The sequence below is a fragment of the Paramormyrops kingsleyae genome, chromosome 9 (assembly GCF_048594095.1).
Source record: "Paramormyrops kingsleyae isolate MSU_618 chromosome 9, PKINGS_0.4, whole genome shotgun sequence".
NCBI classification, from domain to species: domain Eukaryota; kingdom Metazoa; phylum Chordata; class Actinopteri; order Osteoglossiformes; family Mormyridae; genus Paramormyrops; species Paramormyrops kingsleyae.
In genome coordinates, this window is record NC_132805.1 from 5,387,457 (window position 1) to 5,509,352 (window position 121,896).

General features: G+C 42.6%; 7 protein-coding genes and 3 long non-coding RNA genes across 17 annotated transcripts in view; 5 read left to right on the forward strand and 5 right to left on the reverse strand.

The window, feature by feature from the left end:
• The window catches only part of LOC111838420 (phosphatidylinositol 4-kinase beta-like), a 22,109-nt gene extending 21,287 nt beyond the window's left edge, over window positions 1–822 (reverse strand). For 2 of the 3 annotated variants that reach the window (XM_072716130.1, XM_023801380.2), the window contains exon 1: window positions 577–821. The gene's annotated coding sequence lies outside the window, so the exon portion shown is untranslated. Of the gene's footprint in view, window positions 1–576 lie in introns of all 3 variants that reach the window. The other variant, XM_072716131.1, reaches the window with a different exon arrangement.
• Window positions 823–2,731: 1,909 nt separating this feature from the next.
• selenbp1 (selenium binding protein 1) lies at window positions 2,732–17,132 on the reverse strand. The gene is made up of 13 exons (XM_023801487.2): window positions 16,832–17,132; window positions 16,527–16,629; window positions 10,518–10,571; window positions 10,206–10,318; window positions 9,866–10,051; window positions 9,535–9,655; window positions 5,775–5,957; window positions 5,431–5,612; window positions 5,164–5,242; window positions 4,885–5,006; window positions 4,390–4,482; window positions 4,001–4,119; window positions 2,732–3,173 (listed from the first exon to the last, which is right to left on the reverse strand). The coding sequence occupies exons 2-13, from the start codon at window positions 16,528–16,530 to the stop codon at window positions 3,011–3,013; spliced, it is 1,419 nt and encodes a 472-aa protein (XP_023657255.1). The 5' UTR covers window positions 16,531–16,629; window positions 16,832–17,132; the 3' UTR covers window positions 2,732–3,010.
• A 2,124-nt stretch (window positions 17,133–19,256) lies between these two features.
• On the reverse strand, window positions 19,257–45,980 carry pogzb (pogo transposable element derived with ZNF domain b). Of its 2 annotated transcripts, none has more exons than XM_023801411.2 (20): window positions 45,854–45,980; window positions 42,784–42,905; window positions 39,752–39,901; window positions 39,268–39,482; window positions 38,708–38,816; window positions 38,352–38,609; window positions 36,650–36,844; window positions 29,722–29,813; window positions 29,095–29,426; window positions 28,846–29,000; window positions 28,538–28,638; window positions 27,998–28,144; window positions 27,627–27,761; window positions 27,322–27,521; window positions 27,048–27,188; window positions 26,286–26,345; window positions 26,087–26,199; window positions 23,674–25,317; window positions 23,333–23,369; window positions 19,257–21,721 (listed from the first exon to the last, which is right to left on the reverse strand). In XM_023801411.2, the coding sequence occupies exons 2-20, from the start codon at window positions 42,899–42,901 to the stop codon at window positions 19,864–19,866; spliced, it is 6,060 nt and encodes a 2,019-aa protein (XP_023657179.2). In that variant the 5' UTR covers window positions 42,902–42,905; window positions 45,854–45,980; the 3' UTR covers window positions 19,257–19,863. The 2 variants fall into 2 exon arrangements, with proteins under 2 accessions (XP_023657179.2, XP_023657177.2); XM_023801409.2 differs by having other exon boundaries at window positions 39,268–39,497.
• On the forward strand, window positions 29,291–33,272 carry LOC140592560 (uncharacterized). Its single transcript, XR_011992890.1, has 3 exons — window positions 29,291–29,406; window positions 29,661–29,966; window positions 32,304–33,272. It is a non-coding gene; the product is annotated as an uncharacterized lncRNA (long non-coding RNA).
• A 1,938-nt stretch (window positions 45,981–47,918) lies between the features above and the next one.
• On the forward strand, window positions 47,919–54,881 carry LOC111838435 (retinol dehydrogenase 12-like). Its single transcript, XM_023801418.2, has 7 exons — window positions 47,919–48,167; window positions 48,954–49,088; window positions 49,173–49,364; window positions 49,793–49,954; window positions 50,246–50,365; window positions 52,123–52,327; window positions 53,860–54,881. The coding sequence occupies exons 1-7, from the start codon at window positions 48,113–48,115 to the stop codon at window positions 53,963–53,965; spliced, it is 975 nt and encodes a 324-aa protein (XP_023657186.1). The 5' UTR covers window positions 47,919–48,112; the 3' UTR covers window positions 53,966–54,881.
• Window positions 54,882–57,021: 2,140 nt separating this feature from the next.
• On the forward strand, window positions 57,022–75,957 carry vps45 (vacuolar protein sorting 45 homolog). Its single transcript, XM_023801419.2, has 15 exons — window positions 57,022–57,291; window positions 57,773–57,907; window positions 57,995–58,055; window positions 58,471–58,550; window positions 59,722–59,790; window positions 59,985–60,122; window positions 60,560–60,670; window positions 61,216–61,350; window positions 61,815–61,928; window positions 62,346–62,513; window positions 64,195–64,353; window positions 66,565–66,672; window positions 66,992–67,113; window positions 68,186–68,317; window positions 74,592–75,957. Exons 1-15 carry the CDS (start codon window positions 57,199–57,201, stop codon window positions 74,677–74,679), a joined length of 1,713 nt encoding a protein of 570 aa, XP_023657187.1. The 5' UTR covers window positions 57,022–57,198; the 3' UTR covers window positions 74,680–75,957.
• A 4,928-nt stretch (window positions 75,958–80,885) lies between these two features.
• Window positions 80,886–102,201, forward strand: LOC111838455 (pleckstrin homology domain-containing family O member 1-like). The gene is made up of 6 exons (XM_023801467.2): window positions 80,886–81,336; window positions 82,030–82,176; window positions 94,597–94,737; window positions 95,481–95,585; window positions 97,499–97,600; window positions 97,773–102,201. Exons 1-6 carry the CDS (start codon window positions 81,310–81,312, stop codon window positions 98,481–98,483), a joined length of 1,233 nt encoding a protein of 410 aa, XP_023657235.1. The 5' UTR covers window positions 80,886–81,309; the 3' UTR covers window positions 98,484–102,201.
• Window positions 102,202–103,105: 904 nt separating this feature from the next.
• Window positions 103,106–110,030, reverse strand: LOC111838372 (uncharacterized). Its single transcript, XR_002836867.2, has 3 exons — window positions 109,891–110,030; window positions 109,520–109,634; window positions 103,106–107,054 (listed from the first exon to the last, which is right to left on the reverse strand). It is a non-coding gene; the product is annotated as an uncharacterized lncRNA (long non-coding RNA).
• A 1,051-nt stretch (window positions 110,031–111,081) lies between these two features.
• On the reverse strand, window positions 111,082–118,229 carry LOC111838422 (acidic leucine-rich nuclear phosphoprotein 32 family member D-like). 5 transcript variants are annotated; one of them, XM_072716133.1, is made up of 8 exons: window positions 117,506–117,780; window positions 115,663–115,687; window positions 115,279–115,428; window positions 114,503–114,625; window positions 113,748–113,922; window positions 113,188–113,315; window positions 112,602–112,656; window positions 111,082–112,349 (listed from the first exon to the last, which is right to left on the reverse strand). In XM_072716133.1, the coding sequence occupies exons 1-8, from the start codon at window positions 117,526–117,528 to the stop codon at window positions 112,276–112,278; spliced, it is 753 nt and encodes a 250-aa protein (XP_072572234.1). In that variant the 5' UTR covers window positions 117,529–117,780; the 3' UTR covers window positions 111,082–112,275. The 5 variants fall into 5 exon arrangements, with proteins under 5 accessions (XP_072572234.1, XP_023657153.1, XP_023657155.1 ...); XM_023801385.2 differs by having other exon boundaries at window positions 117,065–117,780; XM_023801387.2 differs by lacking the exon at window positions 117,506–117,780 and adding an exon at window positions 116,397–117,011.
• Window positions 118,230–118,329: 100 nt separating this feature from the next.
• Window positions 118,330–121,586, forward strand: LOC140592562 (uncharacterized). The gene is made up of 2 exons (XR_011992891.1): window positions 118,330–119,095; window positions 121,367–121,586. It is a non-coding gene; the product is annotated as an uncharacterized lncRNA (long non-coding RNA).
• The last annotated feature ends 310 nt before the right edge of the window (window positions 121,587–121,896 follow it).

Below are 121,896 nucleotides of genomic sequence, written 5' to 3' on the forward strand. Positions count from 1 at the left end.
GGTACCATCAACTAGCTATCCGATCACTGAAACAGAGCCGGCTCTTGATTATCAGAGCAGATTTGCAGCACACTATCTTTGTAGCTAGCTAGTTATTTTTACAGCAACAAATCTAACGAGCTAGCTATAAGCTTACGAGAAACAGTGACACGGGTTGCTTACACAATAACTTGCTCTGGGAGGCTGATGTTTCCCCCGCGATCAATAAAATGTACAGCGAAGACATTCGTCCACTAAATCGACATGGTGAACAACGAAACGTTTAAAAAGACAATGAGCTGATGCTACGCCTATAGTGCCGTGCTGGGGATTTAAACTCCAGCCCAGTTGTCTGCAGCGGCGGCTAACTAGCTAGCCAGATAATGGAGTACCGTTAGCTTGCTAGTCGGATCAATCAGTAAAAAATATCGCTCCATGTGATAGCTAGACTAAATCGTATGGACTGTATATTTTAATCGTTCACGTTTAGTTACTCCGAGTGTTGTGCCTTTGCCTGGTCCTCTTTAATAGCGGTATAATTATTAAGCTGTAAATCATCTTCAGTTTACTTATTAAAATAAGACGCGTGCCGTTTACCTGCTCGGTAGATGGTGGGATTATGGTTTTTTTGCTTGTCTATCTGCAGTTTCGCAGCTCCATTAGGATGGCGATCCGACTTCCCCCGCTACTCGGCTCCGGAGTTGCACCGTTTGCTCCGCGAGTTGGGGGAACTGACAGGCCTGCCCGTGTCGGTGCCTGCGTCTGTGTCTGCCCGGGCACGGCGCCTGCTCGCACTGATCACGGGCAAAGAAACTGCCCTCCTTCGCCGGCCATCTTGGCTCTATTTCCGTTTGAATAGTAACGTCAGCACGTGAGCCCGTCCGGCGTCGGGGTCCTCTTCGATCCGAAATGGGGTTGTGCTTCCAGCACGAATGTCGCGTTTGCAGCCCGCTAAGCAGAAATGTGCATATTAATGAATGTAGTTTGCTCAAAAGTACGCACAGAGTAATACGATTTCACGTTGCGTGGTTATTTTTTGTTGTTGTTTATTAGAGTGTTATTGCGCAGTGGAACTTGTTTAAATAGCTGTCCTTAATGTGCCTGAAAAAAATCATTAATTTAAAAAATGTTTAGTGAATATTTTTCAAGCTCGCCCATTTGTACTTCACAAGAATTCAATATTGGCTTTATTTTTTTATGACGTACCTGTCTGCTAAATAAATTTCATTATTACGTAATTGTGTCAACCATACTCTTGAATATAAAACATGAATTTAAGATATGAAAAATCTTAATTTACTAGCTATAACTTATCTCCTTCAGTTTCACTATAAGGCTCACTCTTCCGAAAGCAGTTTAATCTATCTACAAAATAAAATGTTCTTTTCCATAATAAAGTGGAAATAAGGCCAGTGCACCATCGCAGCCTTGCCCCAGTACCACGAAGCATGGAAAATTTGCTACGCAAAGGCTATAACCAGAGACAGAAAAATACAGCGGTTATTAGAAGCAACCCAACCACATGATGGCGCCAAACTCCACCTTATGCTACGTGACCTCCATATCTATATTGGTAAAAAGATATCAATACGTGATGCTGCCTCCATTGAAACTGAGTTTAGCCGCTGATATAATGATGAAAGCATTTTATATTATTAAACGTTATAACGTACTAAATGACTTACCCAGCTGTTTAGTAAATCACTTACTCCTTTGTGAGAAACAATATTAGAACTTTTTGAAGCAGTCATTTATGGGTAAAATTCAATAAATTAATCGGATTAATGGTTTTACAATTTAAATTTAATATACTTTACACTACTGACACTGCAAAAAAATGTGAGCCTAATTACTGAATACATTTCATTCTGAATGCCGTATTTTTCCTTTTCAGACCAGATTCATGTGGATTGTAAAGCTTTCTTCAGAATGCTTGATGCCTCAGGAAGTCAGTTAATGGTTTGTAGCTAAGAATATAATTCCCCTTTGATAGTCTGAAGTTGTCTGGTTTTATGGTACACAATTCACTGCTGTTCAAAAGCTATACTGGACAGCTGGCAACTAGTTGAATCATGAATTAAACTAACTCCATATAAGTAGCTGAGAAATGAGTAAAAATCATAAAACCCTGGGAAACTTTGGCTAAAACCATCTATTAAAATTGTGGTACACAGTCAGACAACATTTAAATAACCATAGTTTCCTCAACACTTTTGATTGCATCAGACTAATGGACCAGAGCATTTATTTTTCCTCAGAAAAAGGATTATTTACAAGAATATAAGCACTGATATAGAGATGCGAAAATAAGCTTAGACATGCCCACTTCCACAACTGGCTCTTCATCAGATGTCCCCCTCCAGTTACCGTAATATGCACACCCCTATGAAATGTTCCCCTTAGAACAACTGCAAAAAATATTATATTTAATATTATATTCTTAAAACCACTAAATAGTATTATGATAAACTCCCCCAGGCCAGTCTCCATGTGAACCACGATTTAATTAAAGCATCTTCATACCAAAATTCAGTGGACTACAATTTATTTTCCGCTTGTATCCAAAGCAAAGTACAGTTGAGAAAGTGGGGTTAGTCTGTCCCAGGAGCAGTTGGGGGTCAAGGGCCTCACTCAGGGGCCAACAGTGGTTAAGGGCCTCACTCAGGGGCCAACAGTGACATCACTCTGCCGTCCCTGGAATATGAACCGGCGGCCTTCCGATCACTCAGCATTTATCAGTCATACTCATTAATTTGCAAAAAGGTTAACATTTTATTTTTTTATATGAAAAAGTACAAGTGCTTCAGAAATTCATCACAATACAGCTTCAGTGTCCGTCATAAAAAGTCTGTATAGGTAAAGCATTGAAATTTCATGTATATTATCTAGCAACAGAAATAGACTGAAGATCATGAGAGTCACAACCTATATTTATTATTTATAATCATTTATTATTAGTTTGACAGCAATAATAATAATGTCAGCGTGTCCTTAGAATGGTTCAAAACATGTGAAGCTCCACCCCTTTACGTTATAACCAGATGTCGGAGGTGCAGTCCCCACCAGGGTATCGCACTTCGTGGGCCAGCGCCGGCCCATCTGGTTCTTTTCCAAAATCAACCAGGAAGGACCGATTGACGGTGAGTCCACCGCTCACAGTGTCCACGTCGACCTGCATCATCACCGAACCCTCCCTGGTGAGCGGCAGAAAAGCGACAGAGACGTCCATCAAAGCTGTCCACTACAACCATCAGGTAGACGGCTTGATTAAAAATTGATAGATAACATTATCTTGGTTTACTTGGTTTACTTAACATGGTCACAGGGAGAGGCATTGGTGAAGGTGAAAGTTGTTGACCCGGTTAAAATTTCTGAGGCCCCTCTTCAGCAAAGATCCCTGGGCTTCAGCCTGGGTGACCATGAGCATTAAAGTGTCTCTAATACTAACCTCTGATAACAATTGTATACTTTGTGAAGTGAGGCAGACAATGTGTTGGAGGAGGGAAGGAAAAAAAGTTTGACTAAACAAACGAAAATCATAACATCCCGCAGCTGTTCAGCAAGTCAGATGTTTGCCAGACAGGTGCTGGATTCCAGAATCACTTTCTGCAGCCTAAAAAGAATTTAATGACAACGTGATCTGGATGAGTCTGGGAAGCTAATGATGGACTAGCGATACTGAGGTTAAGTAAACCAAGATAAAGAATTAATAAATCAAAAAAGTCAAAAAAAGGTACAGCCACAGAAAAGATATCGACAGTGTACTGCAAAACAACAGCATTAGCAATACTGATACACCATTTGTGTCATCTTCTGCAGATGTATCAGCAGGCATTTGTTTTCTCCAGAGGGCTCTTATTAATGTGCAGTTTTTCACCCAAATTCTACAACCGCTGTTGAACCCATCTGGAATTTTCCGGAAAGCTTTTCTCTTACACACTGTTAACATTTACCACGCAAGACACATGAGAGCCAGCTGATTAGTAGAGCCTTAAATATGATTGTTAAACTTGATTCTCACTTGATGAGGTCAGGGTAAAACTGCTTGTCCCAGCTGCTGAAGAGTGAGGTAGTGACATACAGTCTCTTCCCATCCAGGCTCAGCTGCAGCATCTGCGGGCTTCCAGGAACTCTCTTCCCCTGAGCAGGAATGCACAAGCACAAGCAGATAGGATCCCTGCTCCACACAAGGACACCAGCTGCTACTGGTTTCGAAGAACATCCATTGCCGTGACCAGACTTGGGTAATTCAGGTCCGTAGAGTAGAAGTCCAGACCGGGATTTTGTTTCAACCAACCAGTTGAGTATTCAGTGACTGACTTTTTATGCTCAACTGGTTGGTTGAAACAAAATCCCGGTCTGGACTTTTACTCTACGGACCTGAATTACCCAACCCTTAGTGTGACTAACCTTTATGACGCAAGGGGCTGGCTGGCTCTCTAGCTCCTGGTCCTCCACCACCTTGATGGAGCCATCATTTAAGATGCTGCCTCCCAGAAAGACCTTGGACAAATAAACACCTCGTCCAGTTAAAATTCCCAGGTTCCACAACACACAAAATCATTTTAATGGCTATAAATGTTCTTCGTATTGGGTCTATGCCGTGTAAGCGGATATCCATTCATATTTTATTTAGCAGACCCATTTATCCAAGGCGACACGCATTTTATGAAAGCAGGGTCCCTGGATCAATGGGGAATAAGGGCCTTGCTCAAGGGCTCAACGGTGACATCACTCCGTCGACCTTGGGATTTAAACTGGCGACCTTCCAGTCAAGGGCTAAGCATCCTAACCTGCGGAGTCACACATCCATCCTATCTTGCTTCTAATAACAGGTGTGAAAAGCTTCACTTTATATACAGGACGTCGTTTTTGGCTTGATCCAGGTCTGATTTCAAAACTCACTTGGCCAGCCAAGCGTGGATGCCTGGTGTCGGTGATGTCATATTGGCGGATGTCTCCATGCAGCCAGTTGCTCAGGTAGAGGAAACGGTCATCCAGCGAGATCAGAATATCCGTGATGAGACCTACGGGGACGGAGAGACGGCAGATGTCGGACCCACGCCTCACACAAACACACATTTCCCAGTAAATTATTGCCATTTAACTTCTGTGGTTCCCCCTTTAAATGAGTGTCCCTCTGGGGCTCATCCACACACTGCGGACCAGTTAACCGCCACTCACTGGGCATCTGTGGAAGAACCCATCCCTCCACCTTCTTACTGGGAATGCTGATGACTTTCTCTGCAGCCCAGTCACTGTTCTGAGTATAAGCACACAAACGCACAGTATTTCATTTAGGCTACAATTAAGAGGCTGGTCTTCACTTGTAGGAAATTAGTAACTATGCAGAAGGATTTGCTGGATAAAATGAAGCAGAGCTTCGTCTCATGACCCCCCCCCCCGCCCCCTTAGGTCCAGTGTGGCATTAATGGACACCCTGCATGGTACCCCGGTTTTGTAGAAGCGGAAGATGGCGCCGCTGAGCGCGCAGCCCACGAAACCCTCCGGGGCAGCCGGATCGTGCAGGAAGCGGATCTCCAGGGGGATGGACCCCTCCTCCCCCAGGTCCAGAGACTGCAGGTGCTTGTGTGTGGTCCAGTCCCACACATGGATGTGCCTTCCATAGTGACCTAGGGGCACAGTTTGTCACGATAAACACGTGCTCGTAATCCATTAACACGAGGCTAAAAGTGATTGCTGGAATCATTAAATAAGTAAGTTCAATTATTTTAAGAAATCTTTAATAAAAACCTTTTTATAAAGGGTTAGAAAAACACTTTGCCCAAGCCCACCTGCTCCCACATCTGCAGGGTTAAAGCCGTTGGCCAGAACCTTGGGAGCCCCCCACTCCGTGCTCATCATGACGTTGTGTCGAGGCTGGTACCAGAAATCATAGCCAAACGGGGCAGCCTCTCCTGGCAGCTCCCAGTTTCCCGTCACCTCAAATGTCTCGCCGTCCAACAGGACAAAGCCGCCTGACACAAGACCAAAGTACAGACAGAAAAGCAAACAGGAGATTACTGAATACAGAACGGACATCATCCCTACATCAACCATTTTAATCTGCTTAGAAGGGCAGGACCACAGGGGCATTGGGCCTGGCTGAAAGCTGATTGGCCCTCAGAGTGCCCCCTCCCCTGTCACTCACTTATTCAAAACATACAATTGGCTAATGATAAAACTGCCCACTCTGTATGAATTATGGCTCCTCTTATGCCCCCCACCTTAAAAAAATCCTAGAATCATCCCTGACACTTATTCAGTCGAGGATCACGGTGAGCAGCACATGGCATGAGGCAGGGGATCTCACGAGACACATGATGCTGAAGCATGTTCATTGTGCTATTTGTGTATGTTATCAGTCTTTTACAATGTCAGTGTACAGGGCCAATTTAGACTCACCAATCCTGCATGTTTTTGGACCGTGGGAGGAAACCAGAGCCCCCGGCTAAAATGGGGAGAACATGTGAACTGAAACTGAAAGGACCTGGGATCAAACCCTAGACCTTCTTGCTGTGAGTCAGCAGAGCTAACCACTGCACCACCGCGCCGCCCAGCGGTGCGTCGTCAATTTCAAATTCGCTCGCCATCTCGCGTTCGGTCAAAACCAAAAACTAACGTACGACGTCGACGTCAATACGCAATGACATCGGACGCCGAACTGACGTCGTGAAATCAAATGGAATATTACACCAGTTTTTCTGTTAAAGTACTGTGAAGTACTCCTAAAGTAGAGATTCATTTTCCGCATCATCCAATTTAAATCGTCATACATTTACATTGATTTTTAACCGCTTCGCGATTCATCATTACATGCCTACACACCCCACATCAAATTTACACACCAATTTGGACTGAGGAAAAAAGACCAAGGAGAGAGTGTGCAAACTCCAGACACAAGAGGCAGATATCAAGCCCCCCGGTCACATGAGGACGGGCCCCAGTCTTTCAGCTTTCACAGTTCACATACTGACTTTATCCTAGTAAACTGGTAAAGCACCTGAGACTAACCCTAATGACTAAGTGCTTAAAACAGCAACCCCTTCAAAACAGAGCTGGGGATATACAGGTAGGTTGGAAAAAAGCCTACAAGAACTACACAATGGATTATCAAGCAAGAACAAACAGAGCTACCGTCAGGACCAACTGGGCCAGCTAGGAGGCGCCAATAGCGGAACATAAGAACCCGGCCTGTAGGCAGAACTAAATCTCGGGGGTTTCCCGCTGCAGATCTCACCGAACAGGGAGAGGGGGGTCCCTGCCAGTAGATTTCACCCAGGTGCGGAGCGGAAGTATATTTTGGGGGGGGGGGGTTGGTTTGTTATGCTGCGTTCCATTTACCCTGGAGGTCGGTAGTTGCAGCTGGGAATGGTGTCACACCCGAGTTAATCGCATTCCAGTACAAGAAGTCGGACAGCTATTTAGCAATATCAGTGATCTGTTTCATAAAGCAGGATTTCTTGCTTAGCTAGAGAACTTGTCAGATTTAAGGTATCCCAGTTTAAATGGGCTTCTTTCACTTATATCTAGCCCAGACTACCTTAAATCCGACAAATTATCTGGTGAAGCAAGAAATCCTGCTTTCTGAAACGGGTCCCAGTTCTAGGCAGGTTCATTGTTAGCCATAGTTAGCAATACCAGTTGATAACATATTTCCTGGTATTTTGCACATAAAAGCACTGTAGCAACACTTCTAAAGATAGTTGTTGGACAGTTGTGTGTGTATAACTGATTTTATGAGCCAAAAATAAGACATAAGTGCTAATAAACAGCATAAAACTGCAGCTTTAACTTCAGTTGATAAAAGGCGCAGCCATCTTGAATTCTGAGGTCGGGGTTGTGTAGATTCATGTCGGAATTCCGACTTCAGGGAGAGTTTCAGTTGAAATTTCTGACTAGGAACCTGGAATTTCCAAGCTCCGAGTTCAATTTCCGAGTTCAAATGGAACGCAGCTTTAGTAACTGTCTAAGTGTCCGATCAGTAGCACACAAAATTTGCCTCATGGGAGTTTTACTTACACAAAAATGTTCTGAGGACAGAAGGAAAAAAATTACTGGTTCAGAGAAATAACCAATCACACTGTAAAGGATGTCGTGGTCCCGCCTCCACTAGTTGCTTGAACCCACCTCCTCTACAATGTGACTAATTATCTCTCTGAACCAATCATTTTTTTCTGCTCTCAGAACATTTTTGCTCAAGTAAAATTCCCACAAGCCAAAATTTCAGGGTAGAGTTCAAACCCATAAATTTTACTATGCTGCTACTTGCCTGATAAGAACAGTCAACCTACTAGGCACTGCCAAACGTCTCCATTTATAGATTAAATAGATTAGATCAATATATTTTATTGATCTGCGGTGGGGGCCGGCATGGGGAGGAGGCATTATAGTGCCTGATATCAGCAGGCAGTAAAAAAATCCCAGGAGCGCATTTTATCACACTGTGGTGGAATGAGCTCCAGAATGAGTATGATGTTGCTTTGATGTTCTGAGCCAATATCACAGATCGCAATCAGGGCTGATCCTGGCATTTTTTAACTGATCGGTATTCGCTACCACAGCCCAAACCAAAGCCTGGTCTACTTAAGTTTTCCACATTCAATTTACATTAGCTGGGCAGATTGTAAGGTTCCATCACACACTGCAGTAAGCCTGAGTCACATGGCTAGTAACTACAAAAATAGCGAAATGTCAGCCGTGTGGAAATTCTTTAAATTGGAAACTCAAAGTGGCCCAAAAGCCTATGTCTGCAATGCCCTCCTTTCCAGAGAAGGCAGCAGACAAAGCGTTGTATAATACAATGAACCTAATTATGCACTCACAGAAACATCATAACGGAGAATACTGCAAAATCGTGAGGCTTACTCAGACAAAGAATGCACCAACGCATACCATATCTGTATGTAAATTTATTAAAAGATCAGATCAGGACTCGAAAATGGCAGATGTAGAAAGGATCTGATCGGGACAGGGTACCAAAAAAGTGGATTGGGACATCCGTAGTTAATTGTTCAGTTAATCTTATTATTATTTCAGTAAATTACGACATGGCTCAATTTCTGTCTCATGAGAACAAGTTAAAAATTCATATGGCTTAGGTGTCGTCATTGACTTGTGTGCACACACTTCCTCTTCGAGCTGGAAAGCTTAACATTCATGTTTACACATTTTTCCGTAGCTACAAGAAACTGTGTCAGAAGGTTTGAGCCAGGGGCGTTGAAAAAAACATCAGGGGCTAACTCAAGTTTACCCTGGGCTTGACTTTTTTTTTCTTCTTCAAAAGACAATTGGCATCGGGGCAACAGCCCCAAGTGATCGGACCTAAGGACGCCCATGGTTTGAGCCAATAAAAAAATGGAGGTAATAAACAAAGGCAAGTCAGGCATCACGGGATATCTGCTAATTGGAAAGAAAACCTTTAATTCAATTCTCATGTTCATTTTCTTTAAATTTCAGTTCCTAAGTTGTTGTGTCACATTTCTTGCACAAATCTATTCTGCTTTTCCTTGAATTCCATGCAGTTTGCCCCCCCCCCCCCGCCGAGAGTCTCACCTTTCCCATTACCAGAAGGATCCCCCATGGCACTAATCATGACCTGCCCGCTACCAAGACAGTGACTGGTGTGTGGATTCGCCAGCCCGCATTTCCAGAAGAGCTCTGTGGGTTCCACAATCTGCAGACAGCAAGTGGAAAAACAACCCAGTCAACATGTACCTGGAAAAGCTTTGAGTTACATTTTTTTTAAACAAGGATGTATATAGAATTACATTCACTTCAAGTGCTTAGTCTTCTCCTGTTCCAGCTATAGAAAGGCTGTGGAAAAAATTCATACTGGTTAAACAGGAATTCTTTGTGGTTTTGCTTGTGGGCTGTGAGCATTTACCTTATGGAGACGTGGAGCACGGGGGTCGTTGCCCACATCCACCACATAGACCCGAGAGGAGATCAGAGCAGGCAGGATGAGTCGGCTGCGTGTCTTTGAGGGGTCATCGAAGCAGCTGCTGCATGCGTTCCACCCCGAGTGATGCAGTTCATCCTTCAGGTTCGGCATGGGCAGCCGGTGAATGACCTGACCGAGACACCGACACGACACCGACATCACCACCCTTACCCACAAGACCGGCCACTGGTCTTCCTTACAAACCCATTTATCTTTCAGAGCCTGACCTGCAGGTTAAAGAGGAAAATGGTCTTAATGAATCCACTAGGTGCGGAGAAGTTACCTTGCAGTAGTTTGCAGACTTCGGATCAACATCCACCGTTGCCAGATAATCTGGCTTCTCGATGCCAGTGCTGCGGTATATGCAGGGCACATAGACAATCTCCTCACGTGGCCCTTAAAAACAAGCACACACACACAGACACACAGACACACACACACAGACACACACACACACACACACACACACACTAAATCAATGCACAAACCTCCACTCTAGCCACCGCCCCCTATCTCACCAGCCCCAGTTCTGGGTGCATTATTCTTCCATGTTTGCTCTGTCGTCACAGAGGGCTATACGCAGATATGATGTTACCTTTCATGGCCTCCAGAGGGCTTCTGTAGCCAGGTCCACATCCTTCACACTTGGCTATTGTGAAAAGAGAAACACAGAAGAGTAAGACAAAGACTGTCAAAAGTGATACAACTATTTCCACACGACTGACGCTAACCTCTAATCCAGAACAGGTTTTGGTGTATGTAGTGAACAGGAAATATAAAGGTTAATATAAAGGTATTACAATTTTTATCATATGATCAAGTTATGGTCTCTGAAACACATAATATCAGCAAAGTCAATCTAAACATATATAGACGCTCCTCTGCTTACGAATGAGATACGTTCCAATCGTAACTTGCGGCCAGAAGTTGTACTAGGCAGAGTTGGCATGCAGCAAAAAAAATTGATGTTGCGGACAGGAAACGGGAGCCCAATGAACACGATTTGGACTTACAGTCCTCTTTGTTCGTATGTCTGAAAGTTCGTAAGTTGAACTAACTATAGCAGCTTTTTGTAACAAGCTTGGAGAATACTTTCTGAGAAATGGACCACTCCTCCAAACAGTATAACTCCAATTCCTTATTAGTGAAGGGTTTACGCCGGCGGACAGTCCACTTCAGCTCGCACCACAGGCAGGGCCGTAGCCAGGATTTTTTAAATACCGAGGTCAAAAGCGTTAGCCCTTCCTAGGTGTGCCCTGTAATGGACGGTGGTTATTTGAGTTGCAGATACTGACCTCGGTGTCCTCAATGGTAGGAACGGGCATGACCACGGGTTCTCAAGTGGATTCCGATCTGGAGACTGAGATGGCCTTTGCAAAACCTTCATTTTATGTTCTTGTAACGGTTTCATTGTTGATTTGATGTGTGCTTGGGATACGTTTCTGACAGACGTTCTGACAGAGGCAGCTAGAGTTTTGGTTAAAAAGTCATAGTATTTAGTGGAATTCATGATGTTTCAGCATCAACATTGCGATGTGCGTGTAATGCGATAATCAGACCGCAAGACGTGTGATTTCAAATTAAATTGAAAATGTCGTGGTACAACATTTTTGATGTTTGATACAAAAGAAAAACTCGCACAGTTCTAATTTTCCATGGCTGCCTACTATCTACAAGAAAAGTCTCTCTGCTATAACATGCAACAAACTCCGTGCATCCAGGTTTTTGGATTCATGGAGTTTGTTGCTAGTGAGTGACATGCAAGCTTTGCATGCACAGCAAACCACCTATCACAATCATTCTTGATAGAGCTGCACAATGTGCAATTTTAATACTGACATCGCATGTTATTTACATGCAGGGTTGGATGTAACAGAATACATGTAATGGCAGTATGTATTCATACTAAATATAATATATATAAAAATAATAATAAAATAATTTAAAAATAAGTCGTCTTATCTGTATTTAGTCCATGTTGCATTCTGAAAAAAGTATTTAGAATGCGGTTACTTCTTAAAAAATAAGAGAATAACTACTTTAGAGTATATCCACGGTAAAACAGAAAATAAAATCTTTTTAAAGGAAAAATCTCTTTTTAAAGATATGTCTTTTCCTTCATAAATCATCATATGCACACTTTTCACTGTGCCTGCCAATGGTTAAAAACTGTCTACGAAGGATTCCACTTTTAATTTAAAGAAACAACAAGGTAAATGACGCTTTCAAGTTGAAACTCAATCTAGCCAGTGATACACATCCATTCACAAGCGACCCAAACTCAAACTATGCTTTATTTCAACCCGACCACCACTCCCAATGTGAATATAATGAAGACAAAACTATGCCCGACCTGCTATTTTCCAAAAATTATTCCTTCGTGCATCCTTTGGGTAAGTAAAACATACATTTAAAAGAGAATCCCATCATTTATCACACAAGACAAAAAAAACCCCACCGAGAAGTATTTCAAAAAGAAAAAAAAATATTGTACAGCTGTTACACAAAGGTAATTTTTATTATATTAGCCTATTCTAAATGTGATCTTAAAGTCTTCTGAATATGTTACTTTTTATGTAAGTCCACCGTAATGGAATACATTTCCACAATAATTTTAAGGCTACATATTCAGTATTAAGCTATCAATACTTTTTCCAAAGTATTTAGCCCAACGATGTACAAATAATATTTTCACATGGCAAAAACCACAATAGTCAGCCTGGTTAAGATAAGTTACGCTAAAACATTTTCACTCTGTCACAGGGAACAAACTTGGTAAGTCTTGCAATTTTAATGATCGTTTGAAGAAATGGGGTACATAATTAATAAAATTAAAAAAACCTACTTTACTTTGCTCCTTTTGTATGAGTTCTGCATGTGCTCTTCGAGCCAATCATATAATCATTTTTCTCCATGCTGTCAGACTTACTCACAGACAGTGTGGCGCGTTTGTGAGATATTTATTAAAAATGAATGGGGAGGAGGAAAACTAACAACTGCTGTATGAAAATATTTATATATTGACCATACTGAGCAAAAGCACTGCTTTGTGTCTGTTGACGACTTGCAGGAACACCACCAACTTATTGACACACTGTATCGGAAGAAAAGTTCTATTTGGCTATAGTTTATTCCAAGTAAATTTCACCTCCTTTTGTTTTATAAATATTGGAATATTAATACCAAAAATGTAAAATATTGCAATGTTTTTCTCCAATATCGTGCAGTCTTACCATTGATCCTCACAAGGGCCCATGGGCCACGTACAGCAAATTATTATTATTAATATTATTATACCACATTGAGGGAAATTTGATTCTTACATTGCTCATTTTATAATATTGTTTTTACCCCTCTTTCTTCGAGGTTGCCAATAATTCTGGAGTACACAGTATTTTCTAATTTTTCAAATCTGAAAAAATCTATTTCAAATTATGTCATTCATATCATATTCATATTAAAATGGATAATACTGATAGTTGTGAATAATAGCATAGATAAATATTCATTTTAGTCTTACTCAGGAACTTGAGATTTAAAAAAAAAACGACAAATTGGGACTGATGAACATGAGTTGAAGTGCAAGATTCGTCCTTTTCTGGTATTCAGGAAATTGTGCATAAACCGTGCAGTGCAGCAGGATGTGAAAATGTCAAAGGCAACAGTTTGAGCCGCATTTTGTAAGCACTAAGGTTCAAAGCTCTGTGTTGATGACCGCTTGTCCGTTTCCATAGTAACTGAGTATCAGGATCTCTTTGAAAAAGAATCAAATAGTAGAATTTTTGTCCTCTCATTGCTCTAACACAGTGTTTTTTTCCACAGGAGCAAAAATGTGGTCTGTGCATCCCTGAGGACCGGATTGGGAAACACTGCTCTAACACACAGAACTAGAAAATATAAATCATACATATATTTCAAATCATACATATATTGTGAAAATATACTTTTGAAATATAGCAAAAGGGTAATTTCATTTTCATTGCAGTTCACGAATTATTATTATCTGTTTAGTAACCCTTTTGTTTCTGTTTACGATAATAACACTGGTCCCCACAAGCCCAACGCGCATGAACACACACCGGCACCGCTAATCAACGAAGAATAAGCCTAGATTCTAGCCTAAACATTTTCTCAAACACTTATTCAATGGAAATTTTAAGGTAGCAGGCAAATTACTTTATGGCTTTAATGATCAGTGTGTTTAGCAGCTACCAGGACAAGAGGACTTGAAAAGCTCTCTGTACTGTACTGCTGAGGTACTGGCGGGCAGTGCGGCAGGTTGGACTGTAAATAGTTCTCGCATGTATTGTAATGTAACAGTGCTGTGTTATGTTAAGTGTTAAATGTTAATCGTTGTACATAACATGTCTGTGTGTGTGTGCCCACCTTGCATGTTACAATACTAATGGCAACTCAATAAACATGAATGAACAAAATGAAAACTATATTTACAAGAGCAAATGTCAGACTTTATACTGCAAAAAGTATTGCCACAATACTATTTACCTTGTTTATCCACAATATCACTTCTATTAAAAGATATCATGACTGCTGATCTGTCCCTTTCTTCACCACCACTTCAGTGCTTATCGCTTTCATGGTGTAACAAAACAGTCCCATGTGGGGCACTCAGCTCAGTATAAGGATACGCTGAATTTATACATATAACTAACTTTTGGGCATCATAATACACCTCTTGTTAATATTTTAAGCTTACTACTATTGTGCTTATCGAATTGTGGGAGTAAATAACGTCAGTATAGTGCCAAAAAGCCAGAATCTATTACCTAAAGCCCTACAATACAGTTTGTTGTGGTCAATAGAAAATGAACGTTAATGGAGGAAAATTAATCATGCAGATTAATCGACCAATCTGTAAAATATTCGATAGATTAATATATAGAAAAATAGTTGTTAGTGGCAGCCCTAGTTTAATATTAAATATCAGTAAAAATATTGCAAATTTATTGGCATGATAAAAATCACATTACAGACTTTACAAAATTAAATCACATTAGAAACAATCGAGTGTTAAGTAAAACATTCAAGTAATAATAAATTGAAACCCAAATTATAATTCTAAAAAAGCTGTTCCAATTAAAAAGTTCATTGACAAGCAGTCTCATTAGGTGTAATGCCTTTGCTACAACATACAATACAAAATATGTGTTTAGTATCACTTTAAGAGCCAGTGAAATAGCAAAATGGCAAGAACAAAACTGAATGAGTCAATCAAAAAAATTATGATAGAAAGAAAATGTTTGTGCGGAAGATATATGCAGATATGTTAAGTATTGCTTGTCAATGAACTTTGGTTATGAAACTAATTTGCAACATTTTTACAGAATTAAGCACGCGCCAAAGTTTCAAATGCCATACATGCCATAACAAAGGAGGTATGAATGTCGGACAGTTCTCAAACTGGGTGCTTTTATATGGAATCACAAGACTCAAAATTACGTTTATTCCATTATTACGTTTATAATTTATGTCAGTAGTGATTTGGAAGACAATATTTAATGACTTTAATCTTGAGTATATTCCTGTATTTATTCACATTTTCTTCACTTCAATTAGTTATTCACGTCCTAAAAGGTAATGAGTGATACTTTAGCCTTTGCTCTCATGCTTGTTTGAATGTGACTGATATATACAGTTGTACGGAGAATGGGTAAGCATCTGATTTGATTTTAGTTTAAAGGCTTGTTGAGGTGGGTCACATTTCTAAGGTCAAGACGTTTTGAGCGATTAATTTAGTTGCTGTTTGGGCTATTCTACCAGCCGATGACAATTACATGCATGTACGATGAGTATTTAACCACACGTACTACTAAATCTATTCGCTGGGTATATTATGTTAACATTCAAACTGAACACGCCAGCGATTAACATCTAATTTCACTTACAAACACAAAATGTGAACTGGCTTCGATCCAGGCTACAGACCACTTTAAAAAGCAAAACACGCACGACCTGTATAACAGAGGAGACGCAAAAAAGGAGTTCCAGTGTGCTCCTCGTTTAAAAGTACAGTGTGGATGAAAAATAATATAATATGTTTAGAGATAAAGACATTTACGCTGCATTTCAGTAAAGCGTCATCGTGCTTTTACAAATTTAATCTCAAGAATTGTAATCATTCTCTTAACCACAGTGGGAATATTTCGCTATGAAGCCATAGAGAAGAAAACCTCACTCGGCGGTAGTAATATGCACGCTAATGGATGTTACTATTTGCTCATTGTCCTACACAGTTACCCAGTATTGACACGCATTTCTTCTAATTAAAATTAGAGATAGAGTACGTTACTGGAAATTGCATATGCCTAAATACGAATTTGCAAAAAAATAAAAAATCAAAAACAAAAAACACGAAAAAATGTGTTTTAAACAAAAGCATTATATGTGTGCATGTAACATTTTTCTAGCAGAAAAGTATACAATATATTCCTTAAAGTAGTCTGACGTTAAACTACTACAGTTATAGACATAGGTTATGCACTGAAGCTTACCCAACTTTCGAGCATTGAAGACATACACGAATGGTATTCTCTGTTCATGGAATAAATGCTTTGACACTAGAACAAAGTGAAGAATACCATACCCATTGCTCTGGATGAACAATTTTCGGTAATTCCTAAGGCGACCGTCCTTCCCCTCCTGCTTCTCGCTTGTGTTGTGAGCGGCGGACGGCCGTCTAAGGTCACCTGCGTGACGGGGAAGGGGGGGGGAGGTCGCAGTCAAAACGTGCATAACGTACTTATCCACCGGTCAGTCCTTACTGCAACCTATTTGGGGATATAGATGTCTGGAGATTTGCCCCGTTACTACGTCAGCCTACTTTATGTCAACATATTTCTGATATTTAGCTCAAATATTTCGGTTTTTAACTTCGAAAGACTGCCTTACCCGTCATTCTATTCTACAAGTGACGTTAACAAACGAGGTAAATATCTAGTGTAGGCCTAAAAAAAAACTCCAGGATACTTTTCTCGTTTATTGTTGGAAATTAAACTTGTAATAAGGAATAATTTTGCTCTTCAGAACAGGAAGGAAACGAAGGTAAAGTTTTGACCGCTTCTGATAGCGGAGACGAAAGCTAGCCAAGTCATTTTCTCTTTCGTCGTAACTGATATAAAGTTGCTTTAAAACTCTTTCACTGTGACATCTGCCTGAAGAGGTTGTACTTAAATCTGCAAAACAAGTATCAAACATGGTGCTCGATATCAGGAAGTTACATGCTTTGCATTTATAAATGGCGTATTAAACAACGGAGGGAGGGGCTAAGCACAAAGTTCTGGTCCAAAGTACAGCAGCTGCTGGTGGTGAGGAAAAGTATTTTGATATGGTCCTGAAAACGGATACTGAGCTGTGGTGGTACTCGTGAAACAAAATCCATCCATCTGATAATCACCTAGCCTAGTCAGGATCAGTTGGAGCATCTCATGCAGTATAGGGCTACACCCCAGAGAGAATGTGCACCCATGACAGAACACTTCTTGAAATGGAAATGGAGTTTAAGAGAAAACCTGTACAAGTCAAGGACATGAACTAGCAATGCTGATGTTTTAAGGCAACAGTGCTGTACACTGAGCTGCCCTGATATTAATGTTAACCTTCCAACCATGTTTCTTCCAAAGGTCTCTTCTATATGTTCCATCTTCTATTCCAATCTTCAGAAACGTTCATTGGTGTTATTATTAAACAAATGCTATGCTTTACCATATACACTATAGCTTATGGTTCTGCTGGACACAGAACAAGCTTTATTCAGTCTTTACCCACTAGAAACTATACAGACATTGCTCTTTTATCTGATAGCTTAGTGCTTTTATATATAGCCAGTTAAATTATTTCAATGCTTTTCTCCATACACAAGTTTGGTTAACAATTCGCCATACAATTCTTCACTGAAAGGACCAAGTGGAATCACCATCTTACCTGTTTAATTTCTGGATTCCCGCTAAATTTAGCTACTGTCTGGGACAGCAGAATATTGGTATTTTAAGATACTTGAACGTTTCATATTTCATCCTTTGTGTACATAGATACTAAACCTCAAATAAAAAGCAAATGATGCTCTGTGGTCAGTGGTTTTCAGATTTGCTAATAAAGGTTCCGTATGTGATATTGTAATATACTCAAATGATATATACATGGTTTTCACAAAGCTCAGTAAATGTATGATAGTCTGGTGGCTTGAGAAAGTACTTGTAGCTTTTTCTGTTAAAAACTTAGAATATCTGTTTTGATAATAAACCCATATTATCAAAATATGCAAAGTTTTTAATGGAAAAAGGTAAGTAATCGAATTAAGAACAATTATCAGGCAGACATTTTCTTGCTTCCTTTATTTCAGAAATCAAGACATTTTTAGTAAAAAAAAAACTGGCTGAGAATGAAAGACGGAATACAAAACCCTGCCAATTTAGAAAATAACCCAACTGCTGTACTTTGTCTTTAAACCTCATTAAAAAGTTACACAGATCCATTGAGGAATGAGTCTGAAGTGTAAAGACGTTACAAATATCCATTTTATGCTCCATATCTTTGACAAGCATCTCAGTTTAATATGAATCAGTTCTTTACATGACAAAGAACAGCACTTCACCAAGCCTGCTTCTCACCTGTGGAAGATCTGGATGCGTCTCATGATGAAGGTCCTTGACCACATCATCATGGAACCTCAGTTCCATCTGGTTTTGGGAGCAGAAGAGCCATTTCGTACCATGGATACACTCCTGAGGTAGCTAGCACTTTTCACATCATTTTTGAGAGATAAATTCCCTCTATATTCATCAATTTCCAGACTGGTGCAAATAGACTCTGTCACACACTGACATCTCTCAGACCAACTTAAGCAATGATATGTGCAAGAAACATTCTTTCTCACAAAGAATCTTCCGATTACACTAAAAATGCAGAAATAAGTTATCCTATAAGCTGCCAAAAAACTGGCAGAGTCAATGCATTTTTAAAAATGTTTCTATCTTACGCTATACTTGGCTTTGCAAAACACCACACTCGATATAGGTCTGCTCGTCACAAATGATCGAGCTGTTCGTTTAAATTAGTGCAAGGCCACAGCCACTGAATGACTATTCATGCAGTCACTCTGCAGTATTATACTAATCACACGTTACCAAAAAGAAACAAGCTGCCAGTCAATTCGTCAATGTTTGTGCCTGGCTTTAAACTGCTTGTTTCAGTTACAAAACGCAAGCTCTCCTTCACACTCCAATTTTTTTTTTTCCCATCAATGGTGCTGAAATGAGTCAAACGACATACTGATCAAATGCAACATAAATAAACTCTAAACCACAATCACAGTATATGCGACCAGAGCTTTTTTCTTCATATTCAATGAAAAACAGCTGGATCTGTACAGAATGGAAGCACCCAACCACCCCAAGACAAGCCACCTGCAGCAAACTAAATTGCTAGAATAAATAAAATATTTTCAAACTATATAGAAACATTGGTCTTCAAACTTAGAATGGACAGTTTAGCCTTTCTAAGGACCTGAAAGACCGTCACTAAAAACCAGCATCATACTATGACACAACTGCAGTTCACATCTGAAAAACTCGATTTTAGTAATAACGTCACATAAGAAAGATTATTACACATCATACTTTTAATGTGTACAGCAGAACTCTGCAAAAAGCATTGCATTTCTTTTAAAAGCTTCTTGCCCTTAAGTGCCAAAGACCAAAACACCGACAAACAAACGTGGTTCATGTTCCCCTCAGCCCTAGTTTTTTGCTTCACTAGAGACTCAGCAAAGCCAGAGCTTTTCATTCTTAAGGCTTGTCATTCAGGGACTGGTGCAATAACCAGCTGTGAGAGAGGAAAACAGAAAAGGGTTAGTCTGCTCCATCTGTCCCTGCTTTAAGTTTCCTGTAAGCTGTATAGTTGAGGCAAAAGTAGCGGCCATGTTGCTAAACAGGTGAGGAGGCATCTTCAGGTTCCTGCTCAGGGCCAAATTCAGCGTCGTCAAACCCATGGAAGGACTCAGCATCACTGTCCTTGTCAAAGATCTGGTGCAACACCTGGGGATTGGCTGGGACAAGGGAGCCGGGAGGCAAAACCGCACCAAATTCTTCATATTTCTTCAAATGCTCCTCATTCATTTGAACCTCTGTCACTTCCATTCCAACCTCTCCTGCTGCCTCCTGCTTTTTGTCCACTTCCCTTCCATCCTCTTCATCCTCACCATGCAATTTGCTCTCATTCTCTGGACCTGAATTTGTCTCTGACTCCCTGGGTGCCGCCGATGTTGTCCTGAGTGCTTCGGGACCCAGGAGGGCCTCCGTCAGCTTGCACACCATCTCCCTCTGTTCCTCCACTGGAGCAGCATCACCGGTCATCCCTGGGAGGACCCGGGCCACATGAAACGAGCGCCGAAGAAGATCAGGCAAGCTTTTCAGGCACGTTAGTGCCTCCACCAGCCAGGCCATCAACAACTGGACCAGGTCTTTGTCACTGGCACCTGCAGCCCCACCCTGGGCAACTAGCCGAGTCCAGCGGGCCTGCAGGAACGCCTGCAAGACGGGCCACACACACATTTCCAGAGGCTGGAGGCGGCAGGTACAGCCCTCTGGAATGACAGTTGGCAAAGTGTTGGCGGCACTGAAGGAGGCCAAGGGGACGTCTGATAAGTGGCTACGGAATGGGTCCATGATGAGCATGGCCTTGCTCTCTCCCTGCGAGTTCATGTACTTCTGCCACACCCGAGAGATCCAAAGCTCTAGCTCTTCATCCTCTGTGAAGCCCTCCGCTTTGGCCTCGAACAGGATGGATTCAGGCAGGTTGGTACGCAGCCGCCCCGGTAGCTGGCCCTTGAAGAAGACCATGGTTGGCAGCAGTCTTCCATCAGCTAGCATGGCCAAGAAGATGTCGCACAGAGACTCGCCGGTCCCTACTAGCTGGAACGCGGCCTCTTTGCCCACGGTGACAGGGTTTCCCAGGAGATCCAGGTCCACGAAGACCGAGAGCTCATCCATGGCACAGATGACGGAGGGGGAAAAATTCTGAACCTGGATCTGCTTGTGGACGAACTTGGTAAAGCCCTGGGCATTATCCTCCATGCTCCAAGGCAGGCGACGGCCCACCATGTCTGTGGGTCTCAGGCCGAGGTCATTCTGGAGCATGAAGCCCACAGCCCACTCGTAGGAGATACGGAAAGAGCTGCTGGGGTTGGCATGCCTATGGATCTCCGAGGCCTTCTGGAAGAGACTTTTCTCAGTGACGGGGAGCTGTTGCTCCCTTTGAGCCAACACCCACTCCACCAGGCGATCCACAGCCTCGCCACCCCCCCCGGAACTGGGTCGGCCCTCTCGCCGAAGCTGGCGTTCCTTCTCTAACAGCCAGGTCTCAATGAGCTGCGGCTGAGTGCTGAAATGTTCGGCAGCTTGGGGGATGCCGCAGCAGAGAGCAAAGAGTACGATTCTCAGCTGACGCACTGAGAGGTTCTCCTCCCGCTCCTTCCTCCCTGCTACATCTACTGCAGGCTTGACAGGGGCTACAGTAGATGCAGAAGACACCGGCTTAAGTTCCTTGCCATGGGAAGCATCAGTTGCGTTCTTTGAGCTTGCTTCTTGCTCATTTGTCGGCAATGCCTCCTTCCTTGCCACATATTTCAGGCTTACATCCAAGTGCTTCCCTGGAGTTGTTTCCTGGTCTAGATCTTTGCCCACATTTGTGGGGGGATGCAGGGAAGGACTTGCGGGAGGAATCGTGTGTAATGTTGGCCTTACACTTGGCTGGCTGCTGCTGTTGTTCTGTGGCAATGGGTGCCTAGGAAAGACACAAAAACAAATGCAAAATTACAAGAACAGACGAGTCGCATTTCAACGATTCTGATTCATTCAAGGGCAGGGTTGAGTGTGTGATTACACTTCACTTATATTTGCTTGAAAAAATCTATTATTTCAAAATCATATCAACCATGTTTCTACTTGACATTACTTTTCCCGCCATATTCAGGTTTTGTTTTGGTTTAAAATCAAATGCATGTCTTCCAAAACCTCAGGCACTTAAAAGTAATTCATAGAAAAGTATTTTATGAATATTAAATGAGTCAAGGCAGCCAATAAGAGTAGCAATGAGCATCAGTATTTGGGGCCACAGGGATTCTGCATGGGATATTATGGCTGGGTCATGTATGGAAAATGTCCATTATAAAGAATAGTATAATATTGTAGTATAACAACTCATGCACCTAGAGCAATGCTCATTTAACTATTACAGTCAACTGTCAATTTTACATCCATCCACAACACTCATCTTAATTTAAAAAACCTTGATATTTTATAAAATCGTAAAATGTATAAAACGTAAATACTCAGAGGTACCCAAACAAGGGCAAATCACTAAAGAATTGTACTTTGGTTATGAGATTAATGCGAATTGCAATGGTATCATGTAAAACGACATAAAAGCATACCTGTATGAAACAGTTACGGTTTTAGGTCAGATACTGGAGCAGAGGATCGTTAAGTAAGAGGAGTGCAGACACTTGGATTAAACTAGGAAAGGAACATGAGAGCTTGGCAGGAACTAAACTAATAATCATGATATCTGTTTTATATGTACATATATGAGCCTGAAGCAAGGCCATTAAGTATGTATGAACACAGCTGTACCAGCTCTGAAGTATTCAATTTTTTTATTTAAGCATTTATCTGTATTCATACAAAATATACTACACCACAGTCATTATTTTAGCACTGAAAATGATCTTTGAATGACTGTTCTTGAATGAGCAAAAAAATATAATTAATACTTTGCTACAGAGTTTAAAATTTTGTTTGCAACATTCACTAAATACAGATTTATATGCAGGGTGATTGCTATGCTGCATTAATGATTACTACTATCTAAAAACTGGTAGCCAGGTAGCCAAACACCAGTCTGTTGGGGTACGGGCAGGTAGATGTCTATACTGACATAGTCTTCACTGTCAAACAATTATTAAATTATCCACACAGAAGGTTCCATAACTTAGAACAGCAATTTTAATGCAAATATATGAACAAATTTTTCTCACTCTTCACCATAACATATATCTCATACACTTCCAAAACGAGGCAGGTTTATAAAATTACCATGTTTTACAGTAAGAAAATTATACTGCTCTGGTAATAAGCAAAGTGGAACAGTGCAGAACATTCTATACAATGTATTTAACATGGTATTACTGTAAAAGACAAGGGGGGGGCAAACCATTTGAACCATTTTCCTGAATTAAATGATATGAGCCTGTAGAACTTAATGCTTTGTCAGTAGTATGTGTGCTGATGCCTGACGTATTGCTGGAAAGACCATCTAAACACACCAGGACCCCCCCCCACCACCACCACCATGAACACTAAAGCCTTTAGCAAAAGGTTTTATATAGAAAAGTACCTCTGCCTTTCCATAACATATCCAAGCTTTGGGGATCCTGAAAAAGAAAATGAAAAAAGACAAAATGAAAAAAAAAAAGAAAGAAAAAAGAATATAAGGGGTATTGTTTTAACACGAACACATTCTCCCCCATAGCACATAAACTAACGAGTACTTTAGTCCTTTAAGTGCAGTCACTTGATGCAGAACAAAATCAAACACACTTGCATCTCACTCAGGAATTGCACATCTGCATAGATAATTTTAGCCCTTTCATTTTCCATTGCAACATAGGCACTATTTACACCCATGCTGGGGTGCGGGGGGGGGCTTGCGTGGGTGGTACTCTCACTGGCACTCACGTATGTGACGGAGCGTCTGTGTGGAAGGACCTTTTCTGCGGGCCGGGAGGCTGTGATACTCCCGGAAGCAGCGGTCGCCCTTGCACAGGTTCACGCCGCACTCCGAGCAGCCGAACACGCTCTCGTGACGCAAGTTCTTGAGGCTGCAGTTTTTGCACCGCTTGGTCTTCAGCGAGACCTTGACCAGCCTGTGGCCCGGGGGGGGCGACGGCGCCTGCCTGGCAGCGCTGAAGTGGAGCCGGGCCGCGCGCTGGGCACACTTCGCCAGCTGGAAGCCCAGGCGCTTGCGGTAACGGGCCTGCGAGAAGTGACCGTCCTCCAGCCACCAGGGGGGGCTCTCCTTCATGGTCTCCCGGAGGATGATGAAGGAGTTGATCACGGCCAGGTTCAGGAGGAACCAGAGGAGGCAGCGCCACCGGGTGTCCCAGGTCAGGCCCCCCACCGGATTACAGGCCTGCAGCTGGTTACAGATGTCCACACCTCGCATGTTCTCCTGCAGAAGCTGGAAGGCCTGGGGCCGCTCGATGGGTTCCAACTCGCCCGCCTTGGCACGGGACTTCCTCCACACGGTGTCGGGCAGCCCCGGCGCGGCATTGGTGGAAAGGCAGCACATCTCCTTGCTGTCCTTCCAGCGCGTGGCCAGCAGGGGGCCGCACTGAAGCTGGAGGAAATCCCCTGGATTATCCAGCTTGGCCTGTGCCCACAGGCCGTTGGGGAATATGGAACTTTCAGGGGGGAAGGAGCTGCTGCAGTAGGTACCGCACTCGAGCAACCGCAGCTCGAGAGGAACAGTGGTCAGGGAGCTGGCCAGGAACACCTGATGGTGTTTGCCCTGGAGGCCTTCCAGCAGGGGCAGCACCACCCTGAAGCCCAACTCCTTACTCTTCTTTTGCCCACGACATTCATTCCGGACAATCAAGCGATGGCAGTACCCAGACTTCGAGTCACACAGCAGCCACACCTGTGGCTGACCCATGCTCCGCCTCTCTTTGGCGCCGTCAGTCTCCAGACATGGCAGGAGGGCCCTGTCAATGGTGAGACACTTTTTAGGCTTGTAGGCCTCCCACATAGTGGAGTCCAAAACCTCCAGAATGGGCCTGATCAAGCGCAGCTTGTCCAGATAGTCCTGCTCGTCCTCGCTGTAGCCAGCCACGCGGAAGTGCGTGCCAATCTGCCGGAATCGCTCAGGTGCCATCGTCTTGAGGAACGTCTGCCAGTTATCATGGTGCTGTCCGGACCAGTACATTTCTATTTCCGGGAGGCTCTGCAGGCCCATCAGGATACTGAGGCCCAAAAACCCTTGGATGTCGCTCACGGTGACCGGGACCCAGTCGGGATCACCCTGACCCATCACCTGGCTGTACGTGGCGAAGGCGTTTGTCTCCTTGGCGATAACGTCCAGGAAGGACGTGGGAAAGAGCAGATGGAAGAAGTCGATGGCGTCAGCGTTCTTAGCCAGCGAGTGGGCGGGGCCATGTTCGCCCGCGAACTCCTGCACTGCAGTGCCCTCTTCTGGCTTGCCCCAGCTGTCCGCGGCTGACCAGTCTGGCTTGTCCCCACCTCCACTCCCTGCTTCCCCTCCCGGTTCCTCCTCATCATCATCCTCCTCAACCTCAGGACATTCAATATCCGACTCCAGACGTTCTGTGGGGAGGGGGGGAGGGGGGGTCAGAGGAACAACACAGTTAGGCCTCTCCTCCGCTGGGGCTCTTTTCTTTTTCCATTTTCTCTTTAGATTGATATTCCTCCTTTGTTCATAAGCGTTGTTTTTTTTTTTTTTTTTCTTTCTCTACTTTTTCCTGCCTCCATCTGCTTAGGATTTGAATGCTTTGATTCACTTTGCGTCCAGAGAGCTCTCACAAATACTCGTCCATCATTCCTGTGAAGTGTAATCATGGGGAAAGGCGAGGCGTAATGCAAACAGCCACACTTCCTGCAGTCAGCTCAGGTCCCGCCCCCGCAGCCACTCGATTGGCTCTTACCATTCTGCCACATGTACCCAGAAGTCCCAGTTACATATGGATACCCATTTAGGCAGCCAAAAAATACCAGTGCATCGTATTTTTAGGTAATCCGTTCTCACTATGGCATAACGGTCCCACAGACACCAAGGTTAATGATATGATATGATCCAGATATATGCAATTTCAGGGCAGGGGAGGGTGATGATAAAAGTTCACCAGTGCATTCTGGGTACAGGATATAGAAACCGCGACTCAGACGAACAGCAAAACTGCAAGGGGCCAACAGGAAGGATCCACCATAATTATAAATGAAATGCAAGTAGAAGCAGGTCAAACGTTGCACACGATCACTCATTTTTTTTAAATAGCTGACTGGAGTTTTTATTTATGGTCAGAACAGACCCAGTATACATGCACATCTCCCCCAGTGGCTGCATACCGACACCCACCTTTCAAGGAGCAGAGGCTGTAGCTGTGGCTGGGGAACTGGACCAGATGCTTGGCCATCAGGTCACCCAGCAGAGTGGAGTAACTGCAGGAGCTGCAGGTCAGCTTCGCCCAGCTGGTGGAGAGCGGACAACCGTGTAATGAAACAGGGGCGAGGGGGGAGAAAGACGGCGGGAGACGTCCGTGACGGAAGCCTGTTACCTTGGGACTGGTTTCCGGTATAAGGCCAGGTACTTGGTGCTCTTGCGAGGTACGTGATTGCTGTTAAAATAAAAAATGAATCACGGGATGCCTCTGGGACTCTGAGCAGGATAAGCAGCCATATTTTATATTATAGCAATGAAATACAGTCCTGTTCTACATTTCGTTTTCTGTTGTAAAGCACTTTGAGCTATATTCCATGTATGAAATTGTGCTATATAAATAATAATAATAATAATAACTACTAACAGCAATAATTCCTGCTCCAAAAATGAAGAGTATTCCCAAATATTTAATATGATAACATATAATTAACATTAGTACCATCAAAATGCTTGAAGCAAAAATAGCAGTGTGTATATAGAATATTATAGCCCATTTCTGGGAGGGGAAGTAAACTATCACTCACTGATACTTAGGACCAGCTGAAACGGACTTGGTATGGAAGAAAGCTTTTATAGCATTGGCATAAAGCAATTAGAATGCATATTTATGGCCATTTATACACTCAAGCAATTTCAAATAATATGCTGTCTTCTCTAAGCTGTATGTTGACTGAAAACCACAAATAAACTTCCATTTCAGTCACGTGATGAAGTGGTTTACACAATCTCCAGCCAATCAGAATCGATCAACCGGCACAGAATCCTCCGCTGTGGAATTCCTTCAGGACTGAAATACCACGGCTCCCGCATGAGTGTGGAGCTCGTTCTCCTGTCGTGGGGCGACATCAGCACCCGCGGGCAACGCGCCGTGACTCACTTGATCATGTGGTTGGCGTAGGCGCGGGAGCAGCAGGTGCTGTAGCGGCAGATCGAGCAATGAACGTAGGTGGGGAAGTGATTGGCAAAGTCTGGGACGTCGTAGTTACATTCCAGGCATGTCTGTGGGCCCAGCACCTCCCTGGAGGTCACATGACAAACAGCTCTAACATATCACACACGTCTCTAAGAAGTACTGTGGTGGGAGGGAAAAAAAATCATTATAAAACGGAGAAAAACATTCAGGGAGCATGAAGAGTGTCGATATCACTCACCGCTGCTCCTGGAACTTGGTGAGAAGCTCCAGCATCTTACTGACAGACTTCCTCTTGATGGGAGGCTGAGGAAGCGGCTGCTTCTGGTGGCCCTCAGAGTGCACAGGAGACGGGGCATCTCTAACCGGGGGGGCCGGCAGGGGTGCTGGGGGGAGGCCGGGGGTGGGCTTATTTTGTGCGGCGTATGCCCTGATGGTCACCTGGTGTGAACAGTCAAAAAACGAACATTACGAGGGACAAGAACCATCAAAGATGCTCATAGAGAGATAAGTGTTTCTGGGACGTGAAACGCCGCCTCTGGTCACCTTGGTCCCTGGCAGGAGCCCCTCCAGCTGCTTGGGCTTGCGGAAGGTCTTGTGGTGGTTGACCTTGTGATCCATCTTGTCTTTGGTGAAGAGGAACTGCAGCCGGCACTTGTTGCAGTAACACACGGTTTTCTTCTGCGGGGCGACAAAGCAGCACTAGATGAATAAACTAGGTAAACGATCAGGCCTCTACAAAATCAGGCAGACAGCGCAACGAAATCCACAGGGGAAAATCTGGACAATCCTGGAAAATCCTCTCCACGCCGTACAGTGCTTAGTTTGTACTGTATGTTGAACATGTAGAGTTCATGGAGAATCAGGCGACATGGGTGGCCACCCGGCCGAGGTCCTCAGACCCAGAGAGGTGCTACCTGGTGGCGGATGTAGTGCTGCTGGTAGGAGTTGCTGTTCTTGAACACCTTGAGGCAGTACAGACACAGCAGGTTCTTGGTGTCCTCATGGCAGGTACGGAAGTGGTTGTACACATCTGAGTAATAGGAGGAGCGGTACTCGCACACCTGTGGAGGGCGAGCTGTTGTATAATGCATGCCGGCGTAAATCTACTCAACACCTAGTCCGTCTACTCATTGCTTCGCCTGAAAACGGATATCGTTACCCAAAGTGACACTTCACTCAGTATGTTTAGGACCTGTGACATTGTCCAAAAGACTGTAAGTGCAAGACCCTTAACCCAACTGCTCCAGGGGTACCAGAAAAATGGCTAACCTTGAGGTCTGGCCCCAAAAATTCTCTCATGGAAAGAAGTATAGGATACATGAATTCCTATGGGTCTTGGACGAGGAATAAATTAATCTTGTCAAAGCTTCCAATACACGTAGGACGTATCGCCCGTGATTTTTAAACATGCCACTAGGGCGGGGCTGCTCTGCCTGAAGACTGCAGAAGATCACCTGGCAGATGTAGGGCATCTCTCCAGGTTTGTGTGTGTTCTTCATGTGCTGCAGGAACGCCGGCTCACTCTCGAAGGCCCACTCGCAGATTTTACACGTGGCTGTGCAGAGACAAAGGGAAGAGCACCGGTCACCTCAGCTGGGTAGGCTCACTGGTACAGAGAGAGCAAAACCTGTGGCAATCCTCTGTGCTTTTTCAGCAAAGGGGAAGTAAGTGCTGGCCAATGTGCATTATGGGAAATGTAGTCTAGGGTTACCGGCTACCTAAAGGACGGCTTTCAGGGCGGAGCTAGGAAACAGCCACTTACTGGAGGACTCGTAGTTGCTGTGGACGCTCTCTAGGTGGCACTGTAGCTGGAAAGGCGTGGGGAACTGGCGATAGCAGTGCTGACAGTACGTGTGGGTGTCCACCTCTCCGTTCTGCTGCTCGAGCTCCATGTGGTGCTTCATGTGGTTCATCAGCCTATGGGAGGAGAGAGGGGCCCGTGTGAGAAGCTGTGATTGGACTGGACGGGCGTGAGCTGTCCCCCCCCTAGGGGGCGGTGCCGGCCTCCAACCTAATGTTGTTCTTGAGCTTCTTGGAGCAGCTGAGGCACTTGAACTGCACGGACTCCCGGGTGACGTCCTGGGGGGCGTGGCCTCGTTTGCCTTCATAAGAGCCGTAGTAGAATTCATCTACCAGCATGATCAGCCTGCCTTGGGGATCCGTGTCACCGGCCGGGCTGCCCTCGCCGAGCTGGCTGGCCGGGGCGGAGGGGTTCTGAGGTGGGATGGGTTTAGTTTGGGGGGGCGGCGGCACGGTGGGACGCACGACAGCAGCGGCACCAACCCCCGAGGACATGGGGCTCTCCGTGGAGCTCAGGTTCTGGGTGAGCTCGGGACAGCAGAACTGTCGAGGGAACAAAGCACATTTTACATCAATAGCACTGCTCATACTGATGTCTGTTCTGCTTGTAATCAAACACTGATCAGATCAGATCAGATTTATTGGTCAGAACTAACTGTTGTTCAACGCGCATTATTTTGCCTTTGGGGTGTGATTGTGTGGTGTGAGTGTGTGTGTCCTGTGAAAACAGATGTTTAAAAAAGATATTTAAAAAGACTCTGTTTTCAAACACTGCAGGCCTTATTGACCAAAAGGGCCTGTTCACATCCTGACCAGAGCAGACAAAGAGGACACTCACACACATATGTCCCCGGAGGGCCTCGACCATCCTGAAGTGGGCTCCACAGCGAGGACACAGCCGGGAGCCGGGGACAGAGGCGGGGGGGGGCACTGCAGAGCAGGGACACATACAGGGGATCAGAATGCTTCCCCCAGAAAGGAGGTACGGACACAGCCGCTCACTGAAAACCGCAGAAAAGAGAGGAGGGGATGCAGACTGACTGACTGACAGAACCGACTGCGGCCGTCAGGACCAGTATTCAGGTGACTATATATATAAAAGAGTATTTCATTAACTGCCAAATTAAATCAGTAGATTACTTGATAAGTAGTATCACTGATAGTGACAGCTCTACCCATGTGTCAAACTTTATCACTGGTGAGAAGAACTAAAATGCTAAACCATTAGAAAAACTAAAAAACAAACTGTCAGATATATATATATATAAAAAAAAAACAACACTTCCCTAACTGCACGCAAGTCAGAGAGAAACAGGAAAGGCACCATTAACATTGGCATAATTTGAAAAAGCATTTAACTGCATGTCAAGAAACAGATATTTTTGGCCGACTCGTTCGGTACCATTTATCAAAATGAAACGAAACATTCCCACCACATACGAATATAGCTATAAAAGACCCAACCGTACACCCCAGTCACCGAGCAACATCACTAAGCAAAACAGGCTGAATCTGCCATTCCTCATCCACCCTGTTCAAGTGGGCTGTTTAAAACGAGAACCACTGCCAATTCCTAATACAACTTGAAACTGACAGTAAGCTGGAAAATGCAGTTTGCAACATTAGACAAATTTGGTTTAGGACAATCATTCACCCAAATGTTCAATCAAAATGTTCTACAGCTCACCCAGAACATCAGTCATCATCATGGGAAACATGCCAAAGAGTCTTTTTACTACAGCGAGGGACTAGACATTAATGTCCATAACTATTAGGGTTATTTATAGAACCTCTAGCCACAGCTGTACAAGGGGATCAAGATATCATAGATATCGGAACCATGAATTCCACTCAGTTTATATAAGTGATTCTATAATTGAAAAGAAAAAAGAAAAAAAAACTCTTCTTTCAAGTATGTCACTGAAAACATATTTGATTTTAACAAATCAATGATTGCCAAACACAACCTACCTCTTTTTATTCAGAAAAACAGATTTGTTTACAGTATAAGTTAACTCTGTTATGGCCAAATTAGGCAATATGCGGATATAACAATAAATCCCAATAAGATAATTCATTCCTGTTCCATCAAACCTAACACACTTCAAATCAAGATAATATTTCACCCAAGCATACCATAAAAATGAAAAAATGCCTTAATCTTCACAGAACCATCCACATAGGAGCAAACATTTATATATAATATCCAGTAAAAAATAAAACTCTTCTTAAAATATAAGGGAGAAAAAGTACATCAATAATGTGTATGAAATTTAAAACAATTTCTTTAGTTTACTTGTGAAAATAATTCATAAACAGAGTTGAGCCCTAAAGTAACACAACTGGCATCTAATAGAAGTCATCAGTGCCAGCTTATAGGCGTGGAATAATCAATTATTTTTGAAGTTCCTATAAGAGAACAGTATTTAAAAGGCAATATTCTTACAACAGAATATAGACTCTGTGGTGATGTCATAACAGCAAGCGTTCCTTGAGAGTTCAGATTGTGTTATTATGAACAGTTAGAAAGCTGCGGTGGTATGTCATGATTTAGGAGTCTCATGGCCCGAGGACAGAAGCTCCTCCTGAGCCTCTGTTGTTGCCCATAACACTCCTGAAGCATTTGCCTGATTTAAGTAGGTTGAACCGACAGTTACTGGGGTGAGATGAGTCTTTGATGATCCAGGTTGCTCTGGTCCTGCATCTCCTGGTGTAAGAGACTGTGGATCCGATCTGGTGCAGCGTTCCGCCACCCGGATCACTCCCTGTAGACCTTTAATGTCCTGGGCACAGCTGTTACCAAACCAGGAGATGATGTTCTGGATCGAGACACTTTCCACAGCACCAGAATCTTTAGGGTCGCCGGAGAGACCCGAAGCTTCCTCAGCTGTCTCAGGTGGTAGAGACGTAGCCTTGGACAGGCCTTGTGCATGTACAGTCCAAGTCAGATCCTCGGAGATGCAAACGCACAGATATTTGAAGCTGCCCACCCTCTCCACTGCAGCCCCATTGATGTTGAGGGGGGTGTAGGACCGCTGCTGTCTCCTTCTGAAGTCCACCACCAGCTTCTTGGTTTTGCTGACATTCAGCTGGAGGCAGTTCTTTTGACACCACAATGTCAGGTTCTCCACCTCCTCCAAGTCGATGGAGTTGGAGCTGGGTGTGGCCACGCAGTCACGGGGGTGGAGAGCGTAGAACAGACGGCTAAGTACACAGCCTTGAAGTGCTCCTGTATTGAGTGCAATGATGTTGGAGACACGACCACCAACCCTCACCACCTGTGATCTGCCTGTGAGGAAGCTGCAAGCCCAGGCAGTTCCAGGCCCCTCACCATGGAGAACAGTCTATGAGGGACTATAGTATTGAAAGCTGCCTACAGTCAATGAACAGCATTCTTACATAGTTCCCTGTTTCTACTAGCTGAGAGTGGAGTGCAGCACACGACAGATGGCGTCATCCGTCGATTTGTTGGGGCGGTAAGCGAACTGTAGTGAGTCTGTGGAGTTGGAGAAGAAGGATGTGATGAAGTCCCTAATAAGTATCTCAAACACCTCCATGACTACCGACGTTCGTGCAACTGGCTGGTAATCATTCAGGCACGAAGGCTTATTGTTTTTTGGTGCCGGGACAATTGTGGATCTTTTAAAGCATGTGGGGACCACAGACTGAGCCAGAGACTTGTTGAAGATGGAGGTAAAGACTATGGACAGCTGGTCAGTGCCTGGAGATGCCGTCCGGCCCCGGCACTTTCCTGATGTTGACCTGCTGCAGCGCCTTGCACAAGTCACACTCCGTGATGGTGATGACATCACCGTGCTCACAATTAGCTGCAGTGGATTCACCTTTAGAGTCCGTGGTTGTGTGCAATCCGTGCCACATTCAGTCCATGTCGCTCAGGTGGAAGTGAGACTCCATGCGCACTCTGGTACCGGCATTCTGCGTTTTGTAAAGTACTCCATGAGAAGCAGCCTTGTAAGCGCTCATTCGGCCGGTGATGAGTCCTGTGTTATACACGGCGGTACGGGCGTTCACTGCCTCAAGGATGCTTCTCTCCAACTCCTTGTTGCGTCTCCATCTTTCCCTGTCTTTTGCTAAGTTCTCCTCTCTTCTGTCTGGGTTGGCATCACGCCTTGCCCGATACCTCCTCTGCTTCTCAGCAGCTGAGAGTGGCATATCTAAAGCAGAAATGCAGGCTACACTGAACATTGTATTGTGATTTAGTTAATAATGTTACTTGCTGTCAAAATTGTTACTCTACCTTGGTAACAGTGTTTGACGGTAACAGAATTGACAATTTTAAACTGTTAAACAAAAACTCCACTTGCTAGCATAAATGCTAACAGCACATGGCACTAATCTAATCAAATAATAAATAAAGAAGACTTTTAAATAAACATCTGGATGCGTTTTCCAAAATCTTCTTAATGCTACATTTTTCGTAAGTTCTACCTTAAGTTGTCTCTTAATGCTCCAACATGTTTCCCGAAACGTTCTTAGTTAAGTATATCTTCCGTAAGATATTCTATCGTAAGGTTGGTCTGAGCCACTCTAAGCCGTCTCTTGTCACTGTTGTCGGCTCATACTGTTTATTTAAAATAAGACTAACATCATTAAGGGTACAGTTTCATAATCAAACATCACTTAACAAAAAAATAACTGAATGCACAGCGAATTGGCCTCAGTAATGATTCATAATAAAAGATAAGGAACGTGGTGTTGATCATGTATTTATTTATTAATTGGGAAGGGGGGGGGGGGGAGTTCTGCCAATATTGGGTTGGATGCGTTCCCCCAATTTCCGACGCCCCTGGAATGCACACAACTCTGAACATGGGCCAAAGTCACAGTATATCAAAACTTTGGCTCATGAGGTTGATAAGAGTCAACACTGCAGGTTCATTTACATGGAAGCCTAATATATTTTCCCCCAAAAAGCACCCTGAAATAGTCCTTAGTAGTCAATACTGAAGCACATAACGCATTTTCTTGTTGCGACAGTAACACAACTTCTCTTTCAGCTATTGTGCCATTGCTTCTCCCTATACTAATGACATGCACACATGCAGGGGTTTTGTAGTACAAATAAAAATAAAATAGTGATACTTAGGCCTGTCACGATAACAAATTTTGCTGGACGATAAATTGTCCCAGGAATTATTGCGATAAACAATAATATCGCAGTGACGTCATATCACTGCGAAATACGGCTCACTTGCTTCCGGTTTGAGTAACTATGAGCGCAAGAAAGGATAAACTTGTGTTTCAGAAGCTAAAAAAACAATAATAATAATTTCCTAAGTTCACCACGTCCTCAAAATACAATCAAGTTTTAAGTTTCCAAGCACACCTCTGGGATATTCGGCAAATCCAACATATTTATACTCATTTATACTTTATTGCCACATTTTACTTTACCGCTTATAGTGAACACGTCTGCCTGGGCGAAATTGATAATTATAATCGGATGATCATCATAACCGATTTTTTCTTCATGTCTCAGTCTAACTGACACGTGTATATTTCTTACATGAATAATAGGTGATAAAATGGACAGCGTCACTAATTTTGATTGCAAAATATAGTACAACCGTTTCAAACGCTTTTCAAATTACAGTACTGTACAAATTAAATGACTGAACTGTGTATAATTAAAATACGCTATATAATACAGTATAATACTGTACCTAAATATTCAATTTTATTTATACAGCGTATTTTCACAACATTGTCTGAAAGCATTCGCTGCAGCATCTCCGTGGCTCGTTTTATGGCGGTTTATCATAAGCTTTGAGTCTATATAACACAAATCTGAATATTGAACAGCTTTAATTAGAACTCTGACAAATTACCAGTGCTGCCATACTTTTACACTATGATGTTTGTTGTGCTTCTTCATGGGTTCTGAAGCAGCAACCTCTCCTGTTCCCGTGTTTCTGTTTGACACTAAGAATAGCAAACACAGATTAACGCAATGTGTACTTAAGCACATATAGAACATACTAAGCTAAACATTCTCCGCTAGAATGACTGGGGATGTTCATAGTTACTTCATTGCCACATGCATACACTATCACTGTCCGGGAGTAACGTCTATTAGCGTAAGCTATAGCTAACACCAGCCACGAAGTTGAACGAATAAGACTCCCCTTCGTATCCGTGGATGTAAGACAAGGCAAACATCTTAAAGCTCTTCTCTAATTTACTCTAATTTACACTATTTTGTGTTTATTTCAGCCATATTTATATACAGGGATGTGCATAACTCATGCGCAAGTACGCATTTGCGGTAGGCCTATATGCAAATGCGTATTTATTTTATGTGCAAGAAATCACTGCATGTGCACTGTGCATTGACCTTTATACTGCGAAAGAAGTACAAATTAGCCACATAAAGGTTAAAATGCACGGAAATGTGCACGTAATTTGCGCTGCTACAAGAAGAAATTTCCGCGTGTATCGCTTTACCGCGAATGCATACTTGCGTACCAGTTATGTGCACCTGTTCATATTACACCAAAACAATGGGATCAGAAATAAATGGAGAAGTAACATACATTTCTGTAGTTCTTTGTCCTATTGACATAATACACTGACTCAGCTGCAGCATAATAGTGGCATGTAGAGTCATCCCACCATAAAGAGACGCATAAACACGCACTGAGACACAAGTGCAGGTGCTATGCAGAACGTTCATTTAAACAGGCAGAGAACACAAAGAATGCAAAATCGGAATTTCTTGCTGATATTTTGGGCTGGTGGAGATCCCTCAGCTGCAGCCTGAAGTAGCGAAAATAAATACCAACGGTATCAAGCTGGATCATGGAAATACTGTGAAACGAAGTGGTGCAAATCGGGCACTGTCGCATCCAGTTATTTTTATACTGATGAATGGACACAATTCTAACGATTATGCAAAAATAATCGAGGTCAGTTCGAATAATTGCAATCAGGCGATTATGCAATAATTGTGACAGGCCTCTTGCCGATTCATTTATCTCAGCAATAATTCTTATTTTCATTATAACCTTCGGTAAATACAGGGACATGGCATAACCCAAACATCTTAACAGACAAGGTACCACTTGTAGACACTATGCTATACATCTGCACAAACCAGCAATCTTTAGCTTTCACAACCAGAGCCAGAAACGTGTCACTTACTTATGACAGTGTGACAATTAACAATGAATCTAAAACCACACTTACTTATTGAAGGAAACAAAGAAATGGGCAGCTGAAAGAAAATTCTTTACAAATTATACACTCTTTTAACAAATCAGGGACATGGCCATGTAATAAAACAATGGCTTGACCCCCCCCCCCCCACTTGACCCAGCACAGATTCATCTGTCTACTGATTCATAAATGGCAAATGGAAGATTAGTACCATGCTGAAATAGTAATCTACAAGTAATCCAGTCATTACAAGTAATCCAGTAAGATCAATCGCAAAACATATCACATACCGCTGGCTACTGCTACAGCGTCTGGATGCGTGCTCCTGTCTACAAACCGGACTGATGGCACACTTAAAAGAACTATTTCCAAAGGGACTGAAGATCTCTCTCACCCGGCATGTTTTAACGACAGTAAAAGCTTATAAATTTCAGGAAATGAACCACAGGCTAACATTACAGTTAGCTGGATCCCTGCATGAGATCATCCACGGTTATTATTATTCTCAGCATCTCTATGTGAGACTGCAGTAACGATGAACATATAGCTGGCAGCCGTACAGCTGTGGAGCTGGGGGACTTTCAACACACCTCTCATGTTGTTGTAGCGTGACGGCGAGGACCCGGCGGAGGCGGTGTGGCCGTCACTCGCCATTTTGGCCAGGATGCCCGGAGGGGCCTGTAGCGGCGTGCCAGCCAGGGCGCTGATGGCAGGTGCCGCGTTGGGTGGCCTCTGCACCTCGGTGCCGTCCCCGTGCCTCACTGCCACCACACCGCACGGGGTCACTGCAGGACAGGAGACGGGGACTGGCGTGGGACGTTGTGGCATCGGGGACACACAGCCAGCAGCGGGTGGGCATTCCCAAACAACCAGCCAAGAATTTCATTAATGAGTATTGTCCGGGGGGGGGGGCTTTTTGCAGCTTTAGCGTGTGTGGGGGGTGTTCTTTCTATCACAATCTGCTCTGCACCTAAGGAATAGTATCTTCTAGTGGTGTGCAAACTTTAGACTCCTGGCATGCGACTGGAGAGTGTGGGGGGGGGGGGGCCATGCAACCCCTTTTACCTCCGTCATCATGCGCTTCCTGTACCTCTAGCACTCTGCCCCCTTGTATCAGGAAGCGTCGTCTCCTCCCCAGCGGCAGGGCCTGAAAACCTGCCGCATTCCACACGTCAGAGGCGTGGAAATGCGACAGCCTCCCGTCGGGGGGGACGCCGAACATGCGACCGCGAGGCAGAGAGGATGGAGCTCGTTGTAAAGGAATGCGAAACATAGGCCGGGTAAAAACGGGCCACAGCTCAACGTGAGCAAAAAGCCATTTCTACACATTGACTTTTCTCATCGTTCTACCTTTATATTTATTCAGCTGAAGTATAACTCAGAACGCAGGGTCACATAATAGCTGTAGCAACTGGGGTTAAGGGCCTTGCTCAAGTTGTGGACCCTGGAATATGACCCGGCAACCTTCAGAGCCTAAGCCACTGAGCCGCACACCAACGTCTACCACTGCAGTCAGCCCTTCTGCATCGCCGCTTCCCCCACTGCGATTGTGATATATGGCGGGGTATGCATAAGAAATTAGATGGAATTTTCCCGGGAGTTTTTGCGAGTTTTGTGAAAGCCGCAGATGCCACATGAAAAGCTTCCTAACTCACAAATACATAAGACATATGTACAGCCACCAAGCGTGCTAACGGCAGCCTCTCACGTGACATCTCGCAGTGATCTCGCAGTGAACTCGCAGTGAACTCGCAGTGAACTCGCAGTGAACTCGCAGTGAACTGTGCATCTTTCGTTTCTCATATCTTTTCACTTCGCTTGCCAAAGAGACCGAAAAAATTCGACGCAATAATTCCGGATCACGTGGAGCCCTGGGCCCCTAACCTGAGCTCCTAACCCCCACAATGTGGGTCAACTGTGGTTTGACCACCACAAGAAAAAAGAAAAAGGAGGGAAGTGGGAGAAAATCTATAGGTGGGACAGTCAAAGGAGGAGAAAGACACTGGCAATTCTTTTTAACAGCTTTTGATATGTGATTTTTTTTCTTCAGGACAACTGCAACTCAAACATCCCTCTTTTTAAGAAAATGACCAACAAAGCTTATAGACTATAGCTGGTAAATACAGGTGTGGCCAAAATATTGGCCACACCTGACACCAATTCTTTCAAAACGATGTTAGCATTTCAAATGATTTGGTGTCTTGGTATCAAGATTTTCCTTCACTTGCAGTAATGCCACTTTTTTTGGTCACAACTGTATTACAACAATAATATTTGTGGCGGAGACCTTACCAGTTTTGGACTGGGAGTTCTGGGGCAGCGCAGAAGAGTGGACAGGCTGGGTGGCAGCAGAGGTCACCACGGTGGCGAGACCCGTCGCCCCCGGGTGGCTGAGGGGGGTATTACTGCGGATGGTGAGGGTGGCTGGGATCTGAACTGTGGTGTAAGTGGTGGAAGCCGGCCGACCAGCTATGGGAGCCCCAGGCCGTATTGGGCCGGGCTGGGACACAACCTGAGGCACCCCCACCGCCGGCTTGAAGAACTGTGTGCCTGAGGTTGGGAGCAATTTAGCAAAAAAAACATGAGGCATGATTTGTATTCTCCTCAAACTAACAGGCTCAGCATGAGGGGCTGCGACGTCACGCTACCTGACACTAATGTGATTGGTCGGACCGTCTGACCCGGCTGGACGTTCAACACGATCCCCAGGGGATTAACGGGGTTCTGCACAGGCCTCACATTCTGGACAGGGAACCCCTGTGCGATCGACATAGACCCAGCGATAATGGTTGATGCTACATGGCCCGCGACTACCTGTGTCTTAAGACACACAAGCATGTCATTTACATACTGCAGTCAGCTTCAACAATGACTTTGACCAATGTTATGCACTTGCTCCAAATTCAACACCAGAAACACATACATAGTACCTTTGGTGAACTCAAGGTCTTTAATATCACAAAAGTCAACCCCTCAGAGCCAACTGGCAAAGACTCCAGACACTACTTTCAATGGGAAATTTGAAATTCGGGATTAAGTACGAATATTTCTTGAGGGAATCTTTAGAGAGCTTTCAGAGAGCATTGACTGTCATTCAGGTCACAGTCAAGTAGAAGCACCAACGATCTATATCCATCCTTCATGGTTTCCTATAATGAAAGGCCACATTAGATGCCGCCCAGTCTTCATGAGTGCGTGAGCCTCGTACCTGTGTGGTGAAGTAGATGGGCTGGTTGGTGGCAGCGCTGGTTCCAGGTGCAGGACCCTGCATGACCTGCATAGGCTGCAGAACGTGAGACATAGCCACAGCGCCCAGCCCACCGGGACTCTGCGTCAGGATCAGCTGCTGGCCAGGGGCAGGCTTGGGTAACCCTTGGGTCACTAACGACGGCACTGTGGGCTGGCCGACAGCAGGGGGCAGCACTGAAGACAAGGAGCCTGGGCAGTTTTAGGACAGGATTATAAACAGGAAAATGCTCACAAGGACAACAATACCTTGCAAAATCTTGACTCATGCCACATAATTTAAAGAAAAATATACTTGAGTGTACCTTGTAATTTTAAAAAATGTGTATTTTGCGCTAATTTTGAGCCAACGCCGGTGTAACAGTCTATCGTTAAACAACGTTTTACATAAATTACCTGAAAATATCAATCATAAGAAAGATGGACTGAACAACAGCCTCACTCACATGTTGAGTTTGAGTGGATCTGGACAGTGGGACTGGGGGTGGCATTGGATGCCATCATCTGGGTGGCCATGGAAACAGAGAGTGTTCTAGGGGACGCTGAAGAAGGTACTGAGGCCAGGGAGGTGGGTCCGGCAGTCACGCTGTCCGGCACTTTAATAAAGAGAACAATAAGGGACTCATTTACTTGGCAACACAATAGCCAAATTATTCAAGCACTCAGAACAAAATGTACAAATGTAAATGTAATCATGAAGTCCAGCACTCCATAGTTCTGAAATAATGTTCAACTGCACATTTGTCCTGAAATTCATTTAGCAGAGACTATAACGATGGTTGTGTTTGGGCAAATCCCCAAGCAACTGTGACACTTAAAACATTATAAATTCAATTTTTTACTCAACACAGACCAGTATGGCTGATACCTCCCCAAAAGACTGACTGGTTAGATAAATTACACCGATGATGGCGCAGAGCATTTTTACAAAGCTATTTACAGACCGATAAATCCTCAGCAACACATGGTTCACACGGTTAAGGTCGCAGCAGTATTACTACACAAAAAAATCTTCTAGGGCTATCACTATCGATTATATCAATAATCGAGTAATCTCCCAAGTAAAATGACGATTCATCAAGTAATGTAATATAATATGATATAAAATAATATAAAATATTCACTGCAATTGGCGCAAGGCAGGAAACAACCACACTCAGTCACACATACAGTCAATTTAGGCACTAAATTAAGGTCAAGGGAAGTCTGGCTACAGCTGGAGCTGTAAATCCTGGGCACATCAGGATTGCACCCCTGGAGGTGATGTGTACACATGCCACAACTGCGACTCTGACTGAATGGCTGGTTATTGTTGAAATATTACTCAATTACAGTTTGTTAAAGTTTTTAAGATGCATTTTCCATACTGGGGTTAGTTTTCTAGGCAAATAGGCAAAATAAAAGTTAATTACCTCACAAATTGTTTTGTTAATATTATTATGTCACCATATCAATATAATATCAAATTTGAATCTTTGACATCAGGGCCTACTCATCTAGACAAATCTATAACTGTCATTTGATCAAAGCTGATAAAGAACACTGTACTATTATTATAACTTACATTTTTTTATTATAAGCATTTTATTGTCACTAAAGTATACCTATTTGAAACATGTTGCAACTATCCCCGGGCCTGGGGTCAGTTACAACATCTGACTCATCACATTCAAATGCAAATTGTGAAGAATGTACTTTAGGGAATCATCTTTAAATGCCGTTAACTATTAACAGACACGGGTAAGTTTATTGTATAAAATTTTTGTTTCTCAAATCCAAACAGTTTCTGAGTTACAGAGTACAATGCAAAAAGTGTTGCAACTGTCCCCGGTCTCCCCTACGTTCAAAAAAATAATTAACAAGACTTGGTTGTGTATACTGTATTATGTCAAATGAACCTTTGTTTGAGTAGCGACTGTTTTTATGGAAATCGTAGAAAGTAAATGAAGCAAAACAATTTAAGTGAAAGTGATGACGAAAACAGGCTAGGCTACTCTGACAGGTTAAATAGCATCTATGGCTAACCACACTTTACTGGGTGAGTCTGCCAAACCCAGAAGTCTTCTTTGAGGTGCATTTGCATTGCTGTGGTGACACTGAGGTTCCGCTTTGCAATACTGAGGACTGCATTCTCATTCACTTTTCATGTGAAGTGCTCCCACGTAAATTATGCGTTCCCTGTTTATTTGGATCCTCATTCTCTAAGCATCGTCTTCCGTCCCCCATATTTCTGAGTAATCGAAAAGGATCATTTTAATTGACGCCTTTTAATACGAGTTAAATCAAGTAATCGTGACAGCTCTAAACATTTCCCAGTTCTGAAAACTCACCAAGTTATCAATTCAGCACATAATTACAATTATTAATATTAAATCAACGCCGAATTTATGTTTGTTTAATTTTATTATTGTATCAATGTTTTATTCCTTTGTTCATGCTGGATGCAACGTTGTTCATATGAAAGCTATAACAAGAAAACTACTATTTTAAAATTACATTATAATTACTTATAGCTAACCCAAAGCCAAAAAAAATGGCTAAACTGCTGTTATGCTTTAAAACCTTTGCGTATTATATTTAGATTAAAAAATAAGTAAGTCAGTATATAGTTCTCTGATACAAACAGTATATCAAGCAACTTCTTAACCAAAGGCACCAAGATGACTAGTCAGTCTGACCACTCAAACCTGCCTTCCTGACATCCAAGCACAAGGGCAGAACAGTGGTAGACGTTTGGTAAGAAATAATATACTGTAAAAAAGACGTAAAGGAACAACTTCACAATGCATTACATACTGCCTCAATGCAAATCAGAGGCTGAAATGTTAACAAGGATCTGTTGAAGATACAGCAATAAGCTATTCCAGCTTTCAGTCCCGTTTACAAACATATACATGCAACTGGATGATTTATCGAATAGATATGCTGTAGCCATGGTCCTCTGAGTCTTGTACGGACTGAATGCAGCAATCCAGAGTAAGGTTCAGGAAATCAAATTATATCATGATACTACATCATACGCATACATGATCCTGTTACAACAAAAACGTCAAGGTACATTTTTTACTGTAAAAAGATCAAGTTTCCTATCAACGGTGATAAAAAAGACAAGTGTAAAGAGTCCCGTAATTAATTACAACTACATTAGGAATCCAGCAAATAAATTAACTCTTGGAAAATTTAATCTAAATTCTATTAATCTGGCATAAATTCAGTGTAATCCCCCTAAATCTACAGACACTATTCTATTACATAAAATTTCACATGAAATATAATTTATACACATGCCTGTCTTTACATCAGTTCAGCTTCCTTCCAACAGCTTGGTCACAATCAAAAAATTGCACACTAAAACCGCCAATAAATACATAGCTAAAATTGCCAGTTGGGGGTGGTGCTGTAAGACACCACAGATGCCCCCTTGTAGAGCAGCCCAGTTCGCCCCAACACAGGCACCCTGGCCGGGGCAGCTACTTACCTGAGGTGGCCTTGCTCTCTACCGTGCTGACTTCTTCATCCTCAACATCATCGTTCATCTTCTGCCACGGCTCCAGCTCCTCCTCCTCGCACTCCATAAACAGATCAGCATCTGCCATGTTTCTGAAGACCAGAACAAACAGCATATACACATACCCTCTCACATGCATTTACATTTGCGTCATCACCTTGACTTAAAACCTGGCAAGGCAAATTAAAATTTTAAGATGAAAGTGAAGCTGGTCTATTCCTGATTTTTTAGGATAATACACAACCACTGCGTCATGTGGCATTACTACTAAAATTTGTTTGAAAATATCAGCATACAGAAAATTGGCAAAAATCCAACATGGTGCATCCCTGCTGTTTGCATGTAACTGGCAGCAGTAATTTCATTAAATCATACATATGTGTTAGATCATAACAGCTTTTGTTCTAAATGTACTTGATGAATAAGCCTTGTTTGGATTTAATTAGATCGGGTTTGATGCAATCAACAACCTATGATCAGATCACATTAAATGTATTCTGGTCAACTTAATGGTTAACCCTTAATGGTGAACAAAAAGTCATTTCACAAGAATGAAGTTTTAAATCAGCAATTTAGCACTAATTATATATTTCCTTTTAGTGCAAGGAACAAACATAAACTTAAATTACTGAGTTGTTCATAGGCTGAAAATGACTAGCATAGTCTTAGTGAACTGGGTGCAACAACAACAGAAAGGGCAACAGATGAGAGGAGAATGTAAACTGGGAAGTGCATGAAACCACAGATTAAGAACTGTAGTAGAAAATATATACGAGTTCTGACTATCGCTACACATGTAGCCATTCAGCTACAGTCTCATACTAAAAAGCTTCAGGGTGAGAAAACCTAAAGGAAACAGGATTTATATACACAAATATCTGCACCTGGCAGGACAGCAAATTACATCTCTCACAACAGTACTGGCAAGGGTAACAGTAACTTTTACTGAGAACACTGCTATAACTATTTATAGAGCATTCATGATGCATAATAAACAAGGCTATAATGTGTTAAGTCTTTTTATAAATAGTTATAGCTGTGTGCATATAACACATTATGAATGCATTATAATGCATTATGAAGGTATCTATAACACATTATACATGGGTGCTTAGGTAAAGTGTAACCATGAGCTTTGTCTAGTACAGTTCAGGGACACTCGATACACACAATACATTCACAAAAAATAATGAATATGATCTTATTAAAATATTATTATAATATTATATACTGTAAAATGGATTATGAAAGATAATGCAACTAAGTGACAGGGCTGGCCTTCAAGTCAGCTGCGATTATCTTGAGGTAAGAAGTTAATTAAGCAAAACAATTTAAGGCAAAGTAATGAAAAAGACAGGCTGGGCTACTCCAAGGGGTTGAAGTGCACATAGCGTATAGTTATCGATGGCTAACCTTGCATTATTCAGCTAGTCCCTCAAACACAAAAGCTTTCTGAATGTCTGCATTTTCTTTCACTTTTAATTTGAAGTTCTGCCACACAAGGTTTTTGCTATTTACTTGGACCATGATTGGGTTTGCCCCATCTTCCTTTGGCATACTGTTGAGTAACTGAGAAGGCAAATTTTAATTGATGCGTCTTTAAAATCAAGTAATTGAGTTTAATTGAGTAATCATGACAGTTGTAGTTTAATTTATTGAAATAGTAGCCTTGTTTAAACGGCAGCCTAGTTTTGATTGGCTGATATCAATATCACACTATTAATATTTATATAATATTAATACATTAAAGCTGTTAAAAAAACAACAAAAAACATAAAATTCCAATACTGTAACAATGTTAAAATATTAATTCACAGTTGTGATCAGGTGCCAAAATTGGAACATTTATTGTGGAAACAGATTATGCAGGTAAAGGTGAGTTCAGAAACTAATTAATGAAATAATATTTATTTTTGAAAATGCCATTATAACCTACTATTTAAAATCCAAGGATATCTCACTTCTTCACCTTCAAGTTCAGCATGGTGTGGAATATTTTATTTCTAAAATTCTCAGTAATACAGCACCTGTCAACTTAGTATGTAATTCAAAACAATTAATTTATACAATGTAATGCACATTAACAAAGGAATTGGATATTATTAAGATTTAAAACTAAATACTGGTTCTTAGTTATTAATAGATCTATCATTAAGTTTCCAGAAAATGTGTTTTCCACATAAAATCTCATGTGGAAAGTAATTTCATATGGTTTGGGCAGTACTTTTGCTAAAAAGAGTAAAAACTGTTTGAGAAAAAAAATGAGTACAATTATGAAACGAGCATAATTGTTTAGTGTTATGAGTATCAAATGAGTACGTTGTGGCCAGCCAGCATACTAGTGGCAGTAATTAATAATCATGGTGTTGATAAGGCACAATCTATAACCACTTCATCTGACAAGCACTGCTTATGAATGTAAAAAATGAAATAGTTAAATACCCTCATCCACATTGCCGGCTTAGCACCTATTAGAATGCAGCAACCATTTCATTAAATCTTTCATTTATATAAAAAGAACCAAAGTCGCTATGTTTTAGAACATTAACATACACTACACCATTTATTGAGAATCCAGATCATTACAGAACATGCATTTCTGTCAAATGAAATGTAGATCAAATCAATATTTCCGTGGTAACCACTGATCAATTAAGCCTGGACTTGCATGCGAGGTGGAGAGAAAATAGTCCCTTTACCAGTAAGTATACGATTTTTATGTACGTATGTCAAAGCTCTCCCAGTTTCTAAAGAGTATATGAAACTAAGATTAAAAACAAACCTTGTATCTAAAAAGTTTGATTTGACACCATCCAACTAAGTTGAACGGTCAGACGACATTTTTTAAAAATCATGAAAAAAAAATTTCAACAGCGCAGTCTTACTGTTGAACCGTGTGGTGTCCTGCAGCCCGAGTGCCTGTTTGCAATGCGATGTTCTCTTTAGATGTTGTTTAGCTAGCTAAGACAATGAGACGTGCAACGTCATGTGAATAACCCTGCCCCTCCATATAAAATGACCCATTAAAATTAAAACTCACCTTTTCGTTACGCAAAACTGACAGCTAAAACATTTGGCATAAAACAAAGATATGTGAAATTCTTCGCGGGCTTGCCACCCACTGTAAGAAATAACTGCGCTATGGGGGCAGATGTTTCCACCTTCCCTCTGGCTCGCACTGGTGGAAGCGAACTCTGACGTCACTTCCAGTGTGGAAAACTGCACTCTAATTGGTAGCGATCTATGCAAAGCGGCAGAGTGGGGGAATGACTTCACAAAAGATGTCCTACTTATTTTTGCGAATCTTTCTTTGCTTGACAACAATAAAATACAAACAAAATACACACAACAAGTGTACTGCTGGAAACCAATTTTGAAAACAGAACATTTTCAGAAGATTATATATAATCTAGTGTTACTGATTTTTTTTTTGTCTGATTGTAAAATGTCCGCAGGTCTGATTTTACCCCTACATACCCAGCTCCATTTTGTTTTGTTTCCTGAAATGATTTTTAAAGTACAAATTATTCTTGTGCGTTATATTGTATAAGAAATTTTGTGAAATGTTTAAATTCCCTTTTCTGCTTCACTCAATATAATGATGACAAGCAATCCAGGAAACTATGATTTTGATGCTAGGAATTTAATAAATAAATATTTCACCACAATTCAGGATTCTATGTCTTTCATTTATGTAGAGATTTGTGTAGGTAGTATTTCGTACATTGGATTGAAATCATTCATATATTCACTATAGGATGTTTAAAGAACAAATATATAGTATTTCATTAAAAAAAATATCATCAAAACTCACTGAATATTTCACAGAATACATCCTCCAGAAGAAACATGGAGGAGTTGATTGTATACTGTTTCAGTAGTGAATGTGCCTCAGCTTATCCACATTGTTGAATATCAGATTTGTTGCGATTTGTGGAAATTTATGAAGTACTGAAACCATAGGGGTTGGGGCTTTTAAGGTGCTAAAGCTGCAACACTTAACACTAGGATCAGGGTTTCAAGGTAAATAATACTCAACAGGGAACTACAAATTTTCGGAAGAGCGTTGCCAGGGGCATATTGTTGCCAAGGGCTTCTGAGACATAACACAAGATTAGATGGTACCGAAATTTTAGGATGAAATTCTGTTAGAACAATGAACTGCTTCTAAAATGCATTAAAGTAGGGAGAGGATACCATTTTTATGTGTTTTGTGATATTCATGGGAAATATGTTCTAGTGACAATTAGGCTATTCTAATAATCTCAGACAAAAGGGTCAATGGGGGCATGTCGTAGAGCTTTTCAAGTCTGCAGCAAAGATTCCAGTTGAATAGGAGCGTTATATAGGCTATGTTACCTACGGTGGAATTTTCGAGGCATGCGTTTCATATACTGTACACCAGTATTTCTCGACTGGTGGGTCGCGAGACCATTTTCAGTGGTTCGGCTTTTTTTTTTTTTTACCTTCGGATCAATTGAGAACCACTAATACAGACTATCTTTGCTGCTCTTTTCATAATTTTGTTCTGTATCTGACCTCAAATGAGTTAGTGACTTACTGCCTTCCTGACACGTACATTGCGTGTCAATGACACCATCCATCCGCCACCTGTCTTGGACAGGTTCGCCGGGCAAAAGGAAAACCATTTACCGAAAATGAACGAGAGCATGTATTTTATTCTACAATAATTCTGTTTTATGTAGCCTATTTATATGTATACATACATTTACCCATTTTAATGTTTCGAATAAGCGTACAACCTTTTGTCATGTTTAATATATGCCTTCTCATTTTATTTCATTTCATATAAAAAGCCGAACTGCGACGACATTTCACTCACAGTTTAGCGTCCGAAATGAAAACGCAATTACTTAACTGATCAAGTAAAACAAAGCCTGATATTGTTTCGGGTTGGTGCACATGTAGGCTATATTGTTCTGAAACGTCCATATGTTGATCCTTTGATTATTGCATTTTCTGTTTTAGACTATTTTAAATTGGCAGGGATCAGCTTTTAATAATTTGGACAACATTGGTATGAACCTCTGTGAACCCCATTTTTACCGTGTTTCATTAGTGAAGCGTATTGTCCATGAATGGAAATTAGGAATGAGATGGTATAGGCTACGTATAATCCTTGTGTAAGCTTAAAGCGCAAAGACGAAAAGCAGATTTTGCAGTCGCTTGAAGCTGTTTACAGTCATGGTTGTTGCTCTGGTTATTCTTATCGATAACTGCGAAATATTAACTCAGTCCGTCAAGTTCGAGGTCTTCCGACGCAGCAGTGGCTGCTGAGATGTGGAAAGAGCTTCAGTCGTTCATTCCCCTCGGCTATGCAGCGGCAGCGATTGGTAGGTCATGACTTAACTTATAATCACGACTTTTGAAACGTCTCCTATAAGGAGATGGTTGCATTGTATTATAGCTAGCTAAACAGGTGATTGGATCTTGTGAGAGTTCAGATACATATTTTTAAGAATTTAAGACATGTGCATATAGGCTAGATAATGGATGCATGTATGGATTTAGTGGATTATATTTAACGTAAATATAGCTTAATTCGGGTATTATTTCAAACAAATAGCATTTAAGTCAATTAAGTATACGATTTCGCTGGACGATTTTCTAGGTTGTGATTTTAAATTCTGGCTTAAACAATTTCAGTGATATACTTTCCATTTATTTTGTGACTTACATTAATACAATGAGGCCATAAGCGATGGACGATCCGTCAATAACCTAAACTACAGACTGCTGACAGTAACCATACATTTAATCATACATATAAAAAAAAAATTGCTAGACAAATAGCCTACCTGAATTCCAAAACATAACAGGAACAGAACAGGCCAAAGACAAAATGTAACACTTGCTTAACAATGTTTTTTGCTTTCATCTAATTTTTATTATTTTAAACCTGTTTAATGTGATTAATTATGCCCTCCCATGACTTGTGATCCTGGTCTGCAGATTTATCGTCAGACTGGCTAGACTTAAACCGATTAAAAAGGCAGTCTGTGTGGCTCTTTTTCGGGAGGTTGGGACCGTTATGACGTAAGCATGGTATCACCAGTTTCTGGACATTATTGGTTTGTAAAAAAAAAAAAAAACAACATTATTGGTTTGTTGTCATTCAGGCCTGTTTCTGTTGCGGAAATGGATCGCAGGTGGGGTGTGCCATAGTAAAGTGCATCTGTCCGGTAAAACGGTTCTGATTACTGGGGCAAATACCGGAATTGGCAAGGAGACGGCAAGGGACATGGCCCGTCGGGGTATGTTAACGTCCCAAGAATATTGCTGTGATTAGCCGTGCTTGTGAAATGCATCGTAGGGTTAGATTTGGGTTTTTGCTTCAGGTGCACGAGTGGTCATGGCTTGCCGGGACTTGATTCGTGCGGAGAGGGCGGCCAATGAAATCCGTCGGTCCACTGGAAACTGCGATATCGTGGTGCGACAGCTTGACTTGGCTTCTCTGTACTCTGTAAGGCAGTTTGCAAAGGAGTACAATGCTACTGAGGAGCGACTCGACGTACTTATCAACAATGCCGGTAAGACCGACACTGATACATCTAAATAAAACACAATTTTAAATTAACACACCATTAATAGATTTCCAAAATTCTGCCCTGGGGCCCACAGAAACGGGGAGGGTCGTTGGACCCCATTGCAAAGAGCATCAAGAGACTATTGATAAATTCATTTACATTAATTACCAAAGCATCTTACATTGCATTATGAGCTGCAGGAAACTAAACAATATATATGACCTTTACCTACCTGGCAAATGATGGATTTGTTAACGTGCTTGGACATAATGGTCTATAAATAAGGAGGGGCCCCCACAAAAAAATGTTGCACTGGGGCCCGTTATAAGAAGCTTCTGCCTCTGCATTACTAAACAAAGGATTTACTGTAGTGTCTGAGCTTTAAGTACTGGATCTCATGGTTAATCATAGGGCTTTGACCTTGTTCTCAGGTGTCATGATGTGCCCTAAATGGCTTACAGAGGATGGGTACGAAACACAGCTAGCTGTCAATCACCTTGGACATTTCCTCTTGACTAACCTCCTCCTTGGGAAGCTGAAGAGTTCAGCCCCCAGTCGTGTAGTTAATGTTTCCAGTATGGCTCATAAGTGTGGTAAGTCCCTTCATATCAAGGGTCTCCAACTGCAGTCCTGCAGGACCCAGACATGCACAGCTTAGTTCTTTCCCTGTTCCCCCTGATTGAACTATAGAAATGGCTGGTAATTAGCAGAGAAGTCGAATCAGGTGTGTTAAATGAGAGTCAACCCAAAGATGTGCAGGGCTGGGGTTGTCCAGGACTGGAGTTGGTGACCCCTGATTTATCTCAAAGAGCTTCTTCACAACTTCGGGCACTTGCTGAGTGAAGCATGATTTATCTCGCCTATTTGCCTGTTCCTGTCTGAAGGGGAAATACATTTTGATGATCTGTGCTTTGAGAAGAGACCTTACAACGCATTGGTGAGCTACAGGCAGAGCAAGCTGGCCAATGTGCTTTTCTCTAAGGAGCTGGCATGCAGGATGAAAGGTTCGAGTTTCTCCGTTCATGTTGCTATCTACCTTATACACTGTACAGTAACACCTGGTAATTTAATAGTCATAGAACATGATTGAAATTTTTGCTTCAGGAAAACGGTTGAGATTTCCTTCAGTTTAAGTCTACTCTAATTGTTTGCCACTTACTATCAGAACTAACTTGACGCAAATCTAACCCAACCATGCATTTCACAAGCATAATTGGGTGTTTTACAAACTTTGTTCTGTTGGCCGCATAAAAATTACTACAGGTGGTACTTAACACGAACCCTATGGCTCCAACTGTGTTTTAAGTATAATGATTTCACCCATTACCGTGTTAAACATTAGACTTGTAGTCAAGACCGCCTAAACCAAGACCAAGACACTACCAAGACCAGAGGGTATCGAGACCAAGACAAGATGAAGACTAAGACCAAGACAGACCGAGCCAAGACCAAGACAAAGTCGAGACAAGACTGAGACTGAAAAAAAAAGACCTTAACTTTTGTGTGCTGTTGAGGACTGACATGACGGGTACTGATTGGTCCCAAAGTCATCTGACAAAACAGCTAACACCTCCAACAACTGTCTAAAGAATGGGAAATATGTAACTGATTTCAATTATACTTAATTTGTAGATGAAATTGTAACATCAAATTGAAGACACACAGTTATAAACTTGAAATTGCATCATGTCCCATTGTAGTAGTACTAGCCACTGTATGATATCAACTACCCTGAAATGGATTAGGCCTGTTAAGTCAACACAACGTGATATGCAGATGTTATTTGAAATCCAATGGTCACATTTATGTAGTCAACACCATTTTAAGTAAAATACTGTAATTAAACAATATAAAGACATGTGCACACGTCACATGAATCAAATGCAAACTACAAATACTATATAGCAATACAAACTGCACATCAAATTGTGAATTAATAAAAATAAGGACAAGTGCTTAAAAGATTCTGACATCTGCAGTGGCATGTGATTACAACACACTGCCAATGATATCAAGCCTGTTGTTCAGTCGGGCAAGAACAATATAACACAGACATTATGGACAAAGAACAGATTGTTAAACTAATACAGATAGATGAAATACTTAAAAACAGAGAGAGAGAGAGAGAGAATGAGAGCATCACTGTTATTAGGCATATTTTCAGAGAGGAGGGAGAGGGAGAAAACAGTTCACATTTTAAAATAGTGGTTGATTGCACTTCAGGAAAACTAAAGACTGCAACATCTTATAGCCTGTGATGCTGGATCTAACGTTTAACTACAGTAGCGCTACACTTATTTTGCGCGTATAACGCGTATTTTGATTGGATGAGCGCCAATGTCTGAATCACAACAAAATGCATATATATCATTGATTAGTTGCATTTGAAAGGCGCTAAAGGCGAAATAATAATAATGTTGCATTATTGAACGTTAGGTTGTGTGTCATGGATACTTTTCGCTCCAAATCTCCCGACCATTATGTCGATCTGAGACAGCAAGACCAAGACAGCGAGACCAAGACAAGACCGAGGGATCCGAGACCAAGACAAGACCAAGACCAAAGACCGTCGAGACTGTGACAAGACCAAGACCACGTAAAAGTGGTCTCGAGACCAAGAACGGTCTCAAGACATCCAACTCTATTAAACATCACATGTTATACATGCACACTAGCTGGTGCAATAGAAACTGGTTTGGGGTGCAGTAACAGGAGTAGTTGGAGATGGACGCGGACATGAAACACTCCCCTTGATCCTCAGGAACTGGGGTTTCCTCCTTCAGCCTACACCCTGGCATTATCCGCACAGAGCTGAGTCGACATGTAGAAAGGTGGAGTCTTCTGCTTAAGGTGCTACTGGCCATCCCCTGTATGCTCCTGATGAAGACACCATGGCAGGGAGCACAGACGTCCATCTACTGTGCCGTCACTGAGGGCCTGGAAGACAAATCTGGGTGCTACTTCAGGTAACTGATGGACTACCTCAGGCCTAGTCATTTACCACCAGATGTTTGCTACCCATAGCAATATTCTTAGAACCATTTCAGTATAGTGTGACACAGATCCCTGTGTTCTTGCTAAATTTCAATAAGGAACATGGGAAATAAAACTCGATATCAAGCATAGGTTTCAATTCCTAATTATCGTCTAATACAGTGTTTCTCAATCCAATCCTTGGGGACCTACAGACAATCTACATTTTTGCTCCCTCCCAGCTCCCAGTACATCTGAATCTGAATTAAATAATGAAGAACACAAATACCTGGTACAAGTGTGTTGGGAGCTGGAAGGGAGTAAAAATGTGGACTGTCTGGGGGTCTCCAAGGACCAGTTCTTTCCAATCCTATTTGTTTTTCCTGCATTATTTTACATTATTTCATATATATTTTGATCGATGTCTCAGAAACTGCGCGTACTAATGTTGTGGAACAGCACACAGAGAACATGGATTTGGGTCTAATGGTCCCAAAGACCATAAAGATCCAGAGCAAGGAACTTAACCTGAATTGATTTAATAGAAATGTTGCTTTGGATCACAGAGGCTGGAAAGAATGTTAATAACCCCTTACATTAATTTATTCAGCGTACAGTTTTGTCCAAATTCACGTACGAGTGAGGAATGAATGAATGAATGAATGTTACATTTATATAGCGCTTTTCAGGACACCAAAAGCTCTTTACAGAACCATTGAGTAGCCAGTTGAACTATGACCACTGTGTAGCACCCACTTGGAAGATGCAAAGGCAGCCATTCTGCGCCAGTACGCTTACCATACAATAGCTAAGGTGACAAATGGTCAGGAGAGAATTCATCAGTTAGATATAAGGGATGATTGAAGCCAGATCTGAAAGGGCCACAGCAGCATTTTCAGCCAGGACATCAGGATACCACTCTTACTCTTTTGAAAAATGCCCAGGGATCATTTATGGCCTGAGAGAGTCAGGACCTTTGTCTTACATCTCATCCGAAGGACAGTGCCATTTTTACAGCACAGTGTCCCCATCACTGTTACTGGGGTATTGGGATCCACGCAGACTACAGAGATGGGCTTCCCATATTGGTCACAGCAATTCCTCTTCCAGGAGCAACTCAGCTTTTCTTGTTGGTCTCCCATCGAAGTACTAACGTGGCCCAAACCTGCTTAGCTTGCACTACCTAGTCTGAACTACAGGTGGTATGGTGGCCGACAAAAGGAAGATAACACAACACACACATAGAGTTGTCAAGGAGCCAACTTAGGACCAGTGCAAGACAGCACTGAAACAACAGCTATCACTGTTAAAACCTAGCAATAGAAAAGTTATTCAAATAACACCAAGAGAATCTAGAAGGAAGTAATTCTGAGTGCAAAATACAGCGATGAAGAAACCAGTAGTGCCAAGTGAAACCATTTCAACGGACCAGTGTATGAAGAGCGACAGCCAGGGAGGGGTCAGTGGTAGGATGAGGTCAGTTGAGATGTTGCCAGAAGAGACTCATATTTAACATTTGTCCCAGTGACTGTGCAGTTAAGGAACCTGCTCCAGAAGGAAACGACAGCCAGACAGCGCTGAGGCTATGGGAGGTGAGCGTTCAGATGGTGGCATACACAGAGGAGACCTGACCTGACACAACGCACTCAAACCCAGCTGAGTTATACACTGCAGTTGTAATGTTTTTGCATCCTCTGTTGGAATTTTGATTGGCATCACAGAAGGATGATTATTTCAAAGACTTTTTAGCTAATGGATCAGTTTAGAACCTCTATATCAGTGACCCCCGGAGAGGCCACATTTTTGCTCCTTCCTAGATTCAGGAAAAATGAGGACTGTCTGCAAGGGAGCTTAAAGGGAGCAAAAATGTGGTGTCTGGGGGTCCCAGGTTGGGAAACACTGCTCTGTATAACTGGAAAGTCCAGACTAGGGAGCCTCCAAGTAGATATTTGGACTGAATCCTTTTACATGTATTTTCTTATGCAGGTTAATCAGCAGTATATAAAATGGACGGTGTTATGTAAATCATATATTAACTGCAAGTAGTTGTACAACTAGAGGTGAATTACACACAATTTAAACAATATATGAGAAACTTCAATGAACTGTCAATAAAGAACATTGGTTGATAGCACCTATCAGCCTGTCCCTTTAAAAAAACAAATGGAATTCCAGCCAATCATGTGGAAGTCTTTTAAGAACAGGCAACCTATGCCCAGCGAACACAGCAAGGTTGATTGATTGAGCAGGGCACATGCTACTGTTTTGGTAATATTATGGAAGAGATGCTCCCTCAGAGGAAACATCAGTGTTGGGGAAGAAAATGACAGTCAGCTGCCACAACATCTTCTTACAAAGGAGATACTGTGGTTAAATAAGGTAAAAAGAGTGTGGTGGTAATTTGGCAATTTGAAGTCTGGCATGCAACAGGCTGGTGCTGTGTACGGTAAACTCAACAAACACTTGGCAAAATACTGTGAACCACTCAAAGCATCGCCATCCAGAAGAACATATAAAATGCACGTGTGTACATTTACAAACACCAGCAATTAGGGCTTCCTCTTCAAATCTGAATATGGGAAAAATAGCATCCTGTATCATTTTATTCTTTTTTTATTATGGGACGATCCCATTAAAAATGCCATGTGTGGCGATTCTACAGCGATGTCAAACCCGTCATCTGGAACAAGCAGGTAGGCAGATGCCTTGCAACGAAAAAGTTCTTGCATGACTTATTAAAATTACATTTGTTCGCAGTCCATTTAATCTGTCATCTTTTTTCTTGTTCTGAATCTGTTTAAGGGAAATCCTAAAGGAATTTTAAGCAAAAATGGAGCTTTGAAATAATGAAACAATGACTTGAATTATATCATAATTATCAATATATGCTGACATGAAAAATTATTGTGATAAAATATTTTGCCATATTGCCCAGCACTGGTACTCGTAGAGTGTTTAATGGAAAATTTGTGGTTATTCTCATTTGCGTCCAATAAGTATTCAAATGACAATTATTAAAAAACCACTATTTATATTGTAAATCCTTTACATTTGTTTTTCATAAGAAATCAAGCATTCTGGATTTCAGTATAAAGATTTTTTTCCGATCCATAACTTAAGATGATCTCCCAAGGATAGCTGGCAGTAATATGGTGGCCTCTCACCTCTATTGTGGGTTTGCATGTTTTCCATGTTTGTGTGGGTTTCTTCCTGAATTTGAAAAGCTAAAATCTAAATTACCCATAGTGTGGGTAGGCATTTCAGGGGTAGGCATTTCAGGGGTGGGCATTTCAGGGATGGGCATTTCAGGGGTAGGCATTTCAGGGGTGGGCATTTCAGGGATGGGCATTTCAGGGGTAGGCATCAACCCTGTGCTGGACAGATAGTTATGGAGCATGAATTGGTCTTATAAAAATAAAATGAAGCAAAACAGACTATTCTGTTTTAAACCTGGAGCTTTTGTGGAATTTCTGACTTTTTTTCCCAACACTGTGGAATTATTTAAAATTACTAACAAGAAAAGACAGGAACACTGACTTAATAGATTTCAAGAATTCAAGGATTTTATTTGTCATGCATAGTCAGACTATAACCTGCAGCTAAATTAAAGGTGGCCAACTCCGCCATAATAAAAAATACTTTAAGGCATAATAAAGAACAGAGCTATACTGGAAAATAGTACAGAGATGTGCAACATAGTACAAATGAAGTGCGAGGTGCGTAAATATGAAGAAAATGTTTAACAAAGATTGCCAACTCTCCCGCATCCTGTGTGAGTCAGACTCACGCCCACGAAAGAAATCTTACGGCAAATCTATATTATTCCATTATAAACCTAAAATTAGCTGCATCTAAGGCGTTGGGAGTAGTTTGCAGACCCTACAGACTATTCACAAGGTAATAAAACTGTTACCTATATATAAATGTGTGCAGAGTTGTTTCGAATTGAAAATCCCACGGCAGCTAGCTGACCAAAGTCAGTAACTCTGGTTAAATTATAACCATCGGTTAAGTATTTAGAAAGCTGCTGATGGCCTGACAATGGAAGCTCCTTCTGAGTTTCTCAGTTCTCCCGCAGCAAAAGCCAGGTAGAGAGGTAGTTATTTGGGCGGGTGCTTTTCCATTTTTGGCGCTTTAAAGTATCCAGGTCTCCAGCTCTGGGTTTCTCAACCGTTTGATTTGCGTACTAGGTAAATGCAATCTGGTCCGTAATGGGCTGCGGCTACCGGATCCCAGCCCCCCCCGGTCGGCCGCCGACACGTAATGGACAAGAACTTGGCCTTGTGGTTGGAAAGGTTCAGAATAACTTCTATAGCCGCCGATTATTTTAACAAAAGTCCCCATTAATATTAAGTCGATTTCTTCCTTTATGGGAAAAACAAAATTAAATATAAACATGGCAGAATGTTATCACCTAAAGACGACCTACAACACAACCGGCTTTTTAATCAATCTGCAACCCACCACAAATCCTAAAACACACCTTAAAGCGCAAACAAACGCTATTCCACAGCATCACGATTAACGTTGTCGCAAGTTTCACACCAGGAGTCTAAAAAGAAATGTTATCAAACGAATCAAATCCCTAAATTACAATCAAACGATTATTAAAAGTTTTATTAAATCGCACAGTACTGTGACACCCTCACTAGACACGACCTCAAAGCGGACGGGTGCATTATGGGATATCTGCACGCGCAGACCCCGGAAGTTCATTGAGGGCTGCAGTTACGTCTTCGCTCTCGCCATGGTTTGACTGACGCATATCAAAACGGACTTAACACATTTTCCCGTGGATTGCTTAATTTGAATTTTTGCTAGATTTTTTATTTATCTTCAACGTCACCTTATAATAACTGTCAAAATGAATGTGACACTCGCTGTCAAGCAGTATGTCTCCAAAATGATAGAAAACAGCGGGCCCGGAATGAAGGTTTTGTTGATGGATAAAGAGACGGTGAGTGTTTTTTCCCTTCTTTTGCGCGTTTATGTTGTAATATTGAACTGTCAGCTATTATCGCAATTCAGTCACCCTTTAATGAAATATTTTTGAAAACACACTTTCGGTGAAATGTAAATGGATACGCATAAACCACCATGCAATGAAAAACAGTTTAATTCAGGGGTAAATAGCTACTGGAATACGTCGAAACATAATACTTTCATGTATGTTTGCGATAATAAATGTCAGAGAATTGCATTAAGAAAATGTTCATAAGCACTAGGATGACAACGAATCCCTAACAGGTTGAAATTACCTGGAAAGCAATACAAGTGACGTAGTTGATGTATTGGAGCATCGAGTAGGTTTGGGGTGGGTTTGTCGCAACAAGAGATGCATTACAACAGGAAACTTGCATGATCTGTAGCCCCCAGCAATGAATTATTTATTCTTTACGAAATATCTAAGCTGCGGTCTGGTGCGTATTTACCGGCAGACGAGCATCGTAAGCGTGGTTTACACACAATCGGAGATCCTGCAGAAGGAGGTCTACCTCTTTGAGCGGCTTGACTCCCAGAACAGGGAAAATATGAAACACCTGAAGGCGATCTGTTTCCTCCGTCCCACCAAGGTATGCCGATGAAGTTCGTGCAATCCATAGAGCTGTCTGTTCATTAAAAGTGCTACAACATGTAACGTGTCTATTGTTTATTTACAGGAGAACGTCGAAAACTTGATTCAGGAACTTCATCGGCCGAAATACAGTGTTTACTTTATCTGTGAGTGCTGTCAACTGTAGTCAATCACTGTCAGCTGAAGCTTCATCTGAGAATCTTGTTTGTTTTTTTTTTTGCATTAGTGATCGATATATTTCTCCCTCCATTATACAAATTATGGTTTGATTTCCTGTGTTTTCATGGTTACGTAGTGTATAAAAAGGAAACAAAAATGTCAGAAAGTGCTCAGACATGGCCTCCAAAACAGAACCACTAAGATATGAGATCTGTTTTCGATTTAAACACAAGTGTATATATCCTCTGTCTGCTGAATCTTTTGACTTAACAGTATCTAGTATTACATATGCTCTCATTAGTGAAGATTTAAAGTTTTTCTGAAAATAGATTACAATTGCATAACCTTCCTAAAAGGATGCATGTTGACCGTTCTCATCAGTTTAATGAAATGTCCTTGTAGATTTCAGCAACGTCATCAGTAAGAGTGAAATAAAGGCACTGGCAGAGGCCGACGAGCAGGAAGTGGTGGCGGAAGTACAGGTTTGTCTGTCCATCCGATCTGTGTCCACTGCCTGTCCCACACTTTTAGTAATTATAACTGCTGATTGTGAGAGTGCCTGTTCTTATAGTCGGTCTTTGTGGGGACCCTTTGCCATCTTCAAATACAGTATCATGTGAAAATCTTTGCTCCCGGTCTGAATTTTAAAAATATTAATTATGTGCTTACAGAATGTTAAACCAAATATTATTTGAGGCAACTTGAACTTTAGTCACTTGTAAAGTTATGCAACACCCATTGTCCATTTGAAAAGTATCTTGTGGTCATGTGCAATGAAACGCCGATCCTGTACTTACTGATTAATAGTGCCAGCAACTTAAAAGCATTTTGGCCCACTCCTGTTTGCAACGCTGTTCCAGATTTTTCAAACGAGTTGCAGTTATGAGTTTACTTGTGTTTTTAGGGAACTTAGGTCTCCGGTTTAGCCAGTCTATATGTAAATTCTCTTGTTCTTCAAGGAGCAATACCTTGATCCCTTGTGGCTTAGCAGGCTAAGCTGCTTCGCTCGTGATCGGAAGGTTGCTGGATCGAGCCCAGCCTCGGCAGAATAGTCGCATGTTTGTGGCCCCTCGAGCAAGGCCCTTAACATGCAGCCCCATGGGTGCCACAGATGTCTGACCCCTCGCTGCAACCCCCAAGCTTGTGTCTCAAAGAGAGTAGGATGGGGTAGGCAAAAAGAGAACCCCCCCCCCCCATACATGGGGATTAAGAAAATATCACCATTAAATGACTTTATAGATGATAGGTCTGATATTCTCCTTTAGAACCTTATGGTGGATGTAGCATTCATAGTTCTTTCAAGTTGTGGATGCTTTCCAGGTTCAGGACACCACCATTATTATGACATTCTTAGTGAGGAATTTAACATTTGGTTTTCACCAGACATGTTGGAGAGAATGTTCATGTCCATCTAAAAAAAAAAAAAAAAAAGGACGACTTTCAGCTCCTTTACTTATAGAACCCTATTTCACACACCTTGAGGAACATACAGCTTGTTTTGGAGTCGTTCTTTCCACTTTGTTTTTCCAAAGGTCACAAACGGAAATGAAAAGCCTCAGTTGGCTACTCAGCAGGTTGAGCCTGTAGTGTTTGCATCCAAAAGTGTGGGATTTATCTGTGTAACAGACACGCTTCTTCTTTTCATGGCTGCAGGAATTTTACGGCGACTTCATTGCAGCAAATCCTCACCTTTTCTCCCTCAACCTGCTGGGTGTTGCCAGGGTAAGGAGGGTTTTGCAGATTCAAGGGAACTAGAGGGCTGTGCTGAATTATTACAAAGTGTACAGATACACATGTAGGTAAAAGTAAACGATTTTGCTTGATTAAATAGCATTCAATATTCTCGGGATGATTATTGCATGAAAATGTAACCCAAGTGCCGCACCGGTGATTGCAGCATCGTTTTCCTCCCTCAGGGTCGTAGCTGGGAGCCCAGTCTGCTTCCACGCTCTACTCAAGGTCTGACGTCAGTGCTGCTGGCTCTCAAAAAGTGTCCCATGATTCGATACCAGCTCTCCTCTGACATGGCCAAGAGGCTGGCAGAGAGCGTTAAGGTGGGTCGTCCAGACACCCCAGTCATTTATAGGGTGCACTTCATGCCCGTATTCCCCATTCATAGCGGGCACCTTTTTCCTGTATTTCCCATGCAGGGTGCAAATATACATACATATATCTGAAAACCAGACTGGATTCTGACTACTGCTTCATTTCCTTAAATATTTAATGTTTAACTGAAACCATGCACCAGATGTTAAATATTTATCCTGTATTTTTTGGTTGGTGGCTTATTTTTATAGCTTCCATTAATCACTGCATGGTTTAAGGTGTTGTTGGTGGCTGTGACAAAGTTAAAACCGTAGTCGTGTGAGCCAATAACATCTACCTGTAACATACGAACCAATGGCGTCGGCCAATAACAAATGAGCCAATGGCATTGAGCAATAATAAATAAGCCAATGACATTGACTGCTGTGTCATTCGTGTCTTTCAGCAAATCATCACTAAGGAGTATGAGCTTTTTGACTTCAGGAAGACAGAGGTGCCTCCCCTTCTGCTTATCCTGGATCGCAGTGACGATGCCATTACTCCTCTGCTCAACCAGGTCTGAATTAGTCGACCTGCTCAGGACATGCATGGATTCTGGATCCATAGTGCACTTAATTTTTACTTGTGTCACAAAAGATAAAGTACTTCTGTCGCTATTAATTTATAGTAGTTATTTGGTTGGTAAAACAATTCTATTATTCAATGTCTTTATAATACTAATTATTTAATTTATTTAATGCTTTCACTGGTAAGGTTAAGAAAAATATTTGAAATAAAGCTGACATGTATTTGTTGAATTGTAGCTTCAAACATAATTATAATATTGGTGTGATTGTTGGTTATATGTGGTGGATTTTCTCTGAATTGTTTCCATTATTTATTCATTTTCTCTGCACCCCACCTTTAGGCCATGATCAGGGCTAGTCAGTGAGTGCATCTCTGCAATTTACATTTCTGTTGTCCTCAGTTAATACACAGTATAGGCCACTAGAGGTCAGAATTATCAAGTGAGTCATTTCAGAGCTGAAATGGCCTGCATTTACACTTTACTGAACTGGCCTCTGGGGCTTAGCCACGGTTCTGTGTTTATGCTCCCCACAGTGGACGTACCAGGCTATGGTGCATGAGCTCTTAGGCCTCAACAACAACCGCATCGACCTGTCCCGGGTTCCAGGCATCAACAAGGACCTGCGGGAGGTGGTGCTGTCTGCTGAAAACGATGAGTTCTACTGCAACGTGAGTGAGGCCAGCAGAACCGCTGTGTTATTTCTCTCTCTAACTACTAAAGATATGCAGTTAGATGAGATGGCGTCTCAAAATTGCCGGTATTGTGTCGTCTGCATGTGTGTAATCTGTACAGGATGTAACCCAGGTAATGAGCAAGTGGTTACAAGATGGATGGGTGGTTGGTTTCAAAATACTGAAGTATATGAAAGCAGTGGCTGCTCCATGATTAGATCCTGCAGCATTTTCAGACCTAGGTTTTGTTTCAACCACCCAGCTGAGTACTCAGTGAATGTGACTCTTTTTACTCAACTGGTTGTTTGAAACAAAATCTTGATCTGGATTTGTACATTCTGGACCTGAACTTCCCACCTGTGGCTGTTGGCACAGTCCGGTGATCAGAGCCACTCTTGAGTGTGCCATTTGGGAATTGCAGTAATAAGGCACATAAATGAAACTCCCGATTCTGCTTGCAGAACCTGTACCTGAACTTTGGGGAGATTGGGACAAATATCAAGAACCTAATGGAGGATTTTCAGAAGAAGAAACCAAAGGGACAGCAGAAGCTGGAGTCCATTTCAGACATGAAGGTGAGGGGGCTCTGCTACCAGCACTGGGATGAGAGTAAGAATCCCACAGACAAAATACCCATTAAGCGTTACAGCTGATTGTATCAGGCCATTTGTGGTTTTTGCCCAAAGGCTATAAAAACAAGTGCCTATGTCAAGAGATTGCTGGAGTCTAGTGCCACCATGATTGCATAGATCCATATTTATTTACTGGACATCCCAGACATGCATAAAACACATGCCTGATGAATTACACTTGCAGCATAATGGCGAAAACATCAATATCCGTGCTGGTTTATTGCATGAAATATTAATATGCCTGTCTCATTAGTCTAAAACCGCAGGATATGCAATGCTGAAGTAAGACTGATGCACCCTCTTGGTCTCCTGTAATGATAAACAGAGATCGTTTGATAAGCTCTGCTTCTCTCCGGTCAGGCCTTTGTGGACAACTACCCACAGTTTAAGAAGATGTCGGGCACGGTGTCGAAGCACGTGACCGTGGTGGGCGAGCTGTCGCGGCTGGTGAGCGAGAGGCAGCTTATGGAGGTGTCAGAGCTGGAGCAGGAACTGGCCTGTCAGAACGACCACTCCAGCGCGCAGCAGGTTAGCAGTCTGCACGTCTGGCTGAGATTGCATGCTAATTGTGCGGAATATCTGCAGTGGTATGGCTGCTGTCATAATTCAGATCTCACTCATACACACAGAAATACTGTCCGTAGCATGATTTATTCATGTGGGTGTGGAAAAGCTTTTAATATTTTCACTCCCACATACACACACACACACTATCGGCACTGTCTTGCAGCCTGGTTAGCCTTCCCTAAGGGAGGCTCGTGCGATTGTCCTGCAGCCTGCAGCCTCCCCCTTCAGCTGAAACGGGGTTTTGACAGCGAGTGTTGGAGAGGCATTGGGTCCTAACAGAACATACGTACTGGAGACTGATATTTCTGCCCGTTCTCCCCTTCATGGGCAATTTATTCTCAATAGAGTGGAGAGCTCATACAGTTAGTAGTACCTTTATGACCCCCCCCAGATGACTGAGCTCGGCTCAGGTCCTCCTCAGCCAGGGCCTCCCTTTACAGCACCTCTTCTGGGGACGGTGCAGCCCCCAGCTAATGGACGGGGGGCTGCCCCACAGCACACAGCCTTTAACCAGGAAGACCGACCACTGCTGCACATTCACTTTTCCATCTGCTGTTCCTCCATCCAGCTTCATTAAACTGAAATTTCAGCGTGTTGTTTGCTCTTGTTTGTAAGGCACTTCACTGACACTATGCTGCCACATATAAAGCAATTCAGGTTCCGTTTGTGTCATTATCTTATAATTACCGCAGCTGGCTGACGATTCAACTGTGTAATGGACACCAAATGTTTTAGGGACTCATAACCTTCGTTCTACCTCTGTTACAATACAGGACAAAATAGGAATATTATTCTTTTTAGCAAAATACTTTTTCTGGGTGTAAATCTGTCAGTACATCAGACTGGATGCACTGGCATTTGCACCATTGTTACCGGGGGCTGCTTCAGCATGAGGACAAAGTGCACACACTTGGGTGCCAGTAAAGGGGGGGGGGGGGGAATTTAAGGTTATGACTTGTACGAACATAAATGGGATTAGTGACGCACTTCTGGAGACACAGAAGAAAGAAAAACTGATGTGGAATTTGCAGTGACCGAATGTAGCAGCACTTAACAATGGGGGGGGGGGGGCTTCCTAAACTTTGTGACCACCCATGCTTGAGTGTCTCACGTCACAGGCTGGGAGAGTGGAGGATTGTGGGAAATTTTGGGTGACTCAGTGACTGGAGAAAAGGGGCAATCAGAAAGCGGTGCAGAAGCTTGAGAAGAATGGGACACTTGTGCTTCCATTGCCCACTGGTGCCCTTTGTGGTTTGTGTCAGGGCCTGGGAACTGTGAACCCCTCCTCACTGGAACTTTGGAAAGGTCACCATGACTTCTCACACAACTTTTGCCTTCATTTTTAAGGATTCTTTAGTATTACAATTCTTAGTCATTCTGTGAAGCACAAGGATAACTAATCGTTGTTTTAGGTGACATGTATGTAACAACATCACTGCTGGTTAGAACGATCCTTCAGATCCTAAAATGTCTTTGTCACCTGTGTCTTCTGATTCCACAGTTGAGGATATACCATCCAATCAAGCATTACGGTCTTCATTCTTATTTCATTTTTGTCGTCCTTTTCCCGTGCTTCTTCCTGTTTTCCCATGCGCAGTTTCTCTGGCTTAATGAGCACTTCCGCCCCCCCCGTTCCCTTCAGAACGTCCGGAGGCTCCTGCAGAACCCCAGAGTGTGTGAGGTGGATGCCGTGCGCCTGGTGATGCTCTACGCACTTCGCTATGAGAGGCACAGCAGTAGCAACCTGCCTGGCCTCATGGAGGATCTCACCCGGAAGGGCGTCTCTGAGCGGTACCGCAAGGTGAGAAGCGTGATGCCCGGTGCATTCTGGGAAACGGGGGATGTTCAGAGGACCATGCGAAAGCACTGATGTGGGATGACTCCACTTTTGCTGGTCCTTTTTTGGGTAACATTTTTGTACGGTCTACTCCTTAACCATTATTAAACCGTTACTACTGTGTTATTTCTGAGTATGCTTACTAACCCATTGTTTTTATATTTGCAAATGACTTACACGCTGCTCTTACCCAAGTGCAGTGGTCCTTAGTTACCAGGAGCAAGATATGATTGTAATATATTTCTACATTTTTGTTTTTCTTTCTACTAATATATTATCAAATGAGTAGTAATAGTGTATTAACAGTTAAGGAGCAGACCTTAATCTAAAGTGTTATTGGGGCCGGTACCAGACCAAATCTGATGGACCGGCCCAAGATTTTCATGGGGGGGGAGATATGGACCAAAAACCATATCTCAATATTCTTGGACAGAATAGCGATTCCCGATATATATGTGTGTGTACACACACACACAGACATATTCACGGTGCCATTCAAATGTTTGGAGAGACATACCCACGGAAATGTAGAGAACAGTACAAATAAACACTTCTAAATACATCAAAACTATAATATAACACGTATGAAATTATGTACTGACCAAAGAAAGTATTAAACAAAAATGATATTTTTTGGGGGTTGGGGGGGCTTTTTTAGCTGTTCTGAAGGAGGTCCCACATACATACTGAGCTCTCATTGGCCGCTTTTCCTTCACTCTCTGGTCAAACTCCTCCAAAATCTTTTCTACTGTGTTTAGGTCAGGTGACCAGGTCATGTGATGCGACACTATCACTCTCTCTTGTAGGCAGCTTGGTGTGTCCAAACTTTGGACTGGTAGTGTGCAAATATACTACTATAACTACCCTATAACTACACTTTCCATTATTGCAACCAGGAGTCTCAAAATAAGCACAAACATAAGCTCTAACTAGGTCTAAATCTGTGTTGCATGTGTCGAGTAAAACAGCCTGGAAATAAAACCCTTTCACTCCACATTGTCTACCAACAGCATTTTTAATCTGTTTATCATGACAGCTTACTGATCCCACGTGGGGAAATTCTCTTTTTGCCTCCCCCATCTTGCTTTCCATGACATAGATACATATGTAGGTAGGAGCAAACCTGGCAGTAACGGCCAGCTGAAGGCCCATGGACACACGACAATTCTGCCAAAGCCGGGCTCGACCCGGCGACCTTCCGATCACAGGCACCGAGGCTCTTAAAACAGAAGGCAGATGTTTATGAAAAACTAAAATCTAAACCTAAAAGATTAGATTAGATTGACGTTATTAATCCCACAATGGGGAAATTCCTTAGAAACAGCAGCAATAATACTTGGCGCTAAAAACAGAAGCCTGATAACCATTAACCGTGTGCGTAATAACTGAAAAGGCCCTTATTTTAAGTTATTGCTGTTTGACAAAATGAATATTGCAAATTACTTTATTTTTAACCTATGAGCCGTTTGTCAATGTTTTTAAACGAAATGAACCTCCATCAAATTCCCCGTGAAACGCTAAGTGAATTGGTTTGATTTTCGGTGTGGATTCTGAGAGTGTATGCAACGTCACAATACCACACCATACCATCTTTATTTATAAAACACTTTAAAACAACCATAGTTGACACAAAGTGCTGTACATTGGAGCACTAGAGACAGAAAAGAAAAACAAAAACATACAAAGTCAAAGTCCTCATGTTTTTTACATCCAGGGAGGAATACTATTGGTTTGTGTTTAAACCAATTCTTTAATGTAGCCCTAATTTTAACGCAGAATAAAAGTATCTTGATGCCATGGGTATTGTATTATCCTAAATCTTGTTTTGAAAATATATCAATATACTGTAGAAATTTGACGGTATAAGTTATTGATGGGCGGGATGCCGATGCTGAAGTGTAGAATAAGCAAATGATCTGTAGAAAAGATTGGTTTGTTTGTTTTAGAATGAATAGTTATATTAAAAATAAAACTGAAATAAAAGATGGTGTCCCTAGTGGATGTTGCTGGGGGGCATGATGGCTCATTTAGAGGAGCACGGCCCATGAGTGCCGTCCCACGACGCCGATCATTTTTTATATTTTTTATTTTTATTGACTGATAGCTGCTGTTGCAGTTACCTGGGTAAAGACTGTGTTCTAGCGTCGTGTGACTGTGTTTGTGACTGTGTTACAGATGGTGCAGTCTGTGGTAGAGTATGGCGGGAAGCGTGTTAGAGGAAGTGACCTCATCACGCCCACAGACGCGGTGGCCATCACCAAACAGTTCTTCAAAGGTCTCAAGGTACAAGATGAAAGTGTCTCTATAGCATATTTGCAAAATGTTCTCAGAGGCGGGCAACTGAGCTTCTGGCTTGCTGATCATTTTTGTTGGTTTGCAACCCAAGTAGATAAACAACTAAGCCTTTAATAATGTCCCTCAAAGGCACATTATCTTTTTTTATGTGTTAGTTTATTACTCTTTTTCACATTTAATGGCTACAGTGACTGATTTGGGGCTGAAGGGGTCACTTATTTACATCATTAAAGGAGTGTCAGTATCTGACAATGTAGTGGGTCTGTAAATGAGGACGATCCCGCTTCTCTAACCCTATGTCCGCCAGGGTGTGGAGAATGTGTACACCCAGCACCAGCCCTTGCTGCACGACACCCTGGACCAGCTCATCAAAGGCCGCCTTAAGGACAGCCAGTTCCCCTATCTAGGCCCCAGCACCCTCAGAGACAGGTGGGCACTGCCTTCAACTGCCATCGACTTTCATTGCTGCATTAAAATGCTTTTTTTTGCTTGCATATGCATTGAAAGACCCACGTTTATTGCATTCATTCAGGTGAACTGTGCGAGCGTTTGTCTCCGTTCCTGTTTTATTTCTGACATCGCTAATGCATATTATCTGCCTTTATGGATTTTTTGTACATTGTGTTTTGAATCCTTTCTCGTAATTTGACCTGCAGGCATTCTAGTAACAGAATAGCAAGATGATGGTTCGGTGTGTATCTGTAAGAACAGGCTCAGCGGATAAGATGTATCCCTCCCCGCCTTAAGTGTGACACCTGGGCGGCTGCCCGCCTGCTGTGTCACAAATAGTAATGGAAACTCCCCCTTTGCCTCGAGTTGTTTGTTCCCGGCGCTCCAGCTGGCTCTGCAAACACAATGCAGGCCTGACAGTCTCTCAGCCTTGGTACTCCAAGCCTGTGTCCCCCTGTAAGGTGGGGGGGGGGGGGGGTTGGAATTCACTGGCCTGTGCTACGACGGGGTCCGTGTCGCTCAGATATGTTATCCTGCAATTCGCAGCCACCGCCAGGTGATGCACCCCCCCCCATCCTCTAATTCTTGATCCCCCGCCCCACCTTCAGCTACGTGTGGCCCTTTGGACAGTAGGGGAGGGGCTGGCTAAAATAGACTGGGGAGAGTAAACAGCCAGTCTGTCACAAACATGGAGTCTGGCTAGAGGACAGCTTCTCTCACCCCGGTCTATGGGCACCGACGCATCCTCTGCAGCCGGCATTAAATGGGTCGGCTCTGCTCCCACATTGACTGAGCACTGCAGATGCGGGTCAGTCACACTGTGACACATGTGGCTTTCAGCTGACTGGGCAAAATCGTTCCTTTGACTGTGACCTCAAGATAGCGATGGAAGGAGGAGGGGAGGGGCTGACAGCTGAGGGAGGGGTGCCCTTTGGCCTGGCACCCTGACCTTTAACCTCATCGTGCACTCTTGCACTGAAGCGTTGATGCTGATTCTGGAAGTTACTTTCCTTTACCCGCCCCATCACCTGTCCGCTTCCTTTCTCGGCAGGCCCCAGGACATCATCGTGTTCATCATCGGGGGGGCCACGTATGAGGAGGCGCTGACTGTTTACAACTTTAACCGCACCATGCCGGGGGTCCGCATCGTACTTGGAGGGACCAGCATCCACAACACCAAAAGGTCAGCTATAGTGGCATGATGGTGACTGGCCGTGTGCTGCGGGGAATGCGCCCATGATCACAGACGTGCGGTAGCTGCTTGGCAGGTGGACATTTAGGGCCGTCCTGCACTGCAACTGGGCTTCCAGTCGGCAGGCATCCGCAGGCCACATCCCTCCTCCCTCCTCCCTTCTCAATTTCTCTTTCCGTTTCCATCTTCTTTCATTTCTTTAATTCCCACTTTATTTTTCTTTATTTTCTTTCTGCATTACCCCCCCCCCCTCCCCCATCTGCTCCCTGCACTCAGACCCATCAATGCCCAGTTGTTAGAGCAGCAATTACAGAAATGTTTAAGAGGGCTTTTGGTTGAAATCTCCAGGCCAGGAGCCAAGGGTGAGGGAGGTTATAAGAGGCAGCTGGGGGGAGGGGGGGGGTGTTGAGACAGCTGCTGGGACACCTCGGGCCCCCCCCCCCCCCGAGCCCTGCTGAGAAGGCCACAGCGTTGGGTAGACTGCAGAACCCAGCCAGCCGAAACGGCACCTGTTGGCGAAACAGCGATCACCGTGGGAACAGGGCTGACGTGTGTCACCTCAGGTCTGCCACTGCGACAGCTTGCACCCAGTCTGATGTCAGCGCACATGCTGGGGGTTTGATTACCCCACTTGGGGCCACTGCATGTTGCAAAGGCTCAGCGTTTCCCCCAGAAACGTGCCACATGGGGGGGGGGGGGGGGGTGAAAGCCATCCAATTTAGACATGGCTCTTTAGGAGCACTGCTGCCAGATAATTGTTTAAATACACTAGAAATACAGTAGGGGACAATCAGACCGATATCGGTGTCACTTGGCAGGGAGAGGAACCTTCCGGAAGGTTTTCCATGTGCACCGGAATCTGGTGTTTGTTGTTGCGTTAGGCGTAAACAAAGGTGAAGGCTGATTTAATGCCAGTCCAGCAGCTCCGGTGATTGTTGGCGGGGGTCTCAGTGACCTGCTACCTTCCCAGAGGCAGGTGGAGCCCATTCCCATCCAGGGAGACCCAGAGGGAGGGGGGCGTGCAGGTGGGTCGGCTTCACCGCTCTCGTGCTCTGGCAGCGAATGAGCAGCCGCACTGGAGGAGGAGCAGGAGGAGCAGTGCGCAGCGTGTAATTAGCGCTCGCTCTCTGATTGTCACGTGGCATAATGTGAACCGCGTGGCGGCACGTGGACGGGACCTTGCAGCTGGGCCTCTGGGTGGCGTGCAGACGGCAGCGGGAGCCTCCGGCTTGGCACCCGGCACCCGTGCGCACAGCTGTGCCCTTGGCAGGGATCCATTCCGGTGCCGTGCCGAAGCGCTGGGGGAGAACCGCCCCGAATTCCGGCTGGACGGGCTGGCTGTCCTCCATCAGCGCCGAGCACCTGACGGCCCGTTGTTCCTCCGAGCGATACCCGTCGATGCCCCTTTTCTGGGCCTCGTTTAATACCAACGAGCCACGCGTGCACAGGCACGTGTGTGTGGGGGGAGGCGGAGTCACAGGAATATCCACACGCGTCATGCCCGGCTGCTTCCCTCTCCTGGAATGAGAACACCTACATTCTGAGGTTGGAATTCACAGAAATATGGCTCATTTGAAATATAATATTTATACATGCATCAATTATATATGCTGATGTAAATCAACACTTCATATTTTATGTACTTTTACAGATGCCAGTTTAAGCCATACTTCATATTTTACAGCTGGCCAATACTTTGAAGTATTATGGCATCGTGAGTTTCAGCTGATTGTATTTCGCAAGAGAAAAAGATGATTGAAAAATGTACAAATGAAAGAAATATGAATGATGGCATGAAGTACAGTGAGGCTCAGCGTATCAGGACCGTCTCTCTTCCCCGATGAGGCCATGCGGGTCCCCTGATCTGTCCCCTAGGCGTAGGGGGTGTGTCTCTGCCCCACCTTCGCTCCCGTTGGTCCAATGAGGGGAGCGCGTCCGCTGACCTCTGTAATATCCTCCAATAATACCACCACTCCCGCATTTTAGCCTCATCTTCCTGTTTTGCTCACAATTGATTTGAGACTGAGGCTAATTTATTATACCAGTCTCTTGTTACAACAAATACTAGGGCTTTTTGTCCCCATGACTATGAAATATATATATATATATATATATGTGTGTGTGTGTGTGTGTGTGTATGTATGTGTGTATTTATATATAATATGCTTATGCCAGTTGCCAGGAAATGCACTATGACTGTGTTAGTACAGAATTTAGACACAAATTAAAAAAAGGCACGAGGGTAAAATGACGCACATTGTCGTTTTGCTCTCTACATATTCCTGTACGTGAGAATTGGGAAGCAGAAGCCTCACTTATTTAACTGCTGGCAGCTATCGCCAGTCACAAATCACACGCTTTGTAGAAAATGCCCCGTCGTATCTGCTGGTGCCCACACAGAGGAAATGCGCACATGCACCCTATCGGCGGTGGCGAGCCGTTTCGGTGCCGGCCGCGTTGGTATAGCATCGCCACAGCCTCCGCTAACACACTTCCTGTTCTCGAGCTCAGTCTGGCCAGCTCAGGTTCTAAAATTACAGGAAGGTTGCGATATCACTGTAAACAGAATGTTTTGCCATGATCCATCTATGTTTGGGCGGCATCTAATTTTTCAATCCGTCCAGACGTATGTTGTGGTATACGGTATTTTGACTATTTTCAAAAGCAAAACTGATATTTTACATGTTAATAATAAAATTTCGCAAAACACCCCCAACATACCATCCTATTACCCAAATCAAGGTCCATCTCAAATCTCTAGGCTCGGCTTGCTTTGCGCCTTCCTTATTGGACGTTGTTGCCTTTGTCTTCCTGATCTGGGGCCTCTGGGTTGGAAGTAGCAGAAAATGGAAGCAATGGCTGCAGGAGAGGGAGGAGTCACAGGTAGCGAGAGGCCTATCTTCCGACGCATGTAACGGCTGCAGGAGAGGGAGGTGTCACAGGTAGCGAGAGGCCTATCTTCCGACACATGTAACGGCTGCAGGAGAGGGAGGAGTCACAGGTAGCGAGAGGCCTATCTTCCGACGCATGTAACGGCTGCAGGAGAGGGAGGAGTCACAGGTAGCGTGAGGCCTATCTTCCGACGCATGTAACGGCTGCAGGAGAGGGAGGAGTCACAGGTAGCGAGAGGCCTATCTTCCGACGCATGTAACGGCTGCAGGAGAGGGAGGAGTCACAGGTAGCGAGAGGCCTATCTTCCGACACATGTAATGGCTGCAGGAGAGGGAGGAGCCATAGGTAGCGAGAGGCCTATCTTCCGACGCATGTAATGGTTGCAGGAGAGGGAGGAGTCACAGGTAGCGAGAGGCCTATCTTCCGACACATGTAATGGCTGCAGGAGAGGGAGGAGTCACAGGTAGCGAGAGGCCTATCTTCCGACACATGGGGAGGAGCCAAGCAGGTCAGGATAAACAAAGCCTAAATTATGAATGGATATGCAATCCAATCTGTGTGTTACACATAAGCTGGGGTTAAATCAGATGTACACTGACGGTTAGCATGTTAAGTGATCCCAAGGTAATGCATGATGGCAATGCCTTCCGTACATTTCAGGGTGATGGCTGAGAGAAGCGAGCGGGCTATGTTGATACAACTTTTCTACATTTAAGGATTCGCCTATCAGATGTGAAGATTAGCCAATGTGGTGAATGAGGTTAAAAGGGGAGGGGGGCAGTGTCATGTGACAGATTGGGATATTGAGTTTCCTCGGAAATATGGCACATTTTGTCTGGTTTGACCCTTAGGCGGGAAACGAATGGGGGAAGGCGGAGCGGAGCGGAGCATCTCTTCTGATGGGCTGCTGTATTATTGATAGCCGTCTAGTGTTGGGTGACAAGGTTGCTACAGTCTGTTGGGTGCACGCACACATTTGCACAGACAAACCACATGCCAACCCAGCATAGGCGCATGTGTAGAGAGTGAACTGTGCAACTGTGGGCCCCTGTTGGAGCACACGGCTCTAAGTGTCACCATATGCTGTTCCGCAGTGAGCCTCTGTAATCCAGGTTTGCACAAACCCCCTCTGTCATCCCTACAGATTGCCTTTTAACACTTTCTCTCCCTAATGCATGAAATACAGGCACATATGAAGTGGAAAGTTCGGCCTACATACAGTGCTTGTCGCCTCTTTCTGCCATGTTATTTTTAAACCTTTTGCACGGTTTCCTACGCATTTTAAGTAACTCATTCCGGTTCCCACCAGTTCCTGTAATTTACTGATAATACCGACTAGCTAGGTGTCGCTGCCTCTCCTAGCAGACAAGCAATCAGTTCCTAATATTTTCTGTTGATTTAATGGATCATGTCTAGAATATGAAGTTTAAAATTCACCAAACACCCAGAATATCCTAAAGCTATTACACTCAATTTATTGATCCATTTATATTTCTGTACAGTGTTTGTATGAACCAGATGTTTCTAATGGGTGAATTTGATGGATGGATAATGTCAGCAGTGTGATTAAGTCGTACCGCCGGTTGTGGTTTCCCTCATTTTTTTTGCTCTGGAGGGTTAAAGCACTGAGTTAAATGTAAGCTGATTGCTTTGGCTTCTTTGGAAAAGCACAGTACTGATTGCACAATCATGGTGATCCCATATGCTCCCTTTATCTAATCACAATGCTGCAGGCGTGTTCACATCACACCGATGTTCACATCACACCGATGACCTTGAGGACCCAACCTCACAAATTAGCATCCAGGCAATCAGAAGCGACATAATTCCATAATAATGGAATCGAACATCTTGAGTTCCAGACCTTGCTTGCGATCTGTTATTCAGTCCTAATTATTAAACTGTCCTTTATGAAAGAACCCACTAGTAAGTGTTTGTATGTTTCCCCTCCAATCCGCCATGTAGAGAGGGATGTTTTCTCAAGGTTGTCATTCGGGAAATGCGATCACATGACCATTTTCGTCACAACACAATGTTCCAAATACAGGTTAGTTAGGGCACGTTTGCTGCAGCAGTGTGAATGTGTACAAGCTGGCCTCGATACGGATTTTCCTCCTTTGCTACAGCCACTTCATGCTATCGCATTGTGTCCTCCCAAGAAAATTGCTTCCAGTATAAAGTGGTAATGAACTGGGATCACTGACACCATTTTTCTCAGCTAAATAGTTTAGTTGACTAGAAGGTGTCCAATGCCTACAATTCTATACAGGTCATGATTTAACACTGACTAGACTGTGCCCCATTCTTGCTGTTGTGGGTGAGACGTCCTCTTTATCTCTAATGAGGACTGAGGGCTGTGGCGAGTTTGCGGGGGAGGCTGCCCATTGTTCTGCTGTAATCCCGGAGTACCGTGATACACCATGGATGGCACCCTAATGCGTTTTTAAGTGTTTCTATTTTTCCCTGGATTAATGTTCTACCCCTCCAATGAGATTACGCAGCGTAACTCCCCATAATGCTCTCAGTGCCTCACAAAGACACTGTAATCCTGTAGTGGTTCCCCCTCTGGACTGCTGTACATCTGATATCTATCACTTGGCTGCGTACCATGGACCAGCAAAGTGACCTTTGTCTCGGAGATTCTCCCATTGACACAGTGCCTCTGGGCATTGGAGCTGAGTAGGTCTGCGCGTTCGGTCGTGGGATTAAGCCACGCGTAGAAAAAGTAGAATGAATCTGTCTTTCTTCGGCACTGGCTTGGAGTGCCTCATGTTCTGACGTTCGATACATGAACAAAGCTCATTTTTCCTAGAGAGGCATCTATCCTCCAGTCCACCTTGGAATGGACTGGCAAGTCCGCCTGCATTGCCAGAGGTGTCAGTAATATTTACTAACAGTTTTGTGAGAGCTCAGAGGAATATGCGATACTTGGAATTGTGCTGGATGTCCAGGAAGTGAGGTGAGTTTAACAGCACACACTGGACATAGAGGCAGAACCATGAGTGGATATCAGTAAGAGACAGATAGAGGAGGGAAAGGTAGACAGTGTTAAATATGAGCCTCTCAGACACATTGGGAAACAATGTGTGCAGCTTAGCTGAGTTTTTTTATTTTTTGTTTCATTTAGTGAGCAAAATGTGAGCTAATGATTTTGGTTTGCTGCCTTTGCGTCTCTGTATACGAAAGACCTTATTTTTTCAGGATCAGAAATTGTCAGCATAAGCAAGATTAAGTGACATACATCAGCATGAGGTGATGTTCTCAGAATTGCATGTGAAATGGAAAGCATGAAACGCTAGCAGATCTTTCCGGATGACCTGCTACCCGAGGTTCAGTGTTGTGACGTAGCTGCTCCATGTCCATTTCCTAACAGTTTCCTGGAGGAAGTAACCTTAGCCACAGGTTCGAGCCAGAGCGGCGAGAGAGTGCAGGGGACCAGCCGCCTTCCCAGCCGGCGCTGATGGTGACATCGCTGGCTCTGGACCACATCGTATCACCACAGATCCAGTGCTGTGCACAGCGCCACCACATGGCCCTCGGGCGCTATCCCACTGCTCAACAAATCTGATATTTCTTAAAATGGTTTCCTCCATCTGACCGAACATGTTAAATTACACTTTTTGTTCGGGGGAAGTACTACTTGACCACGCCTATGAGAAGGGCATGATATTTGGAAGAAAGTGCTCCATTGTGGTGTATTTGACTGGTTTTCTGCAAAATGGATCAGAAGACACCTTCTACAATGTTCCCCGATGCTGGCTGGTGTCAGTCCTCTCTCTGTCTCTCTACACCATGCAGAGAAAGGCCCAGTACAAATCAAGGCAGTCCATAGACACTGGTCTTACGGCTCTGAGGATTCATCATGGTGCACGGGCTCTAGAAACTACAGAAAATGGTGGGGACATCACAGGTTCACCTGCAATACTTCCCTGCACTGCAGAAGTTGGCAGCCAGAGCTGGGGAAGTTACTCACAAAAGTAATCCATTACAGACAGGTGGAAAGTTCAGGTCCGGAAAGCACAAATCCAGGCCATGGTTTTATTCCAACTAAACAGGTTAAGTACTCTATGACTTTCACTCTTTATACTCAACTGGTTGGTTGAAACAAAACCATGGTTTGGATTTGTACTTTCCAGACCTGATTTTTCCACCTCTGTCTGTAATGGATTACTTTTGTGAGTAACTTCCCCACCACTGTGGGCAGCATATCTGGGGGGTGTGTGGAGCGTTACCTTGGGGTCCCACAGACATCTGCTGCCTGTATAACACAATGCTATTCATCTTGAATCGCTGTCCATGGCAACATGCATTTAGAAATCACAAACCATTTTATATATACACTACTAGATTTACATTTCAAACCAGCCCAGTACACATCATTCACAGCTGGTGGCCATTGCACATGTAGAGCCCTGTTAGTGCTCCCCTAAACTCCAGACAGCTTATAGCGGTGAACATTGGTAAGTTTTATATGGGAACACATGATAGCACTCCTGGAAAAGAACCTGCATTTTAGGTTTGCCCAAAACTTGAACACACGTCCCATAAGTACACAAATTTTTGCACATCCAAAGCCACGTTTGATCGTGTAAGATGTTTGTCATTGCAGTGTACAGTGTGTGTCTGTCACGAAATAATCTGCTGTAATTTAATGTTTTTATTCAACTAATAAATGTAGTAGACTTGTGCTATTGCAAATCAGTGGTCATGGGATAAAAGAAGTATTTTTTCCTCTTGTAGTTTCAGTTCACTTTTTTTCCCCTCTTCTGACCATTTGACATAGACTCACCCCTCTGTCTCTAAGCTATCTATGGAGCTTCAGAGCTCTGTTTTAATCTCTCAGTAAGTATGGGGTAATGTTTTCCTTTCAACAGTGATGTCGAAATCATTTATGATGCATGTACTTTTTCTTTAAACTATATATGGACTTAATCCTCAGTTGTTGTTTTTTTTTGTTTGATGAACCAAGTACATGGATTTATTTGGCTTCCTGTCCCTGACTGAAGAATGTTATCTATCAGTCCCAAACATATTGCATTGTACATTCTTTAACATTTAATCACTCAGTTGATTCTTGTGTCAGGAAATACAGCTGATAATTTTTCACAAGGCAAGTCACTAGACTTTTTTGAACAGTTGCTATGATGCACCTGTAAGTTAAATACTGGATTAGCTGAAGATTCCCTTCCCATGAAAATGACTTATGAAAAACTCATTATATAAGTATATCACTTCCTGCGCTGTGACTTACTGCAGAGCTATACTGACTTTGGTGTAAAGCTGGGTAGTTTGTGTTGCTGTGAGGATCCCTCATTTTTAGCTAAAACTCCTCTGTGTCACGGCATGACTGTGCTTCTTGAATTGTGCATTCGAGCAGCGGTGAGGAAGCAACAGCCACAATCAGAAGGACAATTCATTTTCATACTTCTGCCATCTGACCAGGATCAGGAACTGATTATTTTAATTAGTTTTAGTACAGGACACACTGGATGCAATTTTAATACATCGCAGCATTTTATTGTGCTTCCCTGCTGTTATTCATTCAAAAATCACATTAACTATAATTTGAGTCTGACAAGACAGTCGGTGCTTGTCAGTACCACACAAATTCCACTTTAGCCTTTAGGATTTTTGGACAGTATTGGCTCATCACATTGGAAAACTCCCAGATGTATTACTTTACGGGTGACCATCATATTGTTCTTTAAACTATGAATCAATGTTTTAATTATAGGATATGATCCATATCTGGAGTCTGGTAGAGTGTCTCCCCATCCCCCCAAACAAGAAGCCCTACATTCCCATCATCACTGAACCCATCTGCCTAAACTCCAGTGCCCTACATTTACCAATGAGCTTAACCATCTGGGCCATTGTGCCAACGAAATGTCTGCAGTCTGGGTCCAAAGTACAGACGCTCTTCTACTTACGAACTTTCAGCTTACGAACTTTCAGACAAATGAAGGAAGAGGACTGAATGGCCATTCGGAACGTAACGCGTTCGTAAGTTGAGGAGCATCTGTATACTAGTGATCTAAGAGGCTAGAGAAGGTGGTGGGGTATGTTTGGTTGATATGTGGGAGCGAATCTCAGCTCCCGGCTGGATTTAAAGTGGTTATGACAATACTTTCTGGAAGCATCTCACAGCTATTTTCTGAGAACGTATGACAGGAGACTTTGTCTGGAGCGGTGAACTTCATAAAGCTGAAGACTAAGATGAAGACTGAAGGCAAAGTGTCCTCTGTGGTGTTGCAGAAAACTGTTGACCATATGTAGTGAAGTTTGACGGTCCAAAAGCAAAGACGCAGAGGATCAGACTGACTTAAAGAAAAAGGGACCATGGTTTTATAGAGTCCACCCTTTGCCCTTTTCAGCAGGAAACCTACTGCTCTTCAGATCTCAGCTCAATCTGGTGGCACCACTGCCAACTGAATGGCGAGTCACCGTCAGCTGACGGTTCCCAGTGAAACTGATAGCAGATACATTTAGGGAGCTGTGTTTAATGGTGACCTTCTCAGAAATAAAGAGGTCAGCACTTCATGTGAGTGGTTCCAATCTATTAACAGGGACGTAATGACTGAGTCACTGAAGCCACAAGTTGAAAAAGATATGGGGGAGAGATGCATGCGGAAGGATGGACTCCATTTGAGTTGGATTCATTTGGTCTGCTCTGTCAAATGTTCTGATTCCTAATATATTTACAGACATCTGTGACCAAAGTAATGCTGTCAGTTGTGCCCCCCCCTCCCCCCCCACTCCTATGACTATTTTTAAAGAATATATTTGTTGTACCCCCTCTAAACATAACCCCCAGGAACTGAATACACAAAGAGATGGAAACCCAAATTATTAATCACATAACAAAATTAAATATAAGCGGACACATGAAAGTTACCAGAACTTTACGACAGATAAGGTGCCTGAGGAAGTGTGTTGAAAGAGAGGAGTGTGGGAAGTCATGTGACTCTCAGTGCCAAATATGTTTCGCCACAACATATGTCAGATGTCAGTGTTGTCATTTCCCTGGTGATGACTGTCTTAAAGGATTAAAGTTATAACTAAGAAGCGTCTGTGTGTGTGTGTGTGTGTGTATATATATATATATATATATAAACTTTTTTGTAAATCAGCTATGCAACAATAGGTAACTGTCAGTTTCTCAACCGCAAAATTCACTAGCAACTGATTGATTTCCTATAACCAACATCCCAGGATAACAATGTGCTCATTTTAATTTGCATTATTTTTGCATTTCTCACCAAGGATTTGTTCTAAAAATTGAGTACAGAGGACAATGATATGCCAGAGGCCTTGCAAAGTGAAAACTGTCATAAGCTAGCAGACTGTCTCTGATTCAAAGAGATGTGCCGTAAATTTACATCCCTATGGAACACAGCTTTGTTTGCCATTACAACCAATATGAACCTGACATGTCTTTCTACATTCTGTTTACACTAATGCCACAGAGACGCTGGACGTACCCCTTCATTCTGAGATAGTGAAAGGCGAATCTCAGAGAAAAGGTCTTTTAACAAAAGTAGTTACTTGCCATTTAGTCATTTATACAAATGACTGTCTATCCCTGTGGGATAGCTTTAAAAATAGTGAGTCACACACTAGAATGTGCCAGAAGAGAAAACTTCACTACAGATCCTGCTAATGCTGTGCTCTAGATGCGTCCATTTTCTGCAACCGCTCATCCTACTTAGGGTCACGCAGAGCCTATCGCAGAGGGTACAGCCACAAGGCAGAGAACAGCACAGGATGGGGTGCCAACTCATCACAGGGCACACACACGCCATGCACTCCTATGGGCAATCTGCTCATTCCAATTAACTTCAGAGTTTTGGACTGTGGGGGGGAAAAACCAGAGAACCCGGATGAAACCCCACAATGACACGGGGGGAACATGCAAAGCCCACACATGGAGCCCTGGTGGAGACTTGAACGCAGGTCCCAGAGGTGTCAAGTGACGGTGACATCCACTGCACCACCATACTGTGCTCTACATACATTTACAAACTCACTCTTCATCCTTCGTTCCCGTGAACATAATGAATGCATCATAAATGCAATATTATTAGTCATATAATGACGGAGCTCCTACTTCATATCCCTGGTAACCTATAAATATCACTTGACACTAATGGTGCAAAGAGCATAACAGGCATCTTGGGCTCCATGTATGTAATGCACATAAGTAGACTCCCATGTGTTTGGAAATATCTCTAATCCTAGTGGAAGCTCTTTGACTGAAATCATTCAACTTTTCCTGGCAACAAGTGGCCTTCTAAGGGGGGTGGCCTATTTGTGCTGACTGCCGGTCAATGGCACAGCTGCCAACTTAAACTGCGTTCACCCGGTGAGTTGGATTAGCCTATTCAGAGGAAGTGGCTAGTTCTCCCATTGTCGCATTAATCTACTCAGCAAAACAATAACTATACGACCATGACCTAATTTTACAGATCCACGCTGCCCACATCATCAAACAAAACGTTAGTATTTATTTCAAATAAACAGCATCAGCATCAATTAGTGCTCGGCGTTTACTGCTCTCTCTTATACTCGTTTAGATTTTTATTATTAGTCAAGATTATGAATATCAAAATATCTTTTGTACTGCATCATTATTAGTGCTTAAAGCCTTCTGAAGTACTCTTTAGCAGAGTAGACAATTTGCATCTGACATGCAACAGAATGGTCATAACTGCATCATGTTTACTTTGCAATCGGCTTTATGAAGGATTACCTTCGGCCATTAGAGTGAGTTTCATACTTGGATTTCTTACCTATGAACAGTGCTCTTCTAACACCTGTGTGGTCTCACAAACTTCTCAAGCACTTTTCTGGAAGTCTGCTTCTATACCATTCTTGATGTTACAATCCAGAACACAGTTGATGCTATTGTTATACATTCCCGAAATCAAGCACACTTTATGTCAGAGCGGCGGCTAGAGGTCATATAAAACATATATAGTTTCAGCATTTTTTTAAATGTATATTGGTGGCAGCTTCACACAATGATCCAACAAACAGCGAATCAGGTGGCTGCACCTGAATATATACAACACACTCAGGGTCAAGAGGTCGACGTATTGTGTGGCCAAGCGTCAGAAACGCTAAGATATATGATACAATTTTGATTGTGGTGTAATTGTTTAATCCAAACATGGTGGTACCAGCATCTAAGGAACCTCCAGCCTCCTGGGATTTTCGTGGAATATGAAGTCTAGAGTTTAGAGAGAATGGTGTGAAAAACAAAAACCATCGAATCAGGGGCAGTTTTGTGGCCAAAACACCTTGTTAATAAGAGAAGTTAGGGGCCAGTCTTATTAAAACTTCATAAAGGTCCAAAAATAAGATGCAAAAAACACAACGCATCAACTCTTAAAGTGGCTCTGGAAAAAAAATGACTCCTAAAATGGTATTACATAGGGGTATCTAATAAAATGACCGCAGTGTGCATATATGACCAAATCATTTCAAAACGCACAAATATAACCTTTAAATGCAAGTCCCCCATGCATTCATGAATATTCAATACACGTGAGATCCTTCATTTAAATGATGAGAACTGAGATTAATTTAATATACGACATGTATGTACACGTGTAGACATCTAAATAGCGCCCGTCGCATTACAACACGAGTACACTTTGCACAGTAAAGTCGCAGAGCAGCCGCACCGGGGCTGTAGATGGAGCTGTGGAGTGTTTGCGGGGGGAACCCGGCGGCAAGTCCCTATTACAATACGAAGCTCTGCGGGCGGGGAAGCCGGGTTTGAGAGTCAATGATTCACCCCGCTCTGCGTAACTGGAGACTACTAATTCAGCTCAGGGTATTGAGGGTGCGAGCCGAGGGCGACAGCAAGACCCATCGCTGGGAAACTAGAGAGGAGCAGAGAGAAAGACGCACTAGAGGAAAAGGAGGCGCATCTGCGCGTGGAAGCGGACAGCGAGACGCGATCCAGCCTTTCTCAGCCTTACTGAATTTTCCCAGCTCCCCCCGTATCCTTGCTAGAAAAAAAAACTGCATAAAAATACACCTGACCTAACTCTGGGAATAGGATCTGAAACTGTGACACCTTCACAATGAAGAAAAACAATTCGGCAAAACGGGTAAGCGCCTTAGACTATAGCCTTCACGGCTGTAGTCAAGTAACTGTTTCCTCTGCATATTCATTATTGCGGCAGGTTACTGTCTTAAGACATTTTATGTTCTATGCTATGTTGTCTAACAAATAATGCTGCGATTTATTACTACTCTGAATTGTTTGTCAGTATGAAATCCAGTACCTGCTATAGTTTATTAAACAATGTCTGTAAAAACATTTATGTGTCAGCAGACTACACGTCTTGCGTTTAACACACTTCAAAACTACGTGCAAACATAGTTGGTTATTTTTTTCCGCGTAGGACATTATTTAACATACTGTAATTTCGTAATAGTTTATTAAGAACTATTTCCAAAGTCGCTTATACGGTACGGTTAAATAAATCGTAGATGAAAGATGTCCTTTAATGGGGACTATATATGCCGTTACCCTTCTGTCAGGGTTGTCTAATAACGAAAGACGATCATTTGAATGTTTTAACTTTATAGCGTGAGTAACTTTGCTTCCGTAGTGAAGCTCAAGAAGATTCAACTCATGTCAGGAATGTTACGTCTATCTATCTACATGACAAAAGAAATGACAGCAGCCTTTGCAAAAGTCACGAATCGTCCCCATCCTCTGAATCTAAATGAGGCGCTGCGATCATGTCAGTGCAGGACGCCCGTCAGCTGAACTGCCCTCTGTTTGCAATACCCAGGGCCCCCAGGATCCCACCCAGCCATCCTCTCAGCCGGATAAAATAGGATGGATTCGCAAGTTTTGTGGCAAAGGGATTTTCAGGGAGATCTGGAAAAACCGCTTTGTAGTTCTGAAAGGAGAGCAACTCTACATCTCCGAGAAAGAGGTACAAGCATGTTTGTTTTATTGTCTGACCACAAGTATACTTGATTGTGAACGTAACCAGATCTGTTCTAGTTATGTTCTAATTTCATACTATTGTGGCTATAAGAATATATACGTTATAATCATTGACTTTCATATTTTAAATAGTTACCGAATACATATGTAAGGGGGAAGTTGTACCGCTGAAGTTCCGTTACAAACTATGAAATATAAATGTTATTACCTTGGTTTGCTAAGGGTTTCGAAGTATTTTTCCAATATAATCATTAATGAAACATCAAGTTTACGTTGTATGTGTGTGTATACACACAGGACATACTGGATATTTAGATAGATAGATAAATAGATAGAGTGGCCATGCTTAAATCATAAATAAATAAATCTGAACGCATTCTCAGAGCAGTCAGCCATTGCTTATTGCTTGCATTTTGCTCAGGACATTTTCTGATTTTCTTGCTTTATTCCTGGCAAGAATGCAACTCAGCGATATGGATAATGACTTAGTGAGTCCAGGTGTTTCATTTTTAATGTCTTCTGTGGCAAAATAACATCTATCCATCTATAAGCGAATCTCAGAAGATGTAACATTTTACATATGTCAAGGGCGATCATCATGCGGAGTCCTTGGCCACTGGCTTTCTGATAAGGCATCGCCGCGTGTCACTACCTAAACTGGGCAGCTTAGGTGGTAATGAGCCTCGCATAAGGTTCTGTCGTTAGGAAGCTGATGTTACGAGCAGCTGAAAGATGCACCCCAAGCACTCACACACATGCTCTGTGCTACTGCTTCTGCCATGAGCTGGCAACCGCTCATCCTGACCATCCACACCTCCCTCACACAAATACAGAACAGAGCAGTTTCCTTGTTTTACTGCAGATTTTTGTGGTTTGTGACTGAAGGCACTAAAGTGACGACGGTTCGCATTTAGAACGTGAACTTAGAACCAGAAGTAATCAGCTCATTGTAGGGCATTTAAAAGACCTCTATGAGGACAGGATGTTGACTCTAATTTCCCCTGGTTATTTAATAACCCTGCAATTGTTTTTCCATAGAGCGCTAATAGGCCGATGAAAAATGCCCCATGAAGGCAGATTGCCGTTTTCTGAGGCTGTACTGACAAGCTGAAATCTCCCCTGGGATTTTATGGGCACGTGTGTTAAGATGATCCACCTGCGAGTGCATATTAGGCTGCACACTAACTCCCCCGCTTGAGTCAGCTCCAATCACGCATTAGCAGAACAGAGAGGAACATCGTACTAATTTAGTTTGAAGCCTCCACAAGACACTGTGCAGGGAAATGTGAAAATTGCAGAGGGCGTGCAAAAGTGTGCATGTCTTTTACAAGCTTGATGCTGAGGATTCTGGGAAGGTGAAATCATCACAATAGATCAGAGTCACACTGACAGAACCATCCACCTGATCTTATATACCTCCCTTACGATCTCTCTGTTTATATCTAAAGCAGCTTCTCCAGCTTCAAAAGGTTGGATGACTTGTTGACTTTACAGTGCATACTGTATATCAACAGAGGTGTAGTGTAATGATCATTTAGGTGACTGCTGTCCTCTTATGGGCCAACAAAGATCTGCGGATTTCCATAATGATTCATTAAAACTTAAATGAAGGTGTCACAGTTTCAGATCCTATTAGATTCAGTTTATTTCAATAATACATTTTTACAAAATGCAACAATGTTGCAATGGCTTTATCTCTGGCTTACATGCCAATGGCCCCTGAAATGGTCATAAGTGTGAATAATGCTTGTGCTTGTCTGAGTCACAGAAATGAGGTCAGTATGTCTGTGTTGACAGCAGATGCTTGTGCAAGATTTACCGTATCACCAGGAAAAAGTTCCAAGTTTTGCCCTTTTCCTTCTCACTCTGTTGCGGCTCATGTGAGTGCTCTACCAGATTATGCCTAAACTGGTTCCTAGCGACCAGGTGTAGCTGTGGACACATAGCTGATTTACAAACCGGCAGCTGAGAGACGGCCCGTGGCTGTACATGAAGCAGACTCTCTGCTGTTGTTGTGCAGTGTTGTTATTGTATCTGGAACTTCGCGATTGTATTTAAAGATACATCTCTGGCTATTACTACATAGAAACATCTACCGATGACACCATTCTATTATTAATATAATGGTATAAAAAAGCAGGAAGATGTGCCACACAAGAGCCGATGATGATAACAGATCCCCTATGATGAAATATATAGCAACCAAGAAGCTCCAGTCTGCATGTTTTAATCTGGATATTTGTGGGCCTTGTTTCTTTATCTCAGTTTTACTTTAAGTTCTCATCTAGGCTGGGAATCAGGTTTCATGGAGACTTGAAAGGGTAAGTCTCCCCAGTACGGGACAGCTGTGGATAAATGTGGTGGAGCTCAAATTGCACTTATCTGGGGTTTGGGTGTCTGTTCAGTGGAGAAAGACGCCACATACATATCGCCATACTTCCACGCCAATAGATGGACTTTCTCCCTCTGTTAAATGCTATTTTGAATATTGTGAGGCGTTCTTTGTAATGTACACAATGTACGCTACTGAAACCTGGCTGTTATAAGCAAAGTTTAAGTCTAGATATTTAATTAGCGATTAGATAATCGCTTCTTCCAAGTGATTACTGAAAACATACAAAAAAATCTGTATTTACTTACTGGTAACTGTGTGGCCAAAGAAGGTTAGTGAGAGGCTTTAGTTTCCCCTGTGCACAGGATCAATGAAAAGTAAGCGAGAGATGTCAGTGTCCCAGTTCATTTCGGGCCACACATTCCAGCCATTAAACATGAACGATCAATGATATAGGATTAAAGGTCTTCCTGTTTCAACCTTCAGATACATTGCTGAATTGTTGACAAAGTGATGCATTTAGAACTGAGTCAGTTTTAACTGGCCAAGGGGTATATCATTCTGTTTTAGTGATTTACCTTAGATTTTTATCTCAGAAGCTTTGACTTTCCCAGAAGTTAAACTGTAAACTTTCTTTACAGAACCATGTATCTGAGGCTACAATTACCAACCATCATTTCACTGATAAATGTCTTTTCTTTCCTTAAACGCAAACACTCCAGACTATTGGGAATGCTGAGGTGATATCCACAGGAGTTCTCTACCAAGGGTGTCACTAAGGATTTATGAAAAGGGGGGGCTAGGGTCCCCTAAAACAGCCCCAGCACCACTGCTGCTCTCTACCTAGATGAAATGGAAATTCTGGCTCTCCCTCTAATCACTACCAAACTCTCAGCTAACGGCCTGACACCCCTAGGGGGAGACCCCTCTGTCTAATGACGCAACGTGGCATTGGTGTCAGCCACTGACTGACGGATTAAATAGTGGCCCAGTAAACATTCCTGTGATTTGGTTCTCATCTTTGGAGATTCAAAGTGAGACATTGCAGGCTGTCAGTCTACAATCTGTCCATCAAGCGGTGCTCATATGTGCTGTGCGTCGACAGCATGCCCTGCTCTCTGGTTATGGTGATTCCGCAGCACTGTGGAGTGACAGAGAGAGCATCTCCTAGTAGCTTGTGCCGAGCCTAGTGCCAGTGGCGTGTGCCAGCTTGGTTCTCTCCAGTTATGCCATACGTCAAGCCCAGTGTCTTGCTGCAGCAGCATGTGTATTAATGGTCCATTGTAATTTAAGCTGTATTTGTAAAAACATTATTTTGTCCTCCTACTGGAGGATTCTATGGATCTGCCATTCATGATCGATTTATTTTCCTTGCAATTTCAGGCACCATCTGAAAAAGAACTGTAAGAGAGAGAGATAGAAGGGCCTTTGTTTCATAAAGAAGGGAAGACATCACCAAATTAGTCGTTGCAGGTGGAAGGCTTGTCTTTGATGATCTGGCTGGACAACCAGTGTAGTATTCACTTGTTCCCGGCAATCGGTTGAGCAGACCAGACTGTGGCACGCTAACAAGCGGATACTGGAAAGTGTGTCACTGGGAGCGGGCGTTTCTGTGTGGTGGCAAGGACTCACATAGAGATGCACAATGACACAGTGAACGGGTGTCCTCCTCATTCGGGCCACACAAGGACGCGTTCTGTTAGCCAGGAACAATCTGAGTCCTGTCCCTCGGCCCTCTCTGTCACTCTTACTTTCTGCTCCCTCTCGCTTCCATGCCAAAATACTTGAAGCCTGGCGCAATAGCAGTAATTAAGTCTGGCTGATTGTCTAGTTCCCAACCCCCCCCCACCCCCCCCCATCCTAGCTCACCCCCCAGCGCCTTTCGCTTGGACCTGCCGGTCATTGTGGTGGAAATGAGATGGATGAAGTGGGTAATCAGGCAGGTGTGTCAGTTATGTTCCTACGTCAAACAATACCAAGTCCTTAAAACCTGCTCTTAAAGGACATATGTCTCAGTCTCAACATCCTGTCCTTTCCGACAAACCTTTTGTGATTCAAGCAGTTAGTTAAATTAGCAGATGCAGCTTGAATAATTAATATAATGTAGAGTTGACTTGTACCTGTCTGTGCTGTACAGTACTTGAAATGTAACAGGAGACTGGAAGCACAAACAATAAACTCATGATTAGATAGTTAGATGGGTGTGTGCAGTACTCAGTGTGATTCAGAGAGGAGAACAGCCATTAGGTATTTCCAATTCTACCACTCATCGATATAATTTCAAACTAGATACTCAGAGCCAAAATTTTATTATGTACACCTAAGTGATGAAGTTTTGTCACAAAAAGTTATTTACAGCTCAATGAATTTCGATGAATTTTATCCGTTAAATAGCTACAGCTGATTAATATATTATGATGTACACATTATAGTCGTAAAGTTCTGTTAGACCTATCAAAATATGTAATCAAAAGATATTTTTATGAAAAGGTTGTGTAGGATATCATATTTAATACAGTACTAATGAAATACAATGGTAAAATTATTGTGAGTTTAGGCTAATGGTTATTGCCATAACCCAGGAAGTACAAGGCACGGGAGACCCTGAATGGGACGGCAGACTACTGCAGGGCAGACATCAAGCCAGTCAGCCTAACTGCAGGAGGAAACTGGAGAACCCAGAGGAAACTTGCCCAAACACGCAGAGAACATGCAAACTCCACGCACAAAGCTGGAGGGTGGGAACTGAACTCACAGCTCTCGAGGTGCGATGCCACAGTTCTATCAAAGCCTGAAACACTATATGGCTGGATGAAATGTAGGATACATTCATTATGGATATCAAAATCGTCACCGTTTGTCATAGTGCTTGTTTTGTGGCTTCGCTGTTTGCATCTCGTTATGTGGGTCATTTTCAGGGGCGAGTCAAAAAATTTTTTTAAGATGGGGTGCATAAGAGGAATTCATACAGAATGGCCAACCTTATTTCCAACCAATGACGTTTTGAAATAGGTGAATGACAAGGAACGGGGCACTCTGGGGCCAATCAGCTGGGTCCTGTGGCCCTTGTGGCCCCGCCCCTACATATGCCCTTGGTCAGTAGTCTGTACAATATGCCTTTGAAGAAATGTAATCCCCCTCCTCCTCCACAGACACATGACCTCCTCAGTCTGGTGGCCTCTTCAGCCTTTGTCTTCTTGTCCATTTCACTGACTGTCACTGGCACAGAAGGAACACTACAGGCATGTCTCCCAGCAGTTAACTGATGTGCCATTATTGTCGCTTCCGCTCGTGAATATTTTAACAACTGGATGATTGTTATACTGACTATTCTGTAAAGAAATACATTTTTTATCCAAGCCATAATTGATAGTCAGCTTCCTTTTCAAACCCATAATGCCACCATTTACAAAGGGAGCTAGAAATTGGTTGGATGTGGAAACGAGAAGCTGGCAGTAAATTTCATAGCTGGTCAGAGAACATGACCAAGAGACTACTGCTGGAAACGAAGACATAGGCGGCTTACGGCTTCAAAAAGGGGAAGTCTGTGTCTGCTGAGATTAATGGGAATAAACATAGACAAGGGTTTGGTCAAAGTCCCTGTCTTTCCTCAGTCCTGAAAACACAAAGTCTCCTGGTTAAGCCTACCAGCTCTGTGGTCACCTCAGGGTTATCAAACACCTTCACCCTCAACATTTCCTCAGCAGTGCGTGTGGAGTGGTCTGGAGCAACACTTGGGGTTTGTGCATGTGCATGTTTCTTATCTGCGTGGTTGCTGGCACAGCGGGTTTCCTGTTGTAAACCTCATACAAGAGCTGCACTTCGGAGTACAATGTAGAATGCTCCCTGTTACAACTGTAAAGCACAGACCTGCTGTTTCTTAGGGACTGTACAGTCAATGGGAGGGACACGTACAAGCCTGACTGAATTCTGAAGGTATCACTGCTTTCAGAACCATGCGAGAAAGTGTGAAGCAGATCTGAGTGTCGTAGAAAATGCATAGTTAAAAAAAATACTAGATTGATATCATGGCCTTTAGAAAGAGAGAAAATAGATCAGAGGCTGCTTGTGGCACTTCATTTGTGAGGCCCAGAGCTACATCTTCCGCTATCGTGTCCGTGAGCTGCTGTGGTCGTTCTAACGCTGTTGCTGCAGCTTTGCACGCATACATTGCGCCATTATATCTCCAGCTCAAGCTAAGACTGAAAGAAGCAACAGTGTTTATTTAGAGCGCTCGTCATTGCCTGTCCTCTGTGCTACTTACGAACACGCGTCTACAGGCGTGAAGATACAAATATCAATGGAAAAAAAAAATCAAACGCATAGTAGAATATAAAGATGTATCAGGATGGACCTCATGCTCATAAGGATGTGCACCAACTATTCATCCCAGAATGCACTGGGCACAAGGCAGGGGTGCACTCCGGTGGGGAAGGGAGGCTTCCTTCTCTCTCTCTCTCACGCGCACATATGCTTGTATTACTATCTTTGTGGGGACCGTCCATTCACTTCTATGGGAAAATCTTTAACCCCAACCCAACCCAACCCTAACCTTAACCATAAGTAACCAAATAGATTTTACAAAAAACATGTTTTTTTATCACATTCTGGGGACATGGAACATGCAAACTCTATATATTGGGGTGTCATACAGACATATACATAGTTAAAATTCTCTAATGAGGAAATGATGTTTTTAAACATATATATATATACAGCTGTAGATGCAGGGAGTGGTGAAGATCTGAAAAGTATCTCCTCAGCACCAAACTGTAATTGGTGGATCACTACTTTTACAGATTCTCTTTTAATGTCACAAGGATGATCTACAAATACAATGTGAAACAAGGATAAGACATTTCCCCGCAGAAGTAGATGTGAATGGTTCAGTCAGAAAATATATAGCTCATCCTGAGGGACAAACAAAGGCAAGTTCTTCCTCGGCACCGTAGGAGAAGCATTTTATTAAAGATTAGTGTCAAATCAGATACTTGCATAACCAAGGTTATTTCTGGAGTACAATAACAATATATTACATGGCGTCTGCATATAGTGTAGTGAATTCTTCTGGGGTCTCTTAAGACATACAAAATGTGCATCTGAAATGTAGAAAAAAAAATAATGAAATGTTTATAGTTCAATTGCATTCAGATCATAGTTTTATAAGAGGTTTGAATAATGGTGTTACGGTGTAAACTGTGCATGTATACAAAGTTGGGTAATTCAGGTCCAGAGAGTAGAAGTCCATACCGGGATTTTGTTTCAACCAACCAGTTGAATACTCAGTGACTGTGACTCTTTATGCTCAACTGATTGGTTGGAAAAACATCCCTATCTGGACTTTTACTCCCTGGACCTGAATTACCCAACTCTGCTTGTATACATTGAGTATTACTTCAGTTACAATTATAAAAATGGCATACCTGTCTCTGTAAATCTAATATTACACGCGCTCAACCTGACACATTATAAAGGGTAAGATAAGTTGCCATTAATGTCAATAAATAAATAAATAAATAAATAAATACAACTTAAATGATAATTACACTTGTAATTATATCCATGAATTGAATATTAGGCACAGCTACAGCCTGAGGTCTACTTGGGTATGATTCACCATACACCAGTGTACTGTAATTTCCCTCCATTCCCCTTGATGGGCTTGCTCTCAGAATCAGCTTGAGGATCGCTTACGGTCAGTACAGGTGCAGCTTTTGAACAGGACTCAAATGAAAACTTTGGATGGGCCAATCAAGGGCTTCACCTACATATTAAGCCACTTGAGTTTAGCTTTGACCATGTGCTTTTCTGCACAGAAACAGTTTCTTTGTGGCATTTGTGCATTAATCAGTTTTTCTTCTCCAGTGTCATCAAGCCTGCAAATCTTTAATAAGTATCTCTCTAGCATCATGCTGCCACTACCATGCTTGATTATATAGATTAGCAATTATGCTGCAGTTATTTTTTGCTGTTTTTTTCTGCAGACTTATTTTTAGGCCTGGCTTTCTGACACTGCTGACTGCTCTGTATATAGTTGACTGATGTCAGTCATTGAACACTGTAGCTCTGTAAGAGGCTTCAGCAGCCTCCTCGGCCTATTGGCCAAGCGTGTTTACATGCATTTGTGCCCGGTTGTCAATGGCTCTCATACATACAATAGATTCATACGTAGGACAAGATAACAGTCACATGGTTTGATTGATATATACGGTGTGCATAAATATATATAAAAAATGCAATAGAGCATGTGAGTGCAAGGAATGTTAGAAGAAATACAATATGTACAAAACACTGCAATACGTACCGTGAGTTAGTTATTGGGGGGGCATAGTGACACGGTAGTCGTCACTGTCTCCTCACACCTCTGGTATTAGGGTTCCATGTGTGTGGGGTTTGCATGTTCTCCCCGTGTCATCGTGGGGCTTCCTCCAGGTACTCCGGTTTCCCCCCATGGATTTGGAGTTGCCAAACTGCCCATAGGTGTGCATGTGTGAGTGGCTGGTGTGTGAGTGTGCCCTGCATTGCGCCCATAAGCTCTGGATCCCCCTCTGACCCTGTATATGACAAGCTTTTACAGAAAATGAATGGATGAAGTTATTTATTTACAACAATGAGGTATTGTGTGGTAATGGGGCAGGGAGATATGATGGTGGTTTCCTGCTCCCTACTGGGGAGCGAGCTGGCCTGCAGCCAACACTTTCTCAGAGTCATTTTTGCTCACAAGAGATATTTAAAGACTTTGATCTAAGCATCCATATATGACTGAAATATCCTTGCTTCTGCTTTTTAATTAGCTGCTTGGAAACCCTCTTCGGTCTCCCTGGTAAAGCTGTCGTGAGGTTATTTGGTGTGCTAGTGAATATCAAGCAGAGACAGGTTTTTTTTTTTAATTATTGCACACAGACAGGGACCACTAAATGGTGAGCTTCATCACGATAATTTCATGCCAGTGAAAAGGCTTCGTTTAATTATGCTGTCGTGAATTGTCAGGGTCGCACATTTTAATTATCTATTTACTTACTCCAAAGTGTCATTACTTTGCATACATTGTGAAGAATTGGGGAAAAATGTACAAGCGACTGAATACTTTTACAGGCAAATAATTCCTTTAAGGTTACCTGTCCAGGTATTTCAAAACTGCCCACACGTACTGAGGGCTATCTGGAAAGGGGATGCCGCTTCTTAAAAGTTAATGTAAACCTGTGTGGAGATTAAATTTTAATGGGCTACTGCTGTGTGATAGAAAGGTCTCCGCGACTCTGAGCTTGTCTTGCTCACATTAGTATTACCTAACTTGTATGAAGTGTAAAGGGTCTGAAGGGATCAGAGCAGCTTAACACAAAAAGCTCAGATTGCTTATGAAGATATAATGGTGTGTGATGTTTATTATGCAATCGTTGTCCTAAATGTATATCTTTAATACTGTGGCTCTCAAGTTAATCGTTACCCAGATTTATATCTGTGTGTATATTTATACACACACACTACACACACACATATATATATAAAAAAGGGGCTATCATATTTTTAATAGTTTAAACTACTTTAAATGGATGACTAATTATATCAGGACTGATGTTGGTGTGTAAGCTAAGGCTCATGTAGAAGGTGAGCGGGTATCAGAGTCTATGACAGTCAAACAGTGAATTAACGTGACCAGACAAAAAGACTTAAAATTATATCACCATATTTATGTCAGCGGATTAGTATGTGCTTGTTATGTAACATTGGCATCATATTGCATGATGCTATAATGTATTTGTATTAATGATTTTGGTACTGAAATAGAGTTGTCTTATATAAAAGGCTATTTTCCGTTCAGCTGTCAGTCCCCCATGTTTAAGATCTCATGCAATAATGTAGTTCCAGGCAGCACTAAAAACTATGCCAAAGACCTCAGATTTAACATCATTGTGGAAAGAAAATAAGTCAGGATGTCAGCCTGCCATCTATTCTCTCTGCAAGGCAGAAAGTTAACATGAAACTACAGGAATTTCACATCAATATTAAAAAAACATCAAGCTGGCTGTTCTGTGAAGTTACAGGAAAATAAAAGACAATTGACTAAGCAGCAAGCTATTCTGACAATTCTACATACCTCTGGTTACAATACAGTTTAGAACCAAACAGATTCTGGGTGTGGAATCCTCTATAGGGAATCACTGCACAGATTCTGGGTGTGGAATCCTTGATAGGGAATCACTGCACAGATTCTGGGTGTGGAATCCTTGATAGGGAATCACTGCACAGATTCTGGATGTGGAATCCTTGATAGGGAATCACTGCACAGATTCTGGGTGTGGAATCCTTGATAGGGAATCACTGCACAGATTCTGGATGTGGAATCCTTGATAGGGAATCACTGCAGACTTGTGTCTCTTTCTCCTATTGGGAAGTTGCTTATTCCCAGTAATCCCACAATCAATTTAAAGCAATGACTGCAAATATCACAGTTTTACGTGTCCATGCTCCAGTTTTTAGCTCCATTAATTAATGTGAACTCAGTATATGATACCAGAAATGTCTTTTATCTGTTAAAACAGATGAGGAAATAATTTGAACCTCTACAGTCTCCAAAACAGGTAATGACTGCAGACAATGCTTGGCTTAATATTTCTGCATTTGCAGTATAGGCAGAACACCCGGAACCATCTGAATATGAGTTGTTCTGCTTTTCAGATCAAGTACAGACTTGCGCTGGCTTGTGAATAGCTTTGGATTACAGCGTTTTCAAAATAAATCAGAGTGAAATTCAGCTGCAGTGATGAAGCCCTCCCTATGCAGTGGTGACCCTCAGACTGATAGCACAGAGCAGTGTTTAGTTTTCCGTCCTGACGTCAGCTCGCGTCATCACTGCCGTAGCAAGCGCCTAGCAACTGGACAGAACTGTAACAGTATTGTATCCCTCCTGCTCCACCAGATCAGACCTTATTGTGGGGCAAATTACAGACTTTGTGCACCTCTCACAGGGCCCGCACTGTTCTCTGGGTCATCCGCAGTGAATTGTGAAACGCACAGAACTAGCTGGGAGCCAGTGTGACATTTAAGACCTCATTTGTGTTCTTTCCAATTGGACACCGTTGCACGTCTGCTAAGAATATTTCGTTAAACTTTGTTTCATTTCTCTGCTACGATTCCATCAGTTAACACTGATGCCTTCTTAACGAAGATGCCGTTTTGCATCCAGGACAACTTGATTTCCGATTTTTCGCGACTGAGATTCTGGTGGTTTGACTCTATTAACTAAGTATTGTACCTCCACTGGAGCCCACAGTGTGGTCAGTGGAAGCAGATTTGCTCATTGTAACGCACGTGTCCACACCCCTCCAATTAAAACTGACAATATACAGAGGCAGTTTGTCAGTGCTGGGGTGACACACACTTTTATGTGTTCATGTGTGAAAGTGGACCGTCTGCCCATTCCCTTGGATCGTCTGTTGAGGATCAGCCTCGACAATCACCCAGAGCTTGACAGCACCCATCCCATCCAGACGGCCCAAAGAGTCCCATACGTATCTCCCACTGCCTGTGGCCCTTACTGAGCCCTTGGCATCATGACATACAATTCCACTATTCCACGAATATATCAAATGATATGATTTCTGAAAATGCTACAGCAGCCATGTGGCGAAATGGCCGTACTGTTTTCATTTCGACAACCATTTAGATATCACTACATGTTTTGTCGAACACACACAAATATTATTCTCTTTATTAGAGCTGCAGCAAGTGGGGGGGGGGGGCAGACAGTTAGCCATTTTTTAGAACTAATGTCAGCTTATAACTGTATCAGTTATAAAACAGTTAAGTCGGTGTGTAAGTCTATGTCAGACAAGCCTAAATACATACAAGCTTGTTTTTCGTGCACATGAGCTTTTATAAAGCAGTGGGTGGTTAAGCGGTTGGTATAGATGTATGAAATACATAGTGCTGCATAAATGTTCTTCAAGATTTACAAGTTTTTCCAGGCAAAAAAGAAACGTATTTGTAGTAGATTGAAATTAAGCCCCACTGATGAATTATGATGCACGGAACTCAAACCAATACTCAACGGCCATATAAAATCGACTGCAGGTGAAAGACGAGAGGAAGATCCAGGAGGTGTTCGACCTGACAGACTACGAGCGGTCAGAGGAGCTGCGCAAGTCCAAGAGCCGCAGCAAGAAGAACCACAGCAAGTTCACTGTGCTGCGCTGCCGTCAGCCAGGGAACACGGTGAGTCTCATGGGGGGGTATTACTGGCTGCGCTTATGCTGTGAGACCCTGAGGCATCTGGTGCAAGTGAATTCAGGGCTAGAAAAGTAGCAAGAGGCCAGGATGGTTAACATGGATGGATGGATGGATGGATGGAACCTAATTCCAATAATCACTTTTCAGCACCACGGCATCTCCTCACAAGAACATATAACTCTGATCTCTCCCTTGCTGCAACGCTAAGGTGTGCTGATGCAGTCAGAACTAAACAGAGCATTTCAGTTTCAAAAGTGCTGCTGTAGAAATTCTGATTCGAACTCCAGCTGTGCATTCACATCTAACAGGCGCCAGCTGTTTCATTTCCTATAGGCACTTCATAATATTTTTTTGACTAGTTTAAGGACATATTTTTTGACTAGTTTAAGGAATGATTGCCTTGCCACGAGAGACGTATATCTGCGAGCAAGCTTAGACAACCTTTGACCGAATTTCCTACACACAGAATTCTTTCGCTATGCAAAAGGCTACATTATATGAAACAGGGAGCATCACAGGGCCAGTTATAAGCTGGTGTTTTACCAGTCAGGGTGGCTGTAGTCTTGCGTGTGGTTCAGGGGCTTTTTAAGGACGATAGTGACACAGAACACATAGTCTCTGTACCCTAACCCTCACCTCATTGGCAGCTCCGGCGATCTTCTGCTGGCGAAGGACAGAGCCGAGTCGTGCTTCCTCACTGTTCCTCTCTCTTACTCTGCCATCTGCAGGTCCCTAACCTGGTGTTCCTGGCTGTCAGCCCAGAGGAAAAGGAGTCGTGGATCAATGCGCTGAATGTAGCCATCATCAGGGCCAAAAACCGGATTCTAGATGAGGTACTGCTTGGCAGTGGTCCCGCTGACATTCTGAGACGGCGCATATCTTCTTTGACTTTATATTTCTTCTCTGATTAAACCCAAGAGAGCAGTAATACAATCATTAACAGTGGATTGCGTTGCTCGTTCTCCAATCCGGTCTTAGACAGATTATCAGACTAAGGCTGTTGCTTAATTTTGGCCTGCAGTCTGCGTCCTTGTTTATATGTAAATTTGAATATGCAGTTAATGGTTTCCACTCTAGAAAAAAGACGGCAGATGTCATATCGTCATATATCCTCTACATCGGAGCTTTTCCTCGATGGCAAATGACTTTCAAGGTTTGTGTTCTCAGTAGCATTTAGTTCAACCCTGGCATCGCTTTTACTTCAGGAAGAAAGAGAAATGGCTCAAGCCACTGAGTTCAAATGCCAAAGACGGCAAATCTACTCAATCACAACCTGCAGATAGAGGACAGGAGGGACATTATAGAACCTGTCTGCCTTGTTGGTAATCAGAGGGTTTCGCCAGGTCTCTGACATTTATGTGAAGTCACATGACGCAGACCTCCTACCTGGTCTCGTTTTGTTCCCCAGCTCCCATACAGCTGAGCATCTGCCTGAGTGACATAAAGTCATGTATTTGTAGTAAGATAAATCTGAGCTATATCTAATGTTGCATCATATGGCCCAGAAAAGGGTGAAAATGCTGGACAGGAGGGTATGCATGTACATATATACAGTAGTGTCTGTAAACATCAACAGTCTTCTGTCAGTGCATATAAATATTTATGGTAACAGGCCCAACAACGGTCTCTGGAAAAGAAACACTTCAAAATAGCAGTAAAAAAATGATGCTTTCATCCACCCATCTTCCAGCCACTGACATGGCACAGGATGGTGGGGGTCGGAGGGTGGGGGGCTGCAGCCTAAGCCAAGCAGCACAGGGCACCTGGCAGGGATACACAGCACAGAATGTACTGGGGAGGGTGGAAGAATTAAAGATACAAGCAGAGACACACACAGAGTGAGACTACAATGAGCAAAATGAGCAGCCCCCATAACATCATAATAATAATAATAATAATAATAATAATAATAGTAATAATAATAATATAAATAATACTGTGGTGGACTGCCGGCCTGCCCAGGGTGGACCCCCCCTCTCGCCCGATGATGCTGGGATTGCCTGCAGCTTCCCCGCGACCCAGATGGATAAAGCGGTACAGATAATGGATGGATGGATGGATGGATAATAATAATATTATAATAACAATAATAACAACAACAAACTGGAGAAGATTATAGCATTAATTCATTCCATATAACTTTCATCAACATCAAATAATCGTGCAATTAAATTCTGGGCCAGTTCCAACACTGGGGGCTTTTGTTGGGAATAAATTAAATCCCTTTTGTTGACCACTCAGTTACACAAAGGCCATTTTTTTACCAAGTAATAACAGGAACTATTACTTAAAAAAAGATCTGGATCACTGAAGGGACTAAAATAATAATTCAAATGTTGCCAATTCAACCCATCAAGCAAGGTGCCTATTCTGCTTCAGTACAAGAAACATTCAAGAGATTATGACAAGCCATAACTTGCTTTAAATAAAAGTATGACATCAAGTTCTGATTATACTGTAATACATAATGTAACATTTTTTAATTGAGCATAATGATCTCTGTAATGTCCTAGAGCTTGTAGCTTCAGTTACTGGAGGTGACTGGAATCAGACCAGATTAGATGATATACACTTTTATACATTTTTGGAAGCTTATGCAATGTATTACTTTTCCATAGTATGTCCAGAGGCATCACATGTTGGTGATCAATGTAGAAACTGAGCAGCTAATCAGCTTCACTCCTCCAGCAAGCATGTTTTCCATGCCTCACTGCCTCTGTTTTCCACTCCTTTTCTCTCTTCCAAGGTCACGGTTGAAGAAGAGAACCTCCTGGTCCACCCCACACGTGACCGTGCAAAGATTCCCCACACCCGACGTCTGCCCACTCGTGGTCATATCATGGCTGTGGTAGGTTTTTTCCTCTCATTAGTACACATGCCACATGAATACTGCATTAATATTTGTAAGCCTGTGTTTTAACTTATACTGAATGCAGAAATTGTAACAAGATATAGTGATTGTGAGTATACTGAAGTATTTCATCTTCATAGTGCCTAAAATGTACTCTGTGGTGATTTAGGCATCCACATCCACGTCTGATGGCATGCTGACCCTGGACCTTGTGCAGGAAGAAGACATTTCAGCACCAATTCAGCCGGAGCAGGGCGAGAAGAGCTTAAAGGTAGACCTGGACAAGTCAGCACCACAGCCTGATTCAGTACGTCAACAGACAAACACTGAGAGCGCAAAATCTCCTGTGAACAATGTAGCAGTGGGCAAAGGACAGGGTCTACCTCAGAAAATTAAGATCACCTGGGACCAAGAGCAGGTGACAGGGCAGGCCCACTCCCCTGAGCCCAGCAAAAAGCAGACACCTGCAGAGAAGAACCAATGTGTTTCTATGGACAAGATCTCCAGTTCAGACTTGCGGGCAGTTAAAGGGGCTACCATGATTTCCCCAGGTGCCACGCCACCGCTGACTATCAACCAGTTGCAGGATCTAATCTCCAAGAAGCTGCAGAGGACTCAGGAGCTCCTGGCTGAGGTGAAGGGGAAGCAGCAGCACAAAGATAAAGACTCGTCCAACGAAAAACACCTGGAGAGCAGCCACGCAGAGGCGGAGCGGCTGCTGCAGGAGGCCGTTACGGCCTGGGGTCACGCTCGGGACGTGTTGGAGGAGGTCCGGCAGATCCAGGCTCTGTCTCAGCAGTTGAACTCCACAGCTGTTAGCAACTTGACTTTGTCACAGAATGGCAAGCAAAAGAATCAAGTCACCAAAGGGAGGGTATGATGTGATTCGGGGATGAACAGCATCAGAGATCACAGCTACAGCATAGAGCGAGACAAAAAATAACAGTTCCAGGCACGGGTGGGGATGTATATTCTCCTTTTTTATGATAGTTTAAGTTCACTCTCCACACTATGCTGGAATGCATAAACATGAATGCACACCAGCCTGCCAATCTCCATGGTGCGGTGTGCTTTGAACTTCCTTTTAAGTATGCACTCCCAAACTGGAGGTTGGGAGGTCAACCCTTGCTGCAATCTGCTCAGCTCTGTAGACTTTGCCTTGTTTGATGTGAAGAACTTTCGTAGTCTGGATTGTACCGTCAAGACTGGCCATCTGATACCTAGGACAGCTAACGAGAATCAAAACGTGGCATCCCGGCCATAACGTGATGCAGTGGATTGTCCTGTGCACGCACTGCCTGGTCTTTTTCTGTGATGGCATCCAGTGACAGTTGGTGATGGGGGGCTGATGCAACGGTTACCTCTTCCGTAATGCGGGATTGAGGATGACTCCACTGGGAAGAACTACTGAGTGGGCCAGCTGCAAGACCTTGTGGTCCATGCTTTGTTATGCACTGGAAGAGTTCCATAATCATCTTACTGCAAACCCCCACGGGGAAGCCTAACCAATACAGTCTGTTAATTTCGTTGTTCAGCAGCAACATTTCTATGTCCAGATATGATCTCGTTCATGTGAGTGCAATTGACGTAGCAAAACAAGTAATTTTATACCTTGGTTTACTAACTATATATATAAACTATATAAAGACAAAATATAAATTTAGATATTATTTTTATGTGACAGTCTGCAGGTCATTTTTTGGCAGGGGTTTTGTGTCATTTGCTTATGATCTGCAAAAATTCACATCTAAGTATAATAACCAGGTAAATACAGTCAAGAACCATCAGCAAGATCAGAATGTTCTCTTCTTCAACAATCACCCAGTTACACAATTACTCTGACAAATTTTATTTTTTCATTTCCGGGAGAACATCAATCCATCCTGCCGTTATTTAACCGAGGCCCAGTCGCAGGAAGCACAGGGCAGTGAACACCCTGGACAGGACGCCATCTTTGGAATTTTGGAAAATCCTGTTTTATTTCAACAATTAGAATGAATCCATCCATCCATTTTTTCATAACCGCTTATCCAGTACATGGGTTGCGGTGTATTGGAATGAATCTTCAATAGAACTGTATTTATAAACTAGACCTTTTTTTGATATTGTGTAGACTTTACACAGTTGCACTATAGAGATTACTGTAAAAGAAGATGACACTGGCATGTAGAAATTGTTGCAGTTTATGATGCAAGTTCCTTCCACAATCCAAAGACATACGTCTCTAAACTGCCAGTAGTGTGTGCATGCATGTGCTCTGTGATGGACTGGCATCCCACCCAGGGTGTACCCCAGCCTTGTGCCCAGTGCATCCTGGGATAGGCTCCAGGTGACCCTGACCAGGATAAGCGAATAGAAGATGGATGGGTGGAGCTTTGATCTGACAATCAAGTCAATAAACAGGGAAGATATTTGCTTCAGAATCTCAGTATTATGTGTCACGGTGATATAAAACTGCCTTAGAATACCTTCAGGTATTATCAAAACAATATTTATAACATTTATAAACTATTGTCTCGGTCCATATTTGAAGCAGAAAGTTATAAATACAGACATCCATTAATGATACATACGGTAAGAAGAATGTTATTGGCCAATAGTATTTCTACAGCTTCAAGGCTGATTTTAATCAGTTTTTTAACTCCCAAATAGTTCTTTTGTCTGTACCTAGCATATGCACAATAAAACAAATAAGATATGTCTGCATGTAGTAGACAAACCAAAGGGCATTTCTTGCCAGTATGCCTGTTTTACAGTTGCTTTGTAATATGTTTGCACTCTGCTCCATTATAATTCAGTCAGTTGGACATTACAGAACAGTGTTAATGTTATTTTGTATATATATTTTTTTTTACTCATAAATGGTGATTTTCTGAAGGATAATTACAGTATGTGCTTTTTGGCAACAGGAGCTTCAGAGTTTTGATAGATATCAGGTTTTATATCGAGGGGAAATCAATGAAAGTTGAGTGTGAATTCTTGGCACGGTGCTCACTTTGGCCCACTATTGCCTTGCAGTGAAAGGGAAGCAGTGCAACCACTGGACAGGAAGCGGCTGCTTCAGAGGGCAGCATGGGCATCTTGCTTTTGGGTTTTTACGTACTGCTGAGATAGAGAGGCTCCTGCGGTCATCCTGCAATTCTTTCAAGTCTCGCTCATTCAGAGCACTCTGAACTAAACTCAGTTTCAGCAAGCGCCTGTCAGCACATTATCCAGAATGTTGACATAACAGAGCTCCGTGCAGCTCCTCCATGTAGATCAGCTGCTCTTTAGCACAGAACGTAGGAGGTTGTTACCATCACACATCTTTTTTCAGGCCTGAAATGATAAGCGATTGCGATCACCATTAACCGCCTCGCAAGCTGCTCTTCAGTTGTTTTGGTTGAATCGGGAGATCAGGCCCGTAGCCGAGGTAACAGTACGGTACTCTGCATGTCTATTGGTGGACATGATCATTATCCTTTAGAATTTTCTGAATAGGATGCTAGATGTAGCAACATTATAGCGCTGTGAAAGTGGACACAGTCATTATGTCATTCAAGTCCTGTGTATTTTTTGCCTGCCAGTGTTTACTTGCTCTCTTCTTTTACACAGATTTCACGATCGTCCAATTAATTTCCCATTGAAACGATATAAGAGTTTTAAAAGATGGCAGCCGAGACATTCTCAGATATCAAAACACTGTTGACCCAATTACACTGTTGTGTTAATAACTGTTTTGCAGAACATTTTAGGTGCTTCTAATCTGAATTACAATAATCAATCTGTGTTTTTTTTCTGTATGCCTGGATGACCCACAGTTATATGAGAGACAAACGTGCCCATTTTTTTTCAGGTAAAGGATTGATTGCGTTCGGCTTGGTGGTTTTTCAACCTGAATGTGTAACTACTTGTAATACATGATAAAGATGAAGGAAACAGGGTACTGAAAAAGGTAGTTACCTCACCTGACCGGCGTTTCCGAAGCACAATACGGAAAACGGACAAAACAAAGCAACTGTCGCAACAAAAATTAAAATGGCCACCTCAACACATGCCAAAGACTAGACAGCAATTCAAAGCAGGTACGCATCATAAGATAAGAACCCGCTATAAAGTGTGTCATTTGAATTTGGTTGTCATAGAATTTGCACACGTTTCAGTGGTCGAGTTCAGGATTTTTATTAATGAATACTAAATCCCAGCAAGATTATCAAACCAGTCTTTCAATCAAGAACAATTTACCTCAAAGCAGATTATTGTGTAAAATAATTTTGTATGTGGATTTCGTTAAAACAAACCTTTACTATTATTATTATTCTTTAGGCCTATCAACATTTTCTTGACTACATGTATGCTGTTTGTCACATGGAATAAGCACTGAAATTCTGGGGAAAAAACTCAAATGTAAAAAAAGAGAAGAAAGTGAGAAGAATCACTATTAAGTTTTAGATATTGTGCTACTTCATTTGTATTTTTACAATTACATTACAGATGAAATATATAGTGAATAAAATATGCAGATTACTTTTTGTACAACAGTGAATACATTTTTCAATTTCAGTTAAAATGCTTTTTAAAATTTCCATCTGATTTATTAAAAGGATTTTTCGGTTGAATATTTCTTTTTTCTTTTTAATATTTCTGCTTTGACCTAAAAGTCTTCCTTTGTTCTCCGGATAGTTTTTGAATGCTTCTGAAAATTTCTTGCACACATTTTTCGAAGGCACAGAGAATTTTATTTGCAGTAAAGGATGACTGTTGCATACCAAATGATAATTACTTTAGCCTTAAAAATGAGTTAGACAAGGACTTCTAAAGTACAGAGAGAAAGGAAATGAGTGTTACTGTCTTTTGTTGATTTGTTTCTTCAACTGAAGCAAACATTCAGCAGTTTCAGACAAACAGTCGCAGGTTAAACACATGATTCAGGGTTTAATGTTAATAAATGTGAGACTAAAAAATTCACTTTGTCTGATCCCTTATTTTTTTCCTCCAGGTTCCCCCCCCCCCCTTAGGGAATTGGAGTTAATTGCCCATAGGTATGGTGTGTCTGTGTGTGTAGATTATGTTTATATTACATTGTGGGGACCACAATGATAAAAACCTGTTATTTTGACATTGTGGGGACCATTTTAAGGTCGTTATGTTGGGATTAGAGTTTTCTCCATATAAATGAATGAAGAGTCCCCACAAAGATATAATGACAAACCTCCCTCTGTGTGTGTGTGTGTGTGTGTGTGTGTGTGTGTGCCCTCTGATGGGTTGGCACCCCATGCTGGGTTGTCAAAATATTTTAATTGCACAGTTGCAGAGGCAAAGAACTGCCCAATGCAAAGCGGAGGGCATTTAAAGATATAAGGTGCAGCTTGGAGTGTTTTACCCTGCTTAGACCTGTTACCACACATTTGCAATGTGCGTTTGTACCTGAAGAAATTAGTTTCACATTTACAAACTGAAAATGCATGCATTAGTAGAACTACTGTATTGGATTGGGTGGTATTACACTGGTATTTCCTTTCGAAATCTTGGGGTACCCATCCATGTACCACACAATTTTTTAATCATTTCTTTTATTAGTGAAGACACTTAATGGCAGGGAAGGTAAAAGGTCTCCTATTTTTATACCCATCAATACCTGACTGGAGAAGCTTATCTTGCAGTTCATTTTGTCTGTCATTACTATGTATGTAATTGTCTTTTATATTTCCATACAATGTATGAACTCTACATTATTTGGCAAATCAGGAAGGAGGAAGATTCACCCCTTAATACAGCTCCCTCACCCCCTATACAGTGCAACAGCTCAGGTCAGGTGGATGGGTAAACTGCATTTGGGAAACACAACCAGTGCTTGGGCTGTAATGGGAAGCACGTGAATGCTGTTCCCCCCCTTTTGGAAAAAGGAACAAAAACCAACCCCTCTGCCAATACTCCCCCACTCTGCAAAATTTAATATGGGAGAGGAGGTTCTCATGGTGCTATTCTGGAGGCTGACAGTTGTCACAGCAGTGCCCCCCTCAGTCCCCACGCCCCCGACGTGGAGCGACCATTAGGTTGACCTCCTGAAGCAGCCTGTGATGTAAAACAGATAACAGGCTTCCATCTGATGTTTGCCTACCAGCTCCTGTGATCTTGCAGATGGGCGTGGAGTGATACAGACTCTTCAGTGATCATTCAAAACTCTCAGTAATACAACAGTGTGGCTTAGAACAGTACTGGTAACAAAAAGCTTGCAGTTTTATGACTCATGAAAACGCCAGAACTATGGTCTTGGACCAAGTAATAATTTTGTACAAAATCGTCAAAAGCTCACCAAATGTTAACACACTGCCAGTTTTCCCATCATCTCACTGTGCATTTTCATGATCCTTACTGCGGGCACAGAAATGCAAGTACAAAACACTGCTGGAAGTCCGCCAGGCGGCATGGATGCTTCTACACAGTGCTGTTCCAAATGGATGCTCAAAGCGTTAGCAGTCCATTCACAGGTATTCATTTCACAGCATGGTTTGACAGCTGAGCAGCATGGCATGCTGGGATACGTCTCCCAACAGACCATATAAAGCTGTAAAGCCGTGGAAGGTCTGGTGCCCGGTTTGCGTGCACTACAAAATCGTTTGCATCCTGAAGAAAAAACAAAAAAAAGCTCTGCCTTGGAGCTCATCTGCTTTGACTGGGCGTGTTTGGCACATAATAAATACTTTTATATGAAGAGCATTTTGCATTATTGCAGTTTATGGGTAGTCACTGAGACTGTTGGTCTCAAAAGATAATAGCATGGGTGCAGGGCTTGGTTCCTGCATTGGTATCATCAAACAGAAAAAGGTCAATAAAATTTAATCTCAACATCATGCTCTACAGCACCAAGAAGCAGAATCTTGCAATATTTTAACTATAAAGCATGGTCACATTTGTATGTGAAAACGTCCCAGGTAAATACACAGTAAATAAAATGGCATGTTGGCTTTTAGCAAGCTGGGGGGACCTGAATATTTCATAGGGAAAAAATGGGTCCTTTCTCACGGGAGAATCTAGCCAGCAACTTGCTATAGACAGACGTCAAACATAAGTACTGTGCTCTCCTGTGAACTTTGAAGTGTGTAACATGGTCAAAAAGCAAAACATTGTCTGCAAGACTCAAGTATACAAATGGTCTTTGAGTCTGGATCTTTGAAGGGTTTGCATACTTTCATCGGTGTGCTGGGTTTTGTGGTTGATATTTTGAAAGGTGCAGGGTGATGAATGAGGTGCTGAGATGCTGAAGGACACGCAAGGACTTCAGAGTTTGCACTGACGCTAAAGGGTGTGGAGTCACATCGACTGCCACAAAGCTGAAGAAAGTCCCTTGACCTGCTCAGTTCAGCTGAAGCTGCTTCATAAACGAGGGAACAAACGTTCATAAAAACAGCAAGGCTACAATGTGCAATTGGTGGTAAATATTATAAATACTTCTGTGTATTACAGAATTTAGATTCTGAGCACCCAATGCCTCGAAACCCCAGTGAATTATCTATACCCTTAACTATAGATAACTCCTTTGCCATGAAGTTTACTGACGTAATCATCGAGTGCCACACAAAGGCAGCAGGGTGCAGTTGTGTGATACCACTAGATCTTGCAGGTCTGAACAGTTCTGAAGATATTGCTTGGGCCAGGCTTTCCGGAAGTCATATACATATAAATCTCATTGAACACTTGCATAACAACCTGTGTTTGACCAAGCACAATTTGGCATTATTTCGTCACCCTTCATAGTGGCAGCACTTCCCAGTGCAAAGTTCCGTGGTCTGAACAACACCCAAATTCACTACATGCATGAAAGACTCCTAGATTCGGGGTCACAGGTCACTTTTCTATGAACTGTACTGTGCATTCAGCTCAAGGTCTTCTCCTGCACTTAATACAGCTGCTCCTGCAAATTCAGTTCAAGATTGACCTCCTGAAGGCCACTTCTGCAGATATGCAAACTTGCCCACTGCAATTGCCATGTGTAGGTTAATGCAGGTCTGGTGTATGGTAATACAGGCTCTCATGGGTGATTGTGAGTGTGACCAGAATGGGGATGGAGAAATGGTCTTAACACGGGGGAAGGCTTAGAATTGTACACTGGAACAATAACAAAAGTGTTGTTCCATTTGCACATGTCTCACGGCCCATCCTCCTTAACAGACCACACTGACCATATATGGCCTGAAACTGCTGGAGCTCTGTAATTGGCTGATGAGCGGACACACACAGAGAGGGTGGAGGACAGAAGAGGTGTGGTGAAGGTTAATCTCTCAAAGCAGTGAAAGGTGTGTATGTGTGTGTGGTAATGTACATATTACATTCTGGGGACCAAATGTCCCCATAATGTGATAAAAACCTGTTATTTTGACATTGTAGGGACATTTTTTTCGGTCCCCACAAGAGTAAACTCATTTTCATAAACAATCTGTCAATTCAAACAAAAAACTAAAGATGCCAAAAGTCTTGTACTTTGTTGGGTCACTTACGGTTAAAGTTAGGACTGGGTAGGGGTTAAGGTCGTCATGTTGTGATTAGGGTTATGCCCAAAGAAATGAATGGAGAGTTCCAACAAATATATGAACTTTAAAATGTGTGTGTGTCTGTGTGTGTCTGTGTGTATGTGTGCTGAACCAGAAGGGGGTTGAAGTTGTGGGGAAGTTGTGGCAGAACTGAGAATGTATTCTAGAGGAAAAAAAACAACACTAGCAGCTAGATAATAACCATGAAAGGAGAAACCCTTCTCCATTATAGGCCAAAACCTAAATCATCCTTACACACACACACACACACACACACACACACACACACATATATACATACACAGTATCTCACAAAAGTGAGTACACCCCTAAGCGAAAATGTCCAAATTGTGCCCAGAGTGTCAATATTTTGTGTAGCCTACCATTATTTTCCAGCACTGCCTTAACTCTCTTGTGCCAGGTTGCCACTGGAATCCTCTTCCACTCCTCCATGACGACATCACGGAGCTGGTGGATGTTAGAGTCCTTGCACTCCTCCACCTTCCGTTAGAGGCCCCACAGGTGCTCAATAGGCTTGGCCAGTCCAGCACCTTTACCCTCAGCTTCTTTAGCACGGCAGTGGTCGTCTTGGAGGTGTGTTTGGGGTCGTTATCGTGTCGGAATTCTGCCCTGCGGCCCAGTTTCCGAAGGGAGGGGGGTCATGCGCTGCTTCAGTATGTCACAGTACATGTTGGCATTCATGGTTCCCAGAACTTCCCACAATGCACTGTAGCTCCCCAGTGCCAGCAGCAGTCATGCAGCCCCAAACCATGACGCTCCCACTCCCACCACCATGCTTGACTGTAGGCAAGACACACTTGTCCTTGTCCTCCTCACCTAAGTTTATCTTGGTCTCATCAGACCTCAGGACATGGCTCCTCCCTTCTTTCTTTCCACAGCTTCCCTGCCCTCTGTAGCTTCCTCCTCTTTTGCGGCTCATGCTGGAGTTTACAGGGAAGTTTGCACAATTACAGATGGAAGATGTGCATCCGCATATCATAGAAGTTAATGACACTAACTGTAGAAAAGCCATAAATAGTGTAAATAAAATGCATTTCCCCTTTCAATTTGCACAACTGCTGCAACTGAGGAAAAATTTCAGCATTAATCAAAACGTTTTAAAAACATTTTTATGCATAACTGAGTGCAAATCTTATGACATATGCAATTACTCCCACTGTTCCTCACATAAACAGTACAGAAATCTAATTCAGTTCTATATGTAACATTATTGTATGATGGTGATTCAAATTTGTTAGTCCCACGATAGTAGACACCCATCGAAGCAACAGACGCTGCATATGAGGTTAACCAAGATAGAGGGCAAACAAACAAAGGTTCATTTGTTTCAGTTTTTTAATTCCAAATAGTGGCAGCTTCATTTATCAGTGTTACGGGTGCAACGGATCCCAAAAAAAAAACCCAGTTGTATCTTGGTTTTTGAGTCACGGATCGGATCATAATTTAGATCAGTAGAAAAGCGGGGAGGGGAAACATATCTTTGTTTTCCATTTATTACTTAAAGAACTTAAAGGAACTTTGAGCATTCCAGCTTTGTCTGTTTCTTTTCACTGCAACTCTGCATCGCACTGAAGTCCATAGAGGACCTACATTGTTACTTTTTCTGTCTTATGTTGAAATCATGACATTTTTCTCGCGATTTCGACATAGCCAAAGTTATTTTCTCAAGATGATGAGTTTTCTTGCGATCACAAAATAACAGAAGTTGCCGTCTATGGAAAACAAAAGTTTGCACGTCGAGGGAAAGAGGGAAGTGGGTTCCACTAAAAATGCTATGCTAAAGCTACTGAATCCTCTCAGTTTTAAAGTTCCATTCCCATCATAGATCCAAAACTGCCCCCATGTGCTACACATAAAGGAGAATGTGAGAAATGAGATTTAGGGAATTATTACGTTAAAAAGTAACAGCAGCAGTAAAACTGATTCTCACACTATTATGATTCAACTTCACAATTAATCCGTGGTTCACATGCGTGTTGAGGGGGGGAGGGATCCATACGGATCGAGGATCAACTACGGTTCATGCCAATACTTATGAGTGTCCCCTTGAATTCCACTTTAATACTTGATCTTCAGTGAGAGTGACTTCAAACAAACAAACGGCTGGATTCAACTGCCAGTGAATTCTGTTGGACTCGTCTGGAGAAACAAGTTTTACCTGATTCTACATGTGGATAGTTTACTGGAAGTAAGTTGCATTATGGGTTATAATGCATTAATTTAAGCAAAGCAGCATATGTACAGTATTTGAGGGAGCTGGGTTTCTCCCTACCTGTCCATTTTCCAGACGTGCTCATACGATGCAGGGCCTTAGTGAGTCTTAGGCCAGTTCCATGGGGCTAAGCTGGCCGGTGTAGAACCACGTTTTTGGATAGTGTGATGAAGCCAGTGTAGACGCAGGCAGAGGGCAAAGACACAAACTCCACGCGCAGAACTAGGGGAGCGAATCAAACCCAGAAGCCAGGTTGCTTATGCCCTTCTATTGGTTATTTCCTAAGTAATCCTGCTTCTTGTGGCAGCGTCATCCTCTGCCGCAGATACTGCTGGGGTAGCTGGCATCTTACGGACAATCCGAGGAGGGTGGTCGCTTCACCCGCCCCCCCATGCTCAGCGCGACTGCTGCTTGGCTGCCCCGTAAAACACGCGACAGGCAGAGATCCAGCCCCTGCTGCATTCAGACTTTGTGACTCAGGAATTCTTTCTGACACAATTCATGATCCCCGACAGGATCCACAGCTTGACAAAACCTTACTGTTGGGGCTGCCCTCATCGTTTCTTTTCGTTTATGCCGTTTCTGCCTCAGGCAGGTGTGCTGGCTCCCACTGCCCTCATGTTTCCAGGATTGTGGCTGTAGCTCCTGCTCTGCTGCTGTGTATTTGGAGTCTGCATGGTCTTCCTATGCCTGCAGCGGTTTCCACATCATATAACCCAGATTCCTTCTGCAGTCCAAATCTATGTAGTAAGGCAGACTGGCTTCTTGAAATTGCCCACAGAGTGTGACTGCGTCAGTGTTTCCTGCAATCACCTGGCATCCCATCCAGGATGCCCCCCCTGCCCTATGCTTCCTGAGACAGGCCCAGTACTGGAAAAGCAGCGATGTAAGCCGATTATTCTCCTTCATCAGCTTGCATATTAAAAGAGTACAAAGACTATAGCAAGGACAGAGTCAATAACAGGAGCTACGATTGTCATTTGTTCCTATGTTTCACAAGTTTATGCTCAAACGTGAGCATATCACAAGCTCAAACAGTGCAACGTCCTGACTTGTCCTGCAGAATATCTGATACCAGCAACTCACCATACAAACCTTATTCTAGTTTCTAGTCGGCCAGAAACCAAATCTGCATATCAGAAACCAAATTTCAAACATACATACAAAGTATACCTGTTTAAGATGATGCTCTTCCATTACACACTCTGCCTTGAATCTGGCGTGTTTCCCTTCACGATTAGACTTAGGATGTACTCACAGCAGCAGAACACGTCCTGACTCAGCCAACCTTAAATAATTGCGACTGTAATTAATTTAGGCCCGTCGTGTGCTAGTAGCAATCTATATCTATATTTATATTTTTATATATATATATATATATATATATATATATATATATATATATATATATATATATATATAAAGCTCTTTAAGTTAACTAGCTCCACATAATGAATAAAAGACGTTAATGCAGTAATACGTAATGGTAACGTCCGTACATCGTTTCACATAGTCACTTAAGTGACTAAAACCTCAACACTTACCCGTACGTGGCGTTCAACTGGCGATATTTGCTACCGGCAGGTAACCAGATGAATTATGTTTTAACGTTTGGATTATTTCAAACTTTTAACATGGGCGGTTTATCTCCGAATGATTTTGGGACCAGACGCTCCATTCGACTATTCGCAGAAACAGCACAGTCCTTGTGCTCTATCAGAAATGTAGTCTCTGTGGCCCCCTGCTGGCCACTTTCTGCCGCTGCTTCAGATCCATTTAGACCTGTGGTGCAGATTTCGGGAGAGGCATGTAGCTACTTGGGATTTCAAGGGGTCCGTGCGCGCAAAAACACAAAAAAACAATACAAAATCATCAGAAGTGGGGAAATAATGTTTTAACAATATTTGAAATTACAAATAAAACAAATCAAGTTAGCTCCATTGCTCCCCCCATAGCACCTAATGAAGCTTTAGCTTAGAGCTAAATAATTTCATGGAAGCCCAATCAAAACTTGCCAAGGACCGGTTGTAACAAAATCAGCTTCCACCATGGCCCCCTAGGACTGCACTGATATCTGCTGCTCCGAAATAACCTTCATTCTTGAAGGCTGCAGGCTGGATCATGTGCTCTGCTTTGCAGTAAGGTAAGGCTTCCAGCTTAGCATATTAACTGCAATTTACAAACGAAATCACCTTCTTAAAGCTGCTGCACTCTAGCCCTTAGGTGGGACCCACTGTCAAACACCCTACATGACTTCTCACCATTGTTATGCCAATAAACCACTTTCCCTTCCTTGCGTCGATTTTTCAGGCCGGCAAATCTTTTTGCAACAGCTTTTAAATCACATCTATTTTCATTAAAGGTCAAACAGTTCAGCACCCGTAGCAAACTCTTGCTCATCTCCATCACCTCGTGGCACTGGTGACTGATTGAAAATGTTAACATTCTGGTTCTAGCCTCCAAGACAATGAGTGACCCATCATCATCGTTGCTAGACACTCATTAGCTTTTTATTTAGAGCTGTACATTCTCTCTCAAACAAGGTGCTAACTACATTGAGAAAGCATTTCAAAACAAAAATGTTATTGACCATCACGTTGTTCCACAAACCTCATATATAAAGGACTTACGAAAACGTTTTGGACCACCGGCCTCCGATTCTGCTCCTCATTTCATTGACCGCAAGACCACAATATTCAAAAGGCTATCGTAGGATGCAGCAATCAAAAATGAACTCCGAAAGAATGTTTCTTTAATTTAAAAATTGTCAAATTTTACAGCACACAAATGCCAAACACACAACTGTCACAACAGCAGAGAACAGAAATAGTATACTGAGTGTTTTAGGGTCTGGATTGCTTGGATGTGCTTTAAAATTTAAGGACCAAAAAAGACTGGGAAGAGGGGAAAAAATTCAGAAACATGGAACATACTATATACAAATCGACATACAAACAATTTAAAGGTCTAGCTCTGTTAATACAAAAAACCCAAAAACATTTTTCCATTGCTTAAGAAAAGGTATTTAGCTTGCATCAGGACAGAGAGACAATCAATCCTGGAGATCCACAAAGCCTTTAAAAATCTGGTCCACCTGAGCTTATTTTTTTTTGTTAAATAGGTCAAAGATTTTACCCTTACAACAGTGCAACTAGCAAGGGTCAACATGACTAAAAACTTTCCAGTACCTCAACTGTACCCCACAAACCCCAAAGACATAATGAAAAATACTTTACAGTAGGTATGACTAATCAAAGAGCGGATACTGTCTTATACTATACTTACTGGAGGGCAGGAAGCACATTTACGAAAAAAAAATAAAGCAAGATGACCTGTAAGCAAATTTCTAAACACAGTAAAAGATCAACATGTGAGTAAAGTGTTTCAGCTGATACCCAAAGTCCTGTGATGGTGGCAGGAAGGAGTCAGATCCCTATTCATCTGAGAACACAGAGGAATATCTCTGCCACAGAGAAACGCTTAAGAAAAAGAAATCAAAAGAGCAAACAAAAAAATACAACAAACTATCACTGTGTCTCACAGATGCAAGATCTTATAACGTTTAACCTGAAATTAAACAAGTGAAAAAGGCATAATCGTCTTATTTCAATCTAAAGGAAAGACATGAAGCAAACCAACTTTACATCCCTAAATGCAAACCAGTCATTCACTTAAGGTTCCAGATTAACACCCAACCCCCCCCCCCCAATATTAACATGATATTAGAAGGAGAAGGAGAGAGGGGGGAGAAAGGGGAAAAAAGAAAACTCAGAATGATTTAAATGATTTTTCAAAACTTTTCATTTATATATTATATATACTCATAAAAAACACGTAGTTTCTACAGTGATAGCTATGGTATACAAAGGACTGAATCGGTAAATTCAAACTGCTGTTCTACAGCTTAATTCGGGGTCATGCTGGATTGGTTAGTCATCTTCATCATCGTCCCCCTCATCTTCCGGGTCTCGCTTCCTTTTTTCCCCATGGGCTCCATCTTCACCTGCAGAGGGATATTAAAGGACGTCTGTTCACAATACACCCACCAAACTCTGGCTTGGCTCCGTTTGAGGAACACAGAGGAATCCAGAACAGTACAGTACAAAACTTCTGTCATTACACAAAAGGGGGGGGGGGTCGAGGTATACTCTACTTTTCAAAGGATGTGGTCTTTATCTGAATATTAAACGTCAATAGGCAGAGTTTCAGAAGTGCCCTGGTGAAGACTAAAAATGAGCTTAGCAAATGAGAATACCCTCTGCTTCCTCGTCCTCGTCCTCTTCAACATAGTCATCATCGTCCTCTTCATCCTGGGGGAAGAACAGGTGCTCATTATACCATATCAACAGTATAGCCAACAAGTACTATACTTCTTGACAACATTCTGAAAGCAATGATCAAATCACCAGGCCTACAACTATGCTTTAGATTTTAAACCGAATGTGCACAGGAATCACTGAGAAACAGGCTGAATCTGTATGGTATTAATGGGCCCCTTTTGCTGTTCTTATATTTTGAAGTCTAGTGTTTCTTCAGGTCATTAAATCTACTTAACAGTTCACATTCAGAAACCAATGTAACTTAATACCGTACCCATGAACAATGAATTCTGCAAGAAATCAAACTCATTCTGCTATTAATTGAACTTCATCAATATTTGCAAAGAATCCCTTGCATAAACAGTCAAATTAATACCAGTAATTTTTCAGCACATTAAGATCTACTCATATTCCAGCTATTTTGATCCACACAAACAGTTTAAGATGCTACTCTAAGTACACAATTAAACAATGTAACAAGATTGTGACAATTTGCACAACGGCAGAACTGTTAGTCAATACCTGGATCTCATCCTTCATAAGGTAGGACAAGCCAACATCTTCTGCACCCTCTGAGCCCTCATCCTCATCGTCGTCATCTTCACCATCATCGCAGTCTCCCGTGGGACCAGCTTCTTCCTCATCGTCGTCTACAGAAATGGGCACCAGAAACAACTAACATTTCATACAAGCCAGTGAGTCTCTGCTAGTTAGAAACCAGTTCCCATGTCCAGAAGGTTGCCAGTTTCAATCCCATGATCAGGAAAATTCAAAATTCGAGAATAGACAAAATCACTGTGGGTCTTTAACCCCAAAACTGGAGTAAATTGTCTGTTGCTATTGTTTCCCAACACACTCCGGTTGCAAGGTGCCAGACAAATGGCTGATCCTGCACTTTGACTCCAAGATTTTCTCTCACTTGCATATGTTTGTATCTTGCGGAAAAGTGAGAGATCAGATATGCGAAAAACAATCAATTTCTTTATACCTGTACTTATATAAACAGTCTCTCTTGAGCTAAACAAAATTAACATAAATGGTACCCCACAATACTCAACTCCCAGGAGAAATCGCACACTCACCATCATCATCACCTCCGTCGTCTCCTTCGGAGTCTGGAGCCTCAATGTCCTCCTGGTCAAATCCATCCAGGTAGGTGACCTGGGGGAGCAGCTCGAAGATGCTCTCCCGGTACTCCTCAAGAGTGGTGATCTCACAGTTAAACAGGTCCAGGCTCTTCAGGTTCTTCAGATTTTGCTGCGATATATATATATAAAAAAAATGAAATTAAAGTGATCCTTTATAAGCGTAGGAACATTGGAATGCTACTGTTCGCCTTCCCCATCTGGCTCCCCATGAGACACATAGAGAAACAAGGTCGGGGGTCACAGCGCAGGGTCAGCCAGCATGCAGCGCCCCTGGAACTGGGGGTTAAGGGCCTTGCTCAAGGGCGCAGGGACATGACTTCTGCAGAGGCCGGGGCTTGAACTGGCAACATTCCAATTACAGGCACAGAGGAGCCACTCACCAAGACACAGCATGCATATACCAAGCTTTGGGGACCAAAACATGCACTATAATTTAAACACCCCAAAGCACTTTCTACGTAGTGAAAGGAGAACTTCCCCAGTGAGATCGATAATGTATCATTATATCATTATTACCATTATTGAATCTTGACCACACAAAAGAGGTTATGGATTTTACTTTATCACCAGACCTTTAAAACTTCTGAAGGGATGATAAAATAGCAACTGGCATCTTGGATATGCAACAAGATCATTGATCAATGGGTTTTGTAAGGCCCTGTCGTTAGGTCCACACCACTGTCTCTTACCAATGCCTCCACTGTGCTGAGCTCCTTTATCTTGTTCCCGCTCAAGTTCAAGTATGACAGATTGGGACACTTCTCCGAGAGCACCTCCAGACCCCCTGAGATGTTATTGTCACTGAGCTCCAACTAAGAGAAGAGGGTTGATGAAGGGCCATGACAAGAGCAACTGAATTACACTCAGTGAATACCAGACTAGACCAGTGTTTCCCAAACCGATCCTCCGGGGCCCACAAACAATCCTGGCTTTCACTGCCTCCCAGGGACCAAAAACGAGGACCTTCTGTGGGTCTCCGAGGAGCGGGTTGGGAAACACTAGCAACAGACAATTTACTCCAGTTTTGATTCATTTAAGTTTAGCAATTCTTAAATTTTACACAAAAAGGATAAGATATTTTATAAATTTCTTTAAGCATGATCATTAACTTTCAAGTTGGATATTCAGAAAGTACTTCAAATGGAAATTTCACCCAAAAATGGTCGAATCATTTTGTTCATTAACTATAAAATATTAATTTCTAAATATTACTGATTTTCAACCTTCAGCAGTGAAAGAGGTGTGAAGATGATTAAAAATTGTATCGTGTTTCCAAAGGAATGTGTGGCACATGCTCTTTGAAGAAAACTTACACATTAAAAAACATAAACCGACTGATGGTCAACCTATACCACAAAATGAATGAAACTGGGAATGCACTGCCTGAAGACCAAACAAGGAAGCAGGACAAGCTATCTGGGCAAACAGTGGAATTTGGTTTTAAAAATGTCCATAAATGACTCACCTTGCGTAGTTTGGGTAACGAAGGCAGCTTAGCCAAGGAAGTCAAGCCAACGTTGACCATGCTGAGAAACTCCAGCTCCTTAAAGTCATCTGTTAGGCCCTCCACTTCACCATCACTGGAGCGACAATTGTCCACCACCAGCTCCGCCAGCTGCCAGCATTAAACACACTTATGTTAAGCTAACAAGTTACTATGGGCAAGGCAACTAGAAGCAGGAAAACTTTTGAAAGACAAACCACAAGGAATTACTAACCAACAGATAGATGGCTTACAACATGTGGGTTCACACAGTAAGGCTCAAATTTTATTACACAGACATAACAGAACTGATAGGAAGACGGGGGGGAAAAAACCCCCATGGATTCACTCCCGACATCTACCTACATCATCATTAAGGGGACACAGGATCCTGAAAGTGAACAGCAAAGCAGACAGAGAGATGACCTGAGAGAAGCGGAAGTCAGAACTGCTTGTTTGATTTGTTAAAAAAACAAAAAAAAACAAATCATACAACCAGATAAACATTACAAGTTGACTAGTTATTTCCATTATCATAACCTGAGAATGTGGTTCCCATGACAACCCATGCTGAAATTCCTACAGTAATTCCAGTATCCAGTGCAAACACTAGACTACCAAAATGAATCTTACATCCTAAATGTCAGGACAAACATGATTTTGAGCCACAGCCTGCTTCCCATTTGTGAGAAAAATAAGGTAAAATATATACACACACATACATACATAATGCAGAGTGCAGACACATAAATGTACGTAAATATACATATGTCTGCATAGACAGACATTTTCCTTGCACCAATTACCATGTTTGGTTCCATCTCAATTTAAGAACTTCCAATCACTACAATTGAAACTAAATGAAAATGGATCGTAAAGATAAACAGCCAAATTATAAAATCCGAGGTAGAGTTTGCAAAACTGAACCTAACTGGTAAAAAGACCGTGAACTACATGGTAACAGCAATGCAAGCTTTAAACGTTAATATGAAACTAAATGCAACGCACCAAAATCTAGTGGAGATAACAGTAATATGAATTACACTCACTAATAAATTAGTGGCTTTACATGACTATGGTAACACTGCCATGCTGTGTACCTCACAGATCCAGGTCTTGTTGAAGTTAATTCTAACCTACTTCGACGTTTAGCATTACATTGCATTTGGAATGATACCTAGGCGTTTAAACATATTCAACATAACTTCGTTATTCAGTGTAACACTACCGAAAATTATTTTACGAAATGTTTTCCCCACGTTGAATAACAAGTTACCTAAGTCATTACAACACAACAGGCTGCGTTGAACAGGGCAGTACAATGAGCTGCACCCTCTATTAAAACCATTAAAATAATATGAAAATAAAGAGACAGGTCGGACGCGGCTCTTTCACTATGCACCGCAGCTACATGAAAATGATCCGGGCATTGAAGTCGTCGGTCGGGTTAAAGCATTAGACCGCGGAAAGCTGGGGTGGGTGGGAGTCGTAACCCGTGGAAAGTGGCCGCGCCGCCCCTGGCCTGTGCCGGACCGCTCAGGGGGGTCGGCGTTGTGCGGTGCTTATTTCTGCCAAGCGCTAATTCCCGCTGTGCCGTAGGAAATGGGATTAAACCGCCTGCTTACAGGCGCACAAGTTACAGGGTGACAAAGGGGCCTATCTAGGTAAAAGCCTCGTTCCCCTCCTCACACGAGTTAGCGGACGCTGACGAGGCCAGGCGACTCGTGTCAAAAGCTAACGGACGGTTTCAGTAAATGAGGTTTATTACTTGTTAGTGCTGAAGTACGACGCCGACTGCCCGTTATCACTGCCCCGGTCCGCAGTGTCCCCACGTCGCCGCTTATAATAAAAAAAAAAGGCGAGGCCGTGGGTTCGTGTCGCTCGGCCCGTTTCACCTTCACGGCGGCTCATATTCCCGGGAGCTGCCGACTCTTCCCTTCGGAGCTGCTGGACAAAAACAAAACTATTCGCGTCGGGGAAACCGGTGCGCTAAACTTCCCCGGTGACTCCCCGGACGGACGTCCGCGTACGGCTGCTGGCTAGTCCGCTACCCAGCTCGGAAGGCACGGCTTTCGTCTTGGCGGGTTAGTTAGCTGCCTAACCGTGTAAAATGGAGACATGTGTCGGTATAATTTACTCCCTGGCTTCAAAGTAAAGTTGCATTTATTTGGGACGAAACAAAGGAAGAGTGTTTGAGAAAACTACGCACACGGACCCCGATCCCTCACGCATCCGAAGGGGTTAATGCGAGTCACGCTTTTGCCGGAAAAAAGGAGCTCTTTAAAAGGGTTATCCTCCTCAGGAGCGGCGTGAATGTGCCCCGGCTATCTGCCGTCGAAGCCAGTGATCGAAAGGTCAATAAAACACCGACTTATGAAAGCCTTATTGCACCCTCCGCCCAAAAGAAGCGAAGAGAGAGGACGGAGCATGGTCACCGCGGCGCCGCAGATTTAAATAAGCAAAGCCGCAACATCGCCATCGCGGGGACCGACTGAAATTACGATTACATCCAGCTAAGCCGACCAGCCGCTCGAATCGATAACCCCGAGAAATGGACAAGTCCTGCCGCAATCGGACGGTCGCTAACTTCAACTAGCACGAAAACTCTGAAGTTGAATTTCAGCCGCACGCCGTGCGCTCATGCGGACACCCGAAAGCCGTAAACAGCCAACGATCTCCCCGCTCGTACTTAAGGTCTGCTTCGCAATTTGGAACAAATTAAATAACAGCGCAATCCAGTACCTTAGCTGGGGTCCGGTTCCGTAATTCTAAACTAATTCTCTTCTTCATCTCCATCTCTAAAATCAACACAAAAAGTTCTAAAATAGAGGGAGGGAAACTAAATTTAAAAAAGAATGCCGAAACTCCGCAGCTTTCCCACACTCAACGGCTATTACGCGCTAACTGAGCCTCCATGATACCTCGCACCCGGCCCCCTGTGTCAAAATCCACCCTTTTCTAATCGTTATTGGACCGTTTCTCTTATGCCGGCATTTCATTGGCGTTCTGCTGTGCCGTTCAGGAGTATCGATCTTATTAACATAATCCCGCCCGGTGATCCTAGTGATTGGTCGCAATTGCCCGCGCAGCAAACTTAGATTCGTGAAATTTGCTGTCAGTTTCCGAGTTTAACCGTTTAGATCCGCCAATTCTTCATTTTGATTGGTGACTTAACAAAGGATATGGACACACCCCTGTTTTTTTGTTTTATATAGGCATGATGAAAGTCGAGTAAGGTTGCGCATGATACGTATTGTACTTAGGTAGGAGGTTGTGAGGTGTTTGTCCAGTTTGTTAGCAGTAGGTGATGGTTTTTTTTTGTTTGTAGATTCCACGGACTAGAAATTCATCGCTAAAAAACTTGCCGAGCGGCTTCTACTGCATTTATACTTGGACTGACAAAATGGCTTCTTATTGACGAAGGAATATTTTTTCCGGCCTCACTCTTGGCTCACTTTCCGTACGACTCTTTAAGGCATGTGATGTGTGTCAATATTGGACTTGATAACATTGGATGGCTTTGTTGATAAAGTGTTGTTTTAAAAAGAAGTCCATGCATAATTAAAAAGGTACATCCTCAGCTCAGCACGGACAAAGTGACCGCTTCTACAATGGTTATATGGTTCCCCCGCTATTTTTAGATAATGCATCTGCCTGGAGTATCATTGCAGTAAGATATAGGTTGGACTAATAGGAGATATAAAGCCCCCTGAGAGCTTCAAGGTCAGCTGGCTACCCGCCCCTCTTAAGTACAATAACCAAGTATGGTTGGATATCGAAATATATTTGATATCAGTGGGTAGGTATAGGTGTTTTTAATTGGTCTGGTCCTGCATGAAATGTGGTTTTCAGGTTCAAATTTCACATCAAGACCTTTTAGGTGAATCAAGTACTCTTGCATCCGTGTTTCCTATGCCTAGTAGATATCTTTAGTTTTATATTCTTGTCCTCTTAAATATATTCTGTATACATGGTCTGACTGGAATCCTGTTCTGCGTGTGCCATTCCTGTCTACACTATTTCCTGGCATGGGTTCTAGCCGCAACATGACCCACTGCTGGATAAAAGCTGAGAAGGTCCATGCTCAATTTATTTTTGGTTCCTTTGGCACAGTTTAATTGTAAGTGAAGTTGAATGTACGTTTGCATTTTTAGTATTTAAATAAACAAATGGCTCCTCCTTAATCTAATTAATTCACTCATAAAGATTAAGCATCACTACTATGCAGTCAGATAAGTCTAACATACGGAAACCCACTTATATTCTATATGTTACGGATTTCAAGACTTTCCTGAGTTCATTCCAAAAAGCAGACGAGTTCTTTATTAAGAAATAAACATGAACACTGCTAAGAAAAGCTGAGAAATCAAATCTTTCAGGCAGAGTAAAGTTGAAAGTAAAGTAGAAAGAGTAAGGTAGAAAATAAAAAATAAGAAAATATATATATAGGCTGAAAAAAGTTCTGTACTCAGAACAGCTGCAAAAATTCAGAAATATATGTCTGTGCATATTAAAGATGTAGATTACTGTTCATTTGTAATTCCTTTGGATTCTTGGGTACAAGCAGCTTGAGCAAGTTAGAGCTCTGAGCATTTCTCCCAAGGTGTAAGGTTTGTGCTGTGTCTAGTTACAGAGCATTAACGTTTCACCAACCCCAGACTTAATTTACGAAGGTATTAGTAAGACTCCTCAACCCTGTGCTAGATAACAAGCTGGAAATGAATATGAAAATGAATAAGTGAAACAAACCTGTAGAATTCAATAAGACCAACAGCTTAACAGCCATGTTTCTAGTAGAAAAACAGGTTGACCAAAACGTGTCTGACTTCTAGAAACGGGGGATTTGTGGTCTGATTACAATGTAAACAGCAAAATCACAAAACTGAAAATAAAGTGCAGAAAATTACAAAAATCGCAAGGTATCCTGTCCCAGTGTAGCTCTATCTTTTTTTTAAACATAGAAATAGAAATAAAAATAGAAAGCCTTTATTGTCATCATACTGGAGCACGGATGCTACTTGCACAATGAAATTGCAGTGGCTTAATTGACATTAAGAAACATATGGAGGTCACATTATACTTGTTTAAATAAGTTGCTGCTTTTGCATGGTTTATTTAGGGTGCAATAAGTCCCATGTCCACTAGACTGCAGACAAGTCAAACTGAAAAAACATTTGAACCGGTTTTGCAATTATCTGCCATTGTTTTGAGCCCTACTATGGTTTTTGGACATGTGACCACTAGAGGGAGTATTGGTTCAGTATGGATTCTACTTCATTGAGCACTGGGTACGAGATAAGAAATACAAATCGTTCATTAGGGATAGACTTGTTTCCAACTACTCCTAAAGAAAGCTTTAATTCACTATACTGCTCTACAAAGGCAAAACACAGTAACTAAGTATCAAAACTGAGTTTTGATTGACATTAGGTTCTTTTTGTCTTGTGACAAAATATCTTAGCTCAGCTAAGCTCAGTTTTGAATATGTACATCAAAAATCACTCATTTACCTACTGCACCTATTGTAGTCAGAACAGCTGCAGAAAATCAAAAATGTATGTTTGTGCACGTGAAACACTAGATTACAGCTAATTAGTAATTCCTTTGGATTCTTGGGCACCAGCCGTTTGTGTGTGCATGTGTTGTCCTGTTGGCTAAAAGGAAAGCATACATATCACCCCTCATCACAACATGCTTTGAATATTATCACAGTATGTTCATTCTGGATGAATACAACACTTTCAAATGTTTTGTTCCATCCTACCTGGTGTTAGACAAACTGCAACATGGCTAGAAATAGAGCAAGTGTGACGAATATTGTCATTGTCTGATTTTGTCAATACCTTAGAATCACTGTCTTAATATGTCCTTAATTGTTGAGTCTTAGCTGTAATTGAAGAAGCCAGTAGCCCTAAGGCATTAGGCACGCTACTGAAGTGTTTGGTTTAGCCTTAATCTGTTGAGCAAAAGGCTCCCGTTTCTGTTGTTTTCTATCATTGTTTTTCTGTGAATAAAACAACATTAATATCATCTGCTTAAGACCTATGTCCCATCTCTCCCTCTTTATCAGCAAACCAACACTGCTGGGAGATTCCCCCACCCCCAGAGAAGTGTCATTCCACACGTTTCTCATGTGTGGTTCCCCGATGGTGGAACAAGCTACCGAACTACATCCATGTTCATCATATTCCCTCTCCACCTTTAGTAAATGCTTGTATGTCACATTTGTCCAAAGCTGCTAAAATAAATGTAAATAATAAAATCAGACAGCTTTAGTTGCCCCCCATCCATTCCAGTGGATTTCTTTCCTTTGCACGCTTCCTATTTAGGCTTCTTGCTGTATGTTTGAGCAAAGCGGTACTGATGTTTTTCTCTAAAGCAAAATTATAGGCCCATGTAACCCTGACCTGAAAGCAGTTAGAAGATAGATGGATGGATGGATGGATGGATGGAGGACTGGATGAATAGATGGATGGAGCATCACAGGTTTTACAACATAAATGAGGTTTTGCACAGTGCTTGAGATGTCTATTCAAGCTCATGGTAACACATCGTTTATGTACTGTACCTCACAGAAAATGGACCTTTTGCACTGACAAA

Bases quoted from the DNA above. Each gene is read 5' to 3' on its own strand.
- selenbp1 (XM_023801487.2), bottom strand. The intron at 10,052-10,205 runs GTAACTTCTCCG...TGTCTCGGTCAG, and splicing joins AGTCTGCAAACTACTGCAAG to GTCATTCACCGGCTGCCCAT. The intron at 5,007-5,163 runs GTGAGTGGCGGT...CCGTCCCCGTAG, and splicing joins GGTTCTTCCACAGATGCCCA to GTCTCATCACGGATATTCTG.
- pogzb (XM_023801409.2), bottom strand. From the start codon at position 42,901: ATGGCAGATGCTGATCTGTTTATGGAGTGCGAGGAGGAGGAGCTGGAG. The intron at 29,814-36,649 runs GTGTGTTGAAAG...CCTGCTCTGCAG, and splicing joins ACGCTACAACAACATGAGAG to TGCCCCCCCCCGCCTCTGTC. The intron at 28,145-28,537 runs GTGATCTTCTGC...CGCCCTCCACAG, and splicing joins AGATGCCCTACATCTGCCAG to GTGTGCGAGTACCGCTCCTC.
- LOC111838435 (XM_023801418.2), top strand. From the start codon at position 48,113: ATGTGGAAAGAGCTTCAGTCGTTCATTCCCCTCGGCTATGCAGCGGCA. The intron at 49,089-49,172 runs GTATGTTAACGT...TTTTTGCTTCAG, and splicing joins AAGGGACATGGCCCGTCGGG to GTGCACGAGTGGTCATGGCT. The intron at 49,365-49,792 runs GTAAGACCGACA...CCTTGTTCTCAG, and splicing joins CGTACTTATCAACAATGCCG to GTGTCATGATGTGCCCTAAA.
- vps45 (XM_023801419.2), top strand. From the start codon at position 57,199: ATGAATGTGACACTCGCTGTCAAGCAGTATGTCTCCAAAATGATAGAA. The intron at 58,056-58,470 runs GTGAGTGCTGTC...ATGTCCTTGTAG, and splicing joins ATACAGTGTTTACTTTATCT to ATTTCAGCAACGTCATCAGT. The intron at 68,318-74,591 runs GTCAGCTATAGT...ATTTCCTAACAG, and splicing joins AGCATCCACAACACCAAAAG to TTTCCTGGAGGAAGTAACCT.
- LOC111838455 (XM_023801467.2), top strand. From the start codon at position 81,310: ATGAAGAAAAACAATTCGGCAAAACGG. The intron at 81,337-82,029 runs GTAAGCGCCTTA...TGCAATACCCAG, and splicing joins AAAACAATTCGGCAAAACGG to GGCCCCCAGGATCCCACCCA. The intron at 95,586-97,498 runs GTACTGCTTGGC...CTCTCTTCCAAG, and splicing joins AAAACCGGATTCTAGATGAG to GTCACGGTTGAAGAAGAGAA.
- LOC111838422 (XM_023801384.2), bottom strand. From the start codon at position 115,833: ATGATAATGGAAATAACTAGTCAACTTGTAATGTTTATCTGGTTGTAT. The intron at 113,923-114,502 runs GTAAGAGACAGT...TATATATCGCAG, and splicing joins TCAGCACAGTGGAGGCATTG to CAAAATCTGAAGAACCTGAA. The intron at 113,316-113,747 runs GTGAGTGTGCGA...CCATTTCTGTAG, and splicing joins CGACGGAGGTGATGATGATG to ACGACGATGAGGAAGAAGCT.